The sequence below is a fragment of the Salmo trutta genome, chromosome 6 (assembly GCF_901001165.1).
Source record: "Salmo trutta chromosome 6, fSalTru1.1, whole genome shotgun sequence".
NCBI classification, from domain to species: domain Eukaryota; kingdom Metazoa; phylum Chordata; class Actinopteri; order Salmoniformes; family Salmonidae; genus Salmo; species Salmo trutta.
This window is the reverse complement of record NC_042962.1, coordinates 56,879,165-57,017,319: the sequence shown is the minus strand read 5'-3', so window position 1 is coordinate 57,017,319 and position 138,155 is coordinate 56,879,165. Positions and strand designations below refer to the sequence as shown.

Here is a 138,155-nt window from a genome sequence, read left to right as displayed (position 1 = left end):
GACACCCAAAAAGTTACGTATTGCAGCTTTAACTAAAACCACTTGATGATCCACCAACAGTTTATGTCCTTCAGCTCTAATAGTAACTAAAACCACTTGATGCTCCACCTACAGTTTATGTCCTTCAGCTCTAATAGTAACTAAAACCACTTGATGATCCACCAACAGTTTATGTCCTTCAGCTCTAATAGTAACTAAAACCACTTGATGCTCCACCTACAGTTTATCTCCTTCAGCTCCAACACTAACTTTACAGTCGTTCACCAACGGTTAAAGAAGAATCCTTCCAGATCTTGTTTTGTCTCTGTCGTACCTCCTATTCGTTCATAATTAATTACATCCCTTGAAGAAAACTTCCTATGAGCTGTACACAACTCTGGCAAAATACTCTGTGTCATGTTTTGGACTCCGCCTGTCTGCTGGGATGTGGGATGAACAGGACTGTATTTGGCTGTGGTTTTGGGGAGTGACCCCGTCCTCTTTCACCACACCAAGCGGTGGTACGGTTTATTAAAGCTCCGTGATATTCATGGTCGTTCCCCTCAACCTCATCTGTCTGGCAGAGTTCAGCCATGTGAGAGATAAAGGGGATGTCACATCAAAGCATAGAGCACTCCTCCAGAACATCTGTTGGTTCTCCCAGGGGGAGGAGGGGGAGGAAAAGGAGAGATGAGACACGGAGGAGATGAGCTGTTTGTCCACCACCCACAGGTCTCTCTGTCTTTCTCTCTATCTCTCCGACGGTGGATATTGCTGCGCGTGCATCTCGCACATGGCTAGTCCAACGCCAAACTCTTCATTGAGACAATGCTGACCCATCAATCCATGGGCGAGTAGGAACTCTTCATTGAGATAATGCTGAAACATCAATCCATGGGCGAGACAGTGGCACATTTTCATCATTAGTGTTTTAATGAAAAAGAGAACACTACAAAAATAAACAAAAGACGACAGCAAACAGTTCTGTTAGGCAAACACACTAACAAAATACAATTACCCACAAAACCCAAAGGAAAAACATGCTCCTTATGTGTGACTCCCAATCAACAACAACGAACTTCAGCTGTGCCTGATTGGGAGCCACACACGGCCCAAAACACAGAAATACAAAAACATAGAAAAAGAACATAGAACGCCCACCCAATGTAACACCCTGGCCTAACCAAAATAAAGAACAAAAAACCCCTCTCTATGGTCAAGGCGTTACATTGGTCCTCAGCTCGTGGCTCAGTCATTTCATTCAGGGTAAATAAGCCGTGAGTTAGCTTGCCCAGGAGCAGGTTAGTTCTGAAGGATTCGTTGCCATATAAATTTACCTGGCTAAAAGGTAAGCCACTTTCGTATGACCGGTTATCCCGAGTTGAACTCAGAGTTGACCAAAGTTACCTCACTAACTCCTCAAACGAGCTTCGTGGGATAGCCCTCTGATGTAATCTCCCAGAGACCTACTGAACTGCAGGTTGAGAGGCTGCTGAAACAATGACACTGGGTCAGTCTGCAGGAGGAAGTTTGGTCTGGAAACATTACAATATGAGAGGAAGTCAATGGAGGGAAAAATTAGAAGTGTGTGTGTGTGTGTGTGTTTTTGGTTTTTCCCATCCTTGTGGGGACATTTGCCGGTCCTCTATTTTAGGCTATGGGGTAGGTTTAGGGTTAAGGTTAGAATTAGGGTTAGGGTTAGGGGTTAGGTTAAGGGTTAGGGGTTAAGGAAAATACTACACTGCTCAAAAAAATAAAAGGAACACTTAAACAACACAATGTAACTCCAAGTCAATCACACTTCTGTGAAATCAAACTGTCCACTTAGGAAGCAACACTGATTGTGTCACGTCCTGACCAGCAGATGGAGCTAGTGTTTTAGTTTTGGGGTCAGGACGTGGCAGGTTTGTGTTTGTTAAATGTTGGGTGGATGATTGGGACTTCCAATTGAAGGCAGGTGTGTATAGTTGCCTTTGATTGGAAGTCCTATATAGGTGTGTGTGTTTTTCTTTGGGGTTGTGGGTGGTTGTTTTTACACTGCGTGTATAGCCTGTAAAACTGCTACTGTTGTCACCGTCATTGGGTTTTTCAAGTGGATGCTCTACTCCTTTTTTTGGTAATAAATAACCATGAGTATTCACATACCTGCTGCGCCTTGGTCCATTCATGAAGACAGCTGTGACAGAACCACCCACCTACACAGGACCAAGCAGCGGAAGAAGGCTGGCGAGGACTGTGAGACCGAGAGGCACCCCCAAGATTTTTTTAGGGGGGGGGCACAAGGGCTGTGTGACGGAGCAGGAGCTGCCCGCCAGTCAACAGTCGCCAGAGCTGCCCGCCAGTCAACAGTCGTCGGAGCTGCCCGCCAGTCAACAGTCGGAGCTGCCCGCCAGTCAACAGTCGGAGCTGCCCGCCAGTCAACAGTCGTCGGAGCTGCCCGCCAGTCAACAGTCGTCGGAGCTGCCCGCCAGTCAACAGTCGTCGGAGCTGCCCGCCAGTCAACAGTCGTCGGAGCTGCCCGCCAGTCAACAGTCGTCGGAGCTGCCCGCCAGTCAACAGTCGCCGGAGTGGCCAGACTGCGCCGAACTGCCGGAGTGGCAGTCATCCAGGATGGCACATCAATGCGAGCTGTGGCAAGAAGGTTTGCTGTGTCTGTCAGCGTAGTGTCCAGAGCATGGAGGCGCTACCAGGAGACAGGCCAGTACATCAGGAGACGTGGAGGAGGTCGTAGGAGGGCAACAACCCAGCAGCAGGACCGCTACCTCCGCCTTTGTGCAAGGAGGAGCAGGAGAAGCACTGCCAGAGCCCTGCAAAATGACCTCCAGCAGGCCACAAATGTGCATGTGTCTGCTCAAATGGTCAGAAACAGACGCCATGAGGGTGGTATGAGGGCCCAACGTCCACAGGTGGGGGTTGTGCTTACAGCCCAACACCGTGCAGGACGTTTGGCATTTGCCAGAGAACACCAAGATTGGCAAATTCGCCATTTCTTTGGGGGGCCGCACAGCCCTCCATGTGCTTGCCAGAGGTAGCCTGACTGCCGTTAGGTACCGAGATGAGATCCTCAGACCCCTTGTGAGACCATATGCTGGTGCGGTTGGCCCTGGGTTCCTCCTAATGCAAGACAATGCTAGACCTCATGTGGCTGGAGTGTGTCAGCAGTTCCTGCAAGAGGAAGGCATTGATGCTATGGACTGGCCCGCCCGTTCCCCAAACCTGAATCCAATTGAGCACATCTGGGACATCATGTCTCACTCCATCCACCAACGCCACGTTGCACCACAGACTGTCCAGGAGTTGGCGGATGCTTTAGTCCAGGTCTGGGAGGAGATCCCTCAGGAGACCATCCGCCACCTCATCAGGAGCATGCCCAGGCGTTGTAGGGATGTCATACAGGCATGTGGAGGCCACACACACTACTGAGCCTCATTTTGACATGTTTTAAGGACATTACATCAAAATTGGATCAGCCTGTAGTGTTGTTTTCCACTTTAATTTTGAGTGTGACTCCAAATCCAGACCTCCATGGGTTGATAAATTGGATTTCCATTGATTATTTTTGTGTGATTTTATTGTCAGCACATTCAACTATGTAAAGAAAAAAGTATTTAATAAGATTATTTCTTTCATTCAGATCTAGGATGTGTTGTTTAAGTGTTCCCTTTATTATTTTGAGCAGTATATTTTGAATGGGAATCAATTGGTCCCAACAAGGATAGTGTGTGTATGTGTGTATGTGAATGTGAATGTGAATGTGAGTGTGAGTGTGTGTGTGTGTGTGTGTGTGTGTGTGTGTGTGTGTGTGTGTGTGTGTGTGTGTGTGTGTGTGTGTGTGTGTGTGTGACGCAGTTGACAGTGAGTCACACAATGTTATGGCCATGATAAGAATCTGCCTTTAGACAGTCTGGTACACTCCTCTCCAGTACACTACACCTGGTACACTCCTCTGTAGTACACTACACCTGGTACACTCCTCTTCAGTACAATACACCTGGTACACTACACCTGGTACACTCCTCTCCACTACACTACACCTGGTACACTACACCTGGTAAACTCCTCTTCAGTACACTACACCTGGTAAACTCCTTTCCAGTACACTACACCTGGTACACTCCTCTTCAGTACACTACACTTGGTACACTCTTCTCCAGTACACTACACCTGGTACACTCCTCTCCAGTACACTACTGGAGGTATCATCGGATGGGGCCACAGTGTCTTCTGATCCCTCCTGTCTCAGCTTCCAGTATTTATGCTGCAGTAGTTTATGTGTCGGGGGCTAGGGTCAGTCTGTTACATCTGGAGTATTCTCTTGTCTTATCCGGTGTCCTGTGTGAATTTAAATATGCTCTCTCTAATTCTCTCTTTCTCTCTTTCTTTCTCTCGGAGGACCTGAGCCCTTGGACCATGCCTCGGGACTACCTGGCATGATGACTCCTTGCTGTCCCCAGTCCACCTGTCCATGCTGCTGCTCCAGTTCCCACTGTTCTGCCTGCGGCTACGGAACCCTGACCTGTTCACCGGACGTGCTTGTTGCACCCTCGACAACTATTATGATTATTATTATTTGACCATGCTGGTCATTTATGAACATTTTAACATCTTGACCATGTTCTGTTATAATATCCACCCGGCACAGCCAGAAGAGGACTGGCCACCCCTCATAGCCTGGTTCCTCTCTAGGTTTCTTCCTAGGTTTTTGGCCTTTCTAGGGAGTTTTTCCAAGCCACCGTGCTTCTTTCACATGCATTGCTTGCTGTTTGGGGTTTTAGGCTGGGTTTCTGTACAGCACTTTGAGATTTCAGCTGATATACGAAGGGCTATATAAATAAATTTGATTTGATTTGACTACACCTGGTGCAGTCCTCTTCAGTACACTACACCTGGTACACCTCTCCAGTACACTACACCTGGTACACTACACCTGGTACACTCCTCTGTAGTACACTACACCTGGTACACTCCTCTTCAGTACACTACACTTGGTACACTCCTCTCCAGTACACTACACCTGGTACACTCCTCTCCAGCACACTACACCTGGTAAACTACACCTTGTACACTCCTCTCCAGTACACTACACCTGGTACACTCCTCTCTAGTACACTACACCTGGTACACTCCTCTCCAGTACACTACACCTGGTACACTCCTTTTCAGTACACTACACCTGGTACACTCCTCTCTAGTACACTACACCTGGTACACTCCTCTCCAGTACACTACACCTGGTACACTCCTCTCTAGTACACTACACCTGGTACACTCCTCTTCAGTACACTACACCTGATACACTCCTCTCCAGTACACTACACCTGGTACACTCCTCTTCAGTACACTACACCTGGTACACTCCTCTTCAGTACACTACACCTGGTACACTCCTCTCTAGTCCACTACACCTGGTACACTCCTCTTCAGTACACTACACCTGGTACACTCCTCTTCAGTACCACCCTGTCAGCATCTCAATCACTCACTTACATCATGTGGGTAATGGATTTACCATTACAGCTTTAGTAGGGCTCATTCCAATGCTTTCCCAAACCGACAAAAAATAAGCTACATTTTCTTTCACAAGCGCTTCAATGCCTCCCGTGTGGATCGCAAAGGTTCGGTCGGGAACCAAAAGTCCCGTAAGACCCCCAGGGGAACATGTTTTGGCGGGTGTCCAAAATGTCAGAACACCACGTCTGTGATATTGGCCAGGCTGGAGAAAGACCATATGTAGTTTGTACTTTGTGTTCTTTGCAGTTCTTTTAGGTTTATTTGGCTGTATACCTGGAAAGCCGTTATGAAAACACTAAGGTCGTAATGTAATCGTCTTGGAGAACAGAACAGTTCCAGCTCTTAGAACATTACTCCCCTCCGACTACAGAACATCTCCAATGATAAGAGTGGACAGTTGTAAATGTTTCTCCACTACTGATAGTTTAGGATTTCCGTGTTCTGCTCCTCAATCCTAACTTGAATCACTATTAAAGTAATACCTTCAAGGTCCTGGATTATTTTATACAGGCACCTTCTGAACAAGCACTGTGACATCATATTGAATTATGACGGACAATGAGAATAAGTTGGAGGTTGTGTTTCCTCTGTCATAAGCTTTCACCTCACCTTTGGTATGAACAACGTGAGCGAAGCCCAGGAGAGGAGGAGGGCTTGTGTACTGTAATCTACGTAGCTAGTCTCTTTCATCACTGTCCAGAAATAGAGGAGAGGTGAAGGGCAGACTGTAATGTATAGCATTATATTTCAGATTCTCTTCCTCTTTCATTTGCCAGTTTATGATGACCCCAGACCGACCTCCACGTTTGTCTACTGTACAGTATTAACCACCAGCGTTACCATGGCTACCACACCAACACTGATGTCAACAACGGGTTTAAAATGGAACTATCTATATGACATCTGTGCATCTCGCAGTCTGGGCTGTGATCACAAGCTTGTCTCTACTGCACTTTCTCTCTCACAGACAAGACAGACAGACAGACAGACAGACAGACAGACAGACAGACAGACAGACAGACAGACAGACAGACAGACAGACAGACAGACAGAGAGACAGAGAGACAGAGAGACAGAGAGACAGAGAGACAGAGAGACAGAGAGACAGAGAGACAGAGAGACAGAGAGACAGAGAGACAGAGAGAGATGGTCATGTGAGCTCCTAGCTCAAGGAGTGACCAACAGACTCACATGTCCCTGTCCATTTGGCAGGGGATGAACGCGGTGTTTCTGGTCTCACTAACGTCATGTTTTTACCTCTCTGACAAACTCTACATTTGGGACTCATTATCTGGATTCTTCTTTCCTGGGTTTTTGGGAAAGATGAATTTGCCTTTAGACACTGATTTAAGTAAGGTCACTTGTATGTTGTTGCCCACCCTAATGCCTGAGGGCAACTTCACTCAAAGCGTGTTTCTTTGTTCATGTGTGCAGTGGTCTCTGTGGCTAGAACGTATTGCCCTCTGCTGGTCAGGTATGGGACATGTCGGGCGGGAGGGCATGAGTTGAATGGGAGGTTAAAGGCCTTATTTCCCCATCAATAAACTGGAACACAATGTAATGAGGGCAATATCTACCACTTACATTTCACAAGTCGATCATGCACTATAGAAATCAATAACAACTTATTGATAATGGCTCATCAAGCCCACAAGAAAAACTACCCAATCAAAATGGGTTAAAAGAGGTCAGAGGATTCAATGGAACATTCTAAACATGGTTCTCATAAACCCTGAAACAAATTCCAAATATTAGATGTATCCAATTTATCAATCAAATCCAGACTTTTTCATACCACTAGCCTGTGATGGATGAAGTCTTGTCCACTGCCTGAAACCAGGACTTGATTTCCTGTGAACGTTCAGTTGAAAACGGACCGTTACAAACACAACAAACTGTTTTGACCATGGTGTAATGGAACAGGTGAGGACAAAACATTGGCTACTGGCAATAACTCGTTATGTGACGGAGTGGGCTGGGGATTTCTGGTATAAAACCATTCAAACTGATTCATTCAGTAATTAACCGTTCCCCTGTGACTCTCTTTCCAAGGCTGAGGACATGGGAGCTCGTTGGGTTGTTGTCGGGGTTACGGGCCCTGTATCTCTGATGTCATCAGTGATTTGGGTATTATGATGAGGTAATAAACCAGGCTTTCCACTCTCTCAGCTATGTGCTATTACCTTTGATCTCTCCCTCTCTCTCTCAATTCTATTCAAAGGGCTTCATTGGCCTGGGAAACATATGTTAACATTGCCAAAGCAAGTGAAATAGACAATGAACAAAAGTGAAATAAACAATAAAACAAGAACACTAAACAATACACTCACAGAAGTTCCAACGGAATAGAGACATTGTCACGGTTGTCGTCCGTGATGGAGGACCAAAACGCAGCAGGTATGTGTATTCTCATCTTGAGAATTTATTAACTTAAAAAAATGAACGTACAAAATAACAAAACAAAAAAAAGAACGAACGAACGAACGAACGAACGAACGAACGAACGAACAACTACAAACAGTCTGGCTAGCATAGGCTCAACACAGAACAATCACCCACAAATCCCAAACACAAACACACCCTACTATATGGGACTCTCAATCAAAGGCAGATAGACAACACCTGCCTTCAACTGAGAGTCCCAACCCCAATTAACCAAACATAGACATACACTCAATAGACTCCACATAGAAATACCTGAACATAAACCAACACCCGGAATTACTAACTCAAACACCCTTTTAACAAAAACACACCACCCTGAACCACATAAAACAAATACCCTCTGCCACGCCCTGACCAAACTACAAAACAATTAACCTTATATACTGACCAGGACGTGACAGACATTTCAAATGTCATATTATGTCTATATACAGTGTTGTAACGATGTGCAAATAGTTAAAGTACAAAAAGGAAAATAAATAAAAAATAAAATAAACATAAATATGGGTTGTATTTAGAAAGGTGTTTGTTATTCACTAGTTGCCCTTTTCTTGTGGCAACAAGTCACCAATCTTGCTGCTGTGATGACACACGGTTGTATTTCATCCAATAGACATGAGAGTTTATCAAAATTGGATTTGTTTTCAAATTATTTGTGGATCTGTGTAATCTGAGGGAAATATGTGTCTCTAATATGGTCATACATTTGGCAGGGGGTTAGGAAGTGAAGCTCAGTTTCCACTTTATTTTGTGGGCAGTGTGCACATAGCCTGTCTTCTCTTGAGAGCCAGGTCTGCCAACGGCAGCCTCTCTCAATAACAAGGCTATGCTCACTGAGTCTGTACATAGTCAAAGCTTTCCTTATGTTTGGGTCAGTCACAGTGGTCAGGCATTCTGCCATGGTGTACTCTCAGCTTAGGGCCAAATAGCATTCTAGTTTGCTCTGTTTTTTTTGTAAATTCTTTCTGGTATGTCAAGTAATTATCTTTTTGTTTTCTCATGATTTGGTTGTGTCTAATTGTGTTGCTGTCCTGTGGCTCTATGTGAAATAAACAATAAAAAGTAACAATAAACATTACACCCTCCCTCCCTCCCCCCTCTCCCTCCTCTCTCTCCCCTCCCTCTATCTCTCTCTCATTCTCTCCCTCTCTCTCCCTCTCTCCCTCCCTCCCTCCATCCATCCCTCCCTCCCTCTCTCTCTCTTTCTCTCCCTCCTTATCCCCTCTCTCTCCCTCCCTCTCTCTCTCTCTCACACACACTCCCTCCCTCCCCCCTCTCTCTATTTCTCTCTCTCTCTCCCTCCATCCCTCCCCCTTCCCTCTCTCCCTCTCTCTCTCCCTCCCTCCCTCCAGCCCTCCAGCCCTCCCCTCTCTCTCCCTCCCTCCCCCTCTCGCTCTCCTGCCATCCCCCTCTCTCTCTTTCCCTCCCTCCCTCCCTCCCTCCCTCCCTCCCTCCCTCCCTCCCTCCCTCCCTCCCTCCCTCCCTCCTTCTCACCCTTTATCTCTCTCTCCCTCCCGCCCCTCTCTCTCTCCTTCCTTCTCCCCTCCCTCCCTCCCTCCCTCCCTCCCCCTCTCTCCCCTCCCTCCCTCTTTCTCCCCCCTCTCTCTCTTTTTCTCTCCCTCCCCCTCTTTATCTCTCCCTCTCTCCCTCTTTCTTTCTCTCTCTCCTTCTCCCCCTATCTCTCCCTCCCTCTCTCCCTCCCCTCCCCCCCCCTCCCTCACTCACTCACTCCCTTCCTCCCTCTCTCTCTCTTTCCCCCCTCTCTCTCTCCCCTTTCCCCCTCTCTTTCTCTCCCTCCCTCTTTCTTTCCTTCCTTCTCCCCCTCTCTCTCTCCCTCCCTCTCTCTCTCTCTCTTTCTTACACACTCCCTCCCTCCCTCCCCCCTCTCTCTCTATCTCTCTCTCTCTCCCTACCTACCTCTCTCTCTCTCTCTCTCTCCCTCTCTTTCTCTCTCTCCCACCCTCTCTCCCTCCCCCTCTCCCCCTCTTGTGATATGTCCACCCTCCTCCATTTTATTAGACTCCTGATTAAATATTAACAGAACCTATGACTAGTGGGTTCTTCTGTCCAAGGTAAAGGTGAGTCTTTATCTAGATGTGGGGCTGCACGTGTCTTCATCAAGATGGGGACTTGTATAAAGTCCTCTCCCTGCTGCCCAGGTGACTGATTTGACAGCTGGAAGACACAGTGAGTTGTGAGACCTGTTAGTAAAGGAGAGAGGGACATTGTTGATGATGATGCTGGGTCTGGGGTCTGTTGGATTGGTTCTGTTATCTCTGGCTGTCCAGAGTGGACATGGAGCCCAGGACAGGTGAGTCTGGGAGGGATACTGTAACTCTACTACAGTTAGTCTCCTATGAAGGATTACTTAACAAGTCAGACTAACAGGAATTTTATAAAAAATTCATACATCGGTAGCTGATTTACAACCAATTTATTACCACCAAACCAAGATGTATTCGTTCGATGTGCATACAGTATACAGTATGTGTGTGTCAATGTACAGTGCTGTCTGGAGTAGAGAGGAGACGACTGAGAGGAATTACTACACCAGGTACCACAATATGTCAGAGGTGAGAGAGAATACACATACACAACACACACACACACAAAGAATGAGTGAGTCCTCACTGCATAGAGACACTGGTACCTCTCCCTATAGATTACAGCATGGATGGAGCAGATGAAGAGGGAGAACCCAGATGTTGTGTCCTCCATGGTCTACGGTCAAACCTATGAGAGGAGGGACATCACCTTACTGAAGGTTCTTCACCTCTCTCTCTCTCTCTCTCTCTCTCTCTGCATTCACTGTCTTCAGCGTGCCTGGCCCTGGCTAGGTCAGTCTTACATGGAAACCACTAAATAGCTTTCATCACTAGTGTTCTTCTGCTTTGACTAGACCCAAGAGGCCAATGTCTGCAGCTCAATGGAGATCTCCTATTGGTTGTTGTGTTGCAGATTTTAGATGTACTAATCTCCTATTGGTTGTTATGTTGCAGATTTTAGATGTACTTATCTCCTGTTGGTTGTTGTGTTGCAGATTTCAGATGTACTTATCTCCTATTGGTTGTTGTGTTGCAGATTTTAGATGTACTTATCTCCTGTTGGTTGTTGTGTTGCAGATTTTAGATGTACTTATCTCCTGTTGGTTGTTGTGTTGCAGATTTCAGATGTACTTATCTCCTATTGGTTGTTGTGTTGCAGATTTTAGATGTACTTATCTCCTGTTGGTTGTTGTGTTGCAGATTTTAGATGTACTTATCTCCTGTTGGTTGTTGTGTTGCAGATTTCAGATGTACTTATCTCCTGTTGGTTGTTGTGTTGCAGATTTTAGATGTACTTATCTCCTGTTGGTTGTTGTGTTGCAGATTGGTCTGAGTTCTACTGGGAGGAAGAAGGCTATCTGGATGGACTGTGGGATCCACGCCAGAGAATGGATTGCTCCTGCTTTCTGCCAGTACTTTGTCAGAGAGGTGTGTGTGTTTGTGTGTCCATTACAGTGAACATATCCTTGTTTCTGTCAGTACTGTGTCTAGGGGTGTGAGTACCAATCATGGTACCCTCCTTGATTTCTACCAACAGATCCTGAGAACGTCCAAAACCGACACCAAGGTGAATGAGATGATGAAAAATCTGGATTTCTACATCACACCAGTCTTAAACGTTGATGGCTACATCTACTCTTGGCATAATGAAAGCGTAAGTACGGATTAATGTTACTTCAGACCAGCTTTGACACATTCTGGGAAACTACTGGAAATCTTAGACATGGCTTTAATTCAAACATATCTACCTCACAGGTAGTGTGCATACAGTGTATGTCTACAACATCCAAGACATAATCTCACCCACCAGCCAGCTCTCTCTCTGTAGCAATTGAGCCTAGGAAAGAGGTTCAAATACCTAGACATGAAAATATGCTAAGCTAGATTTACAAGTAACAAGAGCTCCATCTATTGGCTTGGATGACATATTGTAACAGAAATATTATTGTTGACAGTATTATCATCCCAGTTAGTGACTAGTGGTTCTCATCTCTGTAGACTCGACTGTGGAGGAAGTCCAGATCTCCAGGAACAGGAGGCTGTACCTGCTATGGAACAGACCTCAATCGTAACTTCTACGCTAACTGGGGCAGTGAGTATGGTTCTTACTCTAAACCACACTCACTCACACACACCAGGGTTGGGGTCAATTCCATTTCAATTCCATTGAATTCAGATATTACACTGAAATTCCAATTCTCAATGCTTTTCAATGAGGAACATTTGGAATTTGGTTTACTTCCTGAATTGTCTGGAACTGAGGTGGAATTGACCCCAACCCTGACACACACACATCCTAACTGTGTTTTCCTCTCCTGTCTGTGCAGTGGTTGGTGTCTCGACAGACTGCTGCTCTCAGACCTACTGCGGCACCAAGGCTCTCTCTGAGTCTGAGGCCCGGGCCGTCACAGACATGTTGGGGAAGATGAGGGAAGACGTCCTGGCTTTCCTCACCATCCACTCCTATAGCCAGCTAATCTTGGTGCCCTACGGACACCCCAACATCTCAGCACCTAACTACGATGAGCTGGTACGCCTGTTCCACACACAAGTAGACCAGGTTTTTCAATTCTGCTTTTGGAGACGCACAGGGGTGCAATTTCTTTGCCCCTAATAACGTATGTCTCTGTGTTGCCAGATGGAAGTGGGTCTGGGAGCAGCCAAGGCTATAAAGGCTGTCCATGGGATGGACTACACTGTAGGCACCTCACCTGATATCCTGTGTAAGTAGTGAGGCTGAGAGGATATTGTGACTTCTAAGTGGCTGTAGTTACATGAATATCCTGTGCACTGTTTACAATTCAACAAATCCTTTTTTGTGTTTCTCTATTATTGCAACCACTGGCCTATACTCTGTCTCCAGATGCCAACTCGGGCTCGTCTCGTGACTTTGCCAGGCTGATCGGCATCCCGTTGTCTTTCACCTTTGAGCTGAGGGACAAGGGCGAACACGGCTTCGAGCTCCCAGAGGACCAGATCCAGCCCACCTGTGAGGAGGCCTATGCTGGAGCACACCACATCATCACCTACGCACACGACAAGGCCTTCTACAGCTATGCTGCCACCGTCACGGCAACACTGTGGACCACACTGCTGGCAGCCTGGGTCTCTAGCGCCACCCTGCTGTAAACTGGGAGGACTGCAGGAGTCAGGCCAGGAGATGGTGGCAGTTTATCAGTATATTCAGAAATGAGACTTTGGACAAAAGTGATAAACTGTCAGATAGACTATATTAATTTGTTCAATCACTTATTTTATTAACTGTGCTTTGTTATTTGTTTCTCTACAATTCTTCTGTAAAATATGTTAAACAGTCGTTAAAAGTGACAAAACACAAACACGTTTGTACAGTAGTATATTTTGAATGAACATTTCAGTGATATAAATATACTCAACTGCTATGTATTGTTGTCGCAACGTCCTGCTTCTGTTACTGAGCCCCACGAGTTCAGTAAAGGTCCAGCTCAACATTAGATCAACCTCTCCGCTCCGGATCAAAGATTTTACTGTTTAACTTGATTAGATCCAACAGCACCATTGTGTCCAGTTGCTTTCACCTCTGTCAGGTTTCTAGTTTTTATCGTCACGTGCCCAAGTACAGTGAAATAGCTTTCTTGTTTGCTCGTTCCCAACAATGTGGTAATCAATATCAGTAGTACTATCATTTGTTTGTATAAAAAAGTAAAGTAGAACAAAAACACACTGTTCCTGGGTAGCAGAAGGTTACGTTGACCCCCTCTCCCCTGTCCATGTGTAGCTGAGGAGCATTAAAGGTGCTGCAGGGTCAATCTGTTGTCTGCATTGGCCGTGCAGTATTTACGGTGATACAGCCTCTGCAGAAGTCAGGGCATTCATACTTGTTGCACTTCGCAGAGCTGTTGTGAGGAAAGTTGTCAAGGAAGTGAGCTTGTGTTCATACAGGACCTCCCGCCCCCACCTACTGTCAACCAATCATGTTAATGCAGAGCTATACGAAGCTATACGGAGCTATATGGACCCCTCCGCATCATTACAAAATTTGGGAGGCGCACAGTGATGTGGTACAGAGCTCAATTTGGCTTCTGTTTAGTTTAGTTTATTAATTCGACCATTTTAAAAAAACAAGCACCCATAAAACTTAAAAAGCCATACATGCACTTGAGTAAAATCATGGAGGATAACACAATAAAGTCTGGGACTTATTTCCATTGTGGTCCTCTTGAGACAAGATGGCTAGGCAACATCGAACACAGTTAAGCACACATTAGCAACACCTGATCTGGTGCTGTGATTATGTGCATCCCTAACATGGGGAAAGTAATCAGATATCTGGGCGCAGAACCATAAATACTCCTGTAAACCAAACCCAGTCTAATCTGAGACACCAAAGCCTCAACAGGCAGCCAGTTTCTGAAAGCAGCTCCTGCCTATGGGAGTACGTGGACTCACCTTCAATACTACCCTGATCAGCTTATTCTGGTCTATCTGGAGCTTCCCCTTCATAAGCTTAGATAAGCCCCCAAACCAGGAAGTACTAGCGTAGTCAAAATGGCATTGAATGAGGGCAGTGGCTAGCACTTTCATGGAGTCCTTATCAACATGCCTCCAGATGCTCCGCAATTTGCATCAGACCCTCCAAACGGAACTTCCTAACATTCTTTCGGATCAAGTATAAATGGGCTTTTAGTGCATCTGAGATAATCACAGTCATCAGACTAGTGAGTTCTTCTGATCAAGGTAAAGGTGTGGCTTTACATATTTCTTTTATTACCACTAGATCAGCGCCATTCTGTCTTTCTTTTCTCTTTCTTGTAACGACATAACAGAGATAACAGAGAACAGTTTCTTACATCATGTCTTTATCTAGATGTGGGGCTGCACGTGTCTTCATCTAGATGGGGACTTGTATAAAGTCCTCTCCCTGCTGCCCAGGTGACTGATTTGACAGCTGGAAGACACAGTGAGTTGTGAGACCTGTTAGTAAAGGAGAGAGGGACATTGTTGATGATGATGCTGGGTCTGGGGTCTGTTGGATTGGTTCTGTTATCTCTGGCTGTCCAGAGTGGACATGGAGCCCAGGACAGGTGAGTCTGGGAGGGATACTGTAACTCTACTACAGTTAGTCTCCTATGAAGGATGACTTAACAAGTCAGACTAACAGGAATTTTATAAAAAATTCATACATCGGTAGCTGATTTACAACCAATTTATTACCACCAAACCAAGATGTATTCGTTCGATGTGCATACAGTATACAGTATGTGTGTGTCAATGTACAGTGCTGTCTGGAGTAGAGAGGAGACGACTGAGAGGAATTACTACACCAGGTACCACAATATGTCAGAGGTGAGAGAGAATACACATACACAACACACACACACACAAAGAATGAGTGAGTCCTCACTGCATAGAGACACTGGTACCTCTCCCTATAGATTACAGCATGGATGGAGCAGATGAAGAGGGAGAACCCAGATGTTGTGTCCTCCATGGTCTACGGTCAAACCTATGAGAGGAGGGACATCACCTTACTGAAGGTTCTTCACCTCTCTCTCTCTCTCTCTGCATTCACTGTCTTCAGCGTGCCTGGCCCTGGCTAGGTCAGTCTTACATGGAAACCACTAAATAGCTTTAGATAGAACTAGTGTTCTTCTGCTTTGACTAGACCCAAGAGGCCAATGTCTGCAGCTCAATGGAGATCTCCTATTGGTTGTTGTGTTGCAGATTTTAGATGTACTAATCTCCTGTTGGTTGTTGTGTTGCAGATTGGTCTGAGTTCTACTGGGAGGAAGAAGGCTATCTGGATGGACTGTGGGATCCACGCCAGAGAATGGATCGCTCCTGCTTTCTGCCAGTACTTTGTTAAAGAGGTGTGGATGTGTTTAACTATTATTGTGGGGACCAGAAATAAACGAACAAGAATAGTAAACAAACTAAAATTTAACCAACTGGGGACATTCTGTTGGTCCCCACGAGGTCAAATGCTATTTCTAGGGGGTTTAGGTTTAAGGTTAGAATTAGTGTTAGAATTAGGTTTAGGTGCTAGGGTTACTTTTTGGGTTAGGAGCTAGGGTTAGGTTTAAGGTTAGGTTTTTGGGTTAAGGTAAGAGTACGGGTTACGAGTTAGGCAAAATAGGATTTTGAATGGGACTGAATTGTGTGTCCCCACAAGGTTAGCTGTACAACACATTGTGTGTGTGTGTGTGTGTACTATCATAGAAATGAAAGAGCATGAAGCAGTACTGGTGAGAATCTCCTCCTTGATTTCTACCAACAGATCCTGAGAACGTACAAAACCGACACCAAGGTGAATGAGATGATGAAAAATCTGGATTTCTACATCACACCAGTCTTAAACGTTGATGGCTACATCTACTCTTGGCATAATGAAAGCGTAAGTATTGATTAATGTTACTTCGGACCAGCTTTGACACATTCTGGGAAACTACTGGAAATATGACAAATTGTGTCTTTAATTGCGTCACACCTCTGCCAGGTGTTATCAGTACAGTACATAGTCCACAATAGACCTAGACATGCTGGTACAATATATGAGTAGACTTTACAAGTAACAAGAGCTCCATCTATTGGCTTGGATGACATATTGTAACAGAAATATTGTTGTTGACAGTATTATCATCCCAGTTAGTGACTAGTGGTTCTCATCTCTGTAGACTCGACTGTGGAGGAAGTCCAGATCTCCAGGAACAGGAGGCTGTACCTGCTATGGAACAGACCTCAATCGTAACTTCTACGCTAACTGGGGCAGTGAGTATGGTTCTTACTCTAAACCACACTCACTCTCACACACCAGGGTTGGGGTGAATTCCATTTCAATTCCATTGAATTCAATTCTCAATGCTTTTCAATGAGGAACATTTGGAATTTGGTTTACTTCCTGAATTGTCTGGAACTGAGGTGGAATTGACCCCAACCCTGACACACACACATCCTAACTGTGTTTTCCTCTCCTGTCTGTGCAGTGGTTGGTGTCTCAACAGACTGCTGCAATCTGTTCTACTGCGGCACCAAGGCTCTCTCTGAGTCTGAGGCCCGGGCCGTCACAGACATGTTGGGGAAGATGAGGGAAGACGTCCTGGCTTTCCTCACCATCCACTCCTATGGCCAGCAGCTCCTGGTGCCCTACGGACACCCCAACATTTCAGCACCCAACCATGAGGAGCTGGTACGCCCGCCCCCAAAAACAAGTTGTGTTGTAATAGACGGGTGTTTTAAAATGGGGATCAACAGGGTGCACGTGTTTTCTGACCATGTTAACCTGCAGTATGTCTCTGTGTTGCCAGATGGAAGTGGGTCTGGGAGCAGCCAAGGCTATAAAGGCTGTCCATGGGATGGACTACACTGTAGGCACCTCACCTGATATCCTGTGTAAGTAAGGCTGAGGGAACACAACGAGTCACCAAACACTGGAGTGAGCAATGCCTGGTTAATCCCATTTTATCAAGATCGACATCTATACTCAAGACACATGGCAATCCAATGGGAAGAGACTATACAACTACTGGCCTATAAAACTCTCTCTCTGTCTCCAGATCCCTTCTCGGGCTCGTCTCAGGACTTTGCCAGGCTGATCGGCATCCCGTTGTCTTTCACCTTTGAGCTGAGGGACAAGGGCGAACACGGCTTCGAGCTCCCAGAGGACCAGATCCAGCCCACCTGTGAGGAGGCCTATGCCGGAGCACACCACATCATCACCTACGCACACGACAAGGTCTTCTACAGCTATGCTGCCACCGTCACGGCAACACTGTGGACCACACTGCTGGCAGCCTGGGTCTCTAGCGCCATCCTGCTGTAAACTGGGAGAACTGCAGGAGTCAGATGAGACCCACTTATTTTGTCAAGTGTGGTATGTTACTTGTGTCTTTAAAACTCTACTGTAAAACTGTTAAATTATCATCTACTTCTAATGTTACTTTTAATATTGACAAAACACATACAGGTTATTTGTAGTACAGTGTGTTTTGAATTAACATTTCAGTGATATAAATACACTCAAACTGTAATGATCTGTTGTCATAACTTCCTTCTTCTGTTAGATCCATGAGTTGTCCCCTCATAAGTCCAGCAACCGTTGCCATGTTTACCCAACCAAAGGTGCTGATCAACATTAGTTCAACCGTTACCATGTCTACCCAACTGCCTGACTTGATTAGGTCCTACAAAGCAGTTCTAATGTATGCGTCTTCTATCCCTGTGCTTCACCCCTCTCTTCTCTGTTTCTGGGTAGCAGCAGTGTTAAGTGGTGTTGAACGGCTGGAAGCCCTGTTGTCTCAGGCAGGCCAGAGGCAGGAAGAGTTGGTCCTCCTGAGGAAACTGGTCCCACCGTGTCCATGTCCAACCTGGGACAGAGACAGAGAGGCAAAAATATCTACATAAACTCTGATACATCATTAACACATTATTACATCATTAACTTGCCAGTGTAGTAAATAGTGCAGGCCAAATACAGTAATACCATTGGAATTCCTGGGAACCTAGGAGACTGGGATAGCCAGGTTTCTCACCTTCATTTTTCTCTGGTTCGAGGTTAACTGGCTCTGCTGCGTAGCTCCTGTCCACTTCTCCTTGCATGATGATGGTGATGTAGTGGTACTGCTCCTCGAGCTTGATGGAGTTCACCACGGATGCGAACCTGACTTCTTTCAGGCGCACTCCTGCCTCTTCCATCACCTCCCTGTGTGCGCATTCTTCCCAGGTCTCTCTTCAAATGAAAAAGACAACTATTGGTCAACTTTAATATCAAATGAATATCACACACTTGTTTACATTAAGAAATACTTAGCTACTCACCCAAATTCTAGATGACCGCCAGGTAGCTGATACGTTCCTTTGCCCATTGCACTTTTTCGCTTCCCTACGAGGACGCAGTTGGAGTGAGCTGAATCTGTGACAAGAACCCCTACTCCGACACCAGGGCGCTTGAGGGGTCTGCAGTTTTCTGTATCTCGTCAAATCAGACCACGGTAATTCAGTTAGTAAAACCATAAGCAAATAGCGCTACTATAAACACATGCTATGGCATATGCTCTTCTATCGTTTCAGGCAACTTCACCACGCACAGCTCCTCCTCAACAACGAACGGAACGAGCTAGGTTGTCACGTGAATATCACTTCCGGTACATTTTTGTTGTTGTTGCATATCAGGCAAAGTTATCTGGGTTATCTTAGAAATGTAGATACTGTAACGACCCTGGGTTTATAAGCGCGGAAATCGACTCTGCCGGATGAGCTTGCTTTTGCGGCACAGTCGATAGCGCGCCGGACTTCGGGCTTGAAGGTCGAGGGTTCGAGACTTGCTCCCTGCCTGTTCATTACATTGGTGTCGGAAGTGATCGGACCTTGCATCCACGACAGTGCGTGTGCTTGGCCGGTGAGCGCGTTCCTGTAAGGCGTTGAGTCGCAAGCTAGCGCGAGGACGCGCTCTTTGAAAGGCGGGAGTAGTGTAATGACCCTGTGTTTATAAGCGCGGAAATCGATTCTGCCGCTCGAGCATGCTTTTGCGGCACAGTCGATAGCGCGCCGGACTTCGGGCTTGAAGGTCGAGGGTTCGAGACCTGCTCCCTGCCTGTTCATTACAATACATTAAACAATGCAGATGGAAATATTTATAAACAAACGTGTATGCTATGATTCCCTATCTATAACCGTCCCTTTATTGCCCTGATGTGATATTACATCACAATGTTATTTTGGAAGTGTAGGGCAACCACCACAACAGATAGTCCATAGTGTAGCCAGAGATAGTTTATTATAGTTTTAGTAGTAGCCTACAACAGTGAACTGGAAAAAAATGTATCCACAGATTGTTGGCTGCTTTGCAGCAGTCACATTTGTCAGAGCAAGCTACCCCATTTTAGGCGGCCGCCGGCTAACAGAAACTGCTGAACAATGAAAACGTCTCACATTCAATTTTTTTCTAAATTGATGGCAACATAAACACATCGCCCTATTAGGCTACACACAGTATTCTAATACTGTTATGTATTTTGTGTGTGGCAGATAATATTTGCTGGCTGTTCACTCGTTTTGACTAGAAGGGAAACAGTTTGTCAGAATTGACCAGAATGGGTTTTTCGTAGTAGGTTAGGAGAACTTACGCAGCAAGTTAGGATAATTAACGTAACGTGTTATAAGAATTAGGTTAAGGTTCTGGAAATGTTTAAGGTTAGCTAAAATCAGTGGTGTAAAGTACTTAAGTAAAATGACTTTAAAGTACTACTTAAGTAGTTTTTGGGGGTATCTGTACTTTACTATTTATGACAACTTTTACTTTTACTTCACTACATTCCTAAAGAAAAGTATGTACTTTTTACTCCATACATTTTCCCTGACACCCAAAAGTACTCGTTACATTTGGAATGCTTAGCAGGACAGAAATGGTACAATTCACACACGTATCAAGAGAACATCCCTTGTTAAAAACACGAACGACTGTGCCAACTAGTTTGCTTAACATAAGGAATTTGAAATTATTTACACTTTTACTTTTGATACTTAAGTATATTTCAAACCAAATACTTTTAGACTTTTTCTCAAGTAGTATTTTACTGGGTGACTTTCACTTTAACTTGAATAATATCCTATTAAGGTATCTTTTGAAAAAAAAAATGTTTTTAATTAACAACAAATCAATACAGAAAGTACACGAGGGAACACAAGTATATATAGATTATATACAATGGACAATTGAGCTAGGGGCTACAATATCACATTACACAAGGACCTTAAGGGACATACATACACTTATAACAGCTTTTTTGTTAGTAGAGTATTTAATTGTCTTAAAATACAGTTCAATTTCTTTTTTGTAGGGTAAGAAAATGTGTTTTTTTGTTTGTAAATTTACATTTGTGAATATGAAATTTGGCCAAAAGAATAATGAAATTAATTACATAATAATGTTTCAGTTTATTCCTATCGTAGGTAAAGAATCCAAGCAGTACATCTCTCCACAATAGTGTTACCTTCATAAAAGTGTTCAATTATAAATCTACTGATGTCTTGCCACAGTTTTCTTACATGAACCTATTAAGGTATCTTTAATTTTACTCAATAATGAAAACTGCGTACTTTTTCCACCACTGGCTAAAATGCAAAAGAAACATCTATTTTTGTCGTCAATTTCACATAAACATAAACTGTATCCCATCTAGCCACAACCCTGTTTACTGCGCTCAAAGACTCCTTTCTGCTATTTTCCCACAATGTGTTAATTTCCCGCGCTTTTGTAATATTTTGTAATGACATCATCGAAATAACGAGAGAAACGCCCATTTCGTTTTAGACGCGGGTGCGCCGAGAATATTCACCAATCGCTTCGTGGTAGGATTTTCACTGTCCAATAAGAACAACACATATACCAAACACCTATCATCTACGTATATCCCTATATATATAACCAATCTACGAAGGGTAGCTTTGATAATAGACGCCAATCAGAACCTGGGGTGTTTTGTGTCCGGTGCAAGGGGTCGCAACGTCTGCCGGCTTTCCTTTCCGCGGTCTCTCTTGGCTGAGCGTTTTCTGGATCTCACTGCAATGGCGGAGCAGCAGCAGTTCTACATCTTGCTGGGCAACCTGATGAGCCCTGACAACGACATCAGGAAACAGTCCGAGGTAAACTCTCAAAATATACTGTCTAGGTCAATAGCACCGCGCTGAGGCTACTCGCTAGAGTTAGCCAATTTGCGATTTGCCCAGCCCACGTGTGAAGCCGAAGTGGACTAGTCTACGGTTTAGCAGCTAACGTTAACTAGTTGGCTAACAATGTAGCATGTGAAAATGGCACAATTAATTTATCCATGAAACGTTGTTAGTAAGCAAGTCATTAATGCTTCGTCAACGATTTTTAAAATGCCCTTCTATAGCTAGCTAACACTACAGTCGTGCTCATTTGGATTCAGCTAATTAGCTAGTTAGCAAGTTACAGAGACACTCATTGATATGCACATCACCACGTCGGTTACAGTAGCTACTACGTTACTAGTTTAACTAGCTATGTTTTATGTAGTTAAATATTTTAGTTCCACACCTGAAGACTTGAGAAATCGACCTAACTAACGCTATCTAAAGCAACGTTAATCGACAATATAAAATTGTCGAGGGCCCCGGTCGGAAATGTAGCTAACGTTAGCTAGTTAGCCAGCTATGTTGCAATACATTAATAGTCCGAAGCTACAAACTACTGTTAGTTAGCTCGCTTACTCCCTAGGTAATGCCAGCTGGTGTGACGATGCATAACTTTAGTTATGAAATGGCTAACAACCTAGTTAGTTATACAGTCGTTACGTCCGCTAACTAATCTACATATATAACAGATTAGGCAGTCAGGACCTGTGGGTTTTTTGTTTCAGGTGCGCGGTGTCGCAACTGAGTCGGTATCTAACACGATAGCTAGCTAGCTTGGTAAATATACAGGTCATATGAGCACGCCTGTATTACCATGCGTGTAATCCACACATCTACCTGGCCAGCTGTGTCAGCTAGTTGGTAATCTTTATGGATAGCCTGGTCTCAGACTTTCTGACACTAGCTACCAGGATTAGCAGCTAACGTTAATTATCTTGTTTCCCACTGACTAGACATACTTATCCGTGATCAAGCCGAGCTTGGGATCCGTAGCGCATTGTTATGGACGGTCTCTTCATCAGGGCTCTGGATTTGAGTTTCACTTGAATCTTATCGCACTCATCCCCCACCAGCGGTCAGCACTTTCCTTTATGAAAGACAATGAGTGTCTGCCGATGGTTAAGCTCATCGGAATCCTTTAGTCACACAGAGAGAACGTCATGGAGATCAGGATTATATCTACCAACCTACTGGACAGCAGGGATAGAATAAAACAAGTTTACATTCAATGAGTCCATTTGAAATACTGTCGTTGGTCAATGCTATGGGCATTGTAATCTACTGTGAAGATACTCTGAGCTAGATGTAATCGCACTTATTAACCTAACTATATATTGCACCATTAAATCCCAACCATCCTGTGGTGGGCTCATGTGCTCGTTGCTGACTCTGTCAAGGTGCCAGGTGCAGAAACTAAAAGATTAGATGCCACCTATGAACCAGAACTAATTCAGTGGTTTCCCGATCCACATTGTTGGAGAGAGAAAATGTGCAGTGGCAGTCACAATTTAGCCCCCCCCCCCCCCCCAAATGTCACCAAGCACCCAGCAACAGCCCTAGTGGCATAGTGTTAATAACGAGATGTCAGACAGCTGCCGCATTAGACAAACAACTGAGTAGCTTCTAGTTAGACTAATACGAGTTGGCATTCTAACTTCCTTTGCCCCAAGGGAGATTTTCATAACCCTGAATTTCAATCTATGACCCCCACGCACCTTATCAGGCCAATGGCTTTCAGGAGAACACGTTAATGCTTCCTCTAACTGACGCATTCTCTCTCTTTGCAGGAAGCTTATGACACCATCCCCGGTCAGACAAAGATCACATTTTTGCTGCAGGCCATCAGAGATGCAGCCTGCGCAGAAGAGGTTAGTTACATTTTAGTCATTTAGTACACTCTCTTAACCAAAGCCACTTACAGGAGCAATTAGGGTCAAGTGCCTTGCTAAAGGGCACATCGACAGATTTTTGTCCTTGTTGGCTCAGGGATTTAATCCAGCGACCTTTCGGTTACTGGCCCAACTGCTAGGTTACCTGCTGCCCATTGACTCTTAAAGATGAACAATGTCTCTGAGGGGGAGAATGAGTTCATGTAAACAAGTCTTGGAAGAAAATTTAGTCACAAGACAAAGCTGTGTCACAGTACTTCTGTAGCCAAATTCTTATTGCCTAATACTGTTGTCGTGCAGCATCCATTCTATCCTAGGAATCCTGTAGTCATTTCAGCTTCCGGAAGTAGTCATTTTGCATTGCATCAGCTCAAATACCCTGCTGTTTTGATGCGCTAACACCAACCTGCACAGTAACAGTGTAATAACTCAGACATGGCAGTTGTCACGTCACTTTGGTCATGCTGCCCTGCTCGGACGTTGGTGACAAATGCCAGATCTTACAACGCCTGGATAGGTATTTTACTTCGGATAACCCCACAAGTTATAGCAATCTGGTGCCTGACAGCATAGTCGATGTGGCACGTAACCATTGGTCGACGCGTGCAGCGTCTGAGTAGGGGAACGTGACCAGTGTGACAGTCATGTCGTCCTCTTGACATTTATTCAGATTAGGGTGTGATTGCTGAGCAGCATCTGTTAGCTGTTCCTCTGTCTGCGTCACAAATGGCACCCTATTCCCTATATAGTGCACTACCTTTGACGATGGGCCCTAGTTAAAAGTAGTGCACTGGATGGGCTGGGCGGCCTGGCCCTCCATGCCCCTCTCTCTCGTGACAGTATTTATAGAGCGGTGAAACGGGAGCAGGACAGGGAACTCGACCGGGAACAGCATAACTCTGCTGTCTACGTGACATGTTTAGGTCTTTGTTTCAGAGAGCCAGGCTTTGCTCAGGGGGATGTCATTGTCTCGATGTCAAACGTATGTTGAGACAAGTTGTTTTGCTTTTCCAATTGTCCCTTTGGGATATCTACATGGCAGGGTTAAGGACTGGTTGCCAAGGGAGACTTATTGCGGCACACCTTTGACTGACTGAAACGGTAGACTTTAATCGTGTTAAACTTTGTTTGATCAAATGGAGGCATTGACCTCTGGTGTAACCATGAAATATGTCCCCCACCCCCCCAGGTCAAGACGATGGCGGCGGTGCTGCTGCGTCGGCTGCTGTCGTCCTCCTTCGAGGAGATCTACCCCGGCCTGACGGTGGACATGCAGACGGCCATCAAGACAGAGCTGGTCACCAGCATCCAGACAGAGGCCTCGCCCAACATTCGCAAGAAGGTCGCCGACATCGCTGCAGAGCTCTGCCGCAACCTCCTAGGTTGGTTAGGGGATAGCTGAGGGGGGTCTGCAGTTGACCTCTTGGTCCATGCATAACCTCGGTTTTGACTGTTGAAAACTATGAAACACTTTGTCTGTGTCCTCTTGGGGAGTGATATGGACAGGCTCCTTCAGCTCAGTCTGGTATACTACATTCTCTTGTCTTTACATGGTTCCTCTAGATGATGATGGAAACAACCAGTGGCCAGAACTGCTCAAGTTCCTGTTTGACTCGGTCAACTCTGACAACGTTGGCCTGAGAGAGGCCGCCCTGCATATATTCTGGTAAGAAACCCAACCCAATACCCCCCTAAGACCTTCAGGATTTATTCTGAAAACAAAGTATTAATGACTATTTGTTGATCTGTTCTTCTACGATGACGTGAGTATAGCGTAAGCTTTGCGTATGAAGCCTTCGTCATAACTCCCACTATGCTCTGGTTTTCCTCTGTAGGAACTTCCCAGGTATCTTTGGCAACCAGCAGCAGCACTACATGGAGGTGATCAAGAGGATGCTGGTCCAGTGTATGCAGGACCAGGAGAACCCACAGGTGAGTGCCATGCAGGGCTAACACTCCACACCTCCATTTGAATAGAAAATGCTAACTCTGCAGACACTTTTTCAGCTTTCAAAGTCATTCCAGCTCCTGTCTTGGAAGGATAGATGAAGGATAACTCTAGTCTAAACTATTTTGACCTGAACCGATCTTCAAGTGGTAGTGTCATTCAGTCTCCCTTATTTCCCCCACGTAGATCCGTACCCTAGCTGCCCGCGCTGCAGCCTCCTTCGTCTTGTCCAACGAGGGCAACACTGCCCTGCTGAAGCACTTCTCTGACCTGCTGCCAGGCATCTTGCAGGTGAGACAAGCCCCCACGTCTGCTCTGGGGAAATTGGCTTCTTCCAGTCAAATCACTAACAGATGTACCCTTACATATTGTCTGTTAGCGATTTTAATAATGAATCCTAATCAGATTAATCTCTAAATGTGAGGTGCTCTTTCATTGTAATGTAGCTTTACCCATTCCGCTGGTGTAACGGTCTCCTTTGGTCTCCTTTGGTCTCTGTTAAGGCGGTGAATGAGTCGTGCTACCAGGGAGATGACTCTGTGCTGAAGTCTCTGGTTGAGATAGCTGACACGGCCCCCAAGTACCTGCGACCCAACCTGGAGGCCACCCTGCAGCTCAGCCTGAAGCTGTGTGCTGACACCACCCTGACCAACATGCAGAGGCAGCTGGCCCTGGAGGTTATCGTCACGCTGTCCGAGACCGCCGCCGCCATGCTGAGGAAACACACCGCCATCGTGGCATCCAGCGGTGAGTGATGGACAAACCGCCCTGTCTCATCCCCCCAGTCTGCTGTCTGAGGTGTACTGATTCACTCAGATGTCTTTTTGTAAGGCATGGCAGGAAGTATGTTTTCTCTCATGCCAGTGGAGATGCAGTCAATCTATGTTCTCTTCAGAGGTAAACTGGATGCAGCGAAAGGAGGTGTCTAAATCAACTCACTGCCGTGTGCTGTAGCACTTCAAAGTGCTATTTCAGTCCGACTCCTTTTGCCTGCAGGCTAAAAATGCAACTGAATAGCCGTTTGAACAGTTTCTTTTCTCATTTGAGGGTTGTTTCAGCAGCAGAAGCTAGCATTTAGGTTGGAGGTTTGTCACTATTGGGTAGTTTAGTCCAAATGTAGAAAAGTATTTGTAGTTTGCTGTTGACTAAGTGTTCACCATTGTTTGTGGTCACAGTAAAGTCAGTGATGTATTGGTGTGGTGTTTGTCTGTGCAGTTCCCCAGATGCTGGCTATGATGGTGGATCTGGAGGAGGACGAGGAGTGGTCTATGGCTGATGAGCTGGAGGACGATGACTTTGACAGGTACAGCCTAGCTACTACAGAAATGGAATGAATAGAACGGGCGTCCCCATTCAAGTCAATGGTGTCATAGAGGAGCTAAGCAGGAAGTGTACCATCAATCTGTCTGTGGTTTGATTCAACTGACATTACAACAAATGCATACACTTGCATGAGCCACATCAATTAGCATAATTTGAATAAACATTCTGCATTACCATGGAAATTATTGCATCACAATACCAGGCAGCCATTGTGAATGTACCCATACGTTTACCAGTCAAATTGCTAGGGTTAGAGGTTCCAAGCCTGTTCTATTCATTCCATCTCTGTCAGCTACATCACATGCACACAATCTTCAACTGGTACAGCCTACAAAACCTGTATTTCCTGCACTGCTGATGAAGCATACTGCAAGATGATTTTCCCCAGCAAAAATGGTTCAAAGGTGATTGGTGGAAGGCATAATCTGTCCATGGAAATATCGGATGGGGTTGTTAACTTGTTGTATTTTTGCGTGGGTTTCACAGCAATGCAGTTGCAGGAGAGAGTGCTCTGGACAGAATGGCCTGTGGGCTGGGAGGAAAGATGGTGCTGCCCATGATCAAACAGCACATCATGACTATGTTGCAGAACCGTACGTCTTATCTTTGATTTCAAACACTTCTACTACATCAGTCATATCCAGAACCACTAACAACTGCATATTGTAGACCCTCTTCGACATGGGCTGTACCATAGAGTGGCAGGTATGACCCAGCTGTGATGTTACCTAGCAACACGTCAGTAACTGTATGTTTGTGTGTCAGCTGACTGGAAGTACCGCCACGCCGGCCTCATGGCTCTGTCTGCCATCGGGGAGGGCTGCCACCAACAGATGGAGGCCATCCTCAACGAGATCGTCAGCTTCCTGCTACTGTTCTGTCAGGACCCTGTGAGTTTATTCAACCAATCAAATGCCTTCATATATAATATACGTGCCATCTAGCACACACTTTGATCCAAAGCGACTTAGTCATGCGTGCGTAACTTAAGTATGGGTGGTCGCGGGAATCAAACCCACTATCATGGTGTTGCAGGAAAACCCCTGCTGTACCTACTGGGCTACAGTCTGTAAAGACCTTTTACATCAGCAGTTGTCACAAAGTACTTTGGTTTAATCTGTTTAACATTGAAGTTGTGGTTTCTCCCTGATGTGATTTGTTGTTGACCTTTTGTCTCTGTTTCCAGCACCCCAGAGTCCGCTATGCTGCATGCAACGCCATCGGGCAGATGGCCACCGATTTCGCCCCCACCTTCCAAAAGAAATTCCACGATAAGGTATAATGGATTTTTCTACTCAAATACTGTTTGTGAAACTGGATTATGAGAACATTCATTGTTTTTAAATGGGCACTTTCTTTACAAGAGGTGGTAGAACTGGCAGTGTCAAACAGGGTCTTAGGCCTGCGCAGCTTATCAAACTCATCACTGATGCAAATTTATATGTCAGCTGACCTTTGACCCTGTGCCCTCCTCTCCCACCAGGTGATCTCTGCCCTACTGCAGACCATGGAGGACCAGACCAACCCCCGTGTCCAGGCCCACGCTGCGGCGGCCCTCATCAACTTCACTGAGGACTGTCCCAAGTCCCTCCTGATCCCCTATCTGGACAGCCTGGTCCAGCACCTACATGTCATCATGGTGGCCAAACTACAGGAGGTCTGTCTGTCAATGTGTGCTGTTTTTCTGTCTGTCTTACAGTGTGTGTGTATTAAAAACATTTCAACCCACAAGGTATTTCTCTGCGACAGTCCTCTATGGTTTAGCAGTAAGACCTTTTTGGGAGATTAAAGGTCTGTTCTCCACCACGGGTTTCTCTCGCTGTAGGAATCTGTTACTTAATGTCAGACTACATCTACAATCTATGTACTTGATGTCATCGACGGCGCTTCAGCTTTGAGTGTTACCTATCTGTTTGGGGGGGGAAATGCCAATCTTTGTTGATTTCAAACATGTCCGTCTAATCTGTTTTGCAGCACAAACCCTTATCAGACGTACGTCTTTGTTAATGGGCTTTCGTAGGTCATGATCAATGACCATGTTAACTTGTGAACGCTTTAAGCCACTGAATTACTCAAGGCAATAACCTAATAAAGCCCACTGTCCCAGCTGATCCAGAAGGGTACCAAGCTGGTTCTGGAGCAGGTGGTGACGTCCATAGCGTCTGTGGCGGACACGGCTGAGGAGAAGTTTGTTCCCTACTACGACCTGTTCATGCCCTCCCTCAAACACATCGTGGAGAACGCCGTGCAGAAGGAGCTGAGGCTGCTCAGAGGGAAGACCATCGAGTGCATCAGCCTCATCGGCCTGGCTGTCGGCAAGGACAAGGTACACGCTGCTTTGTCTACCAGGTGTTCAGTACATGTTTCTTATGCAAGAGGATTTGTCACACACCAAGCATTGCATACATGCTCAATGCCCATACGTTAGGTGTTATAGCTCCTCTCCATCCATTTTGTATTTGTCTGTTTGGTGAAACGTTGACTGATTGCCCTTCTGTCTCAGTTCATGCCTGATGCGTCAGCTGTGATGCAGCTGCTGCTGAAGACCCAGACCGACTTCAATGACCTGGAGGATGACGACCCACAGGTGTGTTTACAGATAGACATGTGTTGTCTAGAATGGATATGATTATACATCAGAATGGGGGAATGTTGTCTGCTGTAATTGCATTTCTATCTGCATCGTTTTGGGAACTGAACTGCTGGGTTATGTTCAGTAGAGAACACCGTAGTGAAACGTTTTGCAACTGAAATCGAAAATCTGTTATTGGACACGGTCTGGTAGTGCCTCCCCATTTTGTTCCTGTTCATTTTTTTACTCTAGTTTATTTGGTAAATATTTTCTTAAATCCCAAAAAAGTCAGTTTAGTTGGTGCGCTTGATTCAATAATCCACCTGTTTCCCTTGTTCAAAATGCATACAAAGGATTCCCAAAAGTTACCAATAAACTTCGTCCATGTCAAACAACGTTTCTAATCAATCCTCAGGTACCCTAATATGTAAATAAACTATAAAAAATTGACTGAGAATAGTATGTTCATTACTGGAGATAAATAATGAAGTGTGCACCCTCATCCACACGTGTCAAAATGAGAGCCACCTAGAAAAACTACAAATTCTAGCTCATTTAAATAAATAAAAACAAGCCTGAAACTCTTTCTAAAGACTGACATCTAGTGGAAGCCCTAGGAACTGCAATCTAGGAGCTATTCCTTTGAATTTCTCATAAACAAGCATTTGAATGGGCAGATGCTTCCCCAAAAAATCTGGATGGATTCTTGGGGTTTTGCCTGCCCTATCAGTTCTGTTATACTCAGACATTATTTTAACAGTTTTAGAAACTTCAGAGTGTTTTCTATCCAATACTACCAATTATACTCAGGCCCAGAAGCTAGGATATGCATAACAGGCAGTTTACTTTGGGCACATCAGTCATCTGAATACTGCCCCCGGCCCTCAAGAAGTTAACTGCTTTGTTGGTTAAGGACTTGTAAGTAAGGTCTACACCTGTTGTATTTGACGCATGTGACATATAAAAAGTTATTTCAAACAGTTTTCTCCATACCGAACGAACCCCTGGTTGTCTGTTCCCTCAGATCTCCTACATGATCTCAGCCTGGGCAAGGATGTGTAAGATCCTGGGGAAAGAGTTCCAGCAGTACCTACCTGTGGTCATGGGGCCCCTAATGAAGACTGCCTCTATCAAGCCAGAGGTGGCCCTCCTGGACAGTAAGTTCTACGCTGGTTGGATGTTGGGATTGATTTTGGTAGCCACAGTAGACTCATAGAACATTGCAGGGTTCCCAGAGTCACTATAGAATCTCAATTATTGAAGTCTAAACCTGATGGAAATACAGTTAAACTGGTTTGCTATGCTTGTGGGAAGGGTAGTGTCCTGTGGCTAACTAAGCCTTTTCTCCTGGCTTCCCTCCCCAGCCCAGGACATGGAGAACATGTCAGAGGATGACGGATGGGAGTTTGTGAACCTGGGAGACCAGCAGAGCTTCGGCATCAAGACAGCCGGGCTGGAAGAGAAGGCCACCGCCTGCCAGATGCTGGTGAGACTGGGGGAGGGGCAGTGCTGCTCACACAGATGGCTAACTTCATTTAAACATGGCTGCCATATTGCTTTAGATTTGGAGTCATTTCCAGTTTGGGGATTAGATGAATTTCCATTTTCATCCTGGACACTACCCAAACTCTGCTTTCAGGCTAACCCTGTCTCCCTGCCAAGACAAAGAAAAAGCTGTCTTGTATTTTAATAAACTCAGCAGGTCTTCTTTCTAAAAGCCTGTCTCTGTTCTCCAGGTGTGCTATGCCAAAGAGTTGAAGGAAGGGTTTGTAGAGTACACAGAACAGGTGGTCAAGCTGATGGTTCCTCTGCTCAAGTTCTACTTCCACGATGATATCCTTTTAATGGGAGCGCTCGCTACGTGTTGAACGTCATGTGTTCTATTGAAGACTGTTGTTGGCTGGGCTGTCTGGTAGGTCTCTGAATGGGACTGTGGTTGGTCCTTGACTGTCCTGTCTGTACGTGTGCGGGTGGCAGCAGCAGAGTCCATGCCCCTGCTGCTGGAGTGTGCGCGGGTACGAGGCCCAGACTATCTCACACAGATGTGGCACTTCATGTGCGACGCCCTCATCAAGGCCATTGGCACAGAGCCAGACTCGGATGTCCTATCAGAAATCATGCATTCGTTTGCCAAGGTAACCAACACCCCCATCCCACATATGCTCTGATTATATTGTCTGTAGAATGTAGCATCTTATGAATTTTAGTTGTATTTGATGTGGAAAGATGCTGACTGTGGTTGCCCTCCAGTGTATTGAGTTAATGGGAGAGGGCTGCCTGAACAGCGAGCACTTTGAAGAGCTGGGAGGGATCCTGAAGGGGAAGCTGGAGGAACACTTTAAGAACCAGGAGCTGAGACAGGCCAAACGACAGGACGAGGACTACGACGAGGGGATGGAGGAAACTTTACAAGACGAGGTGAGCGTTCCTCACGACGGACCTTCTGAGCATTTTAGTGAATTGTTAGATGCAGAGTAATGTGGCTTGGTGTTTAAATGTTCAAGTTTACAGCAATAGTGACTGCACTGATGTGAGCCATGTCAAGTTTGTACTGTCCAATAGCAGTGTTTGTGTTCACACCTGCTTTTTCTAAGTGTTTATTCAGCTCTAGAATCAACATATTTCTGCCTTGCATGATGCGTTTCTGCATGAACCAACTGTTCTGTTCCCATTTCCCTGGCAGTGTTTCCTACCATGTGATTGTTGTGTTCTCTGCAGGATGAAAACGATGTGTACATACTGACCAAAGTGTCAGACATTTTGCACTCTGTGTTCAGCAGCTACAAGGAACAAGTGCTGCCGTGGTTTGAGCAGCTTCTACAGCTCATCGTACAGCTCGTGGTGAGGATCGTTCCAACAGTCACTCCAACAGACAAACATTAACCTCTTACATCTAGATGTGCCGCTAGCGGAACGCCTCGCCAATATCCAATGATAGAGCGTGGCGCGAATTACAAACTCCTCAAAAATCCAAAAACTTCAATTTTTCAAACATGACTATTTTACACCATTTTAAAGACAAGACTCTCCTTTATCTAACCACATTATCCGATTTCAAAAAGGCTTTACAACGAAAGCAAAACATTAGATTATGTCAGGAGAGTACCCAGCCAGAAATAATCACACCCATTTTTCAAGCTAGCATATAATGTCACAAAAACCAAAACCACAGCTAAATGCAGCACTAACCTTTGATGATCTTCATCAGATGACACTCCTAGGACATTGTTATACAATACATGCATGTTTTGTTCAATCAAGTTCATATTTATATAAAAAAACAGCTTTTTACATTAGCATGTGACGTTCAGAACTAGCATACCCACCGAAAACTTCTGGTGAATTTACTAAATTACTCACGATAAACGTTCACAAAAAACATAATTAATTTAAGAATTATAGATCAAGAACTCCTTTATGCAATCGCGGTGTCCGATTTTAAAATAGCTTTTCGGTGAAAGCACATTGTGCAATATTCTGAGTAGATAGCCCGGCCATCATGGCTAGCTATTTTGACACCCACCAAGTTTGGCACTCACCAAACTCAGATTTACTATAAGAAAAATTGGATTCCCTTTGCTGTTCTTCGTCAGAATGCACTCCCAGGACTTCTACTTCAACACCCAATGTTTTGGTTCCAAATAATCCATAGTTATATCCAAATAGCTGCGTTTTGTTCTTGCGTTCAAGACACTATCCGAAGGGTGACGCGCCGGCGCCTATCATGACAAAAAAATTCAAAATATTCCATTACCGTACTTTGAAGCATGTCAAACGCTGTTTAAAATCTATTTTAATGCGATTTTTCTCGTAAAATAGCGATAATATTCCGACCAGGAGACCTTGTTTTCGTTCAAACACTGAAAATAAAAAATGGAGTCTTCACATGCACGCGTGCTCCCGTGTCATTGTTCTCAGAAAGACCACTTTCCAAAAGCCCTACTGTTTTTCGCCCAGGGACTGTAGAGTCATCATTCCCTGTTCTGGTGCCTTCTGAGAGCCTATGGGAGCCTTAGAAAATGTCACGTTACAGCAGAGATCCTCTATTTTTTATTAAGAGGCTATAGAAGGCCAAGAAATGGTCAGAGAGGGCACTTCCTGTATGGAATCTTCTCAGGTTTTGGCCTGCCATATGAGTTTGGTTATACTCAGACACCATTCAAACAGTTAGAAACTTTAGGGTGTTTTCTATCCAAATAATTATATGCATATTCTAGTTTCTGGGCAGGAGTAATAACCAGATTAAACCGGGTATGTTTTTTTTTATCCGGCCGTGAAAATACTGCCCCCTATCCTAAACAGGTTAACATGGTCATGTTCAGTAGGGCACACCGTAACTAAACCTAGTGGAAAACTAGCATTTCTAGTCTTCACTGTTAGGCAGTTTTCTTCTATTTGGTGTCTAATGAACACGACCATGTAGGTGGGGTCACATTGGTGTGCCACACCATGTAGGATATAATCAACAGAAGCTTGGTGCTGTTACAGAGCTGACCTTTGACCTCTTGCTGTTGTCTCCAGTGTCCTAGCAGGCCGTGGGCAGACAGGCAGTGGGGTCTGTGCATCTTTGACGACGTGGTCGAGCACTGCAGCCCCTCTTCCTTTAAATATGCTGAACTCTTCCTGCGGGCCATGGCCCTGTCCCTGTGTGACACCAGCCCCGAAGTGAGACAAGCTGCAGCCTACGGCGTAGGAGTCATGGCTCAGTACGGAGGAGAGAACTACCGACCCTTCTGCACCGGTACCTGACACAATCAGGGTCATGTTATCTAGCCATTTAGTGCCTTCAGAGAGTATTCACACCCCTTGACCTGTTACGCTTTGAGTTACAAGGTGGGATTTAAATTGATTGCTTTTTTAATTTTTTTATATACAACCAAATTTGGGAATAAGTGGAGTTATGACTACTTTCTGAAGGCAATCTGTATTTATCTAGGAATATGTCTTTCACCCAAATTGCATCATTCATCTAATTTGATTACATTGAACCTAGTCAGTGGGCAAATCATGATCTAGACTTGCTCACTTGGCTACAGCCCACTATGGATAGCCTGCTTATTGTACTGTCGACATTTGTCTGTCTCTTCCCTTTCCTGAATCTGGTCATCCTCTCTTCTCCAGAGGCCCTGCCCACGCTGTTGGGCGTGATCCAGTCTCCAGACTCCAAGGTCAAGGAGAACGTCAACGCCACAGAGAACTGCATCTCAGCCGTGGGCAAGGTCATGAGATTCAGGCCTGAGTGTGCCAATGTCAACGAGATCCTTCCCCATTGGCTCTCCTGGCTGCCACTCAACGAAGACAAGGAGGAAGCCGTGCACACCTTTGATTTCCTTTGTGACCTTATCGAAAGGTGGGGGACTGACTTTAATATTACTGATTTGGTTTGTGTTCATAGGCTCCGAACAGGGCACAACTGACAAACGGGGAGTGGCCTAATTGAACTTGGCCAATAAGACATTTTATTTAGTTTTCCGTTGCTTAGCTTGTAGACCTTTTCCATTGTCGCCTAATGAACATGACCCAAGTGTTGCAGCTGATATGTCTATGGTATAGATGTTCTTTGTTAATGTATTTTCCTCCCAACAGCAACAATCCTATTGTCCTCGGACCAGACAATGCAAATCTGCCCAAGATATTCCAGATCATCGCTGAAGGGGTCGCCAATGAGTCGGTCAAGAGTGAGGATGCATGCAGCAAGAGATTGGCAAATGTCATCCGCCAAGTGCAGGTCAGCGATTGCTCTACTTGCCAGAGTTACATTTTGTTTTATTTAGAAACTTCTGCTTTTGGTCAATGATCAAACTGAGCAAAGCATTGAGGAATACTGAATCTTGGCTTGAACCAAACAGGTTTAATTTGAAACACCTTGTCAGTTCCCACATTGAAATGTCCTAGGTCTAGTAGTCAGTCAGCAGTTTCTTCATCTAAGAGCTTCTTGTGTTCCTCTACCCCCCAGGGATCTGGAGGACTGTGGACACAGTGTGTAGCGATGCTGAATGAGACTCAACAGAAGGCCATCCAGGACCTCCTCAACACCGCTTGAGAAGCCTTATCCCCTTCCTTTGTTTGTTGGAAAGCAACGATACTATGTTTAAACATGTAGCTCCTGGATCTCCTCCTTCCTAGATCACCACCTCCCTCCCTACCTCCTTTTTCCAGCTCTGATCTGTAGCGTGTGTGTGGACTTCACTGCAGCCTCCTGCCGCCCCCCTCCCTATCCCCTCAGTCAGTCTCCCCTGCACTCGACTAACTGTAGGGACCAGGTTGGTTTGTCTGTGAGCGACTGTCAATGAGACCCTGCCCCCTCCAGAGGATGACCCCTCCCCTTTAAGTCACTAATGTGTTGACGCCCACTGGAGCGGTCTATACCCTCTTCTTCCTGAATCCTGACAGTTGGAGCGTTGTTGGTCTCACCTGCACAAAGGGAAAACAAATGAACACAAGTATTAATCCAGTTTCTTCTCCATCCTGTTAGACTGTTCAGAAGTATCTGGTCTTTTGATGAAATTGACTTAACCCTTTCCACGACAAGTTTAACTGGTGTAGTTGTGCTCTGTGGAACCATGTGAAAATGTCATGTTTACCCAGGTGTTAGAAACTCCTAGAAGTGTCAGACTTGGTAGGACCCAGATGCTGTATGAGGAGTCTTGACTGGGGACTAGAAGGGGTGGGATAGTGTACATGTCATGGTGACCTCTTCCTGCCTCTATGATTTTTTTTTTTTAAATATTTTTTTTCTCTAGGCTTTTTTTGTTTGTCTTTCTGGCGGAGCCCCACAGTGGCACCTGGAGGAAACTGCCTCTGTATGCCACCGGCTCACTGATCTGAATCTGTCTATTCTCAAGACTAACAGCATGTGTGTCAGTGGCTAACTTGAGCTCTCCTTTAATAAATGAGTGAGAGGGAATCATGATTGTCTGTCTGGGAGATTTAAAACAAACCCTTAGGTGTTTTCTTTTCCCTGAAACCCTGTAGAAAGGTTTGTTCATGGAAAAAATAAAAAAAATACACCCAGTCAATATGAATGACAAGTTGGTTTAGTATAAAGTGTCTTTGCAACAATGTGCTGGGTTAAGAAGCATGGAAGAGAATTTCTTAATATGTGCAACCATCAGCTAAAATTTGGTTTAGAACCTTAGCACCCCTGCAGGTATTTGGTGGATTCCAACAATACATTTCAGATTGGCAGAATTTGTCATTAATGCATTTTATTGTAATGCATGGGTTGTCACTTTCACTGCAATGTTGGGTTATTATACATTATTAAAATAAGGAAAGTTGGTTTATTTTACCCTGAACAAAAAATAAACCGCATGCAACAGTTAAATATTTTACTGAGTTACAGTTCTTATAAGGAAATCAGTCAATTGAAACAAATAAATTGGGCCCTAATCTGGATTTCACATGACTGGGAATACAGGTATGCGTCTAGTCACAGATACCTCCAAAAATAAAGTTAACAAGGTAGGGGTGTGAATCAGAATACCAGTCAGTATCTGGTGTGACCACTATTTGTCTCACGCAGCATGACACCGCTCCTTCGCATAGAGTTGGTTGTGGAATGTTGTCCCACTCTTCAATGGCTGTGCGAAGTTTCTGGATATTGGCGTGAACTGGAACACGCTGTCATACACGTCGATCCAGAGCGTCTGAAACATGTTGAATGGGTGACATGTCTGAGTATGCAGGCCATGGAACAACTGACATTTTCAGCTTCCAGGAATTGCTTCCAGATCCTTGCAACACGGGGCAGTGAGATATCATGCTGAAACAGGTGATGGCAATGGGCCTCATCACGGTATATTTTTGCATTCAAATTGCCATTGACAAAATGCATTTGAGTTTGTCTGTAACTTATGCCTGCCCATACCATAACCCCAAAGCCACCATGGGGTACTGTATTCACACTGAACAGAGTGGCCATCAAAGATGAACATTTGCACACTGAAGTCGGCTACGACGCCGAACTGCAGTCAGGTCAAGACGACGAGCACGCAGATAAGTTTTGTGTAGAGATTCTTCAGTTGTGCAAACCCTCAGTTTCATCTGATGGTTGGTCTTAGACGATCTGCAGGTGAAGAAGCCGGCTATGGAAGTCTTGGGCTGGCGTGGTTACACGTCGTCTGCGCGCTGGAGGTGGCTTATGGTAGAGAAATTAGCACTCAATTCTTTGGCAACGGCTCTGGTGGACATTCATACAGTCAGCATGCCAATTGCTCGCTCTAGCATTGCTGTGACAAAACTGCACATTTATGAATTAAAAATGAATGAATGGCCTTATTATTGTCCCCAGCACAAGGTGCATCTGTGTAATGATCATGCTGTTTAGTAAGCTTCTTGATATGACACACATATCAGGTGGATGGATTAGCTTGGCGAAAGATAAATGCTCACTGACAGGGATATAAACAAATGTGTGCACGAAATCAGAGCTTTTTGTGAGTATGGAACATTTCTGCTTTCATGGGACCAACACTTTACATGTTACATTTATATTTTGTTCAGTATATCTAGTGAATAAGGGAACTTGCATGGAACTAAATAGAACTATGACTGCTAGGTTTCCAGGACCATTAAACCTAAATGACAGGACAATAACATGAATCATGATCTGTGGTTGAAAAGATTTCTACATTTCAGCTTAAAGACATTCTACTGCGAGAGCCAGTAGTGCAGACGGCCATTGCGATATCTGACATAAGACAATGGAGTAAAAATGAGCTTCTACCACATTGTTTTCACTTCTCAAGGCTTTTCCTTTTCCAGTGGAGGACAAATTTAAGCAATTGAGGCAACCAAACAAATTTAAATCTTGCTTGTTCGATCTGCTATTATGTACTTTACCTTATACTAAATGGGCAATCTGTAATTGGTACGTTAATTTCTGACCTTAAGAATTAATGGGTGTATAAGTATCAAAATACTAACTTATTGCACTATGAGTTTAGTTCAACTGCCGTACCCCATCAGAACCCCAAATATAAGCTTGTTTTACTCCATTGTTTTTAAATGTGTAATTGTGAAGTAACACTGTATACTATAACCTCAAAACATGGCTAAAACGATCATGTTGATGTCATGGATGGATGGTCAGTCGTTCCATGCCTTCATAGCTCTGTCTATGAATGTGAGAGTGGTCACCTTCCTCCAGCCCCATCCCTCAGCTGTTTACCAAATATGTGGCGAGTTTCTTCTTTGTTGTTTGAACTATAGTGACTTTCTAATAAAATAGCCTCCCCTTATCGGTCATCACTAGATACCACAAACACAGTCATCAACCCCGTCTATTTCTGCAATTTATCTTTTTAAATTGTTTTGAATATAATATTTACCTAATCTTAACCACACAGCTAATCTTATGCCAAACCTTATATTAAGACCAAAAGGCACATTTTATTTTTCAATCATTTTTACGATAGAGCCAATTTTGACTTTGTGACTGTGGTAACTAGTGGAAACCCTTATTTATCTCTGCTGTTTAGTTTCACTTTCTTTTAGTTTAGCGATTGGGACAGATCACTTCAAACCACAACTGCAATACAGTCAACAGAAAATAATCCCACATTTGCAGGGTAAATCTACTTTCCTCATTTCCTTTCATTGACTATTCATGTTCAATATGAACACCATGACTATCATTTACAGTTGGGTGGGTGTCATTAAAGGTTTTGTGATCATTTAATATTCTATGTCTACAACAGGAATTAAACAGTACACATGGTTAAGTGGAAACTGGTAGTGCAGAATTTAATGGAATGTTTTTAGAGGAGTAATTCTATGAATATAGAATATAGCAGAGGCAGTAAGTACATTTACAATAACACATTGCTTTCACTTTCTAATTCCAAGAAATCATGTGGTCCAGTGGAAGGAGTGAGGTGGTGAAGTACTCTAGAGCTGGATATTGTGAAAGATTAGAGCAAAAAAGTACATGTTTAGAATGTGAAATAGCCTCACGCTGCTGTACACAGTTTGCACGGTAGAGAAAGATAGTTTATCTTCATGGTTTGTACCCTGGTTGTAGTTTGCCTATCCTGAATGTATCTATCTAGACTAATAAACCCCTTTGTCTGTTCATTTACTTTCTATAGGTCCATGTTGGAACACAGAGGTCATTTAAAACAGGGTTCTTTTCTGTAATTTCACATTTTGATTAAGAGGTACACTATAAATGCTGGTTGAACTATGAAGCAAATATCCATTGTGCCAATTAACAAAATAATTTATACTTTAATCAATGACCATTTTGACCTTCCTCTTTCATGTCTGTTTAAAATCAGTGGCACACAATATGAAGTACTACATAGTTGAGACTGGCAATACTTTGGATACTCATATTCAGTTTATGAGACAACTCAACAACACCACAAGATGTTTTACGGAAGTGGAGTCGCCAGTGGAGAGTGATGTCATCATGGCTTTCTGTCCCATCGTCTCCCGCGCCGGGACTGATATTGAAGCAGCACTGAAACAGATTCCAAGTACAGTAATTCATCCCAAATATGACTTCCCAAGCAATGTTATTTCCTTCTATACCAGATATTCTCTTTCCACACCAGATTTACTCAATGTGCCAATGTTATAAATTACATGACTAAATAGTTTATTTGAGAGGCTTATTGGTTTATTTTGACGTGTTCCCTTATTCTCTTGACAGCTGGTAAAGATGTTATTCTGGTAGTGCTGCATCACACCTTCAACCCAGACTACACTGTACCTGACAGCAGCAGACTAGTGACCAGAAGTGATGTAATACTCACAGTGGACTGTCTGTTCCATGAGAGCCAGGGACTACTGGACTGTCCTCACAATGATGCAGCAGTCAGCAGGGTTCTGAAGAGGCTGAACATACAGCCAAAGGTAGCTAACCCTAATTCAAGGTTCAGGGAGGGCCACTCTCCCCATTCTCCCTGCAACAGCCTCTGCTGTATGGTTACAATCATGTTCAATAACTGTCAATGAATAACATTCAATAGCACAAAATGCTAAACCATATAGTTGACCAGAGTATTTTATTACACAGGGTCTGATAGTATAAGAGAAAATAAATGGTTGTAGTATGAATCAAATATTAGTATTTGTAATGAGTGTTTTCTATAGATTGGACCTGAAGAACAGATCAGAATCCTTGAGCAGAGTCACTTTGTTACTGAACTCTATTGCTGTCACACAGATTGTGATTGGGGTTTTGTATCAATGAATCATCATCTTGAGTACAGCATCTCTCTGTATTTGATGTACTGGATACTCTTTCTTCTTTTTCTCTTTGTACAGATCAGACAACTTACCGTTCCAGCTGTGATTCTGATCTGTGTTGTAATGGTGTTGTGGTACAATTTTGGGTGAGTTGTTTTAACTTCAAGGGATATGTTCTGTGTTGGACTGTGATGTTATGCCTTTCATACAGTAGACTCCTGGTATGTCTGCACCCTAACACAAGGCCATTGTGTTCTGGAACTGTTGCTTGTATAGAGAACTGTTGTGTAAACAGTATGATTGTATGATCACATCCCACTATATAAGAAACATCTAACCATTCATTCTTTGAGTTCTTCCCTGTGAAATCAGAGATTGATCTCCCCTGCAGCTGCTTGACTAAATATGCTTCTATTATATGATTAAATAGTCTCTGCCTTAATATTTGGATTGAACACTGGTTGTTGTACATGTTTGCCTGTCCTGAATGTATCTATCTAGACTAATAAACCCATTTGTCTGTTCATTTACTTTCTATAGGTCCACATTGGAAGACATAGGTAATTTTCAACAGGGTTCTTTTGTATAATTTCATATTTAGATTAAGGGGTGCACTATAAAGTAAATGGTTAAACCTACAATACTCTTATAGCTGTCTGAACTATGAACAAATATCCATTGTGCCAATTAACAAAACATTACTACATTTCTCAATTACCTTTTTGATTTCTCTTTCTTGTCTAAGTGACACACGAGATGAAGTACTACATAGTTGAGACTGGCAATACTTTGGATTTTCATATTCAGTTTATGAGAAAACTCAACAACACCACAAGATGTTTTACGAAAGTGGAGTCGCCAGTGGAGAGTGATGTCATCATGGCTTTCTGTCCCATCGTCTCCCGCGCCGGGACTGATATTGAAGCAGCACTGCAACAGATTCCAAGTACAGTAACTCATCCCAAATATGACTTCCCAAGCAATGTTATTTCCTTCTATACCAGATATTCTCTTTCCACACCAGATTTACTCATTGTGCCAACGGCATAAATTACATGACTAAATAGTTTATTTGAGAGGCTTATTGGTTTATTTTTACATATACTCTTGACAGCTGGTAAAGATGTCATTCTGGTAGTGCTGCATCACACCTTCAACCCAGACTACACTGTACCTGATAGCAGCAGACTAGTGACCAGAAGTGATGTAATACTCACAGTGGACTGTCTGTTCCATGGGAGCCAGGGACTACTGCAGTCTCCTCAAAATGATGCAGCGGTCAGCAGGGTTCTGAAGAGGATGAATTTGCTGCCAAAGGTAGCTAATCCTAATTCAAGGTTAACCTTTCACCTTAATCTTAACCACACTGCTAACCTTATGCCTAACCTTAAATTAAGACCAAAAACTATTTTTAGATTTGATACATTTTTACAGTATAGCAAATGTAGACTTTGTGGCTGTGGAGACCCTTGTTTATCTCATGCTGTTTAGTTTCACTTTCTCTTAGTTTAGCCATTGGTAAATGGAAAGGGGTCAGTTGTACAAATGAATGCATTCAACTGAAATGTGTCTTGCACATTTAACCCAACCCCTCTGAAACAGAGAGGTGCAGGGGGCCCACCGCCCCTACCCTCCAGGCCACCTGCCCCCCCCTGGAACAGATCACATCAAACCACAACTGTAATAGAGTCAACAGAAAATAATCCCGTAGCTGCAGGGTAAGTCTACTTTCCTCATTTCCTTTCATTGACTATTCATGTTCAATATGAACACCATGACTATCATTTACAGTTGGGTGGGTGTCATGAAAGGTTTTGTGATCATTTAATATTCTATGTCTACAACAGGAATTAAACAGTAGACATGGTTAAGTGGAAACTGGTAGTGCAGAATTTAATGGAATGTTTTTAGAGGAGTAATTCTATGAATGTAGAACAGAACAGAGGCAGTAAGTACATTTACAATAACACATTACTTTCACTTTCTAATTCCAAGAAATCATGTGGTCCAGTGGAAGGAGTGAGGTGGTGAAGTACTCTAGAGCTGGATATTGTGAAAGATTAGAGCAAAAAAGTACATGTTTAGAATGTGAAATAGCCTCACGCTGCTGTACACAGTTTGCACGGTAGAGAAAGATAGTTTATCTTCATGGTTTGTACCCTGGTTGTAGTTTGCCTATCCTGAATGTATCTATCTAGACTAATAAACACCTTTGTCTGTTGATTTACTTTCTATAGGTCCACATTGGAAGACATAGGTAATTTTCAACAGGGTTCTTTTGTATAATTTCATATTTAGATTAAGGGGTGCACTATAAAGTAAATGGTTAAACCTACAATACTCTTATAGCTGACTGAACTATGAACCAAATATCCATTGTGCCAATTAACAAAAACATGAATACTTTTATCAATGACCTTTTTGACCTTCCTCTTTCTTGTCTGTTTGAAATCAGTGTTACGCAAGTTGAAGCAGTACACAGTTGAGACTGGCAATACTTTGGAATCACATTTTCAGTTTATGAGACAATTCAACAACACCACAAGATGTTTTACGGAAGTCGAGTCGCCAGTGGAGAGTGATGTCATCATGGCCTTCTGTTCCATCGTCTCCCGTCCCGGGACTGATATTGAAGCAGCACTGCAACATATTCCAAGTACAGTAATTTATCCCCATGGTTGTGGAGTAACAGATTGTATACAAAAAAACTGTAACTGTAATCCGTTACATTACCAGCAAAAATATTGTAATCAGATTACAGATTCTTTTGAAAAACTAGATGATTACTTCGAGGATTACTTTTAAATTCAAAGGATGTTTGCGAAAAAAATATTTGACACTTCTCTGTTTTCTCAATGACATTCAAATCAGCATGGAAAAAAGTGCACATTTAGATTTGTTCAACGTGAGCGAGTCTGACCATAAATCAGAGACCACTATGATGACACATCAAATGTGTTTGATGGATTGCGGGAAAAGAGGAGGAATAGGCTTTTGTAGGTTACAGTCCAAGCTATGTCTTCCAATGGTGCGACTGCTGTCGGCATCCGAAGATGATCCAACATGAATAAACGCTTGGAGGTAATGATGACAGCAGTGGTGTAGTGTACGGCGATATGGATATCCCTTATTATTGATATCTACATAGCGCATTGATTTGAATCACACTGCTGCTCTCTCATTTAGCTATTTGCGCCTTTTGGATTGTGGTTTTTGTGGATGGCTGTTCACAAATCTAAATGTGTATTTGAACCCCAAAAATGGTTCAGTTCAAGAAGTTTAAGCTGCCTATTAATCATTGTTTTTGAATCCAGTGGACATCCAGTGAAAAATGCGCTCTTGCAACAGCTGCGTAGAGCGGATCCCAGCCTATGGAATAAAAGTGAGGCTTTTATTGCTCAATATAATTCATGCTAATAAAAAAATTATCCATAGGCCTAATGGACACATACTCAAACTCGCACACTTTTCATAGACTTAAATCAAATGTTATTGATCACATACACATGGTTAGCAGATGTTATTGCGAGTGTAGCGACGTGCTTGTGTTTATAGTTCTGACAGTGCAGCAATATCTAACAAGTAATCGAACAATTCCACAACAGCCACCTAATACACACAAATCTAAGTAAAGGGATGGAATAAGAATATGTACATATAAATATATGGATGAGCAATGACCGACCGGCATAAGCAAGATGCAATAGATGGTATAAAATACAGTATATACAGTTGAAGTCGGAAGTTTACATACACCTTAGCCAAATACATTTAAACTCAGTTTTTCAAAACTCCTGACATTTAATCCATGTAAAAATTCCCTGTCTTAGGTCAGTTAGGATCACCACTTTATTTTAAGAATGTGAATTCTCAGAATAATAGTAGAGAGAATGATTTATTTCAGCTTTTATTTCTTTCATCACATTCCCAGTGGGTCAGAAGTTTACATACACTCAATTAGTATTTGGTAGCATTGCCTTTAAATTGTTTAACTTGGGTCAAACGTTTCGGGTAGCCTTCCACAAGCTTCCCACAATAAGTTGGGTGAATTTTGGCCCATTCTTCCTGACAAAGCTGGTGTAACTGAGTCAGGTTACTAGGCCTCCTTGCTCGCACACGCTTTTTCAGTTCTGCCCACAAATATTCTATGCGATTGAGGTTAGGGCTTTGTGATGGCCACTCCCATACCTTGACTTTGTTGTCCTTAAGCCATTTTGCCACAACTTTGGAAGTATGCTTGGGGCCATTGTCCATTTGGAAGACCCATTAGCGACCAAGCTTTAACTTCCTGACTGATGTCTTGAGATGTTGCTTCAATATATCCACATCATTTTTCTACCTCATGATGCCATCTATTTTGCGAAGTGCACCAGTCCCTCCTGCAGCAAAGCACCCCCACAACATGATGCTGCCACCCCATGCTTCACGGGTGGGATGGTGTTCTTCGGCTTGCAAGCCTCCCCCTTTTCCTCCAAACATAACGATGGTCATTATGGTCAAACAGTTCTATTTTTTTTCATCAGACCAGAGGACATTTCTCCATGTGCAGTTGCAAACCCTAGGCTGGCTTGTTTATGGCGGTTTTGGAGCAGTGGCTTCTTCCTTGCTGAGCGGCCTTTCAGGTTATGTCGATATAGGCCTCGTTTTACTGTGGATATAGATACTTTTGTACCTGTTTCCTCCAGCATCTTCACAAGGTCCTTTGCTGTTGTTCTGGGATTGATTTGCACTTTTCGCACCTAAGTACGTGCATCTCTAGGAGACAGAACGCGTCTCCTTCCTGAGCGGTATGATGGCTGCGTGGTCCCGTGGTGTTTATACTTGCGTACTATTGTTTGTACAGATGAACGTTGTACCTTCAGGCGTTTTTAAATTGCTCCCAAGGATGAACCAGACTTGTGGAGGCCCACAATTTCTTTTCTGAGGTCTTGGCTGATTTCTTTAGATTTTTCCATGATGTCAAGCAAAGAGGCACTGAGTTTGAAGGTAAGCCTTGAAATACATCCACAGGTACACCTCCAATTGACTCAAATGATGTCAATTAGCCTATCAGAAGCTTCTAAAGCAATGACATAATTTTCTGGAATTTTCCATGCTGTTTAAAGGCACAGTCAACTTAGTGTACTTCTGACCCACTGGAATTGTGATACAGTGAATTATAAGTGAAATAATCTGTCTGTAAACAATAGTTGGAAAAATTACTTGTGTCATGCACAAAGTAGATGTCCTAACCGACTTGCCAATACTATAGTTTGTTAAGAAATTTGTGGAGTGGTTGAAAAACGAGTTTTAAATGACTCCAACCTAAGTGTATGTAAACTTCCAACTTCAACTGTACATATGAGATGAGTAATGCAAGATATGTAAACATCATTATTAAAGTGGTATTAAAGTGAATAGGGATCCATTGTTAGAGTGGCCAATGGTTTCAAATCTGAACTTAAAGGGGAAATCGGTAGTTGCTACATATATATATACATTGATTCTTGAAGAATATAACTTATAAATGCCTCATGAGCTTAGTTCAACTGTCACACTCCATGAGAACCCCAAAAATAATAAGAACTCTTTAAACAGCGGCATATTATCAAGATATCAAAGTGTCACCAACAAAAAGGTAAACAATAGGCCTATAGCAAATGCAGCATATGGCATACATTTTTCCCATTTAAATAGCACTTTTCAGTAGTGCTCAAAGCATGCCATTCCATGAGCGCAGCATTTATTTTTCAACTGGAATCAATGAGCCCAATCAGTCCTCCATGACAACAAAATCATAAACAACAGAGTAGGGCTGGCTAATAAGACCTTCGTTTTGGGGTCATGCTCAGGTAAAACAATTTGGCTAATCTATACTTTCATATTTCCAAGTCCTATTCTTGAAGATCAAAGGGTATAACATTTATTGGAATGACTGGAATTCTGATAGACTTTGGTTTTTAATGTAAAGATATAATTTAATTGTATTATGATATGTATGTCACGGGTGTCGCTGGGTAGAGACGACCAAAACGCAGCAGGAATGTGGATGCTCATCTTGATTAAATTGATTAAATAAAGTGAACACCAAAAACACCAAAAACGAAAAACGACAGAAGACAGTTTAACAGGCTATAATAACAACAGCAGTGCTAAAGACAACTACCCACAAAATCCCCAGGTGAAAACAAGCATCTAATATATGACTCCCAATCAGGAAAAACGACGTACAGCTGTTCCTGATCGGGAGCCACACAAACCACACAGAAATAGACAGACTAGAAAACCAACACTAGAACATATATTCAAACCCCAGACTACATAAACCAAACACCCCTTTAATAATACACACAACCCCAACCATACAAAACAAATACCCTGCTGCCATGTCCTGACCAAATTATAATACAATTACTCCCTCTGCTGGTCAGGACGTGACAGTACCCCCCCCCCCCAAAAAAGGTGCATATCCCAAATGCACCTAAACAACCAAAAAATAACCAAAAAATAAACCCCTAACTAAAGGGAGGGAAGGGAGGGTGGCTGCCGTCAACGACGGCACCTGTGCTACACCCCACCTCCCCAACCCACCTATACTGGAGGTGGCTCAGGTTCTGGCCTACTGCCCTCCAGACTGTAGGCAGACTCAAAGTTCAAAGTTATAGTCAGACTCACTCGGTTCCGGATCGCAGGCAGACTCCCTCGGTTCCGGACCGCAGGCAGACTCACTCGGTTCCGGACCGCAGGCAGACTCACTCGGTTCCGGACCGCAGGCAGACTCACTCGGTTCCGGACCGCAGGCAGACTCCCTCGGTTCCGGACCGCAGGCAGACTCCCTCGGTTCCGGACCGCAGGCAGACTCCCTCGGTTCCGGACCGCAGGCAGACTCACTCGGTTCCGGACCGCAGGCAGACTCCCTCGGTTCCGGACCGCAGGCATACTCACTCGGTTCCGGATCGCAAGAAGACTCACTCGGTTCCGGATCGTAGACCTATTCATCCCTCTCCGAACTGTGGGCTGTCACTCGGTTCTGCACAGTGGGCCGTCTCCCTTGGTTCCGAACTGTAAGCCGCCTCACTCGGTTCTGCACAGTGGGCCGTCTCCCTTGGTTCCGAACTGTAGGCCGTCTCACTCGGTTCCGGGCTTAACACTCTTACCGGATACTCATGACGGGGTACTGTTTCCGAATACTCTGGACGGGGCATTGTCGTCGGATACTCTGGACGGGGCACTGTTGTCGGATACTCTGGACGGGGCACTGTTTCCGAATACTCTGGACGGGGCACTGTCGTCGGATACTCTGGACGGGGCACTGTCGTCGGATACTCTGGACAGGGCACTGTTTCCGAATACTCTGGACGGGGCACTGTCGTCGGATACTCTGGACGGGGTACTGTCGTCGGATACTCTGGACAGGGCACTGTTTCCGAATACTCTGGACAGGGCACTGTCGTCGGATACTCTGGACGGGGCACTGTTTCCGGACACTCTGGACGGGGCACTGTTTCCGGACACTCGAGGCTGGGCTGACGCACTGGAAGCCTGATGCGTGGGACTGGTAGTGGAGGTACCAGCCTGGGGACATGCACCTCAGGGCTAGTGCAGGAAGCAGGAACTGGCCGAGTGGAACTGGTATTACGCACTGGAAGCCTGATGCGTGGTGCTGGTACTGGAAGTGCCAGTCTGGGAACACGCACCTCATGGCTAGTGCGAGGAGCGGGAACAGGCTGAGTAGGACTAGGCTGACTCTCTGGAAACCTGATGCGTGGTGCTGGTACTGGACGTGCCAGATTAGGGGTTCACACTTCCGGGTCAGCACGAGAGGCAGGAACTCGAAATACTGGGCCATGGAGGCGCACGGTCGGTCTTGATCGCACCTCCTGCACAACCCGTCCTGGCTGGATGGAACTAGTAGCCCTGTACAAGCGGGGTGCTGGTACAGGGCGAACTGGGCTGTGCAGGGGCCTGATGGTTGCCGTGCGTAGAGCGGGCGTAGGGTAGCCTGGTCCTAGGAGGCGCACCGGTGACCAGACGCGCTGCGCAGGCAGCCTCCTACCAGGCTGGATGCCCACTCCAGCACGGCATCTGCGAGGGGCTGGAATAACTCGCACTGGACTGTGCGTGCGTATGGGCGAGATCGTGCGCACTTCTTCAAAACTCGGCACCCTCCACTCCATACGGTCCTCCATATAAACACGGGTAGCTGGCTTTTGGCTCATCCTTCGCCCAGCCAAACTACCCGTGTGCCCCCCCAATTTTTTTTATTGGGGGTGCCTCTCCGGCTTAAACACCAGTCGTGTTCCCCTGTAGCGTTCCCGGTCTTCGCTCCACTTTCTCCATGGACCCTCTCCGGCCATAATTTCCTCCCATGTCCATTTCTCCCGTTGGTCCAACTGAAATTCCCTTTTCTCCTTCCTCCGCTGCTTGGTCTTTTTGTGGTGGGTAGTTCTGTCACGGGTGTCGTTGTGTATTGATGACCAAAACGCAGCGGGAATGTGGATGCTCATCTTGATTAAACGTATTAAATAAAGTGAACACCAAAAACACCAAAAACGACAGAAGACAGTTTAACAGGCTATAATAAAAACAGCAGTGCTAAAGACAACTACCCACAAAATCCCCAGGTGAAAACAAGCATCTAATATATGACTCCCAATCAGAAACAACGACGTACAGCTGTTCCTGATCGGGAGCCACACAAACCACACAGAAATAGACAGACTAGAAAACCAACACTAGAACATATATTCAAACCCCAGACTACAAACCAAACACCCCTTTAATAATATACACAACCCCAACCATACAGCCTTCCCTGTAGCTCAGTTGGTAGAGCATGGTGTTTGCAACACCAGGGTTGTGGGTTCGATTCCCATGGGGGGCCAGCACAGGAAGAAAAATAAAAATGTATGAAATTGTATGAAATGTATGCATTCACTACTGTAAGTCGCTCTGGATAAGAGCGTCTGCTAAATGACTAAAATGTAAAACAAATACCCTTCTGCCACGTCCTGACCAAATTATAATACAATTACTCCCTCTGCTGGTCAGGATGTGACAATGTAGTAGAAAGCGATGGGTTAGAAGAAGCCTACATAACCAACCCATGAAGTAAAATGTAACATCCAAATATGGCCAGCTTTGTAAACTTCAACATTGATTTATCCTGCAATAGATGTCGTTCAATTGGTAATATGCATTTTTGTCTTCTTCTAATGCCTCTTAAGAGGAAAGTCATCTAAAAGTAACGGAATGTAATCAGATTACATTACCGAGTTTGGGTAATCCAAAAGTTACGTTACTGATTACAATTCTGGACAGGTAACTAGTAACTGTAACAGATTACATTTACAAAGTAACCTACCCAACCCTGTTTATCCCAAATGTGACTTCCCAAGCAATGTTATTTCCTTCTATACCAGATATTCTCTTTCTACATCAGTTGTATTCAAAATGTACCAACAGCCTAAATTACATTACTAAATTGTTTATTTGAGAGGCTTATTGGTTAATTTTGCCATATTCCCTTATTCTCTTGACAGTTGGTAAAGATGTCCTTCTGGTAGTGCTGCATCACACCTTCAACCCAGACTCCACTGTACCTTACAGCAGCAGACTAGTGACCAGAAGTGATGTAATACTCACAGTGGACTGTCTGTTCCATGAGAGACTGGGAGGACTACTGGAGTGTCCTCGCAATGATGCAGCGGTCAGCAGGGTTCTGAAGAGGCTGAACATACAGCCAAAGGTAGCTAACCCTATTTCAAGGTTAAACTTTTAACCTAATCTTAACCACACATTGCTAACCTTATGCCTAACCTTAAATTAAGACCAAAAAAACGAATTTTAGATTTGATGAATTTTTACGATATAGACATTTTTGACTTTGTGGCTGTGGAGACCCTTGTTTATCTCATGCTGTTTAGTTTCACTTTCTCTTAGTTTAGCCATTGGTAAATGGAAAGGGGTCAGTTGTACAACTGAATGCATTCAACTGAAATGTGTCTTGCACATTTAACCCAACCCCTCTGAAACAGAGAGGTGTAGGGGGCCCAACGCTCCTACCCTCCAGGCCACCTGCCGCCCCCCGGAACAGATCACATCAAACCACAACTGTAATAGAGTCAACAGAAAATATTCCCGTAGCTGAAGGGTAAGTCTACTTTCCTCATTTCCTTTCATTGACTATTCATGTTCAATATGAACACCATGACTAACATTTTCAGTTGGGTGGGTGTCATGAAAGGTTTCGTGATCATTTAATATTCTATGTCTACAACAGGAATTAAACAGTAGACATGGTTAAGTGGAAACTGGTAGTGCAGAATTTAATGGAATGTTTTTAGAGGAGTAATTCTATGAATGTAGAACAGAACAGAGGCAGTAAGTACATTTACAATAACACATTGCTTTCACTTTCTAATTCTAAGAAATCATGTGGTCCAGTGGAAGGAGTGAGGTGGTAAAGTACTCTAGAGCTGGATATTGTGAAAGATTAGAGCAAAAAAGTACATGTTTAGAATGTGAAATAGCCTCACACTGCCTGTTTGGAATCATTCCTGTTTTGAATCTTCTCAGGTTTTGGCTTGCCAAATGAGTTCTGTTATACTCACAGACACCATTCAAACAGTTTTAGAAACTTTAGGGTGTTTTCTATCCAAAGCCAATAATTATATGCATATTCTAGTTACTGGGCAGGAGTAGTAACCAGATTAAATCGGGTACGTTTAACCCCAACAGGTTAACTTAAAAGGCTACAATTTATTGAACTTCAGATGTTGTTTTTGTTGGTATCCCAAATGATAACGTTCTAAACCAATTTGTGAGTAGGCAAAATGGAGACTGCATCTGTTTCCCTGTTGTCTCAGGTGCCAGATTTATTATGGACAGAGCTTGACATATACTGTGGACTTAGACCGTGACCACCCAGTTAATACATATTGATCCCTCCTAAGCATTACATATGAATCTTAAAATAATAGACATTTAATTAATATTTAAGCAAAAAGTGAATATCCAGCAGAGATTGGTAATACAAATATAGAGTAACTTTTTGAAGGTATACTAAAATGTAAACAATGCCTTCCAATATGGAGAAAGTTATCATGTTTGTTTTGTTTTAAACCTTGCAATAATTGGAAAAGCAAAATGTGGTTTGAGAGTGGTCTGTGTGTTTAAGCAGTAGTGATTGAGGTATTCCTATTAGGAACGGAGTTTATGGAGTCTAGTGAAAGTAACAAAGAATGGTAATTGGCTTTCAGATAGCAATATAATAATGTAATATCTTAGTAATTTGAAGGAGTAAGACAGAGGGATTGAGCATTGGGACTGATATTCAATTAGAGGCTCCTCACTCTTCAAGGCTTGGTCCACTGCTCTTGTGTTTAAGTCAGCTGTTGTTTGGATTAGAGATAGCCTCCCTGTGGAACAATAGATAGCCGCCAGTACACACTGAACTCAAAAAAGCTGTGAGACACAGTGGAGAAATTAGGGACAGTTTGTACAGAATTGTATGTCAATGTAACAGGTCAAAAAGATTCCGATTACAAGAGAGTTGTTTACTTTAGAAGGTACCCAATTCAGCTTTACGGGACACCGTATTATCTGATGTGTCTGGTGTGTCTGAAATATAATTCTGTGTACGCATGGGTTTATTAAGACTTCCTGCCCAAGATGCAGTAAACCCGATTAATGATTTAGAATTTTTAGGACTGATTAAAATTAGGCATAGTGGCAACCAAGTACATGTTTATTTTCTTTCTTGCAGGACTGATGGAATGTCCACTACCAATTATTTGTTTCATGTTTATCAATGATTCTCTATCTCTCCCTTTGAAAGGCTTCCTGAGGCAGGTGCCTTGGGAGAGCAGTTAAAAGTGCCCGGATCCAGCTGCTAAGGGACCTCCCAAATTAAGCAAGGCCATTTTGTTTGTGTTTACCCAACAATTTTTGGCCACTCACATGCCAGCACCCACCCACACACAACCCACCTATTAATTCATATTTGTTAGTGGTTAATACTCTGTTTGATTTAGAAGTGTGGGGTCTTTTTTGTGTGAGTTTTTCACGGGTTAGAAAGGATGCTATACACAAATTAAAGTTTCCATTGTCAGAGTTTTGTTTGCACACCTAAATTCTCTTGATTAGAAGACATGTACTGAAAAACCCAATGTAAACCTGATACACAAAATGTTTCAAATGTTTGAAATTTAAATGATATCTGAGGTTCAGGAAAACAAACACTCAATTAATTGGGCTGACTGACCTCTGACCTCTGTTCTGACTTCCTGGTGAGTCCTGATCACCCTTACTAGGAAGACAGGAAACATTCTTTTATGGGCTATGTAAAAACAAATAATTAAGAAGAAGTTTATATGTCATGGCTGTCGAAAGGAGCGGACCAAGGTGCAGCGTGTTTGTAGTTCCACATTTTATTTAATCCATGAAACTTTGCAAAACATAAATAACTGAATTGACAAAAACAACAAACTGTGACGCAGAAACAAACACTACTCAAAAGATAATAACCCACAAAAACAGGAAGAAAAAAACCCTACTTAAATATGATCTCCAATCAGAGGTAACGAGGACCAGCTGCCTTCAATTGGAGATCAACCCAAACAACCCCAACATAGAAATAGAAAAACTAGAACTTAAACATAGAAATAGAAAACATAGAACACAAAACACCCCCTGTCACGCCCCGACCTACTCTACTATAGAAAATGACATCTTACTAGGGTCAGGACGTGACATTATAATTTATCAATAGTCCTATGTGTGATCCTATTTTACCATTTCCTTATGAAATTATCAAGAGATAATTCAGTTTAAATGTTTAATTTTTTATATTTAAGGCAGTGTTGTTGTTTTTTTCGGATGCATGAATCACGATGTGAGTCATGTGTCCAAAGGGGGAATTACCAGTCCCCTGTGACCCTTTGGTAAATATGCTAATTGTTTTCTTCACATGCCTGCCAGTAAAAGGAACGATATATGTTGGCAATGGATGACACTTACTCGAAATGAATTCCCCACCTCCAGTGATATATGTGAATTGCTGTTGTTGTTTTCTTTTCTTTGTTTTTGTCTTGCATCAGGATTTCTCCCTAAGGATTAGCCTTCTAAATTAGTGAAAACATAGGTTAATGCAACCCGATTGTGGTAAGAAATATCGAAACAATGGTTTACATTAACAGATTTATTCACCTCTGAATCTACAGATGTGTTGTGTCTGTGTGTGCATTTTTGATACTCACTCCCATTAATAAAGTATAACGTTTATTATGATTATAGTATTACCATACTATGTGGATTGTACAACCCAGAATGAAGGGTTTGAAATGATGAAGTGTCTGGGTTTTTTCTGTGTTGATTTTCCTTACTTTAATAGAGTATAGAATATTTTGATATAGAAGCTAAAATCTAAATGCTTACATTTAAAATGTAATGATTATTATCACACATAGTGATAAGAGGATGGAATGTAATGGGAATTTTAATGTTTGTGGTTTTCTTTTAACACATTTCTGTCTTCAATTCATGTGCTGTTCTATAAACCAATTTATGTGTTCATGCAAGTGGTTGACTGAACACATCCTCCTCTTGTCAGTAGCTGCAATTTGGCAGTACTTCCAGACCTTGTTTTGAGAACAAACAAACGATATCTCAGTTTAAAGGTCTTAGCTTAGAGAGAAAGAAGGCTTGTGAGGTGTTGGTCTGTCACATGATATGAAACAGAATGGTATTGATTAATTAGTTATGCTAAATCATGCAAATATAACTTGTCTGTGAATAGCCATATATAAGACAACTGCTGGGTCTGCCCATCCAGAGCTCCTGATTGACATGTGAACTGTGGTGCATTGAGTTGGTTGGAACTTCTCCAGCGCAATAAACAACGATTCATTTAAGATTGACTTCGAGTGTCCCTGTGTAAGAATTTCCTCTACATACTCATTTTTCCTCTCCTTTTTTTTACAGGCCAGAAATCGTGGCTTTCTATCTTGGATTCTAAACTTTGTCATGGTATATCAAATCATTGCAGTAACTTTTCATCAACTACTATACTGAACAAAAATATGAACACAACATGCAACAATTTCAAAGATTTTACTGAGTTACAATTCATATCAGGAAATCAGTCAATTGAAATAAATAAATGAATGGTGCTATTAAACAAAAGTCAGTACTGCTGTGGATCTCACACAAGTTAGTATTCTTTGATTCTATTGTGTTCATTATTGTGGTCAATTTAATACAGTAATCATCACAGGTCATATCACTAACCTCTTGTGTTTTACGTTTCCTAATCTTTTCAAGATCCACGTCCCTCTACAAGACCTCGTTCTGGCAGTCTATCTGTGATTTGGAGCAATATAATGGTTTGTCAAATCATTGCAAATGATAAAACTACAGATGTAGGATCTTAATTTCATCACTCTTTTGTTGCTGAAATGCAAACTTGTAGTGTATTTGAATTTTAAAAGGGCTTCTAAATTTTGTAATTTCCACTTTTACATTTCAGACTTGATTTGCCTAATGAAAAATATATCAACCCCTACAAAAATGTCCATGAATTATAATACACATAATAATTCACATTTCCTGTTGCTGCAGGATAATTTTCCTGTTGTAGTAAACTGGCTCAAATGAACTGGCTCCTACATCTGTATACACTGACTATACCAAACATTAGGAACATCTTCCTAATAATGAACTATATAATGGTATGTCAAATCATTGCCAAATTATACAACTATACATCATCAATCATGTGCCTCTTCAGGGAGACACTTATAAAGAAAGATCAATAGAAGTGAAACGTATGGATGGTGTCTGTCATAATGGAGCTGTTAAACAAGAGTCAGTACTGCTGTGGATCTCACACCTGTCATTATTCTCATTCCAGTGCACAGTGTCTACAGTCTACAACTACGTCTGTACATGGCTTTCATATGTGAAGCGGCTCTTCTGGGACAATAATTAGGTTCCAGTAGGTTCAAAGTAGGTTGTAGGTTGTCATTCATGTGGTCATTGTAATTAGAGTAACCATCACAGGTCAAATCAGGACCATTAACATTTTGGGTTTCATGTTTCCTAATCTTTTCAAGATCCACATCCCTCTTCAAGACCTCGTTCCAGAAGTGATTAAAGCAGATATTAAAAATGTTAATAAAAATGAATGTAAAATAATAAAGAAGCAACAGGATCTGTGGAAGGGGATGCATCTCAACATCCCTGCTAGTTTACACATGCATCATACTTCTGACACCAGTGTAGCAAATAGTGGGGGGGTAGCCCAGATTGCTTGACGCAAGAAAAACTTGCTAGCCACATACTCAATACGGATAGCTTTCTCTTTTGGAGGAGTTTGTAACAGATATACAAAGGCTTGACTTTTTGCAATAGTTCAATGACTGAGCTGAGCTCAAAAGTGAGGGAAAAGGCATTTGAACAAAACATTGCATTCTGGGACGTGTCCCCTGGTCGGGTTGTTAAAGTCAAGGTGGCTGTAAACACCAAACGGAGGCTAGAACATAAAATATGCCTTAAATTAAGTTCCTTATTCAATAAAATCCTTAAAGGGCAACTCCACCACTTTTCAACCTCATTTACATTATCTCCGACACAATACAAGCACAATACCAGTGTCAACATACACTATATATACAAAGCATGTGGACACCCCTTCAAATGAGTGGATTTGGCTATTTCAGCCACACCCGTTGCTGACAGGTGATTAAAATCAAGCACACAGCCAAGCAATCTCCATAGAAATACATTGGCAGTAGAATGGCCTTACTGAAGAGCTCAGTGACTTTCAACGTGGCACCGTCATTCTAACAAGTCAATTTGTCAAATGTATGCCCTGCTGGAGCTGCCCTGGTCAACTGTAAGTGCTGTTATTGTGAATTGGAAACGTCCAGGAGCAACAATGGCTCCGCCGCGAAGTGGTAGGCCACACAAGCTCACAGAATGGGACTGCCGAGTGCTGAAGCGCATAGCGCATAAAAATCTTCTGTCTTCGGTTGCAACATTCACTATCGAGTTCCAAACTGCCTCTGGAAGCAACATCAGCACAATAACTGTTTGTCAGGTGCTTCATGAAATGGGTTTCCATGACCGAGCAGCCGCACACAAGCCTAAGATCACCATGCGCAATGCCAAGTGTCAGCTGGAGTGGTGTAAAGCTCGCTGCCATTGGACTCTGGAGCAGTCTGACGGACGAATCTGGGTATGGCGGATGCCAGGAGAACGCTACCTTCCCCAATGCATAGTGCCAACTGTAAAGTGTCTTTAACACAATGTGTCAATGCAAGGGAGGGGTCACAATCGATTAGAATAGAGGGACAAAGTGGATGCCTTCAAGATGAAGCATAGCGTTTGGACAAATCATGTTTCCTGATGCTGATTTCAAGATTCAGAATCTGATCAACAAAGCTCACGGCGACACATTGAAAAAAAAAACTTTAAACAGCATCTTGTCAAGCTGCAGAGAAAGTTTTGCGACTTCTTCCCGGAGGAGAACAGGAGACAAGTCGACTGGATAAGGGACCCCTTTCGAGTGGAGATGGGAAGCGTCACGTTGCCAAGCAACGAAGAGGATCAGCTGGTGGAGCTGTCATTTGATTCCGGACTGAGCATGCGCTTCCCGGAAATGACACTGCCACAGTTCTGGTGCAGCGTAGTGGGAGAATATCCTGCTCTCGCCTGTCATGCAATCAGAATCATGCTACTGTTCAGCAGTTTGGGGAAGGCCCTTTCATGTTTCAGCACGACAATGCCCCCGTGCACAAAGCAGGGTCCATACAGAAATGGTTTGGAATAACATGACTGGCCTGCACATAGCCCTGACCTCAACCCCATCGAACACCTTTGGGATGAATTGGAACGCCGACTGTGAGTCAGGCCTAATTGCCCAACATCAGTGCCCGCCCTCACTAATGCTCTTGTGGCTGAATGGAAGCAAGTCCCTGCAGCAATGTTCCAACATCTAGTGGAAAGCCTTCACAGAAGAGTGGAGGCTGTTATAGCAGCAAAGGGGGGACCAACTCCATATTAATGCCCATGACTTTGGAATGAGCAAGAAAATACCCTCTCTTGGGCTAGAAACTCACTGCAGGTTTTGAAAATCACTGTTTTTTACTTTTAATCCTACCCCATGATGTCACAGAGAAGCTTTTTTTAAGGATCTTATCTGTCTAATCACAGATCATAGAAACACAGTGTTTTCACCACTGGTTTGGTGATGATGAATATGTGGAGGAATTGATCTTGAAATGAAGTTCCTTGTTCAATAAGTTTTCAGCAGTAGCATAACATTGTGCTGAAATTTTATCCAGCCTGAGTAGGAAGTGGACATTCATACAGATGTCTGATACACAGGATCACCAACAACTAAGTCTTGTATGAACTGTTATGCGCATGTAACTCTCAAAATAAAGGAAACACTTGAGTAAATGAGGGATACAAAGTATATTGAATGCAGGTGCTTCCACACAGGTGTGGTTTCTTAGTTAATTAAGCAATTAACAATCCATCATGATTAGGGTCATGCATAGAAATGCCCAGTTGCCCATTATTCTGGCTACCATGGCTAGAAGAAGAGATCTCAGTGACTTTGAATAGACAGGAAGAGGCGAAGTGAAAGGGTCCAATCCCATCAAAATCTAGCCATGTGGGAATACTACATTCTGTTTATTAAGCAGACCTCCTGCCTTCTCACCTTTGGGACATCGACTCCAATTGTTAGGGCGGAGACAACATCTCTTCATTATATACATATATATATATTCTGCTTTGAAAGAGAGGTCTCAAAGGATTATAGTGGATTTAAAGGGTATTTGTGTCGGTCTAAGTCACCAGGCTCAACCCCACTGGACACTTATGGGAGATTCTAGCGCTGCACCTGAACCAGGGTTTTCAATCAACAAAACATCAAATTATGGAATTCCTCCCCAAAGAATGGTGTCGCATTCCTCCAAGAGTTCCAGACACTTGTACAATCTATGCCAAGGTGCTTTGAAGCTCTTCTGTCGGCTTGTGGTGTCCCAACGCCCTATTAAGACACTTTATGTTGGTGTTTCCTTTATTTTGGCCTACCTGTACTTTACCTTATATTAAAGGACCCACCAGAGGGCAATGTCGCCCTCATTATGACGTAATTGCTGCCTAAATTCTTGTTTAGTTTCCACCTCCGAAAAATGACTCGGACTACTTATAGGCCTACATATTCACGAATTGTGGGTGGGAATGAAGTGGGTGACTTCCACGTGGAGCGGACAAATATCAACAAATAGGTAACTGACAGCTGTCAATGTAGCTAGCTAGCACGTTAACCTTATCTAGCAAGCTAATGTTATCTGTTGTTGCTGTTTTTTTTGTTACTACACTGTATTCTAAATATTAGGCTATTCTGGAGCTGGACTTGTCGTAAGCATTTAGGGAAAAGCATTGCCACAGATGAAAACCAGTAACTTAGACTTCACATTCTATTGTTATCTCTGAAGATTGGGCATCTCCTTTGATAGAGTTCAATGTGTCAAATCGGATGGCCTGTTGCCCGGGCCTCTGGTAGTCTCTATGGGGGTGCCACAGGGTTCAATTCTTGGGCCAACTCTTTTCTCTGTATACATCAATGATGTTGCTCTTGCTGCTGGTGAGTCTCTGATCCACCTCTACGCAGACTACACCATTCTGTATACTTCTGACCCTTCTTTGGACACTGTGTTAACAACCCTCCAGACGAGCTTCAATGCCATACAACTCTCCTTCCGTGGCCTCCAACTGCTCTTAAATACAAGTAAAACTAAATGCATGCTCTTCAACCGATCGCTGCCAGCACCTGCCCGCCCATCCAGCATCACTACTCTGGACAGTTCTGACTTAGAATATGTGGACAACTACAAATACCTAGGTGTCTGGTTAGACTGTAAACTCTCCTTCCAGACTCACATTAAGCATCTCCAATCCAAAATTAAATCTAGAATCGGCTTCCTATTTCACAAAACAGAGCATCCTTCACTCATGCTGCCAAACATACCCTCGTAAAACTGACCATTCTACCGATTCTCGACTTCGCCGATGTCATTTACAAAATAGCCCCCAACACTCTACTCAACAAATTGGATGCAGTCTATCACAGTGCCATTCGTTTTGTCACCAAAGCCCCATATACTACCCTCCACTGCAACCTGTACGCTCTCGTTGGCTGGCCCTCGCTTCATACTCGTCGCCAAACCCACTGGCTTCAGGTCATCTACAAGTCTCTGATAGGTAAAGCCCCACCTTAACTCAGCTCACTAGTCACCATTGCAGCACCCACCCGTAGCACGCGCTCCAGCAGGTATATATCTCTAGTCACCCCCAAAGCCAATTCCTAATTTGGCCACCTTTCCTTCCAGTTCTCTGCTGCCAATGACTGGAATGAATTACAAAAATCACTGAAGCTGGAGACTCATATTTCCCTCACTAGCTTTAAGCACCAGCTGTCTGTTCAGCTCACAGATCACTGCACCTGTACATAGCCCATCTGTAAATATCCCATCCAACTACGTCATCCCCATACTGTATTGATTTATTTATTTTGCTCCTTTGCACCCCTGTATCTCTACTTGCACATTCATCTTCTGCACATATGTATATTGTAATTACTTCTCCACCATGGTCTATTTATTGCCTTACCTCATTTGCACACAATGTATATAGACTTTCTTCAACTGCATTATTGACTGTATGTTTTGTTTATTCCATGTGTAACTCTGTGTTGTTGTATGTGTCGAACTGCTTTGCTTTATTCTTGGCCAGGTCGCAGTTGTAAATGAGAACTTGTTCTCAACTTGCCTACCAGGTTAAATAAAGGGGAAATAAATAAATAAATAAAATAATATTTCTAGTGGTCTGACAAATATCATTCTAGCTCTGCCACCTTTCACTGCAGACGCGAGACATCGGTGGATGTGGTGGATTGAGACGCATCAAATGCAAAAAAAAGAACATATCTCTAGTTTAAACTGACTTGATTTAGATTTTTTTTATGTTACTTACATTGGCACACCTGTGTTTTAAACCTAAATTAGAGGACAATAACATCAATCATGATCTGTGGTTGAAAATATGCCGCGTTCAAAACAACTGGGAACTCGAAAAAATTACGAGTTCAAATCATGACGTGGGTGATCTTCAGATCGGAAATTCGGAGCTCTAGAAAGAGGCCCGAGTTCCAGAATTGGAAGAGTTAAAAGACCGTTCAAACCGAGTTTTCCCAGTCGGAGCTCGTTTTTTTTGGAATACCAGTTGTCTTGAACGCACTGAAGTCTGAGATTTCCGAGTTCCGAGCTCCCAGTTGTTTTAAACGCGGCATTAATTCTACAGTTAAGCCTAACGACATTCTACCGCTAGTGCCAGGAGTGCAGAAGGCCAGTGTCCCTGTCAAATCAAATCAAATTGTATTTGTCACATGCGCCGAATACAATGAAATGCTTACTTACGAGCACTTAACCAACAACGCAGTTCAAGAAATAGAGTTAAGAAAATATTGAAATTTTAAGAAGTTAAGAAAACAAATTGAAATCGTGCTTGGTCTAACTACTGTTATGTACCTTCTATTAAAGTGGCAATCTGCTATTGGTACATACATTTTTGTAACTTTTGAATTAATTATATATACAGCTGAAGTCGGAAGTTTACATACACTTAGGTTGGAGTCATTTAAAACTCGTTTTTCAACCACTCCACAAATGTATTGTTAACAAACTATAATTTGGCAAGTCGGTTAGGACATCTACTTTGTGCATGACACAAGTCAATTTTCCAACAATTGTTTACAGACAGATTATTTCACTTATAATTCAATGTATCACAATTCCAGTGGGTCAGAAGTTTACATACACTGTTGACTGTGCCTTTAAACAGCTTGGAAAATTCCAGAAAATGATGTCATGGCTTTAGAAGCTTCTGATAGGCTAATTGACATCATTTGAGTCAATTGGAGGTGTACCTGTGGGTGTATTTCAAGGCCTACCTTCAAACTCAGTGCCTCTTTGTTTGACATCATGGGAAAATCAAAAGCAATTAGCCTTGACCTCAGAATAAATGGTAGGCCTCCACAAGTCTGGTTCATCCTTGGGAGGAATGAAAAATTCCTGAAGGTACCATGTTCATCTGTACAAAAAATAGTACGCAATTATAAACAGCATGGGACCACGCAGCCGTCATATCGCTTAGGAAGGAGACATGTTCTGTCTCCTAGAGATGAACGTACTTTGGTGCAAAAAGTGCAAATCAATCCCAGAACAACAGCAAAGGACCTTGTGAAGATGCTGGAGGAAACATGTACAAAAGTATCTATATCCACAGTAAAACGAGTCCGATATCGACATAACCTGAAAGGCAGCTCAGCAAGGAAGAAACCACTGCTCCAAAACCACCATAAACAAGCCAGACTACGGTTTGCAACTGCACATGGGGACAAAGATCGTACTTTTTGGAGAAATGTCCTCTGGTCTGATGAAACAAAAATAGAACTGTTTGGCCATAATGGCCATCGTTATGTTTGGAGGAAAAAGGGGAAAGCTTGCAAGCCGAAGAACACCATCCCAACCGTGAAGCACGGGGGTGGCAGCATCATGTTGTTGGAGTGCTTTGCTGCAGGAGGGACTGGTGACATCAAGACATCAGTCAGGAAGTTAAAGCTTGGTCGCAAGTGGGTCTTCCAAAAGGACAATAACCCCAAGCATACTTCCAAAGTTGTGGCAAAATGGCTTAAGGACAACAAAGTCAAGGTATTGGAGTGGCCATCACAAAGCCCTGACCTCAATCCTAAAGAAAATTAGTGGGCAGAACTGAAAAAGCGTGTGCGAGCAAGGAGGCCTACAAACCTGACTCAGTTACACCAGCTCTGTCAGGAGGAATGGGCCAAAATTCACCCAATTTATTGTGGGAAGCTTGTGGAAGGCTACCCGAAATGTTTGACCCAAGTTAAACAATTTAAAGGCAATGCTACCAAATACTAATTGAGTGTATGTAAACTTCTGACCCACTGGGAATGTGATGAAAGAAATAAAAGCTGAAATAAATCATTATCTCTACTATTATTCTGACATTTCACATTCTTAAAATAAAGTGGTGATCCTAACTGACCTAAGACAGGGAATACTACTAGGATGAAATGTCAGGAATTGTGAAAAACTGAGTTTAAATGTATTTGGCTAAGGTGTATGTAAACCTCCGACTTCAACTGTACATCCATTGATTCTTAAAGGCTATAAATTCTAATTTCACTATGAGATTACTTCAACTGTCAACCCCATCAGAACCCAGAATATAAACTTGTTTTATTCCATTGTTTTTAAATGTGTAATTGTAAACAAACACTGTATAGACTCAAACCACGGCTAAAACTATCATTTCTATATCATGGATGGTGGTGCATCCATAGCTCTCTCTATAAATGTGAGTGTGGTTACAGTTCTTCAGCCCCACCCCTCAGCTTTTTACCAAGTCAGTGGTCAGTTGTTCACACCGGCAGCCCAATTCTGATCTGTTTTTCACCAATTGGTCTTCTGACCAATCAGATCAGCTCTGAAAATGGTCTGATGTGATTGGTTAAAAGACAAAATAGTGGAAGAAGAATCAGAATGCAGCTGCCTGTGTAAACTCAGCATTTGTGACTTTCTGAAAAAATTGCCCCCTCCTCTTATTATCTCATGCTGTTTAGTTTCACTTTCTCTTTGCTATTAGAACAGATCATTTCAAGCCACAACTGCAATACAGTCAACAGAAAATAATCCCATAACTGCAGGGTAAGTCTACTTTCCTCATTTCCTTTCATTGAAAATTCATGTTCAATATGAACACCATGACTATCATTTACAGTTGGGTGGGTGTCATGAAAGGTTTTGTGATCATTTAATATTCTATGTCTACAACAGAAATTAAACAGTACACATGGTTAAGTGGAAACTGGTAGTGCAGAATTTAATGGAATGTTTTTAGAGGAGTAATTCTATGAATATAGAATATAACAGAGGCAGTAAGTACATTTACAATAACACATTACTTTCACTTTCTAATTCCAAGAAATCATGTTGTCTAGTGGAAGGACTGAGGTGGTAAAGTACTGTAGAGCTGGATACTGTGAAAGATTAGAGCAAACACGTTACTGTTTAGAATGTGAAATAGCCTCACGCTGCTGTACACAGTTTGCACTGTAGAGAACTATATTTTATCTTCATTTTTTATTTTATTTTATTTATTTAACCTTTATTTAACTAGAAAGGGCTCATTGAGATTTAAAATCTCTTTTTCAAGAGCGTCCTGGCTGTCACAATTCCTACCGACGGTGGCGCCCCCTCCTGCTCGGGTGGCGCTCGGCGGTCGTCGTCACCGGCCTATTAGCTGCCACCGATTCCCTTTTTGGTTTTCCCTTTTGTTGGTTTTGGGCACCTGTGTTCAGTTTAGTTAATTAGCGGGGTTATTTAATTTAGCTGGCCCGCTTCCGTGTTGTGCGGGATTGTTTCTTGTCAGACGGCTTATGTTCGTGTCGGCGTTGTTTTACACCGTATGTGTTTTCTCCCCTGTGTTTGGGAACATTTGTTTTTGTGTGAGCGTATATTAAATACACCACTACCCTGTGTTCGCTGCTTCCTGCGCCTCATTCCTCCACCACGACTACCAAGCCGTAACACTGGCCAAGATAGGCAGCGCCAAGTCATTACAAAAATTACAGACAAACAACATGAAAAACTACAAGTAATCTAGTAAAAACCATAGAATTCACAAGAATATAACAAAATCAGAATCATGGTTTGCATACTGGTTGTAGTTTTCCTATCCTGAATGTATCTGTCTAATAAACCCATTTGTCTGTTCATTCACTTTCTTTAGATTGATCGCAAAGGTAATTTTCAACAGGGCTCTTTTGTGTAATTTTATATTTTGATTAAGGGGTGCACTATAAAGTAAATGGTTAAACCTACAATACACTTATATGTGTCTGAAGCATGAACCAAATATCCATTGTTTCAATTAACAACAACATGAATACTTTTTTCAATTACCTTTTTGATTTCTCTTTCTTGTCTAAGTAGCACACGAGATGAATTACTACACAGTTAAGACTGGCAGTACTTTGGATTCAGATATTCAGTTTATGAGACAACTCAACAACACCACAAGATGTTTTACGGAAGTGAAGTCGCCAGTGGAGAGTGATTTCATCATGGCTTTCTGTCCCATCGTCTCCCGCGCCGGGACTGATATTGAAGCAGCACTGAAACAGATTCCAAGTACAGTAATTCATCCCAAATATGACTTCCCAAGCAATGTTATTTCCTTCTATACCAGATATTCTCTTTCCACACCAGATTTACTCATTGTGCCAACGGCATAAATTAAATTACTAAATTGTTTATTTGAGAGTTTTATTGGTTGTTTTTGACGTATTACCTTATTCTCTTGACAGCTGGTAAAGATGTCCTTCTGGTAGTGCTGCATCACACCTTCAACCCAGACTACACTGTACCTGACAGCAGCAGACTAGTGACCAGAAGTGATGTAATACTCACAGTGGACTGTCTGTTCCATGAGAGCCAGGGACTCCTGAACTGTCCTCGTAATGATGCAGCGGTCAGCAGGGTTCTGAAGAGGCTGAACATACAGCCAAAGGTAGCTAACCCTAATTCAAGGTTCAGGGAGGGCCACTCTCCCCATTCTCCCTGCAACAGCCTCTGCTGTATGGTTACAACCATGTTCAATAACTGTCAATGAATAACATTCAATAGCACAAAATGCTAAACCATATAGTTGACCAGAGTATTTTACTACACAGGGTCTGATAGTATAAGAGAAAATAAATGGTTGTAGTATGGATCAAATATTAGTATAGAGTATTTTCTATAGATTGGAGCTGAAGAATGGATCAGTATCCCTGAACAGGGTAACATGCTGGTAAGTACATTCACAATGAAGACTTTGTTACTGATCTCTATTGCTGTCACACAGATTGTGATTGGGGTTTTGTATCAATGAATCATCATTTTGAGCAACAGCAAACTAGTGACCAGAAGTGATGTAATACTCACAGTGGACTGTCTGTTCCATGAGAGACTGGGAGGACTCCTGAACTGTCCTCGCAATGATGCAGCAGTCAGCAGGGTTCTGAAGAGGCTGAACATACAGCCAAAGGTAGCTAACCCTAATTCAAGGTTCAGGGAGGACCACTTTCCCCATTCTCCCTGCAACAGCCTCTGCTGTATGGTTACAACCATGTTCAATAACTGTCAATGACTAACTTTAAATAGCACAAAATGCTAAACCATATAGTTGACCAGAGTATTTTATTACACAGGGTCTGATAGTATAAGAGAAAATAAATGGTTGTAGTATGAATCAAATATTAGTATTTGTAATGAGTGTTTTCTATAGATTGGACCTGAAGAACAGATCAGAATCCTTGAGCAGAGTCACTTTGTTACTGAACTCTATTGCTGTCACACAGATTGTGATTGGGGTTTTGTATCAATGAATCATCATTTACTCAAAGTGTACCAACAGCATAAATTACATGACTAAATAGTTTATTTGAGAGGCTTATTGGTTTATTTTTACATATACTCTTGACAGCTGGTAAAGATGTCATTCTGGTAGTGCTGCATCACACCTTCAACCCAGACTACACTGTACCTGATAGCAGCAGACTAGTGACCAGAAGTGATGTAATACTCACAGTGGACTGTCTGTTCCATGAGAGCCAGGGACTACTGCAGTCTCCTCGCAATGATGCAGCAGTCAAAGAGATTAGGCAGAAGCTTGACATGGTATGATGTCCATTAATCATCATTTTGAATACAGTATCTCTGTATTTGATGTACTCATTGTTCCTCTCCTTTATTTTACAGACCAGAAGTCGTGGCATTCTAGCATGGATTCTAAACATTGTCATGGTATGTCAAATCATTGCAAATTATAAAAGTAACTATACATCATCAACTACTATAATGAACAAAAATATAAACGCAACATGCAACAATTTCAAAGATTTTACTGAGTTATAGTTCATATAAGGAAATCAGACAATTGAAATAAATGAATTAATGGAGCTGTTAAACAAGAGTCAGTACTGCTGTGGATCTCACACATGTCATTATTCTCATTCCAGTGCAGAGTGTCTACAGTCTACAACTACGTCTGTACACGGTTTTCATATGTGAAGCGGCGCTTCTTGGAGAATAATTAGGTTCCAGTAGGTTCAAAGTAGGTTGTAGGTTGTCATTCATGTGGTCATTGTAATTAGAGTAACCATCACAGGTCAAATCAGGACCATTAACATTTTGAGTTTCATGTTTCCTAATCTTTTCAAGATCCACATCCCTCTTCAAGACCTCGTTCCAGAAGTGATGAAAGCAGTTCCACTTTTGTACCAACAATGAAGACATGTTCATTGTTTTTATGGATTACATCTTTAATTTCATGGCCTACTTAAGAAAATGTCTTTACTTTGGATGTTAAGAGCACTTGTAGTTGTAATGTATAGAAATTGTGGCCGATATTAAAATGTTAATAAAAATGAATGTAAAATAATAAAGAAGCAACAGGATCTGTGGAAGGGGATGCATCTCAACATCCCTGCTAGTTTACACATGCATCATACTTCTGACACCAGTGTAGCAAATAGTGGGGGGTAGCCCAGATTGCTTGACGCAAGAAAAACTTGCTAGCCACAAACTCAATACGGATAGCTTTCTCTTTTGGAGGAGTTTTTAACAGGTATACAAAGGCTTGACTTTTTGCAATAGTTCAATGACTGAGCTGAGCTCAAAAGTGAGGGAAAAGGCATTTGAACAAAACATTGCATTCTGGGACGTGTCCCCTGGTCGGGTTGTTAAAGTCAAGGAGGCTGTAAACACTAAACGGAGACGAGAGCATGGAATATGCCTTAAATGAAGTTCCTTACTCTATAAAATCCTTGAAGGGCAACTCCACCACTTTCAACCTAATTTTCATTATCTACAGCACAATACCAGTGTCAACATTCACTATATATACAAAAGTATGTGGACACCCCTTCAAATGAGTGGATTCGGCTATTTCAGCCACACCCGTTGCTGACAGGTGTATAAACTCAAGCACACAGCCATGCAATCTCCATGGGAAACATTGGCAGTAGAATGGCCTTACTGAAGAGCTTAGTGACTTTCATCATGGCACCATCATAGGATGCCACCTTTCCAACAAGTCAATTTGTCAAATTTCTGCCCTGCTAGAGCTGCCCTGGTCAACTGTAAGTGCAGTTATTGTGAAGTGGAAACGTCCAGGAGCAACAACGGCTCAGCCGCGAAGAGGTAGGCCACACAAGCTCACCGAATGGGACTGCCGAGTGCTGAACCCTGTAGTGCATAAAAATCCCTCTGTCCTCGGTTGCAACATTCACTACCGAATTTCAAACTGCCTCTGGAAGCAACATCAGCACAATAACTGTTTGTCGGGTGCTTCATGAAATGGGTTTCAATGACCGAGCAGCCGCCAGAAGCCTAAGATCACAATGCGCAATGCCAAGCGTCGGCTGGAGTGGTGTAAAGCTCACTGCCATTGGACTCTGGAGCAGTGGAAAGTCGTTCTCTGGAGTGATGAATTACGCTTCACCATCTGGCAGTCCGACGGACGAATCTGGGTATGGCGGATGCCAGGAGAAAGTTACCTGCCCCAACGCATAGTGCCAACTGTAAAGTTTGGTGGAGGAGGCATAATGGTCCGAGGCTGTTTTTATGGGTCGCGCTATGCCCCCTAGTTCCAGTGAAAATAAATCTTAACGCTACAGCATACAATGCCATTCTAGACTATTCTGTAGTTCCAACTTTGTGGCAACAGTTTGGAGAAGGCCCTTTCCTGTTTCAGCATGACAATGCCCCCGTGCACAAAGCGAGGTCCATACAGAAATGGTTTGTCGAGATCAGTGTGGAAGTACTGTTGTCCACATACTTTTGGTCATGTAGTCATGTAGTAGCATTTGTACGTTTTGTAGGAAAAAAATATAACGTTAAAAAGTTATACCTGATGACATCATAAAGCACATTTAAAAATGCAGATTTTCAAACACTGATTCGCTGTGACGTAGGGATCAAGAAAATACCCTCCCTTTGGCTAGAAACTCACTGCAGGTTTTGAAAATCACCGTTTTTTACTTTTAATCCTACCCTATGATGTCACAGACAATATTTTTTTAGGGCCTTATCTTTCTAGATCATAGAAACACGCTGTTTTCACCACTGGTTTGGTGATGATGAATATGTGGAGGAATTGCCCTTGAAATAACGTTCCTTGTTCAATAAGAGTGTTCAGCAGTAACATAACGTTTTTCTGAAATTTTATCCAGCCTGAGTAGGAAGTGGACATTCATACAGATGTCTGATACACAGGATCACCAACAACTAAGTCTTGTATGAACTGTTATGTGCATGTAACTCTCAAAATAAAGGAAACACTTGAGTAAACGATGGATACAAAGTATATTGAAAGCAGGTGCTTCCACACAGGTGTGGTTTCTTAGTTAATTAAGCAATTAACATCACATCCCGCTTACGGTCACGCAGAGAAATGCCCAGTTGCCCATTATTTTGGCTGCTGTGGATAGAAGAAGAGATCTCAGTGACTTTGAACAGAGCGGAAGAAGCGAAGAGAAAGGGTCCAATCCCATCAAAATCTAGCCATGTGGGAATACTACATTCTGTTTATTAAGCAGACCTCCTGCCTTCTCACCTTTGGGACATCGACTCCCATTGTTAGGGCGGAGAGAAGATCTCATTATATACATATATATTCTGCTTTTAAAGAGAGGTCTCAATGGATTATAGTGGATTTAAAGGGTAATTGTGTCTGTCTCAGTCACCAGGCTCAACCCATTTGGACACTTATGGGAGATTCTGGAGTGGCACCTGAGCAGGGTTTTCCATCAACAAAACACTACATCATGGAATTCCTCCTTCTGCTCTAGCTAGCTAATGTTATCTGTTGTTGCTGTTTTTTTACTACACTGTATTCTAAATATTAGGCTATTCTGGAGCTGGACTTGTCATAAGCATTTAGGGAAACGCATTGCCACAGATGGAAACCAGTATCTTTGACTTCACGTTCTATTGTTATCTCTGAAGTTTGGGCATCTTCAATAAGAGACGTGTTTTTCTCCATTGTAATGGACACAGTGGAACCTTTGGTAGGTAGTTGTTGAGCAAAGCCAAGTCATAGATATACAGTCATTTAGCAAAGCCAAATCATCTATACGGTCATTGAGGAAAGCCAAGTCATATATAAACTCAGCAAAAAAAGAATCGTCCCCTCACTGTCAACTGCTTTTATTTTCAGCAAACTTAACATGTGTAAATATTTGTATGAACATAACAAGATTAAACAACTGAGACATAAACTGAACAAGTTCCACAGACATGACTAACAGAAATTGAATAATGTGTCCCTGAACAAAGGGGGGGGGGGGGTCAAAAGTAACAGTATCTGCCACCAGTAGGGCTGGTGGCATTGTCATGCTGGAGGGTCATGTCAGGATGAGCCTGCAGGAAGGGTACCACATGAGGGAGGAGGATGTCTTCCCTGTAACGCACAGCGTTGAGATTGCCTGCAATGACAAGCTCAGTCCAATGATGCTGTGACACACCGCCCCAGACCATGAAGGACCCTCCACATCGATCCGCTCCAGAGTACAGGCCTCGATGTAACGAGGCCTGTACTCTGCACTTTTTGCCAGTCCGATCTGGTCCAGTGACAGTGGGTTTGACCCACAGGCGACATTGTTGCCGGTGATGTCTGGTGAGGACCTGCCTTACAACAGGTCTACAAGCCCTCAGTCCAGCCTCAGCCAATTGCAGACCGTCTGATCACTGATGGAGGGATTGTGCATTCCTGGTGTAACTCGGGAACTTGTTGCCATCCTGTACCTGTCCTGCAGGTGTGATGTTCAGATGTACCGATCCTGTGCAGGTGTTGTTACACGTGGTCTGCCACTGCGAGGACGATCAGCTGTCCGTCCTGTAGCGCTGTCTTAGGCATCTCACAGTACAGACATTGCAATTTATTGCCCTGGCCACATCAGCAGTCCTCATGCCTCCTTGCAGCATGCCTAAGGCACGTTCACACAGATGAGCAGGGACCCTGGGCATCTTTCTTTTGGTGTTTTTGTAGTCAGTAGAAAGGCCTCTTTATTGTCCTAAGTTTTCATAACTGTGACCTTAATTGCCTACCGTCTGTAAGCTGTTAGTGTCTTAACAACCGTTCCACAGGTGCATGTTCATTAATTGTTTATGGTTCATTGAACAAGAATGGTAAACAGTGTTTAGTTTTTCCCAACTGCTTACACGTTTTCAGAACCGTCTCCTTTTTTCTAAACTCTACACACAATTCCCAAAACTGCACACACAAAATGCCTCACATCTCCTTCAAAATATAACACTGCATTCAAAATGCCATAAACACATGTCAGAATGAAGCATTTGCAAATGGCAAACACTGCTTTCATAATAGTACATTTTTGGATATACCATGCAAACACTTGTTCTAAATCTAAAGCTCTTTGGTCTTTCATTGGCTTATATCTACATTTCAATACAATGTTCTACAGTGAAAGTAATCTGCTGAGAGGGGTAACAAGTACACTGTAAACACCAATGCAATGTAGAAACCGAAAATGTTTATTCGGCCAAACATTACTGTTGTATACAGTAGCATACAACAAAACCATAAACATATGTAAACCAAAAGTATATTCTTTAGAATACAATAAAGAACACAATTGTGTGTGGGTCCCGGGGTGGCAGTCCAGGAATTGGTGGGGGGGGGCAGTCACCAGTGCTAAGCTACGCTTCATCTCTTCTCCGGGCTGGGTCTGGCCACAATACTTCGTCCACATCACAAGATACGTTTTCTCTTGCCAAACATGGAGGGAAGTATCTCCTAGCATGGCGTATCCAACCTTGGACAGAGGCAACCTCTATGTCCCCACATGCGTCCTCCATTGCCTGGAGAAGCGGCATGTGGGCATAGGGTTGGCGATGATACACTTTCCAGCGCCAGGCTGAGAAGAATTCCTCTATGGGATTTAGAAAAGGTGAATATGGGGGTAGGTACAAAACTACAAATTGTGGATGGGTGGCAAACCAGTTTTGGACCAGAACAGCCCGGTGAAAACTAACATTGTCCCATAAAACCACAAATCTAGCAGGCTCCTGATCTGGATCAGTGACAAGCATTGTGCAAATTGCATCCAGAAAAGTGAGCATATGGCCGGTGTTGTACGGCCCCAGTGTGGCATTGTGATGGAGGACCCCGTTTTGAGTGATGGCAGCACAGTTATTACCCCCACGCTGTCCAGGGACATTGGTAATTGCCCTCTGTCCTATTACATTTCTTCCGCGGCGCCTGGTTTTGGTGAAGTTGAAGCCAACCTCATCCACATAAATAAATGAATGGCGAATTACATGGGCATCCAGCTCCAATACTCTGTAACAGACAAAAGGATATACAGATGAGTAAATATGGTATGTCTGAAGTACTGGAAGTAGTGTTGCATACATACCTCTACAAAGTCATGTCGCATATTCTTGACTGTCACAGTTTCTCTCAAATGGCACCTTGTAAAGTTGTTTCATCGTCACTCGGTGCCGTTGGAGGATGCGTTGTATGGTCGACAGGCTTACAGCATTGATGTTGTTAAATATGGTGTCATTATTCAAGATATGCTTTTATCTCTCGAATCCTAATTGCATTGTTGGCCAAAACCATATTTATAATTGCAGTCTCTTGTACATCTGTAAACAAGCGTCCTCGTCCTCCATGATGTCTTTGCCTTTCCACTCTGTACAGAATTCAAACACAGTATGTGTTCAGTATAGGAACTGTAAACAACGTACAAAAAAAGGTAGTACAGCATTCATTCATTCAATGCAGTGCAGTAAATGGATGGCTTAGAGTTACAAATGTTTATGCAATACTATGCAGTCATAGGTATTTTACAGTACATTACTGTAATGCTAAAATAGTCAATAGATAGCTGGATACCTGTTCTCATTTCTGAAGGTTCAAATTATGGACGCCACTGTAAATCGACTCAAGTTGGGCTGGACTCTCAGTCCAGCCTCTCTCATGGTCAAACTGTGGTTGATCACATGATCAACAAGTGTTGCCCTAATCTCATCAGAGATGGCTCTCCTTCCTTCTCTTCTTTGCCCTCGTCCTCCTCTTACTACTCCTCTTCCAACTCTTCGTCTTTGAATTTGTCCTCGTTGTTGTCCCCTGCCGCTCCCTCCTACTCCTCTTGCTCTCTGTCCATTGTTGGCATCCATTGTTCAAAACAGGTAATCTGACCTTTGACCTATTTATAGGCCTATACTACAGTAAAGCAGTGATTGGTTAGTGATCAGTTAAGCAATTAGTGTTTGCACATGTGAGGAGTGTGTGTGTGTGTGACCTGGTGAATAAGTGTAGCATTTTGATTGGTTGTGTTTGGAAAAGGAAAGCAAGTCACTTCTTGTTAGATTTTTGTGTTTTAGGTAGAGAATTGTGTGTAGTATTTTGAAAAAAGTGTTTTATGCAATTGACAACTGAGTCAACGGCTGAGAAATAGCTTATGGTTTTGGATATTTGGTGTGTAGTTTTGCACTTTGAGCGAGAGGTTTCAAAAATCGTGTGACATGAAAAGATTTTGTGTGTAAGCAGTTGGAAAAACTGTAAACCCTTTACAATGAAGATTTGTGAAGTTATTTGGATTTTTACGAATTATCTTTGAAAGAAAGGGTCCTGAAAAAGGGACGTTTCTTTTTTTGCTGAGTTTAGATATACAGTGTCTCATTATCAGCAACCATCACTCCTGTGTTCCAATGGCACGTTGTGTTAACTAATCCAAGATTATCATTTTAAAAGGCTAATTGAGCATTAGAAAACCCTTTTGCAATTATGTTAGCACAGCTGAAAACTGTTGTCCTCCTTAAAGAAGCAATAAAACTGGCCTTATTTAGATTAGTTGAGTATCTGGAGCATCAGCATTTGTGGGTTCGATTACAGGCCAGAAACAAAGTGCTTTCTTTTGAAACTCGTCAGTCTATTCTTGTTCTGAGAAATGAAGGCTATTATATGCGAGAAATTGCCAAGAAACTGAACATCTCGTGCAACACTGTGTACTACTCCCTTCACAGAACAGTGCAAACTGTCTCTAACCGAAATAGAAAGAGGAGTGGGAGGCCCCGGTGCACAACTGAGCAAGAGGACAAGTACATTAGAGTGTCTAGTTTGAGGAACAGACGCCTCACAAGTCCTCAACTGGCAGCTTCATTAAATGGTACCCGCAAAACACCAGTCTCATTGTCAACAGTGAAGGGGCGACTCCGGGATGCTTGGAAGGCAAAACGCAGGAACTTCCTGTGACGCGGATGCACCGGCACATGGAAGTACTTTAGGTCTATGCTTATACAAAAGTCTTTGTTGTGGACACATTCCAGCAGACGTTTTGTCATAAGCATTCGAAAGGGCCGTTGGCTTACGCTCTCGTTGAGAGTGCGTAGATCCAATATTGGCCTCATTCCCCACGTCTTTTTTGGCACTAGGAAGTAGGGTGAATATAGCCCGCTGTTCCGTTGCTCTCTGGGAACTACTGTGACCACCTCCTTTGCCCAAAGTTCTGTAATCTCTTTCACAAGAGCGGCTACTTTCTCTGGCGATTTCATCACCGTTTCCACCATGCCCAAAAATGGGGGAGGAGTCCGGTAGAATTGGATGGCATAACCCTTAGCCAGGGGGAAAGGGTGCAACTTCGCTGCCACTCCCAATAATGCTCTGAGAGTTGTGGTGCATTCAGTATGAAGGAACTGTATTCTTCTATGGCCCATGACGCCGCTGTCCCCTGACATTGAAGTGGTTGCACAGCCCAGGGTGGGCTCCCCTCGAAAGGGTAAGGAAATATTAGCACATTCTGTGAGAAACGGGGGCAACGACACGTTGGTCATACTCGTAACCTTGTGAGTCCATCCCTCTGTGAACGCAGCACGGGTCTGAACTGCACTGAGGCGCCTGCCTGAGTTAGTGCGCCATCTCCCAACAGTGATTGCGTCATCGACCCAACATGGGGTTGTGTACACAGGCTGTTCTTTAAACCCTGAGCCACATTACTCCTAGGAGTCTGCGGTGAATGGTTTTATGAGGTATAGCATGGTGGCTTATCATGAGCGTCCTTTTTGCTGCCCTCTTATCACTTCCTCTCACAGCGTCCTCATGTGTATGCTCAGCTACACACCCGTGGTGGGCTGAGAGAGACTGAGACTGAACGGTCTCTGGTTTGGAATGGAAAAGAGGTTCTCTTGTGACAAAGTCAATTGGAATCCGATCTTTATTAAACAAACAACACGTTGGCTCCCCCCAGTGGATGCCGTTGTACAGGGCGCTGTGCTCTCTCCCCCTCGTCTCTTCTGGCCGCCCTTAGGGTGTCGCAAGGGTGACATCACAACCACCTCTCTCGCCGGAGGAGCGCCTGCTCTGCCTGGTGCTGCAGGAGGGCGGGAGGTGCTGGAGGGGCAGGGCCCATCTGGCCCACCAAGGTGCTGTGGTTCGACGGGCTCTCCGTCTGGCTGTAGACCCAGGTCTACTAGAGACGGTGAAGTTGGAAGGCACTCTGGGAAGTGATCTAGACCCTCCTGCCAATGGCAGGTGTCTAGATAGCTGCTTCCTCTGTCTTCCCAAAACGCTCTGTCGTGGGGGCGTTCTAGAGGGCGGCTTTGTCGGATTCCTTCATGGCCGTCAAAGACAGCCAGAGGTGTCATTCCACGAACACCGAAGTGGCCGTGGACCTCCGCACACACAGCCGACGCCTGGGTGAGATGAAGTATGGCGCCGAAAATTCTTGACGCCTCTTCTATCTCTTCTCCTCTTCTCCTGACAGCTCAGTCTTACCCGTGGTAAGAAGGGACAGAGAGGCTGCCAGGAGGGCAATATTATTCGCTGCTGCTACAGCCTGGACATCTAGTGCAAAGGACTTCTTTACCAGCTGAGCTGTGAGCATGTCCTTTGTTGTGGGTTTTATAGGCGACGGCCAGGAGCTCGTACCCGGGACGAGGTACGCAGCCATGGTGTCCTGGAGCCTGGGGATCCCCTGGGGTTGTCTGCCGTCCACTCTGGTGAATGGGGTGTAAGCTTTTTGCCGGCTCGCTGATTGTCAAAGGTGACCCCATGAACTCTCCACATAATTATCGAGCAAGAGTATGGCTGGTGCCAGTGGCACCACCACCCTTTTTGGTCATATCCACTTCCGCGTTGGAGGGAATGGGGAGCAGCGTGATCTCCAGCCGGCTTGCAGCCCGCTCAATGAGCCCTGGAAAACCAGAGCGCAGAGAGGCTGTTGCGTAGGAGGGGGCTGCTGAATTTCAGAGCCCGTCTCTTCCTCGCACAAAGATGAGAAAAATGTTGCACTCTCCATAGGGAGGGGGTTCGAGAGAAAAATCCACACACTTCCCAGTATCCTCGTCTTCTCTAGAAGCGACATGCTAGGGCATTCCGGGGGATCTGTGAGGCCGCCCCTAGCTTGCTGTGATCCTAGGCACACGAAACATAAGTTGTGAGTCCACAGCCGCCATAGTGGAGCAGCGACACTGAGCTCTTAAAAGAGCTGTTGGGTTGGGTGGAAATGGTGTGCTCATTTAGAAGGATGACGTTGAGACTTGGAGATCAACAGCGGGTTCGTCCTGAGACTTATCTTCTCTCTTCTCTTCTCGCCTTCAATCCAGTCGCGGAAGATAATGGGAGGCTTATTGAGGGGAAGCATCCCCTTATACAGGGACACCTGTACTCCCATTGGCTGCAGGTGTGTGCATAATTTTCTCTCAGGCTATTCGCTGCCTCGGCAGTGGTGTAAATCACTAGGAGCAGAGATCCCCTATGGGGTGGAGCTCCACAATATAGAACATGAATCATGATCAGCGTCGTCCGGGTTAGGGAGGGTTTGGCCGGCAGGGATATCCTTGTCTCATCGCGCACTAGCGACTCCTGTGGCGGGCCGGGCTCAGTGCACGCTGACCAGGTCGCTAGGTGTACGGTGTTTCCTCCGACACATTGGTGCGGCTGGCTTCCGGGTTGGATGTGTGCTGTGTCAAGAAGCAGTGCGGCTTGGTTGAGTTGTGTTTCGGAGGACACATGGCTCTCGACCTTCACCTCTCCCGAGTCCGTACTGAAGTTGCAGCGATGAGACAAGACAATAACTACTACCAATTGGATACTACGAAATAGGGGAAAAAAGGGTGACAAAAAAAAGATATAATAATAATTTTTTGCTGCGTTCACAACAACTGGGAATTAGAAAAAATACGAGGTCAAACCATGATGTCAGTGATCCTCAGGTCGGAAAGTCGGAGCTCTAGAAAGAGGCCCGAGTTCCTGAATTGGAATAGTTAAATGACCATTCAAACCGATTTTTTTTCCCCCATTTCTGTTCAGATCACCAGTTGTTTTGAACGCCCTGAAGTCTGAGATTTCCGAGTTCCGAGCTCCCAGTTGTTTGAAACATGGCATTAATTCTACAGTTCAGCCTAATGACATTCTACCGCTAGTGCCAGGATTGCAGACAGCCAGTGTCACTATCAAATCAAATTTTCTATCAAATCAACAACAACAAAAATGTCACATGTGCCGAACACAACAGGTGTAGACCTTACCGTGAAATGCTTACTTACGAGCCCTTGACCAACAATGCAGTTCAAGAAATAGTAAAAATATTATTTACTAAATAAAATAAAGTAAAAAATACAATAAAAAGTAACACAATAAAATAACAATAACGAGGCTATATAAAGGGAGTACCGGTACCGAGTCAATGTGCAGGGATACATACATAAGTCAATAACCCATTGGTTCTTAAAGACTATACATTCTAATTGCACTACTTCAACTGTCAACTCCATCAGAACCCAAAATATAAACTTGTTTTATTCCATTGTTTTTAAATATGAAATTGTTAACAAACACTGTATAGCCTCAAACCACGGCTAAAACGATCATTTCTATATCATGGATGGTGGTGCATCCATAGCTCTCTCTATAAATGTGAGTGTGGTTACATTTCTTCAGCCCCACCCCTCAGCTGTTGACCAAATCTGTGGTGCCCAGTTTGTTGTTTAAACTATAGCCTAGATCGTTGTGTTCACACAGGCAGCCCAATTCTGATCTTTTTTTCACCAATTGGTCTTCTGACCAATCAGATCAGCTCTGAAAATGGTCTGATGTGATTGGTTAAAAGACAAAATAGTGGAAGAAGAATCAGAATGCAGCTGCCTGTGTAAACTCAGCATTTGTGACTTTCTGAAAAATTGCCCCCTCCTCTTATTATCTCATGCTGTTTAGTTTCACTTTCTCTTTGCTATTAGAACAGATCATTTCAAGTCACAACTGCAATACAGTCAACAGAAAATAATCCCATAGCTGCAGGGTAAGTCTACTTTCCTCATTTCCTTTCATTGACTATTCATGTTCAATATGAACACCATAACTATCATTTACAGTTGGGTGGGTGTCATGAAAGGTTTTGTGATCATTTAATATTCTATGTCTACAACAGGAATTAAACAGTAGACATGGTTAAGTGGAAACTGGTAGTGCAGAATTTAATGGAATGTTTTTAGAGGAGTAATTCTATGAATGTAGAATAGAACTGAGGCAGTAAGTACATTTACAATAACACATTACTTTCGCTTTCTAATTCCAAGAAATCATGTGGTCCAGTGGAAGGATTTAGGTGGTGAAGTACTGTAGAGACCGATATTGTGAAAGATAAGAGAGTGAAAGTGAAAGTTTAGAATGTGAAATAGCTTCACGCTGATGTATGCAGTTCTCACCATGGAGAAAGATCAAATCAAATGTTATTGGTTGTGTACATATATTTAGCAGATGCTATTGCGGGTGTAGCGAAATGCTTGTGTTCCTAACTCCAACAGTGCAGTAATATCTAACAATTCACTACAATCTAAAAGTCAAATAATGGAATTAAGAAATGTATAAGATAGATGGTTTGCACACTGCTTGTTGTACATGTTTGCCTATCCTGAATGTATCTATCTAGACTAATAAACCCTTTTGTCTGTTCATTCACTTTCTATAGATCCATGTTGGAACGGAGAGGTAATTTTCAACAGGACTCTTTTGTATAATGTAATATTTTTATGAAGGGGTGCACTATAAAGTAAATGGTTAAACCTACAATACTCTTATAGCTGGCTGAACGATGAACAATGTTCCAATTAAGACCAACATTAATACTTTAATCAATGACCTTTCTGACCTTAAAATCAATGGCACACAAGATGAAGTACTGCACAATTGAGACTGGCAATACTTTGGATTCTCATATTCAGTTTATGAGACAACTCAACAACACCATAAGATGTTTTACGAAAGTGGAGTCGCCAGTGGAGAGTGATGTCATCATGGCTTTCTGTCCCATCGTCTCCCGCGCCGGGACTGATATTGAAGCAGCACTGCAACAGATTCCAAGTACAGTAACTCATCCCAAATATGACTTCCCAAACACTGTTATTTCCTTCTATACCAGATATTCTCTTTCCACACCAGATTTACTCATTGTGCCAATGTTATAAATTACATGACTAAATAGTTTATTTGAGAGGCTTATTGGTTTATTTTTACATATACTCTTGACAGCTGGTAAAGATGTCATTCTGGTAGTGCTGCATCACACCTTCAACCCAGACTACACTGTACCTGATAGCAGCAGACTAGTGACCAGAAGTGATGTAATACTCACAGTGGACTGTCTGTTCCATGAGAGCCAGGGACTACTGCAGTCTCCTCGCAATGATGCAGCAGTCAAAGAGATTAGGCAGAAGCTTGACATGGTATGATGTCCATTAATCATCATGTTGAATACAGTATCTCTGTATTTGATGTACTCATTGTTCCTCTCCTTTTTTTACAGGTTAGAAATTGTTGCAGTGCAGCTTGGATTCTAAACGTTTTCAAGGTATGTCAAATCATTGCAAATTATAAAAGTAACTATACTTCAGCAACTACTATACTGAACAAAAATATAAACAATTTCAAAGATTTTACTGAGTTACAATTTATATAAGTAAATCAGTCAATTGAAATAAATTCATTAAGTCCTAATCTATGGATTTTACATGAATGGTCAAAGATACCTTAAAAAAGGTAGGGGCTTGGATCAGAAAACCAGTCAGTCTCTGGTGTAGCCACCATTTCCCTCATGTAGCGTGACACATCTCCTTCACATAGAGTTGATCAGGCTGGTGATTGTGGCCTGTGGAATATTGTCCCACTCCTCTGTGCGAAGTTGCTGGATATTCGCCGGAACTGGAACACACTGTTGTACACGTCGAGCCAGAGCATCCCAAACATGCTCAATTGGTGACATGTCTGGTGAGTATGCAGGCCATGGAAGAACTGGGATATTTTCAGCTTCCAGGAATTGTGTACAGATCCTTGTGACATGGGGCAGTGCATTATGCTGAAACATGAGGTGATTGCGGCGGATGAATGGCACAAAATGGGCCTCAGGATCTCGTCACGGTATATTTGTGCATTAAGATTGCCATCGATAAAATGCAATTGTGTTCGTTGTCCGTAGCTTATGCCTGCCCGTACCATAACCCCACCGCCACGATGGGGCACTCACACTGTGAACAAAGTGGCCATTGAAGGTGAGCATTTGCCCACTGAAGTCGGTTATGACGCTGAACTGCAGTAAGGCCAAGACCCTAGTGAGGACGACGAGCACGCAGATGAGCTTCCCTGAGACGGTTTCTGACAGTTTGTGCAGAAAATTCTTTGGTTGTGCAAACCCACAGTTTCATCAGCTGTCTGGGTGGCTGGTTTCAGACGATCCTGCAGGTGAAGAAGCCGGATGTGGAGGTCCTGAGCTCGCATGGTTACACGTAGTCTGCGGTTGTGAGGCCGGTTGGACGTACTGCCAAATTCTCTAAAATGACGTTTGAGGTGGCTTTTGGTAGAGAAATTAACATTAAATTATTTGGCAACAGCTCTGGTGGACATTTCTGCAGTCAGCATGCCAATTACACACCCTCAAAACTTGAGACATGGCATTGTGTTATGTGACAAATCTGTACATTTTAAAGTGGTGTTTTATTGTCCCCCGCACAAGGTGCATCTGTGTAATGATCATGCTGTTTCATAAGCTTCTTGATATGCCACACCTGTCAGGTGGATGAATTATCTTGGTAAAGATGAAATGCTCACTAACAGGGATGTAAACAAATTTTTGCACAAAATCTGAGAGAAATAAGCCTTTTGTGCGTATGGAACATTTCTGGGATCTTTTATTTCAGCTCATGAAACATTGAACCAACACTTTACATGTTGCGTTTATATTTTTGTTCAGTGTTTATTAAATATCTTCCTGTCTAGTGTTGGGGAGACATCTGCCATAATGTAACTATTTAAAGAAAATTCAGAACTGCAGCCTATCTCTGAAGCAGGCAGGTCACTTTCAAATAATTATTTTATTTCCAGTGCTTACAATGCTGCAACTGCCCTTCTGTGATGGAGCTCAACTCAGACAAAAGTAGGTTCCAGTAGGTTTAAAGCATTCATTAATATTGTCATTGTAATTACAGTAATCATCCCAGGTCAAATCAGCACTAACATCTTGTGTTTTATGTTTCCTAATCCTTTCAAGATCCACGTGACTCTGCAAGACCACATTCCAGAAATGAAGACGATCCACTTTTGGCCCAACCAATTAACACGTGATAATATTTATTATGATTTCTGTAAAAGTGATTATCAATTCCCTTACAGAAAAAATGTTATGGATTACATCTTTAATTGCATGTAATTTAGGTCTACTTGATGAAGTACAGATAATTTACAGTGTTAATGTATGGAATTAGGCCTGGCTGTATCAATGTAACAATAATCTGGAAATAATAAAGAAGAAACAGGATCTGTGGAAGGGCACGAGTCTCAACATCACTGGTTAAATGCTAGAGTCTATGCGTAAATATAAGTAACAAAAATAAGGGGTTAAATACTGTATGTGTGTAAAAAAAAATATCTATATTTCCTGAGCTTTCTTGTATCTCTTAGATATAGGAAAGACACTTCAAAACCTTATTTCTTGTAATAATGTTTTTTACTGTCTTTTTTGTTGTTGCCATTTATGAATGTGTTATTCAATGCGTTTCTAATAGCTATAGTACTAAAGGCCAAATTCAATATTTTATCAAATAATTAAACAAAAATATTATATACCTAAAGGGGTCCCCAAAGCCTAGACGTTTAAGAATTAAAACGTTAGTACATGTATCCCACTTCTGACACCGGTGTAGTGAACAGTAGCGGAACCCGGTTTGCCTGACTCAAGGAAAACTTGATAGCCACAACTTTAATAGGGATAGTAATTATTTGGGAGGCGTTTGTAACAGGCATACAAAGGATTCACAGTTTTTTGCAGTAGCTCAATGACAAACTGAGCTCAAAAGTGAGGGAAAAAGCTTTTGAACATAACATTCCAACCGCAACATTGCATTCTGGGACGTGTCCCCTGGTCGGGTTGTTGAAGTCAAGATGGCTGTAAACACCAAACAGAGACTTGAGCATGAAATAGGCCTTAAATGAAGTTCCTTATTCAATACAACCGCACATCACCGTCAAGAGCCTTTAGCAGTAACATAACGTTTTGTTGAAAATTTATCCAACCTGTGGAGAAAGTGTTCATTCATACAGTTACACAGGATTACGAGCAACTGCGGTAGAACGTCTCGTATGAATTCCGACGAGAGGGACTGTGAGCTACCACAGGCCGAGACATCCCCTGCAGGAGGATACGACAGGTCGGCATGGAGATAAATAGAGTGTCGTGGTTTGGGGAAGGATGTATGTTTTTGTATCGTAGCAATGAAATGTTTCCCAACTTGTGGTTTCACGGCTAGCTAGCTATGTAACTGAAATGTAAAATGAAGTAAAAGTGCAACATTCCAGCAGATTTCCAGGTATGTAGGTAGCTAGCTAACGTAGCCATCTAGCTAGACTAGGCCTGAAAAGTGAATTTAGCAACAGCTAGCTAGCAATGCTACTTAGCTAGTTATTAACATAACTGTTAGGTAGCTAGTTCGTTTGCTGTTCTGAGTTAACGTACAGTTACGACGATGTATTCATGAATTGTAACTATGTTACCTAAAACATTAGCTAGTTAGCTCACTATTGTATTATCAGCTGTCTATCACCTGAACGACTTTGCCTGCTAACTAGTTAGCAAGCAAGCTGCACGGTCATAACTCTGCCAACGTTAGCTACTTGTATCGGTCTTTTGCTGGATTTACATTCGCTGTTGCTATAGCCATTTCATGAACAGTAAGACATGTTTTTACATTAACCTAAGATTAACTAGCGATCACTTAATGTTAGTTGTTGTGGCTATCTTAACTAGCTAGCTAACGCTACAGTAGTAAAATTCGTTTCTCTCGCTAGACAAGTTAGTTAATTTTTCTGCTATAGCTAGCTGTAGTAGGTAGGCTAGATGGTTCTGTCAACAGATTTAGCTACATATTCCTGACCTACGCTATTGATGTGTTTGTTTGTTTAGAATACAAGAGGAGTCTGACATAGAAAACACTGAAGCAAGCCGAATGTAAGTTTATTTTAACAGGCATGTCATTCTGTGATTAACATACAGCAGCTAGCTACAGTACAGTAAGTTAATTTAGTCACGCACTTCAGTATGGAATGTCCTTTATCTATGGAATACTAATATTTTATATCTCCCTCCTTTCACTATCCAATGAATGTCCACATTCATTCTGTCATTGTCACCATCCAAGGACCTTCATATTATTAATGTTCTTCTTTGACTTCCACACACACCATCCCTCCTGCTATGTCTGCTGACTGCAGCAGGCTCACCGTGTATGCTGAGTCCACAAATTCCCAATGAAAATGAACGTCTTCATTCTTAAATGTTTAGGGGCTTATCTCATTTCCAATGTAGAACACATTGATATTTATGTATGACATTAAGTTCCCTTTGTGTTTAAAAAAAACCAAAAAATTATATGTTTACTACTTTGGATGTTGATATGACTGATTTCAGTGCTGTTTTGATTGAGACTCGCAGCCATGAGTTTCATAACTCTCCATGCTTCCAATCTGAACGGCCTCCAATTCAGGAAGCGAGCAGCCGCCAAGCATCTAATAGAGCGCTACTACCACCAGTTAACGGAGGGCTGTGGAAATGACTCCTGCTCGAACGCGTGGTGCTCCTCGTCCCGGGGCTCCCACCGCTTGGACAACAATGCAGCCGCAGTCAAGGCCCTGGAGCTGTACAAGATCAATGCCAAACTGTGCGACCCACACCCCTCCAAGAAAGGCACCACAATGAACCATTGTGTAAGGGACGACTTCAAAGGTGTGTTGGCATAAGTGACTAATTTGTGCATCAATACTTTTTGGAGTGTTTCAATTGTAGTGCAGAATTTCAGAAACAGACCGTCGATCTTGACTGAACACTTAACTGAAACGGTTAACTTTTTAGCCGTAACTGAATATTACATGTGTTGCGTTAATTAACTGTATTACATTGATGTGTTTCCAGATGTGAATTACCTAACAGAGGAGAAAGTGTATGAGATCCTACACATCTGTGGAGAGAAGGAGGACTACTCCCCTCTGATCCGGGTCATAGGACGTGTGTTCTCCAGCGCAGAGGGCCTGGTGCAGAGCTTTCGTCGGTCCAAACCACCCACCAAGGAGGAGCTTAAGTCCCTCCAGAGCAAGGACGAGGACAAAGACGAGGACGAGGAGGAAGCGGCCGCCTGCTCCGCTGCTGCTATGGAGGAGGACTCGCCCGGTTCCTCATCCCGGTTAGACGGCGCTGCATCAGGGGACAATGATGTGGGGAAGCTGGGTCCTGACGAGGTGTCTGTGGACATCGACGCGGTCAGGAGGGTCTACCAGAGACTGCTGTCCAACGATAAGATCGAAGCTGCCTTCCTCAACGCACTGGTCTACCTGTCGCCCAACGTGGAATGTGACCTGACGTACCACAACGTCTACTCCCGGGACCCCAACTACCTGAACTTGTTTGTGGTGGTGATGGAGAACAGTAACCTCCACAGCCCAGACTACCTGGAGATCGCCCTGCCCCAGTTCTGCAGGGCCATGAGCAAGCTGCCCCTACCCGCGCTGGCCAAGCTGGCCCGCCTGTGGTCTCACTACAGTGCTGAGCAGATCCACCGCATAATGGAGACCTTCCAGCAGCTCATCACCTACAAGGTAGCTAGATTCTCCTGGTATTTTGTCTTTTCTTTTTTCAGCCTACATAGAGCTATGTGATTCCTCTGTAATGAAAGGCACTATACAAATTAAATGTATTGTTATTTTAATTACTAAGGTTGTCAGCAATGAGTTCAACAGCCGCAACCTGGTGAACGACGACGATGCAGTGGTGGCAGCCACCAAGTGCTTGAAGATCGTCTACTATGCAAATGTCATGGGAGGGGAGGTGGACACGGAGCACAACGAAGAGGAGGACGAGGAGCCCATCCCTGAGTCCAGCGAGTTGACGCTGCAGGAGCTGCTGGGCGAGGAGAGGAGAAACAAGAAGGGCCCCCGGGTGGACCCCCTGGAGACTGAGCTTACCATCCGGACGTCCGACAGCCGGCGGCCCCTCATCCCCTTCCAGGAGTTTGTCAACGAGCCCCTGAATGAAGTCCTAGAGATGGACAAGGACTACACGTTCTTTAAAGTGGAGACGGAGAACAAGTTCTCCTTCATGACGTGTCCGTTCATCCTCAACGCCGTGACCAAGAACCTGGGCCTGTACTACGACAACCGCATCCGCATGTACAGCGAGCGACGCATCACAGTACTCTACAGCCTGGTGCAGGGACAGCAGCTCAACCCCTACCTGAGGCTTAAAGTACGCCGAGACCACATCATCGATGATGCCCTCGTCAGGGTAAGTCCAAGGCCCTGTTTAGTTTCTCCCACCCCGATGTGTGCACTTGTTTTGTCTACTATCCCTCAAGGATTTAAAAGCATTGGAGTGGTCTTTGTACTGACTGGAGATAGTGTCCACTATATTCCTCACACTAGTCTTAGATCATTCTGTTCTTCCTGTTAGCTTGAGATGATCGCCATGGAGAATCCTGCAGACTTGAAGAAGCAGCTGTATGTGGAGTTTGAAGGAGAGCAAGGTGTAGATGAAGGAGGGGTTTCCAAAGAGTTCTTTCAGCTCGTCGTGGAGGAGATCTTCAACCCAGATATTGGTGAGAAACAAAGTCGTCAGTCGGTCGATACATTGCTGAACCGTCACTGTGAGACTGGGATTGGATGTGGTTGATTTGTGTTGCTGTTGTGTTTTATAAAGGTCCTCGTCGTTACTGCAGTGGATGTGGTTGGTTTGTGTTTTATATTGTGAAGGTTGATCCTTGTCCTTAACACAGCTTCCTTCTCCTCAGGAATGTTTGCGTACGACGAGCGCACCAAGATGTTCTGGTTCAACCCGTCGTCGTTTGAGAACGAGGGTCAGTTCACGCTGATCGGCATCGTCCTTGGCCTGGCCATCTACAACAATTGCATCCTGGACGTTCACTTCCCCATGGTGGTCTACAGAAAGCTCATGGGCAAGAAAGGAACCTTCCGGGACCTCGCAGACTCCAATCCGGTTAGTATTTGATGTCCTGTTTATTAATAAAATTAGCTTAATGATATTCATCTCCAGAGTGGTATTTAAACCAATGTGCTGCGACATGGCTGTAGACTCCTATGGTGTTACATTTCTTTTTACTTAGCAGTTTCTTTCAGGGCAATATAGACTTTAACAGATAAATACCATTGAAATGGTGGTATGTAGGAAGGTGTTATTGATAACGTGTTTCTGTCTGCTCTCCCCTGTGTCCTGTTGTCTGTGTGCAGGTTCTGTACCAGAGTCTGAAGGAGCTGTTAGAGTACGAGGGTAGTGTGGAGGAGGACATGATGATCACCTTCCAGATATCCCAGACGGACCTGTTCGGAAACCCCCTCATGTACGACTTAAGGGAAAATGGTGATCAAATTCCAGTCACCAACAAGAACAGAAAAGTGAGTTTCAAGAATTTGTGGAGAAAATGATTTCACTCAAAATCATGCTTTTAGACATTTTAATTATTAGTGTTTTTCTATTTTAGATGTAGCTTATTTTACCAGTGGGGTTGAATAGAGTATGAGGTAGCGTTCCGTCCAGAGAATCATGCCGTTGTTTCATCTTGTGGTCGACAGGAGTTTGTAGCTCAGTATGCAGAGTACATGCTGAATAAGAGCGTTGAGAAGCAGTTCAAAGCCTTCAGAAGAGGTTTTCACATGGTCACCAACGAGTCCCCGCTGAAATATTTATTCCGGCCGGAGGAAATCGAGCTGCTCATCTGTGGAAGCAGGGTAAGCTGTTGAAAAGAAAATTTAGTCGCTTGTATTTATAATTTTTTTGTGGTTTTTAAATATGATTTTAACTCTCCATAATGTGTCTCACACACAGAACCTAGACTTTCAAGCACTTGAAGAAACGACAGAATACGATGGTGGCTACAGCAGAGATTCACGCATCATTAAGTAAGGGATTGCTTTATTTTAGTGTGTGTGTGTGTGTGTGTGTGTGTGTGTGTGTGTGTGTGTGGAGGTGATGGACCATTACTTCAAAAGGGACTTGACTGCAGAAAGGACAGTCCAAAAATGTTGAAATTCAGCGGTTTGATCTGCTGCTGACATCAGTGACCCAAAACCCTGAATATGACACTAATATAAAGCCTCGTCTGTACTTGACCCACCAGGGAGTTCTGGGAGACGTTGCACTCGTTTGCTGAGGAGCAGAAGAGGCTGTTCCTGCAGTTCACCACGGGCACAGACAGAGCCCCTGTCGGAGGCCTGGGAAAGCTCAAGATGATCATCGCCAAGAACGGCCCCGACACAGACAGGTGAGGATGTCTTCCTTCTGCAGCCCACAGAGCTCACTCACATCACCTTGGAAACATGCAGCTAGCAAATGTGTTTAATTATGTATATATAAATAAATATAAATAACCATTTGGTTTGAGGGGAAATTGATGAATTGGCTTCAGATTACAGTGGAACTTCAAGGTAATCCCATTCCAAATGAATGGCCTGTTGACCTTAACAATTGGAATGTCCGTTGACCCCTTCCTTCTCCTCTGCCCCTTTCTGCAGGTTACCCACATCTCACACCTGCTTCAACGTGCTGCTGCTCCCAGAGTACGACACCAAGGAGAAGCTGAGAGAGAGACTGCTCAAAGCCATCCTCTATGCCAAAGGGTTTGGCATGCTCTGAGGCCATGGCTGCCACACTGAAAAAGGACTCCTTTTCACAATCTCCCTCCTTCCCCCATATCAGAAAAAATAAACGAAAGATGACCAACCCACAAAATCGTTTAAGATTCGAGATGAGAAAAGCCGAAAATCAACACAATGGTTCATATAAAGGTAGAGCGCTCTAGTAGTCGAGTTTGTCCGTGCCAGCGCCCCGATCTCTTGGAGCAGCTTCATTGAACTTCATGTGATCAAACGTACGTTTCCTTTCCCACGTTGTGTGAATGTGTTCTGAACACATCCTTTATCTTATTTGATTATGTACAGAGGATTGTTTTCCCCCTTACTATTTATTTTAAGGTTGAAATCGGTTATTTTGATGCTTGACTGGATTAACACCTTTTTTAGTTGGGAAAGGGGAGGGCTGGGATTATTTAATAATCTGGATTGTGACAATGACAATGTAGAAACCTTTTACCATTTGTGAGACAGAAAAGGCTGCATTCATTCATGCATCGCAGTCCTCATTGCAGTCTGTTACTTTGCGATCGTTCGGTTGCGTCGCTGTAGTCAGATGCTGATGTGTCGAGGGAAACCGTGAGCTCTTGGAGTGTATATGATGTCCTGCCCCCCCACCCACACCTTCCATATTATTTAGCCAATCGAACCAGACTCCGTTTTTTATGGAAGTGTTTGGAACTTGGGAAGTAATTTCATTCAGACAGCATCTTCAGAAAATGTTTACCTTGAGCATCTGTCCTAAATGACATCCTATTCCCTATCTAGTGTTCTACTGTTGACTAGGGCCCATTAGGGTGCCATTTGGGACACATACCATTATTTTCACCATTGGCGCACTGAGAGTAGACTGAAACTTTGTCGGAGCTGTTGTAAGTGCACTTAGACATTTTCAGAATGTAAATTTTTTTTGGCCACAAGTACATGATTGTTCTCAAATATTTTTTTTCTAAAGTCTTCCTGTGTTGCCCTTGTCTAACCAGTATTATATTGTAATCCACAGTACATTTATATAATCAGAATAGCATTTATTCTGGTTGTCTACACTTCTAGAAGACCAACCCCAAATATGTCCCAGGTTTAGCTAGGGCATCTTCCTTTTAGAATCAAGGCATTTTGTACTAAATGAAATGTCTAGACATTTGCCAAGTGTCAGTGACAAATCTTTGCTCTCCAGTGATCCTCTTCAGCGATTTAGAAGATTTGTCTCCGGGTAGAAAATAACTTACGACAGCCCTTTTTTTAAATTGTAAATTTTTGATTTGGAAAAGCTAGCTCTGAAAATTCCCTCAGCACTGGCACAGTAAACAGTTCATTTGTTTCTTTGTCTTTAAGTTTCTGGACAATTCCATAGGGATGTAATCACTGCTTAGGAATGTCAATGAATCCTGATGCCGTCTTTGTCTGTTGGGGCATAAGCAGTCAGCCAGCTCGCAGTAATGCCACTTAACAACGGTGCTCAGGGCTGCTTTTGAAGAACCTGCCCCAACAAATACATTTCAGATATTGTGGCCTGAGCCTTCCCCTCCATCGCTTCTTTGGGTTTCTGCTGTACCTCATTTATTTGTATCTCTGTTTTGTACTGCTGAAGTTGCTGCTCGCCTGTACATTTAAAAGGACTCCAGGGCCCAGAGAATGGAAAACTTTCACCCTGGTCTTGGAATGGAAGCAGTCAGTTTATAGGTTGGTTTGAATTAACTGTTACCTTTTAAAAAAAAAAAAAACTAATTGATAAGAAGGCTTAAAATCAAGTGTTGTGAAAACATGCTAAATAAAAGTGACTGCTTTTTTCCAACTTGTACTTGAAGTTAATTTAAACATGCGAACAGACTTTTGAGGATTGTATGTGTCATTTATGATTCTGAAATACTTTCCCACTTTTTTACTGTCTCGTACCCCAGTGAAGTTAATCAAGACCATACATTCAGTCGATTGGCTTAAAAGAGCCGAGTTGTTCAACCTCTGAAAAGAGAACATATTACTGAAAGTTCAAATAAATATGTTTGCATTTGATTTTACAGTTTAAGCTTTTTAGTTTTAACAAGTACAATACAATCTGAGTTTAAGTGAAAATGACTTGGAAATGATAGTAAGCCAAAAACATCCAATTATTTTCTGATAATGTCCATTGCAACTGACCTAGACATTTCAAAAGCACACCAGCAGCAAAATTCAACTACCAGTATCATTTGGATTCAAATACAGACCAATTTTGGATAATCTGTATTTATTACAATATATAAACATTTCGGTATCACTTTAAACCTATCAAACAAGCAGGACAAATAACTAAACTCAGCAAAAAAAGAAACATCCCTTTTTCAGGACCCTGTCTTTCAAAGATAATTTGTAAAAATCCAAAACTTCACAGATCTTCATTGTAAAGGGTTTAAACACTGTTTCCCATTCTTTTTCAATGAACCATAAACAATTAATGAACATGCACCTGTGGAACGGTCATTAAGACACTAACAGCTTACAGACGGTAGGCAATTTAGGTCACAGTTATGAAAACTTAGGATACTAAAGAGGCCTTTCTACTGACTGAAAAACACCAAAAGAAAGATGCCCAGGGTCCCTGCTCATCTGCGTGAACGTGCCTTAGGCATGCTGCAAGGAGGCATGAGGACTGCAAATGTGGCCAGGGCAATAAATTGCAATGTCCTTACTGTGAGACGCCTTAGACAGCGCTACAGGGAGGCAGGACGGACAGCTGATTGTCCTCGTAGTGGCAGACCACGTGTAACAACACCTGCACAGGATCGGTACATCCGAACATCACACCTGTGGGACAGGTACAGGATGGCAACAACAACTGCCCGAGTTACACCAGGAACGCACAATCCCTGCATCAGTGCTCAGACTGTCTGCAATAGGCTGAGAGAGGCTGGACTGAGGGCTTGTAGGCCTGTTGTAAGGCAGGTCCTCACCAGACATCACCGGCAACAACGTCGCCTATGGGCACAAACCCACCGTCACTGGACCAGACAGGACTGGAAAAAAACGCTCTTCACTGACGAGTCACGGTTTTGTCTCACCAGGGGTGATGGTCGGATTTGCGTTTATCGTCGAAGGAATGAGCGTTACACCAAGGCCTGTACTCTGGAGCGGGATTGATTTGGAGGTGGAGGGTCCGTCATGGTCTGGGGCGGTGTGTCACAGCATCATCGGACTGAGCTTGTTGTCATTGCAGGCAATCTCAACACTGTGCGTTACAGGGAAGACATCCTCCTCCCTCATGTGGTACCCTTCTTGCAGGCTCATCCTGACATGACCCTCCAGCATGACAATGCCACCAGCCATACTGCTCGTTCCGTGCGTGATTTCCTGCAAGACAGGAATGTCAGTGTTCTACCATGGCCAGCGAAGAGCCTGGATCTCAATCCCATGGAGCACATCTGGGACCTGTTGGATCGGAGGGTACGGGCTAGGGCCATTCCCCCCAGAAATGTCCGGGAACTTGCAGGTGCCTTGGTGGAAGAGTGGGGTAACATCTCACAGCAAGAACTGGCAAATCTGGTGCAGTCCATGAGGAGGAGATGCACTGCGGTACATAATGCAGCTGGTGGCCACACCAGATACTGACTGTTACTTTTGATTCTGACACCCCCTTTGTTCAGGGACACATTATTCCATTTCTGTTAGCCACGTCTGTGGAACTTGTTCAGTTTATGTCTCAGTTGTTGAATCTTGTTATGTTCATACAAATATTTACACATGTTAAGTTTGCCTTAAATAAACACAGTTGACAGTGAGAGGACGTTTCTTTTTTGGCTGAGTTTTTGGCTGTTTGAATCTAGGTATACTTTTGACCAGTGGAGGCTGGTGGAAGGAGCTATAGGAGGACTGGCTCATTGTAATGGCTAGAATGCAAAAAATTGAACGGTATCAAACATATGGAAACCACATGTTTGACTGCGTTCTATTTATTCCATTGCAACCATTACAATGAGCCTGTCCTCCTATAGCTCCTCCCACCAGCCTTCACTGCTTTTGACTAGTCAACAATACAGTTTATGGTTATTATCCACTTGGATGGAAAGCTATTTAGAGCTAACCAGATCTAAATTGTGAGTATGGGCTATAGATTTACATTTAATGTCCGTGTCTGTCAAATATGTAGAGTAGATATTCTGCATGTGATCATTTGTCCTTCATCACCTCATCCATCCCCCTGCCTGAGGGGTTTGACCCTGGCCTCCATGTTGCCGATGCGCTGCTTGACCTTGGCCTGGTATGTTGCCCACTCGGCAATCATTCTGGTGAACTTGATCGTCATGACCTCCATGTTGGTCTCCATCGTAAGGACTTTGTTTTCCATTTCTTTGGGGTCGGCCCTGTTTCCCAATTCCTCATCAATGAGGTTGTCTTTCATCAGGATGGCCTTGCCTTTCTCCTCCAGAGCGTACTTGGCGTCAGGGTACTCAGTGAGGGCATCCATCAGGTCGTCTTTAGACAGGGCGAAGAGGTCAGAGTAACCCACGCTCCTGATGTTGGCTGTTCTTCTGTTGCCAGCCTTACTGCCCTTGATGCCCAGGATACTGAGATCTCCGAAGTACGCCCCATCGCTCAGCACACACCACTGTGTGACCCCGTCGTCCGCCACCACAGCCAGCTTCCCTTCTTTGATGATGTACATCTCTCGGCCAATGTCGCCCTTCTTACAGATGTAGTCTCCGGGGCTGAAGACCTGCGGCTGCAGCTTTAACACAAGCTCGATCAGCAGGCCGGCTTCGCAATCCTGGAAGATACGCACTTTCCTCAGCGTCTCCATGTGGACGTTGATGGCAATCTCAGCCTTCAGCTTGTCCGGCAGGTTCTTCAGAACCTCCTTCTCGTCGCAGGTCTTCTTCTCCGTCCACAGGTAGTCGAACCACTTGACCACCCTGGCCTCCAGGACCTTGGAGACCTTACGAAACTCCATGTACTGCTTGATGGAGTCGATCTTGGCCTGGAACTCGGCGCGTGCCGCATTCATGTTGGAGATCATGGCGCCCACGTTACCGACAATGGTGGCAAAAATCAGCACGCCTGTGAGGAAGTCGGCGACGACAAACAGGTACTCGATGTCTCTGACAGGGGGCGGGGTCTCTCCAATGGTGGTCAGGGTCAGGGTGGACCAGTAGAGGCAGTAGACGTACTTCCTGGACAGCTGGCCCATCTCGGGGTCAGTGATGTTTGGGTACACCCAGGTGTCTGAGCCGAAGCCCAGGAGTTTGGAGAGGGCGTAGAAGACGCAAGCGTTCCAGTGGATGATGATCAGGATGTAAAGCACAAGGTTTCCGATTCTGAAAATGTTGGGGTAGTTAGTCCTGGTTTCCGTTCGGTCGAAGAACTCAAAGAGGCGCGCCATCTTGCCGAGGCGGTTGAATCTGAACTCTGGATTGTTGTAACCGTATGGAATGAAGGCAAGATCGGTAGGTATCATCGATATGATGTCATATTTAAATTGCTTCTGGGCTCGGTAGTGTTCTTTTAGTTTCACTGGGTCCTTCACGAGCAATCCTTGTTCCAGGAAACCTGTTGATGACATTTCAAAGCTTTATCGCAAATACTAAATTGTTAAACAAGGCTATGTTATGTAGAAATTATTTCAACAACCCTAAACAAGAATGTTTTTACCTGTCCTAGATCTCACAAACGTGTCAATGTAATAGATGACATCAGAAGTGTAGTCGAGAACCATCCACAGCATTACATAGTTGGCCTGCAGATCATTGAAACTAGCTCTGGGAGACAAGCAGAAACACAAGAGTATTGATCATTCACAATTACTCAACAATATCTTGGGAAACCATAAAACTGGAATCCTAAAACAGCACACACCTTGGCACCAGAAGCATTAAGTTGTAGAATGCTGGGACAGCTACTATTGTCAGCCATTGGTAGTACATATCTGTGGCGGGGTCAATGATCCACACTTCTTTACTGAAATAAACATAAAATACAAAGCTTTTTCCTGTTAACTTATAATCCGTTTTTTTTTTATACATATAAGACTTCCATATAACCATAGAAACTGAATATACTTACGGGGGATCCGGTTTCTTCTCATCCGGTTTCATATCAGGTGGCTTCGGGGGATCTGTCTTCTTCTCATCTTTTTTGCTGAACACATAATTATTTTTCCACACATCATTTTATCAATCTCAATGAAGCATGTACTAACTACAGCACATAACACTATTATACAAGGGGAAAATAAGAGGATTATCTATAGCGGGTGTAATCAACCAAGCCTCGTTCGACCATCCTGATTTTGCAAGCTTACATTCTGTTTTTCTATTTGAAGCAGAGGAGGCTGGTGGGAGGAGTGGACGGGCTCATTGTAATGGCTGGAATGGAACAAATGGAATGGAGTTAAACATGTGGTTTCCATATGTTTGATGTGTTTGATACAGTTCCATTTATCCCCTTCCAGCCATTAAAATGAGCCCGTCCTCCTACAGCTCCTCCCACCAGCCTCCACTGATACGAAGTGAAAAGAAACAAAAGCGCAGCAATCGGGAGGGTGGATCAGGCTAATCAACTGAACTAACGTCACTCTTACAGATTTGTTTGGTGATATTGGATTGTAATGTTCATGGAGGGTGTTATTTGGTTTCAATTCAATTTTCCATTGCATGAAACTATGTGCAATGGTTTATCAAGACCAGAGGGGGGCAGCGTGCTACTGTCGGGTCAAGAGAGTAGTGACAGGTCTCTTGGCTTTCTACTGGTATTTCTTTGTCATTTATCATGTTTTGTCCTCCAGTATGACATTTATAAAAACAAATATGTGTCTGATCACAATTATGTAACACAAAATACTTTGGAGAGTGACAGGGAGGGGGGAACAAAAGCATATACAGCTATTTATTTACAAGCATTTTGCTACACCCGCAATAACATCTGCTAAATATGTGTGTGTCACCAATAACATTTGATTTGATTAGATTAGTTACTACCTACATAGTAAATGAAACGTTCTGAATACTTATGTAAATGTGATATTTCTATTTTTTATTTGTTATAAATCAGAAAAAATGTCTAAAAACCTGTTTTTGCCTTGTCATTATGGGGTATTGTGTGTTGATTGGTGAGGGGAAAAAAACAACATTAATTTTAGAATAAAAAGTTTTAACGTGACAAAATGTGGAAAAAGTCAAGGGGTCTGAATACTAACTGAACGCTATAGTTGGTCCACTTACTCATCCTTGTTGTTGCAGTTGTTCATATTGTATGCTGCAAGGGGCCATTGACCACTGCTTGAACAAGTATATAAATACACGTGTTAGCTTCAAATCTAAGTAGCTATTTCATTTCTAAGTCATAATAATTGCAACATGAGAGAAAGAGAAATTGAGCAAAACACAAACACACACACACACACACACACACACACACACACACACACACACACACACACACACACACACACACACACACACACACACACACAGGGACTCACTTCCTCCTGCGGACTTGGTCAGAGAGTCTGGTGTTGGACATGCTCTCTGCCCTCCAGGCCTCTCTGAACTCTGTGTGTGACTTCATGGTTGAGTCTAAAGGAAGGGCATCTGAGGGCTGACTACTGTGAGATGACCAGCCCTTCACCAACACCATGAAGCGAGACAGCCTGAGAGAAATGCGTTGTAATGTTGTTCAAACAATGTTCAAACATTGAGAAAACAACTACACATGCATTATAAAACAATGAGAAACAACTATACACACATTATAAATTATGAAGGATAAAAAACATATTGAAGTCTATTGACTTATTTCCATTGTAGTCCTTAAAATGGGCATAAATGTAAATAAGGATATGGAAAAAAGACATCTGCACTGACCTGGACATGCCTCCTGTCCCCGTGAAGGAGGGGTCCAGTTGGTCCTCATGGCTGCAGCGTAGAGAGGACACCAGGAAGAGAGTGAGGCCTCCACCATGCTAAAAATATACACTGAAATTGTACTAGCTTGGGACGTGTCAACATTTGTGTTTCCTGTGTTTGGAGTGTCACTACACTGAAATAAATCATGATCACACAGAACGCTTACTGGCATTCAAAAATGGAGTCTGTGTGTTGTTGGCTCTTCAAAGTAAAAGCTTCAAATCCTAAACTAAACCCAAGCTGGTAAAATCCTGTAAATGTCTTACCTGCTGCCACTCTCAATCTGGTCCAGGTTGTCGGGGGTGTTTACCGAACAGCGGCCGTGGCTGGGATAAGACTGCTCCGTGCTGATCTTAGGCATCTTGGTTCACTCTATGGTCCCCAATGCATCAGGCTGGTGGACTGCTGTGAACAGAACAGAATAGTGAGGATACATTAGAGTATACATGTAGGGTTTGATTATTTACATTGTTCCCAGTCTCACAAGTCAAAACAATTGTTTCTTAAGTATTAAATATACCTACAACTATAACGGAGACATTTCAATGTTGAAGCCTAGAAATTGACGCTACAATGTTCATATCAGTAGTTGTTTACCCCCACATTTTATAGTAATGTATCACAACTTTATAAAGTGTATGACTATGATTCAACTATCTATCCTAGGACAGCTCTAGGTCTAGGATGACTCTGTCACTCTCCTAGAGGGGAGAAGCGTGAATAGGGATTTTAAGGGATGGTGAACCACATGTCTCACTGTGGATTTAGAAGGGATTTTTACAGACTTAACAATGGTGTGAGAAGCTGTTCTAGAATAAGGAATGGCTGAGTCTTAAGTGTCACACAGGATCAACTCCCTACACTGTCTTCTAAGAAACAAGTGTTTAAAATAAGCTCTTGGAAGGGCAAATTGTTGTATCTTTGAATAGGTTTCAGAGATTACATCTATCTACAGATATACACCCACACTGAGCGTACAAAACGTTAGGAACATTTGCTCTTTTCATGACAAAGTCTGAACAGGTGAATCCAGGTGAAAGCTATGATCCCTTATTGACGTCACTTGTTAAATCCACTTCAATCAGTGTAGATGAAGCAGAGGAGACAGGTTAAAGAAGGATTCTTAAGCCTTGAGACAATTGAGACATTTATTGTGTATGTGTGTCATTCAGAGGGTGAATGGGCAAGACAAAAGATTTAAGTGCCTTTGAACGGGGTATGGTAGTAGGTGCCAGGCGCACAGGTTTGTGTCAACTACTGTAACGCTGCTGGTTTTTTCCGTGTGTATCAATAATGGTCCACCACCCAAAGGACATCCAGCCAACTTGACACAACTATGGGAGGCATTGGAGTCAACATGGGCCAGCATCCCTGTGGAACGTTTTCGACACCTTGTAGAGTCCATGCCTCGACGAATTGAGGCTGTTCTGAGGGCAAAAGGGGGTGCAACTCAATATTAGGAAGGTGTTCCTAATGTTTTGTACACTCCATGGCTGTATTATTTAATGACATATTCGTATATTTTTGTTTGTGTTTGTCATTCCGTTTTTATTTGGATACTGTCTTTGTGAATGGACTCAAATTATTTTCACAATTTGAATTCATACAAAATCTCACTTCATATAGACTGTTTCACGATTTTTACGTTGGACGTGTACTGACAAAGACATTTGCTTAATAACAACAACAAAAAACTCAAATGTGATCTAAAAAAATACGATTTTTTTTGTTGGTCCACAATCACAATGCACACAAGTGCATTATAGACTCCCACTGAAGTAATGCTTTGCTTTCCAAAGCGTTACATGCAAATGGTTTGGTGTATTGACATGACCTGCCCATTGTATGCCGTGTATGATATTTTGAAAGGCCCTGTCTGAACCTCAAATTGAACAATTAAATGAAACACGAGATTAGAGAAATAATACGGATACAGTAGTAAGGCATGATTGTATTATTCTGCGCAACATGTTTTATTTGAAATGAAAGAAAAACATTTTTTAAATGGAATATGAATTCGTGCTTATTTTTAAAATGTCAAATAACGGATTAACACGCATTCAATCTAACATTTCACAACCTGCATGCAAGGAATAATTAATGAATGAATTTATTAATCCACACATTTTACAACACTTTCGGGTAGGCTACATCTCTACTGTTAAGAATTACGAAGGAGACTGAATTAAAATTGACCTTTCCCCTTTCAGAATGTTTGATGTTTCCAATGTTTCCAATGTATCTATAATTTATGTTAACATGTCTTTATGGTTGATTATAAATTATTTCAGCAGCTGGTGATAATAATACAAATCTGTCAAAAAGGTTAGAATAAGGCCTACATCCTAGTTGGAATTTTTTTCATTACTTTTTCAAACTTTGAGTTAATTCATTGTGATTTAATTTAGTTATTTAGTTCATCCTATTTTTAACACAGTAGTCTGCTTAAATGTGATCTAATCAGAACGTCCTCACAAATTGCCTTACCAAGTAGTCAAAGCTGCTTGGATCTATCCTTCATTGTTGCTCCCGATTAAATTTAGGCAATACAAAAAACATTTTATCTAGCTATAACATTTGATGAATCCTATATTATTTGCAACAATACGGATAAATCAGTTGTTTCTTTAGACTACCACACAATTTGTGCAAATTTCTAGTCTAAATGTACCTGAATATAGTTTAGGGAAAGATAGTCCTCAAGCAAATGTCTTCGTCAAAGGAACTCTCGATGTGATATAGTCCCATGTTTTACTCCTAGCTTCATAGGCTACACAAACGTTTTAAAATCATTAATTTCTCGCTAGACACGGCCTTACATTACTTTCAAATGATATACTAGTGGACACAACGATTTGGAATTATATTTCAGCACCCAGACCAGCTCCCCCTGTGTCCTTTATTACCCAAGCAGCCTCCTTTAAACCGTAACGAACTTCCGTCACCTTCATGAACAGTCATAAACTGCTTGGGGGGAAGAAGAGAGAGAAGGGAGGGATCTGTGAGCGCCACCGCTTGCTGCGAAGTGAAGTTTCTACAACGTTTAACGACTACCACATAAGGGCAGTATTCATTTAGTGTTGGAATTGTTGTCATTAGCCTACAGTTAGGTAAGAAAGTACTTGTTCAGGTGGTGAAGTCATATCACTTATCATTAGATGTTATCTGAAACAAAGGGATGTAGTGCAACAGAGTCCTTGCAATGAGCCCTACATGTCAGTCACCCCTGGACCAGATGTCAGCTCTTCCACCAGGTTCGACTAAACAAGGTTCTAGACCAGTTTGCCCTAAGTGCATGGTCATGAGAGCATATTAAGAAGGAAGACGGATTTACTCTTTGGCTCCAGTGAATAATAGAGCAGGAGTCAGAAGGATGAGATGAACTGGGGCTTAAAGAGGCTAAAAAGCTCATAGTCCATTAGAAATGTAGAGCGTAGCTCATACTCACCCCCTCTCCCTGCCTTCTTGAAAATGAGTCCCTAGACTCCCACTTAGCAACACTGCTCCTCTGTTGGGACTGAAAGAGGTGCTATGTGTTGCTCCTCACCTGCATAATGACAGATAACAAGAAATGTCCCCTACCGGATTGGATAAGTGGTCGAAATATGGGGTAAATTCCACCTAGCCTATCAGAGGACAAGGTGAAAATATTATAATATTCCAGACACCTATCCACTCCATTCATATCTACACAAGTGTCTTGTGGGTAGTGGGTAGGGGTCGATTTAGGACTGGGTGATTGGTATTGTGTCGTATCAGGCAGGTAGTTTACCTACAGTTTACAAATACAGGAAGAGCCAAGTGCCATTTTCTGCCCTTAGCTTGGTAGGACACGGTTGGGGCTCTTCTTTCCTTCAGCACAGCCTGGGCCATGAGCTGCTGTGAGATGTCACCGATGTTCAGAATGTCTCACCCACTAGGCTGCTCTACTGCATGGCCACAGAGGCCCCACCCACCTGGGAAAAGAGGAGAAGACACAGGGGAAATCCTCCGTCCTCCATCTGTAGAACAGAAGTTCTAATCTTAGATTTAAGACTCCAGCATGTCCCTAGATCCACTAATGTGTTTCCCTGGTCCAAGTGTTAAGTCAGTGCTTGTCATGACGGACTTAAGGAACCGCAGAGGCACCCGAATGAACGTGAGAGGAAAGCAATGAATTAGTTGTTCAGACAGTGTTTCTCCACTACCACAGCTATAAATACTTATCAAGGGCTCAGAAATAGACATTGAATTAACAGTCATTAATAAAAGGCTAATTCTGTCCAACAACAATTCCAGAAACTGAATGACCTGTCCTGTTGGTTGTGAGATGTAGGTGTTTACTGGCCATACAACGTTAGATAAAGGGCCAGAAAAGTGATTGTGTGACTGTGGGACATGCATTTGTACCAGGCACCCTCTTCAAATAGTAGACTAAATCTACACTGATGTAATATTAGAGGCATAGATGGAGGTTCAGAGTCCATAGACTGAAATTGTCTTGAAGTCTTTTTGTTTGTGTTTTATTTGTCTTTACGTTTGAACCTTGTGTACTCCAAAAGCCTCCTTGTGGCCAGACTGCAGTCACTGTCACTGTGAGATTAGTACTTACAAAGGAGATTGCCTCTAATCTTTTGATGGTATTTGGACATTCACGAGAGAGGCAATGACAACTGCAGTCAGCAGGGAAGAAGTTATCAAGAAGAGTTTTCAGGGTGTTCTTCAGGGTCTCCCACAATATAGTTTATCAAAATATCCAAATGTATCCTAATATGGAGGAGCCACTTCCTTTTCTCTCACATGAGAAATCATTGATCTTGTGAGATTGTGTGTCTAACCATGATACCAATGATTCACTCCATTTTAGGCGTCATTGTCAATGTGCTGAGGGATCAATTAAAAATCTCTTTATGCTGGAATAAACAGGCCAATACAAATCATACACTGCTGTCCTGGAGCATTTCCTAGTATGACCTGGAGCATTTCCTAGTATTTCCATATATTCCAGTTTATTAGGTACACTCACCTAGTACCGGGTCGGACCCCTCTGCCTCCAGAACAGCCTGAATTCTTTGGGGCATGGAAACATTGCTCAATGGGACCTAACGTGTGCCAGGTAGACATTCCCCAAACCATTACACCACTGCCACCAGCCTGTAACGTTGACACCAGGTAGGATGGGCGATGAACTCATGCTGCTTTTCGCCAAATCCTGATTCTGCCATCAGCATGACGCAACAGGATCTGTGATTTGTCGGACCAGGCAATGCTTTTCCAGTCCTCAATTGTCCAGTGTTGTTGATAGTGTGCCCACTGGGGCTTCTTCTTCTTGTTTTTAGCTGATAGGAGTGGAACCAGGTGAGTGACAAGAACCGAGGAGTTGTGCGTTCTAAGATGCCTGTACTGCGCCTTTATTTGCCTGTTTGTGGCCCGCCTGTTAGCTTGCACAATTCTTGCCATTCTCCTTTGACCTTTTATCAACAAGTTATTTTCCCGCACAGGACTGCCGCTGACTGGATGTTTTTTGTTTCTCGCACCCTTCTCGGTAAATTCTAGACACTGTCGTGTGTTAAAAGCCCAGGAGGCCGGCCGTTTCTGACATACTGGAACTGGCGTGCCTGGCACTGATGATCATACCACGGTCAAAGTCGCTTAGGTCACTAGTTTTTCCCATTCTAACTTTCAATCGAACAGTAACTGAATGCCTCGATGCCTGTCTGCCTGCTTTTTATAGCAAGCCACAGCCACGTGACTCACTGTCTGTAGAAGCCAACCATTTTCGCGAATGGGGAGGTGTACCTAATAAACATCCCTACACATGGGCTACGCACATAAGACCCCAAATGTGTTAACCAAACCACACATTCAAAGACTCACAAAGGACACACATCAGGGAACTAAGACATTCATAGTAAAGTCTCTGTATAATACCCCAGATATAATAATAATAATAATCATACATTTGATTTGGCAGACACCTTTCAGGACACTCATGGACATCTTACATTAAAGTGCCTACATAAAATCTAGTGCATATCCTCAGCCAGATCTAGACAGGACTGTTAACATGAGAGTATGTAAATTGGGATTAGTGAAGAGGGCATGGCTTTTCCTTTGGGTTTCTTCATATTATCTCATAGACTCAATCCACTTTTGCAGGTTTAGTAAAATGGAAAGACCCACAGGTAGGTCAGGGGTGGCCAACCGTCCTCCTGGAGAACTACAGTACTGGGTGTCTGTAAAACAACAACCATTTGTTAGATATTATGCTTCATTGTTGGCTCACCTATTTATTTATTTTAACATTTTATACAGATGGCTGGTCATAAAGTTGAACATTTGTGGCATAATATAAATTATTATGATGAACAAAACATTTGAGCTTTTTATCACTGAGGATCAATCAAATTCATAATCTGTTATCTACATAATCTGTTATCTACTTGCCCTGTGCTGTAAAGCCTAACCCATCACCATCCTGTATGTCTCCAGCAGTGGAGGCTGCTGAGAGGACGAGGGCTCATAATAAACACTGTTTGATACCATTCCAGTCACTCAATTCCAGCCATTGTTATGAGCCGTCCTCCCTTCAGCAACCTCCACTGGTCTCCAGGCAGTTGTTTATTTGAGTGTGTTGTGGGTAAACGCAACAATAATTGCTAAACCCATGTGCATTTCTAATTGCTTAACCATCTTTCGCTTCACTCCATTCACACCACTGGGTCCCTGATCTGCCCTACTAACTGTGCAGTTGTCAAGGTAGAGGAACACCTTTGTGTCCTGGGGGGCCTGTATTATCTCCCCTAGGACCCAGCACTAGGGCATATGGACCTTGCACCGAAAACAATTGGCCATATATCAGCAAAACAAATTGAATGTCTGCATGCTGATTGTTGCTCCCTTCAAATAAACTCAGGGAAGGAGTCACAGATGATATGAAGTACATTTACTTTAGTGTATTAAAGTGTGTCATACATTGTAACTTGGATTTGATGGTGTCATTGGGTTATGGTGTCATTGGGGTCATACAAATATATTGTGAGTGTGTTTTTCCCCATTCTCGCTAACTTTATTTTGGGATATTGAAATTTGATTGGGAAATTATGTAGCATTGCTGCCCTCTGGAGTTGAAATGTATTATTCCACTTGATCTTCACCCATCATTTTAATGAAAAGCAACGCTTAAGGATGATAATCAGATATTCATAATGCATTAGTAATGCCTGACCTGTGTCTTAAAATTCCTGTCTGTCATGTGAACTGATAGAGATGGTGGCTGCTAAGAGAAAAGACACGTTATACATAGCGCCTGTCTAGTCTTAACAAAACAAACATTTAACTGCTATAATTTAAAAAAAGTGAAATCTATGAAGTCTGGAACTGCTGATAAAAAATATTATGTATGAACATGGAACATAACTTTTATGACTGTTGCAAGTGAAATAGAAAATAGAAATGAAGGATGTAAAAACACTAAAACGTGTGATAAGGTCGAGGGGCAAAGACCAAAGTACTTGCTCTTGTGCTGTTGCCAAGTGCCAACTGCACTGTTCACAGTGTCCACAAAGTTTCCTCGTGTCACTGCTTGCGCTCAATGTTTATAGCTAGGAGCACACGATCATAGTGATGCAGTCAGAGCAGAAGAATGGCGCAAGCAGAAAGAACACCGAGTTTCCTTCACTTGCCAGTGAGGGGAAAAACGTCTTGTTTCGGATATCTTCGTGTTTTATTTTTTGCACTTTTTCATATAGCTCAGGCAAATAAACAAGGTTTGTATTTTTAGTTGTCATTTTTTTCGCTACATTTAGCCAGCAAGTGTACCATTGCTAGCTAGTAAGCTAGCAAGCTTAGCTACCGTTAACGACCTAACGTTAGCCTGTGTTCAAGACTAGAGCCAAGGTGTCCAGTGATTGAGGGGGGTGTCGGCTTGTATTTGGACTGGCTTAGTAAAGGACATGGCTCAATAGCTAAATGTAATACTTGGTTGCATTATGACCAAACTAGCTAGTTAATATATTCACACATTCCTAACCAGTCCAGTCGCTTCTTTAACGTGTCGGTAACGTCGTTACCCAAGCTAGCTAAAGTGGCCCTTGAGATTTCAAGCGGAAACGTTAGCTAACTAACGTAGCTAGCTCAATTGTTTTGCTAGCTCCAGTCATGTTTCACTGACTATCCTGAACTTAGCTAGCTAACGTAATCATTTGGATATCTATCGCTAGTCCTGAATAACTCGTTATCAACCTTCACGTAGCTAACGTTAGTGCTTGTCACACTGGTTTAGCTGTTATTTTAAACCAGGAAATAAGTGCCATTTTTAGTTTGTCAAGACCGACAAGTTCAAGTTAATTGATTTGTCATTTATATATAAGCTACACATTATATACATCATGGACTGGAGTACAGTGCAACGACATGCTTACTCATCATAGGTGTGTTCATTTAGCAGGTTAGCGTTTTTTCTTAGCTTATTAGCAAAGCAAACCACTATCTAGCTAGCTATCCTAGTAACGTTATGTTTCATACAGTCAGAATTAAGCCCATTTCTCACTAGGATAAACAACACAGTAGCTAGCTAGATGGCTACAGTTGTTTAGGGAAGCATTCGTTTGCTAGTACACCTTCCATATCCAATGAACTGTAACTTTGAAAAAGAAAAATGTAGCCTATAGCTAGGGTGAAAAGGAGAACTGTTTCCACCAGCAGTTTCAATGTGTGAAGCAGTGGTGGGTTGAGTTTAAATGCCACAGTTGAAATGCTTCCTGTCTAAAGTATGGCTGTTTCCTGCATTGCTGAACATAATCATGACATGTTTAAGGAATGCACTGAAAATGGTGACCTATATGCACACTTAACACACCCTACCAATAACAGAGACATGGATATTTTCATCTGTTTTCTGCTGTGTTTACGGTTGTCAAGTCAACTCTGCAACTTCCTGCAGAATGTAATTATGGGGGGTCTTTTAATAACTGTTGACAAATTGTCTCCACAGCATTCATCCAATCAGACACAATCTTAGAGGTACTTCACTTTGGTGAGGGAGGCCTCTTGCAGGTAAGACACTTTCCTTACACTCCCCTCCTAGCGACCACAGACAGGCACATGACCCTCCCTATACAACATGCACAGCTGAACACACTATCACGCTACTATGTAGTTACTCAGTAAACACGAGGTGAATAGCAGCCTGTGAAATCAAGTATAATCCCTGTAAAAATTAAGATGAGATCAGTATCTTCTTAAAGCTGTAACTATCACTTTCTCTGCTATATGTATTTTTACCCACTTAGTCTGTGGTTAGCCTTTATCGGGTGTCCTTGGTCGTGTGCTGTTCACTGTTTTCAGATGAGACAAACCACAGCCAGGACTTGTGAGATGTCCAAAAGGACATTATTGACAGTTATACTACCCAGATATCACAGTTTACAAACATGTCACTGTTTATAGAGGCTAGCTAGCTCTGGTCGGCCTGGCGGGGTCAGCACATCTTTGTATCCACTGTCCATCCCACATGTCACTGCTCTGAAAGTCAGTCACCCCTCCTCTCTCCACTACTGTTCACCTGAGCACCACGCCTGCCTGTGCTGATTGGCCTTAACAGAGCAGTTGAGGGCTCAACTCATTTAAACCCCCCTGTGGAGTGTTGGCATAGTAGATAAACATCCCCTCTTTATCTATGGTCAAATAGGCCTAGAATTGCACAAAAGTTGAGGTAATGGTAAGAAACAACAGGTAAACTGCCACCACTTCACAGGTTAAATGGTCCTAGATGAACAAGGGCAGTAGTTATGTAAATAGAGATGATGTATAAACATGGCAAAGGCCGGTTTGATTGAAGGAGGTCCATAGACAGAGACGTTAAGTTTTTGCTGGTTTTGATGCTTGAATCACTGTAGTGCAAAATCTGATTTTTCAATTAGCAGTGAGGTGGATATAGAGTTAATACAGCACGTTCTGAATCCAATGCAAATTGGGCACCAGGTTTGGGTTCAATTGATGGGTGTCAGACAAGGCCTTTGGTGGAAACACTTCTGTTTGACTGCTGTTATAACATTTTAGAAAATTACATCATCATGTCAGTACTGCTCAAATTTGCATGCACCAGCACGTCTTACTTTCTTATTTGCCTACGACTTTCTGCATCTAGACCTGGTTTGTTTGTTCTGATGATATCATTAGGAGTGGGATAACTTTCTTTTTGTTCCTACATTTTGAGCCGTGTCATGTCAGACTAGAGCTATGAAGATCGCCTGGTGCTCATCTGATGGTTACCTGAAATTGATTTTTCTTTGTTTTACAGATAGAGCCTGACCTTCACCTGGGTTCATATCATCAAAAAAGGTATGATGTATATTTTTTTATTATCTTTGAATGCACGTATGACTGTCTCTGAGAGAACCATATTTGTTGTTGCAGGCCACAATGACTGTAAACACTTAATTCATTAAACGTCCTTATGTAACACCAGTCGTACCTAGATAGACTCTAAATGGGATGGTAAACCCTGGCATTAGAATCACATCTCTACTCAGCTTATCTATGCCTGAGTTTTTATGGCTGCTAGCCAATTCCATATGTAGCGGCTTGGCTTCGTAGGAGACTGATCCTCCGTTTGCCACACCTTATTCTCATTTCCATCAACATAGTCATGCTCTTGGAGGTGGGGCTAGTTGGCTGGCTGCTGGGTTTCACTGGAGGTAGACAACGGGAGGGTGTGGGTCGGTGTGTGTCCTAGACACTATGGAGACAGGAGGGATGTTAAGAGTTTTCAGGAGGCTCAATCAGAGCCCCCCTGCATCAAGGCAGTGTTAGGATCACATCGGGAGGGGACTGGGTTTACATAGCATGTGGACAGACATCATCGTTAAAAAAGAGAAGTGGATTCCATAAAGTCTCACCCTGTGAATACGTTCCCCCTTTTATACCTCGGATATGAAGCTTTCAGCCAAACTAGGTGGCAGTTCGCTACACTTAACCTTGGTGGCATTTAGAAGAACCGGTCTGAAACATGTTAATCCTCTTGAATAATCAGTGTGTCCTGCCTTGCATTCCTCAGGCCAGGTTAACCGTCACCCTCAGCCAATGAGGTTTCTCCAGATCAGAGGCCTGTCTCTTTCCTTAAGTAAACACACACACAGGTGAACCTAACAGGCTTCCAGGGATTGTTTGGCAATCTGTGTGTTTCTGTGCTAGGGTCACAAACTAACTCAATCTGCACAGTGCACTCCACACCGGCGGCACACGCCCATCAGGCGGCACACGCCCATCAGGCAAATCTACTTGTGGCGTGACATAATAAGTCGGTCAGATCATCATGAGAACCACATCAGAAAACATGGATGGGATGGAAGGCCACAGTGCAGCACGTCATCGTGGCGATTGTCAACATCAGCAGGGTTTCTTTCCCATGACGTTGTGTGTGTGCCCTAGGTCTGTTTAGGTGTAAAAATCTATTCGTTTAAAAATAGCCAAAGCACAGGCCTTGGTTAGGATGTTTGAGTGCTTCTCTCCAGGGCTTTAGTGGCTCCTTCACATGAATCTATTTGGTCTGAAAGTGTCTTACTCCACCTTTATCACTCTCCTTCATCTGCTCTGAAACTAACAGAGACTATTATGGTGGATGGGATCATGTGAGTTTTAGTAAGTTTCACAGCGGGATCTCTCCTCAGTATTTACTATTTTCTACATTGTAGAATAATTGTGGAGGCCAGGTCATCTGATGCAGCACCATCACTCTCCTTCTTGGTCAAATAGCCCTTATACAGCCTGGAGGTGTGTTTTAGGTCATTGTCCTGTTGAAAAACAAATGATAGTCCCACTAAGCGCAAACCAGATGGGATGTCGTATTGCTGCAGAATGCTGTGGTAGAGATGCTGGTTAAGTGTGTCTTGAATTCTAAATAAATCAGTGTCGCCAACAAAGCACCATCACACCACCACCTCCATGCTTCAAGGTGGGAACCACATATGCAGAGATCATCCGTTCACCTACTTTGCGTCTCACAGAGACATTGCGGTCTAATGTCCATTGCTTGTGTTTTTTGGCCCAAGAGAGTCGCTTCTTGTTGATGTCCTTTAGTAGTGGTTTCTTTGCAGAAATTTGACCATGAAGGCCTGCTTCACGCAGTCTCCTCTGAACAATTGATGTTGAGATGTCTGTTACTTGAATTCTGTGAAGCATTTATTTGGACTGCAATCTGAGGTGCAGTTAACGCTAATGAATTTATCCTCTGCAGCAGAGGTAACTCTGTGTCTTCCTTTCCTGTGGCGGTCCTCATGAGAGCCAGTTCCATCATAGCGCTTGATGGTTTTTGCGACTGCACTTGAAGAAACGTTCAAAGTTCTTGACATTTTACGGATTGACTGACCTTCATGTCTTAAAGTAATGATGGACTGTCATTTCTCTTTGCTTTTTTGAGCTGTTCTTGCCATAATATGGACTTGGTCTTTTACCAAATAGGGCTATCTTCTGTATACCACCCCTACCTTGTTACAACACAACTGATTGTCTCAAATGCATTAAGAAGGAAATAAATTCCACAAATGAACTTTTAACAAGGCACACCTGTTGAGTAGGTGGAATGAGTAGGTGTGTCAACTTTTGACTGGTTCTCTGTGTGTGTGTGTGTGTGTGTGTGTGTGTGTGTGTGTGTGTGTGTGTGTGTGTGTGTGTGTGTGTCTCTCTCTCACACACACGTTGCCAAAATGCAGTCTGGATAACTATTTTTAATCCTATGTTGATAGTTAATGTACCAATTATATGACAATGGAACAACACAACATTCAGATTTTACTGACTTACAGTTCATTTAAGGAAATCGGTCAATTGAAATAAATTGATTTGGCCCAAATATATGGATTTCACCAGACTGGGAATTAAGTTGTGAGGCCTGTTGGACGTACTGCCAAATTCTTTAAAACGACGTTGGAGACCGCTTATGGTAGAGAAATTAACATTAAATTCTCTGGCAACAGCTCTGGTGGACATTCCTGCAGTCAGCATGCCAATTGCATGCTCCCTCAACTTGAGACGTCTGGGGTGTTATGTGACAAAACTACACGTTTTAGAGTGGCCTTTTATTGTCCCCAGCACAAGGTGCACCTGTGTAATGATCATTCTGTTTAATGAGGTTCTTGATATACGTCAGGTGGATGGAATATTTTGGCAAAGGAGAAATGCTCACTAACAGGGATGTAAACTAATTTGTGCACACAATTTGAAAGAAATAAGCTTTTTGTGCGTATGGAACATTTCTGGGATCTTTTATTTCATTTCATGAAACATGGGGACCAACACTTTTTTTTTTTTTTTACATGTTGCATTTTATTTTTATGTATTCATTCTGATAGACCCTAATAGCAACAGCTCATATCGATGCCAATGGAGTCCCCTCACGCCTCCCTCTCTGTTCACCTTTGTCCTCTTAGTTGACTTGATTCCTCTCCATTGTTTGTGTAAACATCCCTAAGGGCAATTACGTTTATAGCTCTCTTATCTAGAAGTGTTGGCTTAAACCAGTGCTTAGATTGGAGGAAGTTGGTATAACCTAGTTGAAGGAAGTGATGTCTCAAAGGTATAGAAATTCATTTAATTACAAAATGAAATGGAATGGCACTGAAGGGTCTCTCTGCATAAAGTGAATTGCTTGAAGAGCAAGGAATTCAATTGAGAGATCAATACAAATGGAAAAGCAAGGTGGTGAATGGATTTTGTAGCGAAAATGTACGCTGTTAGTTATTGTATGCATGTGCCTTTTTAAAGTCTGACTTGATTATGAAGGTTAATGTCCTGACTCCAGGGCAGCATGTGTGTATGAGGATGCAGGCGGTGCTCAGAAGAGCCTTATGTTGTGGTTATTGTCTGGTACGGCTGCAGGTGCCTGTTCTATTACACACCGGAGTGTCTGGTCTACTGTTTCTAACAGCTGAGATGCCGTGTTTGCACTTCGTCATCAGTCTCTGAAGATTATCTCACAAATGGTTTATCAAGACACAACTTTTCCAGCACTACAGATTTAGCAATTTAGCAAAGTTCTGCTTTGGCTATTTAGATCAGTTTCGATTCAGTTGAAAGAGCCCCCATGGTTAACTTTTATTTAACCTTTATTTAACTAGACAAGTTAAATATGCAAGCCTGGAAATTTTCCTTTCACTTTGACTTGAGGTTTCTGTCCACAACACCAAGGACTGATTGACCACCAAAAGCATGAAATAACACCGCGGCTTGTGTATTTCCTCTCCAGATGACGAGTTGTGTTCAGCTTGTAAATAGTAGTTATTCATTGTCTAGTCAGCATCGTGTTGAAGCCAAGATTAGATTTAGTAACACATGGTTAATCTGTTTTCTTAATTTTATTAACCTTTCTCTGTTTAATTTTTGTCTTTCCATTGCTTAGGCGTCACACCAGTTATTATATATAATGCAATAGGTGTCTTTATCATGGTTCCACCTCTTCTGGCTAGCAGCCAGTATCATTTAGGTTTCTTTTACATTTCTCTACCATATGCAGAAGATTCATTATCAGATTCACTTTATCCCCTGGCCAGCATTCAGCAGGTTTAAAGTTCTCTAGACAAAGTCTATAATATTCAGAAGAGACTTTTGAGTTGTTCAGTTGCTTAGTTGGAACAGGAAATGGCTTGTGGCTTTTTAGTCACGATGCTGACTGACGATGCATCTTTTTTTATAGGCTAAACTTCGCACCTCTCCTCCACCCACGGCGAACTAACACCGCCAAGCGTCCCATCTATCTGCTGACATAGTTTTTTTTTAAGCATTCAGTCTACATCAGAAGTTGGCCAATGCACGCCACGCAGAAAAGCAATGTCTTAATATTTGCATTTTGAAACCTCAAGAATTTAGAGTGATTGATTGGCTGTTACACAGGGGCCTTTTTCAGTCAGTCAGTGGCCCATTATGACCATTTAAACAACGCATGATGTGGCTTTGTTTGTACTCTAAAGCTATAGGGAATCTACCTCTGTTCATATTATTTATAATGTAATCTACAATTAATATAAGTTGAACACCGTCTGCATTGTTCGCCACCTGTAAATGTATGTTCAAACGCAGTTATAAACGCTGCAAAATGCAGGAGTGGAGGAGTCATTCTGGGAGAGGTCTGGTTGGTTGTAGAGCTCTGTAAACACACAAACACACACATAGACAGAGGGGTGTGTGTGATTTACCCAGCTGAAGGTCAATCTCCCATAGCGACATTAAGAGCATGTGCAGTTCTTTTCCGCCTTGCTCTCTTAGAGCACACAAGACCACAGTAGTAGCACAACTAAGTTCTAATGTACAACTATGACTTCATAGAGTTCATTTGTATTCCAAGTGTAGGCCTTGGAAACCAAGGAATAATAAAAACATATATTCCTTGTTGCACTCCTACTTAAGAAGCAAATGAGTTCCTGACGTTGCATAACATTGGTCATGGATCCACAGTGACACCTTTTTATGGCTTGCCTGTGTGCTGTCGGCTTATACGTGTTGTTCAGTGAAGTCATACTGTCTGTGGCGTGTGCAGGGAGCGGTTTCCCTTTTGGGTGCCTTGTTTCTCATGGAAAGATCTTGTTTGTCTGAGCTGAATACACATGCAATGACACATCTGTTTAATGCATATCTCTGACTTCAATTATCTTTGCAAAAACTATTTTTTTAGGGAAATTACAATATGTAGTCATAGTCAGTCAAAATTATATAGGGGAAGCAACCTTGCAGTAGATCACTTGTTTTTGCAAAGCAGGTTTGGCAGGTTTCCTGACTTGTTTTGGCGGTTGCCCTGAACTTTTACATGTTAACATGATTTGCGTTACACACACAAACACTCCTCCTGGAACATGAGCGTTAGGCAATAGGAAGTAGGACTGCAGCATGGATGAAAAGCTGTCCTTGTTTCCCTTCTCTTCCTCACTATGGTTCCTCTTTTTTCTCCCACAGTTCACCCTTACAGAGAGGGAACAGCAGGCCCATACGCTTTGAGCCGCCAATGCTGGACTTCCATGAACAGTGAGTTAACTTCCTCTAGCTACAGATACACCTGCAAGTAACCTAGCGCTTAGAGCGTTGGGCCAGTAACTGTGAAGGTAGCTAGTTCGAATCCCCAAGCCAACAAGGTGAACCATCTGTCAGTGTGCCCTTGAGCAAGGCACTTAACTCTAATTGCTCCTGGGTCGCCGTTGATAATGGCAGACCCTGGCCGTGACCCCACTCGCCGACGGTGTCTCACCCCATTCTCCGAGGGTGTCTCAGGGAGAGTTGGGTTATGTAACAAAAACACATTTCCAATTCACACGTGTTTAACATAGGGCTGGGCGGTAGACCGTATTTTCCCATATACCGGTATTTATGCATGGACCGGTTTGGGTTTTTACTTTACCTTCTATAACTGTATTTGAATGTTTGGTTTGTTAAATGTGATATGCCGTGTGTAACGTCCATTTTTATAGTTTACTCCTCTACTTGAGTCCTCTCTCTCTCTCTCTCTCTCCATGCTGCTTTCCACACAGACCTAGTCCCACCCCCTGTCACTCAAGGAGCGCATTTGTTGTTGCTTGACCGCGACACTTTCGTTCAGTCTGCATGGTCAACGCAGCATATGCAACAATGTTGATGACAACAATGTTGCCACTTTGATCTTAATATAAATCTACAAGCGTTCTATAATTACATTATTCGTTTGTTTCTTACATCTGCAAACAGCTAGTTTGTATTTTCTTAGCAACTTAAGCTAAATCGTGTTAGCCAGCTAATAAAAGTACTGAGTCAGATCAAATGTAGCTAGCTAATACAGCCTGATACCAGTACTGGTGGAGGCTTAAATCAGCATGTTGTTTGTGCAACAGTATCTTCTAAATCAAAGAGGAATAGGCAAAGCATGAATATGTTGGCTATATGAATAAAGATTTAATGTAGCCAAAGATTATAGGGTCCCCTATGAAACACTGAACATCACTTTGGTTCCTACCCTGTCACAATAACTCGTCCATGGCATTTTCAATTTTTGTCATGTCAAACAACACTGTATTCAAAGTGCCCACTATTATTTATATTCTAACTATAGAATTATAATAAACATTCTATTTCCATGATTCCAAAAGTTCACCCAAGTGTTTTGATCTAAATCACAATTGCAACATCTGGTTAAAAATAAGGCCTAGTATTTTTGCCCATATCAAGGCAGTGTGGAAATTATCTCAAAGGAGTGCAGGAAATGCGGAAATTGATGGATTTTTTTTAGGTTGAAGTTGACTAGAACAGGATAAAACAATCAGAATGGAGAAAGACCCATTGAAATCATTTAGAATATATGTGTTGCCACCGTAGGGTCACGCACTACTCATAAAGCAAATGGAGAACTTTTATTAATCAAAAAAACATAAAATACCATCAAAAATGTAAAAATACCATGATATTTTGGCCATATCGCTCAGCCCTAGTTTAAAAAGCGTTTCGCTACACCCGCAATAACATCTGCTAGATGTGTATGCGACCAATACAATTTGATAATACAGACTTGTACATGTGTGAAATGGGACAAATTCAACTATTCTGTTTATTTTCTTCCTGTCACTTTGTTGAGATTTACATTCTGTGCATCACCCTCTCAGATCATTTGACAACTTGGCATTGATACGTTTTAAACGTGCTCTTATCTGCTGGGTATTTCCACAGTTAAGATAAGAGGCCTCCTGGAGCATGATCGTTTTATCAACATCCGTTAGGAGAGCCAAGGAAATGGAAATAAAACAGATTTTCTTTGAGACTCCATTTAACCCCATTAGGCCTATATGTTTCTGACGGCTGTGTTTCAGACAGCTATATGTTGGTGCGACAGCTATATGTTTGTGCGACTGCTTTCACAACATTGTTTCTCTTCCTGTTCCCAGGCCTGTTGGAATGCCAAAAATGGAGAAAGTTTATTTGCACAATCCTAGTGCAGAGGAAATAAGCTTGATATCTATATCAGCAACAACTGCACATTTTCATGCATCATTCTTTCAAAACAGGGTGAGTAGCTAATACGTATAACCCTATGGCTGTGTCCCATTCCACAAGATGCAGTTTTTTGAGGCAGCATTTCAAGGCAGGACGTCAAAATTGGCGTGTCACAATCCCAAGGCACCTTAAAATGCTGCCTACGAATTTCATCTTAAATGTCAGTTACCTACTGAGGAATGTTCTACCTACAAATGTAGGTCCTTTTGGAGCAGGCAGGTAGGCAGCTAGCTTCCTTTTGGTTTGGGACACAGCCGACATCGCCTGTTTTGAGTTGTCTCCTCTTCTACAGGCATACGCATGGCTTGTTCAAAGGCTGAAAGAATAAGCCCTGTGTTTGTCGGTGGACAGAGGCTCATTTATCCGGCCATTCCGATTCCCCTGCCTGTCAGTCTGACCATGTGACCTGGCTGTTATGGGTATCATGTGCTGGTTTTGTACTTTTTGAAAAACAAGAGGCATGTGCTCAACTGTAAACATTCCGCCATCTTGGGCCTTTTAACTGAATTGTAAAACTCATGATGGCTCTGAATCCAGTGCACTCCTGAGCAGAGGAGATGGTGAATGGTGTGACTGTGCTGCTCAGCATGTTTGAGTCCTGAGAGTAGTGCAGGATAATCAAGTCAAATAAGGAAGAATGTTGGCTGGAGCAAAATACGCCCTCTTTCCACCTGGTCTTTAAACATTTTTATTGTTAAACCGATTTGTTTGTGTCTGGCTGTCTTCCAGTATCTTATAAAACGATCTATGGCATCATGACAAGAATCTTCATGTTTACTGCTTTATCACACCCAAGACTGATCTTAATTAGTTGGTTACATTTACAGTTCCAAAAGTAGCTCGACCTTTTGATTCCATTCTTTTGATTGGATAATTGTCGTATTCTTTCTCTCCAGTTAATTCATCCCATCCCTTCTCTTCTTCTCTCCCTGTAGATAATTCCACCAGGGGGGAATACGTCGTTTGATGTGGTCTTCCTCGCTCGAGTAGTAGGAAATGTAGAGAATACTTTATTTATTAATACCTCGCATCATGGAGTGTTTACATATCAGGTGTGTGTGAATACATATGTTTACGGAATCATATGTCATATCTATATTAATAATTAATCATGGCGTGTTTACATGTCAGGTGTGTATGTTTTACATAATGTGTCACTATACTAATAGTTCTGTAATATGTCTGTATACTGGAGGTGTGTTCTGAACACTGTATATAAGGATCCTTTGTGGGTTGCATTTTCTGCTGGTTTTCTCCCTTGCCTGCCACTTAGTCCCTGCTGTAGATCCCTGCTGTAGATCAAGTAGGTCCCTGCTGTAGATCATGAGTCTTATGTTGCTGGTGTCTTATCCCCTGCAGGTGTTTGGTGTGGGCATCCCCAACCCCTACAGGCTGCGGCCGTTCATCGGGGCCCGAGTCCCAGTCAACAGCAGCTTCTCTCCACTCATAAACATCCACAACCCACACAGTGAGCCACTGCAGGTAGTGGAGATGTACTCTAGTGGAGGAGACCTGCACCTGGAGCTCCCCACAGGGCAGCAGGGAGGAACGCACCATCTGTGGGTGTGTATAGATCAGGACAGTCGGGGGCTTTTAGATTATTATCCTGTTACTTCTACACAATTGGAATTGAGACAAATACCTGACCAGAACGGAGTTTTAATTGGGCAACTACTTGACCCCTGAATAGAACTAAACATGTCTTTTCTGTTCTTTCTTCCTGTGTGGTTGTCAGGAGATTCCCCCGTTTGAGACGAAGGGGGTGATGAGAGCCAGTTTCTCGTCGAGAGACGCAGACAACCACACGGCCTTCATCAGAATCAAAACAAACGCCTCCAATCAGGACGAGTTCATCATCTTGCCTGTAGAGGTGGAGGTCACCTCAGGTACGTTTCCAATAGCAACGCCTCACACCATACGTTTCCAATAACGTTGTTTCCTATAGCAACGCCTCACACCATACGTTTCCAATAACGTTGTTTCCTATAGCAACGCCTCACACCATACGTTTCCAATAACTTTGTTTCCTATAGCAACGCCTCACCATACATTTCCAATAGTAATAATACCTCTACTTTTATCTGTGACTGGCTGATTGAGACATCTCCTGATCCTGTGTGTCTTTGTCCTCAGCACCGGGAATCTACTCCTCAATAGAAATGTTGGACTTTGGAACGCTACGCTCACAAGGTATGCTGTGTTCACTTCACGTTTATACCCTCATTCTCCAATGGGTCAGGCTTTCGTGAAATATTTGAGTGATTTGGACGTTTCAAAATGATTCTTGGGTGATTTGATTAGTTGTTTATTATATTTTCTGTTGAAACGTTTTACAGATCGACCAAAGCAGTTGAATTTGCATCTTCTCAATTCCGGAGCAAAAGATGTGCAAATAATGAGCGTTCGAGCGACGCCGTCAAACGATGCCATCACAATAGACTTCAAGGCCGTCACGCTAAAAGCTGGAGAACATAGATACACCAAAGTCGCCAGTATTAGTTTTGATGGTAAGTGAGCTATATTACTCAGTACTCCCCATACCTTCTGGAATTTTTCCTGCATATTGCACCTCTGCCTTTTTGTTCCAACCTGTTTTGACACGGTTTTGTTTTTTTGATTTCCAGCATCGAAAGTTCAAAAAGCTTCCCAGTCCTCTGGTAAAATAACAGTAAAAGCGAAAGAGAAAAGCTACTCCAAACTTGAAATCCCATACCTAGCTGAAGTTCTAGACGGGTAGGTTTTTCTGTTTCCTTGACCAATAACAATGACAAGTAGTTTATTTAACCAGTGAAAAGATAATTTTTTTTTTTTTTTTACTTTAACCAATCACTATTACACAATTTCGGAACATTTGAAACGTCTCCACTAACTCTCCTCTCCATCTCTGTGTCAGGTATTTGGGGTTTGACCACACGGTCACGTTGTTCCACATCAGAGACAGTGTGCTAGAGCCAGTGGTCAAGCCCATCCACCTCACCAACACCTTCCACTTTGCCATCCGCATCCATGACGTGTCCCTTCCAGATGAAGCCAAGACCATGTTCTTAGTGAGTAACTGTTTTGAACTGTATCGTGTTCCAGAGGCCTGTTGCCGTCGGCCAACTCAAAGCTTGCAGGCTTTTGTTCCAACCCAGCTTAAACACAACCAACTTCAATCAATTACTAATCACAGCCCTCAAGTCTTAAGATGAGAACTAGCTACTTTATTGATCCTTGAGGGGACTTTGGTTTGTCAAGTCTTAAACGTGTTGGACCGCTCTGTTGTCTTCTGAGTGTGTCCTAAGGTGGCAGCGTGTATATATGAACGGCCCCGTGTTCTCCTCCTCAGGTGCAGAACTTCAGTGAGCCGGTGTTGATCCCCCCTCAGGAGTCTCGCTACATCTTCTCCCTCCACTTCCAGCCCGTCCGGCCCTCCAATCACATCGACAGCAACATCCTGCTGGTCACCAACGCCTCCAAGTTCCACCTCCCCGTCCGCGCCTACACTGGATTCCTGGAGGTACTGCAACACGCACACACACACACACACACACACACACACACACACACACTGGGGAAATAGTGTACACACACAAATAAAATCCTGCACACACTCAAGTACATTGTGGGGGAAACACCTGCAAATGCATATTGTTACGAAACCCATAACTAGATCTTGACTTCTTGGTCGCCAGTCCAGGCAGATTATCATTTGTTCAGATGGTGACTAAACATAAATATGTGCAAAAAAGAAAATTCCGAACGGCATACCTAAATGAAAGATTTCAAATCAAAACGAAAGGCCTCATGGCCACCAAACCAACCAGCAGCCTCATGTCTTGCAAGCTGGGACACTGACTGACGATCACCTGATGTGCTTATCAACCTGGCTGAACAAGGTTCCTGCTGCCCCCTGGAGGAATGGTGTGTGGAAGTGTACCCTGGATAGGGTGTTGGTGCATGTCCTAACACTGACCTGGCCCCCATATCATAACAATATACTCTCATTTTTCCCCTTCCTCTCTTTCTCCCCTCCTCCTAACAGCCCTTTGTCCTGCCGCCCAGTCTGCAAGAGAACTTCCTGGACTTTGGTGTTCTCAGCGCTACAGACACCAGCAGCATTTTGTTTGTAGTTGTCAACAGCAACCCCATCGAGGTGGGCTCACCCTCAACACCCCTCTGCTCTGTAGACATCCCATAATAAAGCAGTACAGCTCTCTTTTTGAATGCATGCGTAACTATTTCAATGCTTCACTAGAGGTGGCTACCTAGTATCTCTCCTTCACCTCAACCAGTTTGAAAACAGATTGGATTAGTGTGACGGAAAAGGAGACAAGGAGTCATTTTCTCACTCACTCGTACAGCTGGTGATCCGGCCGTGGCTGCTGACAGGAGAGAGTCTGAGTGTGGAGCTGTTGAAGATAGAGAGAGGCAACAGAACCACGGTGCTGACCAAGACCAGAGAGCTACACAGCGCCTCAGCTTCTCCTCACAAAACGGTAACAGCATCACAACTACTACTGTCCCTGGACTGGCTGAATCTAGCGGTACTTGGTTGGTGATAATGGAGGTCATTTAAGTCTGCTATGAAATATGTTCTCTCCATTTTCTTTTCCTTGAAATATTAGTTAATTTTTTGAACATTTTAGTGTTATCCAGAGTGACTCAGTGCATTCATCTTAACATAGCTTTGTGGGACAACCACATTTTTTTCACTTAGTTTGGGATTCGAACCAGCAACCTTTCTGTTACTGGCCCAACCTCTTAACCAGTAGGCTACCTGCCGCCCCTACATATTTAGTATGTAAGCACTCTCATGGTCCTGTACAGATGGAGTAGAAAGGAGGTGTGTTTAGATAACTACAGAATGCTGTGTTCATCTGCTAGGAAACACCAACAAAGTGGCCTTGTGTCTGAGAGCAGCAGGTAAAGTAGATGGAAATCAGGAGGCTGACTAACGGCTCTGTTGTTCCACCTGCAGGTGATCCTAGCCTCGGGCTACTACGCTGCCTTCCGGGTCACCCTGGTGGCTAAAGACCTGGAGGGGGCCTACGACGGAGCTATCCACATCACAACAGACTACCAGGTATACCTGTCAACTGGCCCGTCGAAGTGCTACTGTCACTAAGTCCTGCTATTTGAGTTGCTACGGCAACTATATACATTTTAGTTTTGTGAAATTGTTCTATTTAGCCAGGGCTCACTTGAAATAGAGATGTCAATCTCAACGTAACTTCTCTGGTTAAATAAACGACACACACACACATGAAAAAACAAAAATCAATACATAAAATGCATTAATTTGTTCATTGCTCCTGTGTGATGTTGAAGAATTGTCAGTGATTTTCATTCCTCTTCTGTTAACAGATATTAACGATACCAGTGAAAGCAGTCGTTGCAGTGGGCACGTTGACCAGCTATCCCAAACACATTGTCCTCCCGCCATCTTTTCCGGTTAGACTAACTATATTTTACTTGTCGTAGATTGCTATATTGTTTTGAGTCTATCAAACATTTTTGTATTTTGCCTCTATAATATTTTTCTACGTGTTTTCTGTCCGTCCCAGGGTAAGGTAGTGCAGCAAAGTCTAAGCATGGTGAGCTCGTTCTCTCAGAAGGTGACCCTGCAGCAGATCCACTCTCTGACTGAGGACTCGCGTTTCTACTACAGGAGACTGAAGAACAACCGGGACGAGCTGGAACCCAAACGCAAGTCGAAGGTCGCCAAGATTTATTTTGACGCCAGCTTGCAGTGTGGTGACCACTGTTATGTGGGAGTACCGTTTGTTCTGAAATGTGAGTATTTTTGGTTGTTGGCGTGTTTCTTTAATGGTTTCTGGTTAGTTTGCTGCTGTACTTACCAAACTTGTTCTTCATTAAAACATCTTGATCTTCTTTCAGCTGAGAGCAGACCGCCTGGGCTGTCAATGCAGGAGGATATGTGGGATGTGGACGTAGATTTGTATCAAATGCTCCGTCGGCGATGGAAAGTGCTGAAGGAGAGTTCAGGACACATGGCGGAGGCGGTGTTTGAGGCCAACACTGACCTCCAGAAGAACATTGAGACCAGAGTGTCTGCTCAGCTGAAGTGGCCTTCTATCATGAACTCTTCCCAGCAGGTCCTGTTCCCTCTCACCAGCCTCACCAGCTCATCGGTGAGGCGGATTCATTAACTTCTATTCTATGTGAAGATCTCAATTGCATACTCCTCACGTCCTCACAAAACCCATTGGATGAGAAAGCCAAGCCTCCTCCAATGGGTTTTGAGGAGGAGACAGGGCGCGAGAAGTATGCAATTGAGATCTTTCCTATGTCTAGCTTAGAATGCTATGCTGAACAAAAATATAAACGCAACAATTTCAATGATTTTACTGAGTTATAGTTCATATAAGGAAATCAGTCAATTGATTTAAAAAAAATGGGCTATAATCTATGGATTTCACGTAAATGGACAACTGGGCCTGGCTCCTCAGTGGAGCCAGGCCTAGCCAATCAATACGTTCTCCCCACAGAAGGGCTTTATTACAGACAGAAATACGCATGTTTCATCAGCTGTCCGGGTGGCTGGTCTCAGACAATCCCGCAGGTGAAGAAGCCGAATGTGGATGTCCTGGGCTAGCGTGGTTACATGTGGTCTGCGGTTGCGAGGCCGTTTTGACATACTGCCAAATTCTGGTGGTTTATGGTAGAGAAATGAACATTAAATTATCTGGCAGCAGCTCTGCTAGACATTCCTGCAGTCAAGATGCTAATTGCGCGCTCCCTCAACTTGAGACATCTGTGGCGTTGTGTGACAAAACGGCACATTTTACTGTCCCCCAGCACAAGGTGCACCTGTGTAATGATCATGCTGTTTAATGAGCTTCTTGATCTGACACCTGTCAGGTGCATGGATTATCTTGGCAAAGGAGAAATGCTTACTAATAGTGATGTAAACAAATTTGTGGACAACATTTGAGAGAAATAAGCTTTTTGTGCATATGGAACATTTCTGGGATCTTGTATTTCAGCTCATGAAACATGGTACCAGCACTTTGCGTTTAGATTTTTGTTCAGGATAGATTGGCAGGCCCAGGGGGGTTCCCTGACCATGTGACCAGAGCAACTCTAAACTAAGGCTATAACTAGAGCCAAGAGTTTTCCTGGTCAGGTCACATAGTCAGGAACAACTCGGGGTCCTGTACATGCTACTGTATTGAACCTTCTGTTCTAACCAGCAGTCTTCTGTTGCCAGGAGGTAGAGGTTGTCTTGGAGAACCCAGCTGACGTTCCTGTCTATGTCCAAGTCCTGCCGTTAGCCCTCTATCCCAACCTCCCGGCCGTCACCCACAAACTGGCACAAATGTGAGTAGCCTTCAATATGCACTTTTAGTTTGCTAATAGTGTTTTTGTCTGTCACCCCTTTTGGCAAGATGTTTCATGTCACACTGATGGTGTTTCTCCACCATAGAGTTAGAATGAATGGAAAATAATTCTAGAAGTAATTCTATGGTCTTAACTTCTTATTCTTTCACGCCAGGTTTCCCCTGGAGAGGCTCCCACACTTTACCCCCGACACAATGGAGTTTCAGGTACACAGAAACCATGTGAGTTTACTTTGCTCTGTCTTTTAGTCCTGTGTTGTGCCAGTTGATCAAATACAATCATTTCGCAATGAACGTTTGAGACTTGACTCTCTCCTTCCCCTTTGCAGACGCCTGTGGCCAGAGGCAGCGCAGGCTTTGCCGAGGGCTCGACGACACAACCCTACGTTTACAACCTAATGCTGCAGCCAGAGGAAGTGAGGTCGTTACGTGTGAAGTTCTCCCCCGTCAGCAACCACACCGTTTCCTCTCTGCTTATGCTCAGGCATGTTAACCCTATAGCCTGTAACCAACTTACAGACTTACATAAGTCTCTGGTTTGTGTCCCAAATGGCATCCTGTTCCCTATATTGTGCACTACTTTTGACCAGGGTCTATGGGGTTGTGGTCAAATGTAGTGCACTATATAGTATGCCATTTTAATGTACAGTGTTTATTTAATTTATTTAACTTTTTTATTTAACTAGGCAAGTCAGTTGAAGAACAAATTCTTATTTACAATGACGGCCTAGGAACAGTGGGTTAACTGCCTTGTTCAGGGGCAGAACGACAGATTTTTACCGTGGCAGCTCAGGGATTCGATCTAGCAACCTTTCGGTTACTGGCCCAACACTCTAACCACTAGGCTACCTGCCGTTTATGCTAACTGCTTGAGGTCAAGATCACTCTGAAGTTCCGGCAAGCTCTGATGTTGCTTCTTAAAATCTGCACCTCTTTGGGAGCAGGGTACTGATTTGATACGTTGAGCTATGAATATCTCTGTTGGACTGAGGAGGACGGGCAGAAGAGGAATATAGTCTCCCAGGTGCTGTAGTAGCTACAGGGTTACAGAGAGAAGTCAGCAGTCAGACCATATATCTTTTACAGCCTTTGACTATTAAATGTTTTTTTTAACTTTCTCGATAAGTTCATTTGTTGACTTGGCCATATTGGTGGTTGTGTGGATGAATGAATTGCAATTTGAATCATATTGTTTGTGTGAATAAAATATAAACTGCTGTTTATTGTTCTTTTGATTAACTGTGTATGTCTCTCTGTCTCTACAGGAACAACCTGACAGTGATGGAGTTCCTGGTGGTGCAGGGTCAGGGCAGCTATGAAAGGCTGAAGGTAGGGGGCAAGGCCCCGGGACCAGGGGGGTTCCTCAGGTTCAAGATGACTGAGTCTCTACTGAAGGACTGCACAGACAGTGAGTGGTCTAGAATCCAGTTTGTTATAGATGTCCTGCATCCACAGACAGGAAACTATTACTTATAGGCGGGTTGAACTCCAAGAATAGTCTTGAAGAGCCCTTTTGAGAGTTTGTTTATGCTTGTGTATTTGTGTAAATTATATATTTGATCTCTAGACACACAACCCTCTGCAGCTAAAAATAGATATGAATGAAAGAGGAAGTTGTTAGAGGTATGTGACTGATTAACTTTGTGAACCTTGTTTCAGAAATGAAGTCTAAGGAGCCGAACGTCACTCTGAGAAAATCCTTTAAGTTAGAGAACACTGGACAGCTGGAAATTAACATTCAATCCACTGAAATAAACGGACGTCTCTGTGAGGGATTTGGCTTTAAAGTCCTTAATTGCCAAGAGTTTTCACTAAAACCCAATGCTTCGAAAGAAATCGTCATATTGTAAGTAAACCTATAGCTAGCTGTTTAAAGTTAATCGATAGATAAATATCCCGTGAATCACTACAATTGTTTTGTGCTTGCTTTGTTTAATCACTAGTACCTCCAATGACCAACTGAAATGACCACCGTTGATGTGTCTCATCATCTCTCTCAGGTTCACGCCAGACTTCACAGCCTCCAGGGTAATCCGGGAGTTAAAGTTCATCACCACCGGAGGCTCTTACTTTGTGTTCTCCCTCAACGCCTCTCTGCCCTACCACATGCTGGCCGCCTGTGCTGCTGTCCTCCCCAGACCCAACTGGGAGCTGGAGCTCTATGTCATCGTCTCTGTCATCATGAGGTGAGAGGAGGAGCCTCACAAATAGAACACATTCTAATTCTATGGGCGGAACCCCACCTAGACCGTGTGTTCCCTAGATTAGTTCAGCGGCTCAGTATCCAGAACTAGGCTCATAGGTTGCACCCCATATATCATGAATTATCTTGGCATATCAGCCTTTCTACATGTTCAAAATACATTTATTTAGCTACATTTCTTGGACAGATATTTCCCCTGTATCTAAGGCTGTAAGGATATCTAATGTTGCCTCTATCTGTTGTCCCCAGCTCTATGTTTCTGCTGGTGATTGTAGCGGCCTATCTGGAGGCCCTGGGGATCTGGGAGCCGTTCAAGAGACGCGTGTGTTTCGAAACATCCAGCACCTCCATGGAGACAGGGAGGCCCTTTGACCTCAGGGAAATAGTACGACTTCAAAGCGATGCACAGTGAGTTTGTTTTCTAAATGTAAGTTTTTGTGTAAACTGTGTCTGACTTATGTTGACGTTTAGTATCTGAAATGGTTTGATGAGTAGATCAGAGATGTTTAGTATGTAAATATTATTTTATTCTATAATTACTGACTTCTCAGTATTTTCTTTCCCAGTATGAATGGGTACAGTGGAGAAGCCAACCACAACTCCCTGCGAGGGATGCCAGGCTCTGCCTCCAGGGCTGCTAGCAGGAACACCAGAGGAGGCCACAACCGAGGCCCCACACAACCCCCAATCCCCCCCTCCCAGCCAGGCTCCAAAGTCTCCGACAGCACCCCCTCCTCTGGCCAACAGGCCAGCCGCAAGGCCCGGAGCCCCAAGCAGCCACAGCCAGCTCCAGAGAACCAGCAGCACCCCTCACAGGCTGGCCCTTCAGCCCCAGGAAGAAGTCCCCTAGATGGGCCACGCCGGCACAGCTCGGAGGACTCGGACTATGTGAGCTTGGTAGAGACCATGGATAAAGACCTGGACAAACCAGAGTCTGCTGAGGAGGGGGGGAATCAGGATGCAGTTCATGGCAAAGGTACCTACCTGGATATTAGTATTAACCCTGAGAAACATATGCTTTTGTGTTGAGAATTTGGTTGGCCCTTAAAATGTGATTACATGCTTATTTAACAACTGACTCATTCAGGGCTACACAGTACGAACACTCCTATTAGCCAGGATTTTATTCAGTTCACACAGTATACACAGTGTAATGAATCTGTCTCATCTTCTTCCCTCCTTCCAGCCAGTGCAGCCAAAGGGAAAGTGCAGCAGACCAAAGCCAAGGCCCCGAAGAAGAAGGAAGAGAGGGAGAAGAGGAACAAGGGAAGAGCTCAGGGAGGAGAGGAACTGAGGGAGGACAACGATGACAGCTCCTCCACCACCACAGAGAACTCCAACCCAGACATAATGGAGGACAACAAAGGGAAGAAGAAATATGATACTCCTGAAGCTCACTCAAAGTCCAAGAACAAGAAGCCAGCAGCCATTACAAAGGAGAAAAGCCAAATGGATGCAAAGTCTAGGTGGGGTTTAGTTTATTTATTTTTAACCTTTATTTAACCAGGTTAGACCCATTTTGAGGTTAAAAACCTATTTTGCGAGGGCGACCTGGTAAGAAGGCAAAACAGGCCAATAGCAACGTGTACCGTAAATTCCGGACTTTAAGCCGCAACTTTTTTCTCACACTTTGAACCTCGCGGCTTAAACAATGACACGGCTAATATATGGATTTTTCCCGCTTTCAATTAAAAAATAAAAAAAACACATTCTGTGGCGTGTTCAGTTTTTTGGCGGCATGAAGCTTTCATTAGACCAATGAAATTGCCGAACGGGTTAAGGTCAAACATATTTTTTGTTTACTGTTTAGATTAAATCGAGCGCTCTCAAACTTATTACGGTAGTCATTTTGTCACCCTCATGGCAAAGACACGGAGAAATGCATATGATGCAGCTTTCAAGTTGAAGGCGATTGATCTGGCTGTTGGAAAAGGAAATAGAGCTGCTGCACGGGAGCTTGGTCTTAATGAGTCGATGATAAGACGTTGGAAACAGCAGCGTGAGGAATTGACTCAGTGCAAAAAGACAACTAAAGCTTACTGCTAATTTAAACATTTTTGTTACAAGCCGTGTTTCGTTAAAGCCTGTGTAAAGTTAATTTGTTTCAATGTACCGGTAGGCACCTGCGGCTTATAGACATGTGCGGCTTATTTATGTTTAAAATAATATATTTTTTTTAATTCAGTGGGTGCGGCTTATATTCAGGTGCGCTTAATAGTCCGGAAATTACGGTACATAATATTACCCAAAAAATACAAAATACACACAAGACAAATTGTCAGAAGTTACAGATACAGTTGAAGATTAGAAAACAACTGCAGCTATCACAAACAGTGAGTCTTAAGTTTGGTTCCTCTTTGGTTATTCCGGCTTGTACACATTCTTCTCAATGACCTCGATACAAAATTCAAATTCTGACATGCTCAGCTCTTAGTAAGTTCTGTACATCTTTGGGTTCTGTAGCCCAGGTATAATCTGACTTGTGTGAAAGAGGGACAGCACTCACATATAAAGCATTCCTTTTGTGTTGTTCAGACGTGATTGAGCTTCCAGACGTTGACCACTTTATTCCATGTTGTTTTTCCACAGCTCACTGGAGCTTCCATACGTTACCCCACTGGAAAACAAGCGCAAGAGCTTCAATTCCAAGAACATGGTGGTGCTGCAGCAGGCCCTGGCCAGCAGCTCAACAACAACTACCATAACAAGACCCATACCTCCTAAACCAAGAGGTCAGCTACTACCTTTCTAGCTAACTGACCTTTCTGTTTTCTCACATTGACATGGCAAATGTCTTGTTTGGGTTCTACCTGCTTTTTTTCCACTGACTTGGGAGACACCTTTTCAGGACTGTGTAGGGTTATGTTTGAGTCTAGTAAGTGGCCCTCTCGTTCCCTCCTCTCAAACCCCAGTGCCTCGTGTGAAGCTGGAAGACTTCCGCCCCTCTCTCCTGGCTAAGTTCCTGTTCAACGAACCGGTGGTGCAGGAGCTGGGGAACAGCAGCAGCTCAGAGGGGGAGAAGGACATCTCTCCTCCCCCGGAGTGGGACTGTGTACCCCTCCACATAGCAAACAATGGTGAGTTACGTAGTGCACTACCACAACCCCCTCATACCTGCTCCAAACCTGTTTCCCCACCTCTTCTAGCATATTAACTCTTTTTAACTTCCTGAATCAAGCATGTATCAATCCAGTCTTTCAAATAAAAACAAACCAATTGAGTATTGTGATAAAGGCAACCATATGACATCCATCTCCCCATTTCCTCTCAGCTGTGGACAGTCTCCAGCAGATCTCCCTGCAGACCATGAACGCTGATCCCTTCCTGAAGAGACCCGTCGAAACCCCTCCCCCTCCCTCATCTGATCCCTTCCTGAAGAGACCCATCGGAACCCCTCCCCCTCCCTCGTCTGATCCCTTCCTAAAGAGAACCATTGGAACCCCTCCACCTCCCTCATCTGATCCCTTCCTAAAGAGAACCATTGGAACCCCTCCCCCTCCCTCGTCTGATCCCTTCCTGAAGAGAACCATCGGAACCCCTCCCCCTCCCTCGTCTGATCCCTTCCTAAAGAGAACCATCGGAACCCCTCCCCCTCCCTCGTCTGGCTTCTCTCTGAATGACTCCTATAGCGGCATGGTCAACACTGCTACCAGGTGAACAAACCTACAACAACAGAGACCTGCACAGCTCTTCATCTTCAACTGATCTAGAAGTCATACAACTATCTGTGTAGTTACCTGTGCCAGAGGGACATGAAACATACACAACCTAAGGGATGATGAAAAGAAGAATGCAAAAAGAATAACCCCAAAATATATGTAGATCAAGATAATAATGTAATCTACATCAGAGTGGTTATTTCTAAATACCAAAGTCATCTTTGTTTCTGTGTGTTTTCCAGCGAGGTGGGTCTGATGTCTACTGCATCAGGCATAAAGAACAAGCTGACCAAGTCGGTCTCCGTACCTGGTCAGAACGGGAACCCTACCTTCGCTGCTGTGGCGGCTGGATTCGACAAAAGCCCAGGTCAGTCAGATGTCCTGTCTCTGACCTCTTCTTCCCTCATGTCCCAAATGGACCCCTCGCCCCTACACTCCAGCCCCTACAGCCTAGCCCCTACACCCTCAGCATCTGTGTAAAATTGAGATGATCGGATGCGTCTAAGCAATATGGCCATCTAGCCAATCAAATTTTATTTGTCACATGCTTTGTCAACAACAGGTGTGGACTAACAGTGAAATGTTTACGGGCCCTTCCCAACAACGCAGAGAGAAAGAAAATAGAGAAATAATCTAAACATAAAACGCGTAATAATAAATACACAATGAGTAACATTAACGGGGCAGTATACACATGTTACCAGTACCGAGTCAATGTGCAGGGGTCCTAGGTAATTGAGGTAGGAATGTACATATAACTAAGAATAAAGTGACACATAATAAACGGTAGCAGCAGCGTATGTGATTAGTTAAAGTTAGTGCAAAAAGGTTAAATGCAGATAGTCCGGGTAACTATTTAGCAGTCTTGTGGCTTAGAGGTAGAAGCTGTTCAGGGTCCTGTTGGTTCCAGACTTGGTGCAACGGTACTGCTTGCCGTGTGGTAGCAGGGAGAACAGTCTATGACTTGGGTGAGTGGAGTAAATTTTTCTCTGACACTGCCTGGTATAGAGGTCCTGGATGACAGGGAGCTCGGCCCCAGTGATGTAATGGGCCGTATGCACTACCCTCTGTAGTGCCTTGCGGTCGGATGCAAAGCAGTTGCCATACCAAGCGGTGATACAGCCAGTAAAGATGCTCTCAATGGTGCAGTTGTATAACCTTTTGAGGATCTGAGGGCCCATGACAAATCTTTTCAGCCTTCTGAGGGGGAAGAGGCGTAGGCATGCCCTTTTCTCGACTGTTGGTGTGTGTGGACCATGGTAGATCCTTGGTGATGTGGAAACCGAGGAACTTGAAGCTGTAACCCGCTCCACTACAGCCCCGTCGATGTGAATGGAGGCATAGTCGTCTGTGATCAGACCTACCACCGTTGTGTCGTCAGCAAACTTAATGATGGTGTTGGAGTCGTGGGTGAAAAGGGAGTACAGGAGGGAACTAAGCACGCGCCCCTGAGGGGACTAAGCACGCACCCCTGAGGGGCCCCCATGTTGAGGGTCAGCGTAACAGATATGTTGTTGCCTACCCTCACCACCTGGGGGCGGCCCGTCAGGAAGTCCAGGATCCAGTTGCAGAGGGAGGTGTTCAGTCCGAGGTTTCTGATCGTAGTGATGAGCTTGGAAGGCACTATGGGGTTGAACGCTGATCTGTAGTCAATGAACGGCATTCTCACAAGTGTTCTTCTTGTCCAGGTGGGAAAGGGCAGTCTGGAGTAGAATAGAGATTGTGTCATCTGTGGATCTGTTGGGGCAGAATGCAAACTGGAGTGGGTCCAGGGTGTCTAGGATGATGGCTTTAAAATAATTTAATGGCTACAGATGTGAGTGCTATGGGGTGATAGTCATTTAGACAGGTTACCTTAGCGCTCTTGGGCACAGGGACTATGGTGGTCTGCTTGAAACATTTAGGTATTATAGACTGGTTCAGGGAGAGGTTGAAAAATTTCACTAAAGACACTTGCCAGCTGGTTAGCGCATGCTCTGAGTACGCGTCCTGGTAATCCATCTGAAACCATGAATATTAACCTGTTTTAAAGGTATTACTCACATTAGCTATGGAAAGCGTGATCACACAGTTGTCCAGAACAGCTGGTGCGCTCATGCATGGTTTAGTGTTGCTTGCCTCGAAGCGAGCATAGAAGGCATTTAGCTCGTCTGGTAGGCTTGCGTCAATGGGCAGCTTGTGGCTGGGTTCCCCTTTTGTAATTTGTGATAGTTTGCAAGCCCTGCCACATCTGACGAACGTCAGAGCCGGTGTAGTAGGGTTCGATCTTAGTCCTGTATTGATGCTTTGCCTGTTTTGATGTTTAGTCGGGAGAGTACAGTGTGATTTCTTCTAAACGTCCAGATTAGTGTTCAGCTGCTCTAGCCTTTAGCTCAGTGCAGACGTTGCCTGTAATCCATAGCTTCAGGCTGGGATATGTACGTACGGTCACTATGGGGGAAGCAGCGGTCGATGCACTTTATTAATGACGCCGTTGATTGATGTTTAATTTCTCAATGCCATCGGATGAATCCCAAAACAACATATTCCAGTCTGTGCTAGCAAAACAGTCCTGTAGTTTAGCATCCGCTTCATCGCACTACTTATGTATTGAGCATGTCACTGCACTTCCTGTTTGAGTTTTAGCTTGTAAGCAGGAAGCAAGAGGATAGAGTTATGGTCAGATTTGCCGAATGGAGGCAGAGGAGAGATTTATATGCATTTCTGTGTGTGGAGTAAAGGTGATCTAGAGTTGTTTTGCCTCAAGTTGCACAGGTGACATGCTGGTAGAAATTAGGTAAGACTGATTTCAGTTTTCCTGCATTAAAATCACTGGCCACTAGGAGCACCGCTTCTGGATGAGCATTTTCTTGTTTGTTTATGGCCCTATACAGCTCGTTGAGTGTGGTCTTAGTGCCAGCATCGGTTTGTGGCGGTAAATAGACAGCTATGAAAAACGTAAATGAAAACACTCTTGGTAAATAGTATGGTCTACAGCTCATGAGGTATTCTGAAGCGAGCAGAACCTCAAGACTTCCTTCAAGGGTTACTTTGGGATTTTGGCAATGAGGCTCTTTATCTACTTCCCCAGAGTCAGATGAACTCGTAGACACCATTTTTATGTCTCTGCTAGCATGTTAGTAGATACCCATATACTTCGTCATTGTGATAATGCTAGTTAGACGTAGTTTCGTGAGCCAATGCTAACTCCCTTCATACTGGACACAGAGACCAGGATTTCCCTCAGGAAAATGTTGCACCGGACGTTTGACGTCGACATTTCAATTTACCGGACATTTTAAGAAATTTACCGGACGCATATGCATTGGGTGCATAACCTGATTAGGGTGTCCACCCACGGTGTTCAGAATGATAGAAATTACATTTAGATTTTGATCATTCATATTAACAGAACATGCATGTCGAAGATGCAACAATTTGCGGTCCTTCTTACCAAATTCTGATATGCACTTTGAAGATTTTTGAATAAGCCAACAAGACGAGTACTTAACAGCAAAATCACTAGCCTATGTCAATGTACTATCCCCCAATAGTAGAACAGTTGACCTATTCTATTGGTCAGCTTGTTGAGAAAGAAATAGCCTATTCCATACAGACTCTGTGACAGTTGTGGGACAATAGAGCCCAAATTCATACAAAACACTGTTGCCGAAAGGGCACCGCACATGCGAGAAGAAAATGCCCGTTAGAAATGTAGAAAGAGAGGAGATCTAATGGATTACTCTGATGCAAGGTAAGACATGCCTCATATGTATTAAAACATTCAGGTTTCAAACAATGAAGTACGTTTTCAAAATGCATACTGCCTTCAGCTCATTGCAAAGTGGTGTGTGACGCGCTGATGAAGCCTGCCTTCCGTTGCCGTTTGAGATGCTGCAGCATCTGACATATGTTCCTCTCAAAGGCTCTGTATCTGTATAATGTACGCGTGACAAATAAGATGCATAACAAATATACCGTAACACACGGCAATTGAATTCCACAAAATTATGCAAATTAACCTATAGACTGATAAGCATGACCAGTCAAATGTATTTAGGCTAAAAAGCATTATTTCGCAATGGGATTTTTTTCTTCTTGGCACCAGTTTTATCTATAGGCTTTAAAAAATATATATATCGGCCAACAGTCTGCTATTACCGGCTAACGGAAACCCTGGCATAGACATAAAAATGGTATCCGCGTGTTCATTTGACTCTGGGGAAGTAGAGAAAGGGCCTCCTTTCCAAAATCCCGAAGTGTCCCTTTACTATAACAGATCGTGCACCAGCTGTTGTTAACTTACATCTAGATGTTCCGCTAGCGGAACGCCTCGCCAATATCCAATGATAGAGCGTGGCGCTAATTACAAATACCTCAGAAATCCAAAAACTTATATTTTTCAAACATATGACTATTTTACATCATTTTAAAGACAAGACTCTCCTTTATCTAACCACATTGTCCGATTTCAAAAAGGCTTTACAACGAAAGCAAAACATTCAATTTTGTCAGGAGAGTACCCAGCCAGAAATACTCACACACCCATTTTTCAAGCTAGCATATAATGTCACAAAAACCACAGCTAAATGCAGCACTAACCTTTGATGATCTTCATCAGATGACACTCCTAGGACATTATGTTATACAATACATGCATGTTTTGTTCAATCAAGTTCATATTTATATCAAAAACCAGCTTTTTACATTAGCATGTGACGTTCAGAACTAGCATACCCACCGAAAACTTCTGGTGAATTTACTAAATTACTCACGATAAACGTTTACAAAAAACATAATTAATTTAAGAATTATAGATAAAGAACTCCTTTATGCAATCGCGGTGTCCGATTTTAAAATAGCTTTTCGGTGAAAGCACATTTTGCAATATTCTGAGTAGATAGCCCGGCCATCATGGCTAGCTATTTTGACACCCACCAAGTTTGGCACTCACCAAACTCAGCTTTACTATAAGAAAAATTGGATTACCTTTGCTGTTCTTCGTCAGAATGCACTCCCAGGACTTCTAGTTTACACTCAATGTTGTTTTGGTTCCAAATAATCCATAGTTGTATCCAAATAGCTGCGTTTTGTTCTTGCGTTCAAGACACTATCCGAAGGGTGACGCGCCGGCGCGTATCGTGACAAAAAATGTCAAAATATTCCATTACCGTACTTCGAAGCATGTCAAATGCTGTTTAAAATCAATTTTTATGCGATTTTTCTCGTAAAATAGCGATAATATTCCAACCGGGAGACCTTGTTTTCGTTCAAACACTGAAAATAGAAAATGGAGTCTTCACATGCATGCGCGCACCAGTGTCATTGTTGTCAGAACGACCACTTTCCAAAACCCCTATTGTTTTTCGCCCAGGGACTGCAGAGTTATCATTCAACGTTCTGGCGCCTTCTGAGAGCCTTAGAAAATGTCACGTTACAGCAGAGATCCTCTATTTTTGATAAAGAGGCTATAGAAGGACAAGAAATGGTCAGACAGGGCACTTCCCATATAGAACCTTCTCAGGTTTTGGCCTGCCATATGAGTTCTGTTATACTCACAGACACCATTCAAACAGTTTTAGAAACTTTAGGGTGTTTTCTATCCAAATCAAATAATTATATGCATATTCTAGTTTCTGGGCAGGAGTAATAAGCAGATTAAATCGGGTACGTTTTTTTATCCGGCCGTGAAAATACTGCCCCCTATCCTAAACAGGTTAACAGAGACACACCTCCAAGGTGGAGTTCTTACCATATCACATCTACCTATCCAGTCCTATCAGGGGGAAGGGGTTTGGCTAGGGGGTGAATGAAGAGGCTCAATGTGTCCCCTCCTGTAGCCGTTGTGCTAACCTCCTGCTGTTCTCTCCTCCGACCACCAGGGTGCAGTGCAGCGAAGGCAGCTGTGGGGAGCAGAGACAGAGATGTCCTCCAACACCTCTCCTCTGTAGAGAGTGATGGATCAGACAGCTCGGGGTTGTGGAGCCCTGTAGGGAACGGCAGGAGACCCAGCCTCAACTCTGTCAACTCCTTCTCAGCCTTCGGACCCAGCAACACCTTCAACCTGTCTGGAGGTAAGCAGTTAGAAAAAGCAGCCAGAATAGCTTGTGAAATGCATGAATATGTCTAACTGGGACACAATAACACCTGCACTCTGTACACTCTCTTGAGCATCTTTTGAGATAAGATCGCATGGAATAATGTGTTGTGATCTGTTACATGGTGTAGATCCCTGAGTCTTTCATGGACATGTGACCGTCCAGGAAAAACATGGCCCTAGACGAGGCTGTTAAATGAATTACACTGAGTGTACAAAACATTAGGAACTTTCCATGACATAGCTTTCACCTGGTCAGTCTATGATCCCTTATTGATGTCACCTGTTAAATCCACTTCAGTCAGTGTAGATGAAGGGGAGGAGACCGGTTAAAGAAGGGATTTTTAAGCCTGGAGACAATTAGGACATGGATTGTGTAAGTGTGCCATTCAGAGGGTGAACGGACAAGACATAAGTTTCACAGTGCCTTCAGAAAGTATTCACTACTTGTATTTCTTTCAAATTATGTTCTTACAGCCTGAATTTAAAATGTATTTTTTGGTCACTGGCCTACACACAATTCCCCTTAGTGAGTGGAATTATGTTTTTCAATATAAATATTTTATTAAGTCACAATAAATTGCATGGACTCACTCTGTGTGCATAATGAATACCTCATCTCTGTACCCCACACAATTTTCTGTAAGGTCCGTCAGTCGAGCAGTGAATTGAATATCCCTTTGAGCATGGTGAAGTTATTACTTACACTTTGGATGGTGTATCAATACATCCAGTCACTACAAAGATACAGGCCTCCTTCCTAACTCAGTTGCCGAAGAAGGAGGAAACCGCTCAGGGATTTCACCATGATGCCAATGGTGACTTTAAAACAGTTACAGAGTTTAATGGCTGTGATAGGCGAGAACTTGAGGATGGATCAACATTGTAGTTACTCCACAATATTAACCTAATTGGCAGAGTGAAAAGAAGGAAGCCTGTACAGAATCAAAAATATTCCAAAACATTTGGCAAAGCAATTAACTTTTTGTCCTGAATACAAAGTGTTATTTTTAGGGGCAAATCCAATAAAACACATTACTGAGTACCACCATTTTCAAGCATTGTGGCGGCTGCATCGTGTTATGGGTATGCTTGTAACTGGGGAGTTTTTCAATATAATTTTTTTTACATAATGGAGGTAAGCACAGGCGATATCCTAAAGGAAAACCAGACACTGGGAGATTAACTCACCTTTCAGCAGGACAATAACCATAACCACAAGGACACATCTACACTGGAATGTTCCTGAGTGGCCGAGTTACAATTTTGACTTAAATCTGCCAGAAAATCTATCACAAGTATTGAAAATGGTTGTCTAGCAATGATCAACAACCAATTTGACAGAGCTTGAATATTTTTTTTTCAAGAATAATGGGCAAATATTGTACAATTCAGGTGTGCAATGCTCTTAGAAACGTACCCAGAAAGACTCACAGCTGTAATTGCTGCCTAAGGTGATTCTAACTTGTATTGACTCGGGTGTGAATACGTATGTATTCATACCCCGGAATGTAAATTCATTTTCAGTATATTTGCAAACATTTCTACAACCATTGTGTGTAGATGGGTAAGAAAGAAAATACATTTTATCCATTTTTGAATTCAGGCTGTAACACAACAAAATGTGGAATAAGAAAGGGTATGAATACTTTCTGAAGGCACTGTAAGTGCCTTTTCAAAAGGGTATGGTAGTACTTACCCGGACACCGGTTTGAGTGTGTCAAAAACTGCAACGCTGCTGGGTTTTTTTTTCACGCTCAACAGTTTCCCTGTGTATCAAGAATGGTCCACCACCCAAAGGACATCCAGCTAACTTGACACAACTGTGGGAAGCATTGGATTCAACATGGGCCAGCACCCCTGTGGAATGCTTTCAGCAGCATGTAGTCCATTCCCCGACGAATTGCGGCTGTTCCGAAGGCAAAAGGGGTTGCAACTCAATATTAGGAAGGTGTTCCTAATGTTTTGTACACTCAGTGTATATGGAAACCAGTTGATGTTTGACTGTGCTGTGTAGTGTTCAGTGGGATGACCTCGGGGAGGAGTGCTATGGAGCCCCAGCAGAGTTGGCCTGAGTTCAGACATACCACCCCGTCTGTCTGGCCAAACGAGTCCCTGCAGCCTCTACAGCCCTGGCCCATCCAGCCCAGCTCCAGCTCCCCTGCTACCCCCACCACGGTAAGACCTCTTTCACTGCTCCATACTTATGTCAAATGACCTGCGTCTCTCCTGACACCCTACAGTATTCCATGTAGTGCACTACTTTTGACCAGAGCCACATTGGAATGCGAAAGTATCTATAGTGTAAAATGGCTGTCAGGAGAGACGCAGGCAATTTCCCAGGTGAAACGGGGTGTGATTTGGGACGTTTACATGGCACCAGAAATATCTTCAGTGTTGGAGTCACACTCTTCATTTAGTTAAAGGCCTAGTGAAAACAGAAAATCACATTTTTAATTGTTTCACAATACTGTGTAATTGTGAAGATTATGTTAATGTACTTTTTTTGTGTAAAGCTGTTAGAAAAGAAGGCCTGAAATTTCAGGCTGTTTTGGTAGGAGGGAGTTTTTGCCTTCCATGGTGACATCGCCATGTGGTAAATTAGTTAATAGACCAATAAGAAAGAGTTCTAAACCTCTCTGCCAATAACAGCTCATTTTCAATTTTCCCCTCCCTACTCGGACCACTCCCAGACAGTCCCAGCTAAATTCTTCCTTGAGAAATTGCTCTTTACTCAGAAGATATTTTGTCTTTTTGACCATTTTAATTTAAAACAATCACTGTGTGTTTAATTGTTACCCAGAAATGATTTGATATTGAGATAAAACTGGCTGCATTGGACCTTTTTAACGTCTGTTCCACAAAGACATCAGACTGTACTAGTAGTCCAGGTCCCTAACGGTCAGCCTCTCTCTCTCCTCTCTCATCCAGTCCATCCTGGGCAGCAGTAGCATGTGGGGCTCCAGCCCTCCATTCAGCCCCTCCATCTGGTCCACCAGCCCCCCCTCTGACTCCCCCCTACACTCCTTCTCTCCTTCCTCTGCCTCCCCCCTGACCGATCTGATGGGTAGCACTGACAGTGGAACCCCGCTCCCGGCCCCAACAAAGCCCTCCACCACGCAGCTGAGCCCCTCCTACAACCCCTGGAGCATGTGGAGGCCCACCTTCAGTAGACGAAGCTCGGAGCCCTGGCCCAACCAATCGGACAGCAGCACCGGCTGAAGGGGATGTCACCGCGGTCTCCTCCCACTGATAGACTGAGAAGATGAATGCATTTTCCCCGGTTTTGAATTTCACCAAATTCCTATTATAATGTACACGTTGGATTTCTAAGCACAAATATGTCCTCAGAGTTAGTCTGTTTCTATGACGACTTGGCAAACTTATCAACAGAACAATATTAGTAGAAGAATCATAAAAGAAGAATCCTTATCAGACTGACATAATGTGGTTAAATGCGGCTGCTTTTTTCAAATACATCCTCAGTAATGTTTTTGATAGCAGTGATGGCCCTAAGCGCAATCAGGAACAACCTGAGAAATAATATTCTGTTCATTATTTAGTACTGCTGTTTTGGCATTACAGTAGAGTTACTTATTGGAATCAAGCACATTGTTTAAGCCTTATCATCGCTCCATTAGAGATGATTATTTAAGGGTTACAATCAGTTAAGACTGGCAGTAAAGGGATTTTTGGTGAAAATAGTCATTTTCATGACTGCTGTGTCAAGTCGATACCATTGGCATCAGAAGTCCATGACTTTACGTTTCTATGCCATTGGCATCAGAAGACCATGACATTACGTTTCTATGCCATTGGCATCAGAAGTCCATGACATTACGTTTCTATGCCATTGGCATCAGAAGACCATGACTTTACGTTTCTATGCCATTGGCATCAGAAGACCATGACTTTACGTTTCTATGCCATTGGCATCAGACGACCATGACTTTACGTTTCTATGCCATTGGCATCAGAAGACCATGACTTTACGTTTCTATGCCATTGGCATCAGAAGTCCATAACTTTACGTTTCTATGCCATTGGCATCAGACAACCATGACTTTACGTTTCTATGCCATTGGCATCAGACGACCATGACTTTACGTTTCTATGCCATTGGCATCAGACGACCATAACTTTACGTTTCTATGCCATTGGCATCAGAAGTCCATAACTTTACGTTTCTATGCCATTGGCATCAGACGACCATGACTTTACGTTTCTATGCCAGTGGCATCAGAAGACCATGACTTTACGTTTCTATGCCATTGGCATCAGACGACCATAACTTTACGTTTCTATGCCATTGGCATCAGACGACCATGACTTTACGTTTCTATGCCATTGCAAGCCTGAACACATTTTATTTGTCAAACAACTCAACATTCATGGCCAATATTGGCGAGAGATGCTTTTTAAGTTATTTTAATGACCACGCTAAGTTTTAAAGTCTGTTAAAAGAGAGGGTTTTCATTTCCTTTTTAAAAAGTTTGAAAAATGTTGGTGGATACAAGCTTCCCCTCTTTCTGACATGTTGGAAAGTGGGACATTTGTCACAGCTTCCATATAAAACATATGAGACAGTTATCATGGTGTAAAATGTGCTTTATTTGGTATTATGTAGCCTTTTAATTGTTTTTAACTCATGTTATCTAATCAATGCTACTTCTTGAGTCAATAGCTAAGGGCGTAAGGTAGCCTAGCAGCTAAGAACATTCAGCCAGTCATCCTCAAGCCGACTACGGGAAAAATCTGTCTGCGCCCTTGAGCAAGGCACTTAACCCTAATTTGCTCCTGTAAATCAATTTAAGAGCGTCTGCTAAATGACTCAAATGTAAATGTCTAACCTCCATTCCTCTGCTCCTCCCTCTCTTCCAAGCTCACCTTTTTGAGTTGTTTCAGGTCTGCTCCACTAGGTGGCAGCACAGCTCTAGAATAGAATAATATTAATATACGACAGAATAGACAGGTTGTATTGAAGGCAGCTTGTATCTGGTAGCGGTTGGTGCCTGATCAAGGTTGTAATCATTAGTTCAAACAGTTGCATACGAGAGTTTCTATTGGTCAGGTTTATCCCCGTTTTTGTTCCGTTTGTTGAAAAATGTTTCTTAAACGGAAGCAATCAGTGGAAAGAATACACCCCTGATCACCTGC

The 138,155-nt window shown here is 43.2% G+C and overlaps 8 protein-coding genes across 26 annotated transcripts; 6 read left to right on the top strand and 2 right to left on the bottom strand.

Annotated features, from left to right (window-relative positions):
• The first annotated feature begins 10,038 nt into the window (after window positions 1–10,038).
• Window positions 10,039–13,385, top strand: LOC115196395 (carboxypeptidase O). Its single transcript, XM_029757195.1, has 9 exons — window positions 10,039–10,246; window positions 10,442–10,508; window positions 10,598–10,699; window positions 11,304–11,408; window positions 11,518–11,634; window positions 11,979–12,072; window positions 12,308–12,510; window positions 12,619–12,703; window positions 12,844–13,385. The coding sequence occupies exons 1-9, from the start codon at window positions 10,167–10,169 to the stop codon at window positions 13,107–13,109; spliced, it is 1,119 nt and encodes a 372-aa protein (XP_029613055.1). The 5' UTR covers window positions 10,039–10,166; the 3' UTR covers window positions 13,110–13,385.
• Window positions 13,386–14,837: 1,452 nt separating this feature from the next.
• LOC115196396 (carboxypeptidase O-like) lies at window positions 14,838–17,816 on the top strand. The gene is made up of 9 exons (XM_029757196.1): window positions 14,838–15,043; window positions 15,239–15,305; window positions 15,395–15,496; window positions 15,725–15,829; window positions 16,237–16,353; window positions 16,634–16,727; window positions 16,943–17,145; window positions 17,264–17,348; window positions 17,513–17,816. Exons 1-9 carry the CDS (start codon window positions 14,964–14,966, stop codon window positions 17,776–17,778), a joined length of 1,119 nt encoding a protein of 372 aa, XP_029613056.1. The 5' UTR covers window positions 14,838–14,963; the 3' UTR covers window positions 17,779–17,816.
• Window positions 17,817–17,883: 67 nt separating this feature from the next.
• On the bottom strand, window positions 17,884–19,215 carry LOC115196397 (nucleotide triphosphate diphosphatase NUDT15). The gene is made up of 3 exons (XM_029757197.1): window positions 18,774–19,215; window positions 18,488–18,684; window positions 17,884–18,322 (listed from the first exon to the last, which is right to left on the bottom strand). The coding sequence occupies exons 1-3, from the start codon at window positions 18,818–18,820 to the stop codon at window positions 18,219–18,221; spliced, it is 348 nt and encodes a 115-aa protein (XP_029613057.1). The 5' UTR covers window positions 18,821–19,215; the 3' UTR covers window positions 17,884–18,218.
• Window positions 19,216–21,428: 2,213 nt separating this feature from the next.
• On the top strand, window positions 21,429–36,670 carry LOC115196394 (importin-5). The gene is made up of 24 exons (XM_029757194.1): window positions 21,429–21,599; window positions 23,399–23,479; window positions 24,690–24,882; window positions 25,064–25,166; window positions 25,336–25,432; window positions 25,635–25,739; window positions 25,952–26,195; window positions 26,664–26,751; window positions 27,258–27,364; window positions 27,537–27,661; window positions 27,958–28,047; window positions 28,255–28,428; window positions 28,879–29,097; window positions 29,275–29,358; window positions 30,368–30,500; window positions 30,708–30,829; window positions 31,080–31,176; window positions 31,306–31,478; window positions 31,594–31,761; window positions 32,062–32,184; window positions 33,865–34,084; window positions 34,465–34,693; window positions 34,930–35,071; window positions 35,300–36,670. The coding sequence occupies exons 1-24, from the start codon at window positions 21,522–21,524 to the stop codon at window positions 35,384–35,386; spliced, it is 3,282 nt and encodes a 1,093-aa protein (XP_029613054.1). The 5' UTR covers window positions 21,429–21,521; the 3' UTR covers window positions 35,387–36,670.
• Window positions 36,671–38,802: 2,132 nt separating this feature from the next.
• LOC115196392 (uncharacterized) lies at window positions 38,803–67,117 on the top strand. Of its 13 annotated transcripts, none has more exons than XR_003878850.1 (16): window positions 38,805–38,915; window positions 39,435–39,503; window positions 39,624–39,824; window positions 40,001–40,203; window positions 40,618–40,685; window positions 41,080–41,099; window positions 41,285–41,485; window positions 41,654–41,856; window positions 42,142–42,257; window positions 42,777–42,796; window positions 42,995–43,195; window positions 50,061–50,266; window positions 50,556–50,671; window positions 54,502–54,546; window positions 54,841–54,902; window positions 55,430–55,769. XR_003878850.1 is itself a non-coding variant. In XM_029757184.1 (16 exons), the coding sequence occupies exons 3-15, from the start codon at window positions 39,635–39,637 to the stop codon at window positions 66,755–66,757; spliced, it is 1,593 nt and encodes a 530-aa protein (XP_029613044.1). In that variant the 5' UTR covers window positions 38,812–38,915; window positions 39,435–39,503; window positions 39,624–39,634; the 3' UTR covers window positions 66,758–66,774; window positions 66,882–67,117. The 13 variants fall into 13 exon arrangements, 9 of the variants coding, with proteins under 9 accessions (XP_029613051.1, XP_029613050.1, XP_029613042.1 ...); XR_003878849.1 differs by having other exon boundaries at window positions 54,502–54,729; XR_003878848.1 differs by having other exon boundaries at window positions 54,502–54,902; window positions 55,430–55,524; window positions 55,632–55,769.
• A 14,854-nt stretch (window positions 67,118–81,971) lies between these two features.
• LOC115196391 (ubiquitin-protein ligase E3A) lies at window positions 81,972–89,656 on the top strand. 3 transcript variants are annotated; one of them, XM_029757179.1, is made up of 12 exons: window positions 81,972–82,382; window positions 83,135–83,179; window positions 83,715–83,953; window positions 84,140–84,819; window positions 84,938–85,504; window positions 85,670–85,814; window positions 86,007–86,212; window positions 86,464–86,628; window positions 86,806–86,961; window positions 87,059–87,132; window positions 87,351–87,494; window positions 87,745–89,656. In XM_029757179.1, exons 1-12 carry the CDS (start codon window positions 82,315–82,317, stop codon window positions 87,863–87,865), a joined length of 2,610 nt encoding a protein of 869 aa, XP_029613039.1. In that variant the 5' UTR covers window positions 81,972–82,314; the 3' UTR covers window positions 87,866–89,656. The 3 variants fall into 3 exon arrangements, with proteins under 3 accessions (XP_029613039.1, XP_029613040.1, XP_029613041.1); XM_029757180.1 differs by having other exon boundaries at window positions 82,376–82,425; XM_029757181.1 differs by lacking the exon at window positions 81,972–82,382 and adding an exon at window positions 82,458–82,541.
• Window positions 89,657–91,795: 2,139 nt separating this feature from the next.
• On the bottom strand, window positions 91,796–98,676 carry LOC115196390 (cyclic nucleotide-gated channel cone photoreceptor subunit alpha). 4 transcript variants are annotated; one of them, XM_029757176.1, is made up of 9 exons: window positions 98,642–98,676; window positions 96,002–96,140; window positions 95,694–95,744; window positions 95,312–95,479; window positions 95,052–95,108; window positions 93,895–93,969; window positions 93,688–93,789; window positions 93,484–93,590; window positions 91,796–93,381 (listed from the first exon to the last, which is right to left on the bottom strand). In XM_029757176.1, exons 2-9 carry the CDS (start codon window positions 96,094–96,096, stop codon window positions 92,024–92,026), a joined length of 2,013 nt encoding a protein of 670 aa, XP_029613036.1. In that variant the 5' UTR covers window positions 96,097–96,140; window positions 98,642–98,676; the 3' UTR covers window positions 91,796–92,023. The 4 variants fall into 4 exon arrangements, with proteins under 4 accessions (XP_029613036.1, XP_029613034.1, XP_029613035.1 ...); XM_029757174.1 differs by lacking the exon at window positions 98,642–98,676 and adding an exon at window positions 98,407–98,622; XM_029757175.1 differs by lacking the exon at window positions 98,642–98,676 and adding an exon at window positions 98,407–98,622 and having other exon boundaries at window positions 96,002–96,137.
• Window positions 98,677–103,298: 4,622 nt separating this feature from the next.
• On the top strand, window positions 103,299–137,588 carry LOC115196388 (transmembrane protein 131-like). 2 transcript variants are annotated; one of them, XM_029757173.1, is made up of 35 exons: window positions 103,299–103,483; window positions 104,710–104,771; window positions 106,018–106,058; window positions 111,660–111,728; window positions 113,609–113,729; window positions 114,653–114,769; window positions 115,077–115,280; window positions 115,453–115,603; window positions 115,851–115,907; window positions 116,054–116,224; window positions 116,342–116,450; window positions 116,611–116,764; window positions 117,046–117,216; window positions 117,742–117,852; window positions 118,061–118,195; window positions 118,678–118,782; window positions 119,064–119,150; window positions 119,264–119,492; window positions 119,598–119,851; window positions 120,931–121,040; window positions 121,216–121,267; window positions 121,390–121,544; window positions 122,326–122,468; window positions 122,720–122,906; window positions 123,061–123,246; window positions 123,513–123,671; window positions 123,830–124,239; window positions 124,450–124,729; window positions 125,853–125,995; window positions 126,176–126,340; window positions 126,535–126,916; window positions 127,165–127,289; window positions 132,784–132,975; window positions 135,016–135,176; window positions 135,930–137,588. In XM_029757173.1, exons 1-35 carry the CDS (start codon window positions 103,360–103,362, stop codon window positions 136,218–136,220), a joined length of 5,613 nt encoding a protein of 1,870 aa, XP_029613033.1. In that variant the 5' UTR covers window positions 103,299–103,359; the 3' UTR covers window positions 136,221–137,588. The 2 variants fall into 2 exon arrangements, with proteins under 2 accessions (XP_029613033.1, XP_029613032.1); XM_029757172.1 differs by having other exon boundaries at window positions 121,216–121,282.
• The last annotated feature ends 567 nt before the right edge of the window (window positions 137,589–138,155 follow it).

Bases quoted from the DNA above. Each gene is read 5' to 3' on its own strand.
- LOC115196394 (XM_029757194.1), top strand. From the start codon at position 21,522: ATGGCGGAGCAGCAGCAGTTCTACATCTTGCTGGGCAACCTGATGAGC. The intron at 29,359-30,367 runs GTGTGTTTACAG...CTGTTCCCTCAG, and splicing joins TGGAGGATGACGACCCACAG to ATCTCCTACATGATCTCAGC. The intron at 31,479-31,593 runs GTAACCAACACC...GTTGCCCTCCAG, and splicing joins TCATGCATTCGTTTGCCAAG to TGTATTGAGTTAATGGGAGA.
- LOC115196392 (XM_029757182.1), top strand. From the start codon at position 39,635: ATGAAGTACTACATAGTTGAGACTGGCAATACTTTGGATACTCATATT. The intron at 42,258-42,776 runs GTAAGTCTACTT...TACTTTCTATAG, and splicing joins AATAATCCCGTAGCTGCAGG to GTCCACATTGGAAGACATAG. The intron at 50,267-50,555 runs GTAGCTAACCCT...CCTCTGAAACAG, and splicing joins GGCTGAACATACAGCCAAAG to AGAGGTGTAGGGGGCCCAAC.
- LOC115196391 (XM_029757179.1), top strand. From the start codon at position 82,315: ATGAATTCCGACGAGAGGGACTGTGAGCTACCACAGGCCGAGACATCC. The intron at 82,383-83,134 runs GTCGGCATGGAG...TTGTTTGTTTAG, and splicing joins CCTGCAGGAGGATACGACAG to AATACAAGAGGAGTCTGACA. The intron at 84,820-84,937 runs GTAGCTAGATTC...TTAATTACTAAG, and splicing joins AGCAGCTCATCACCTACAAG to GTTGTCAGCAATGAGTTCAA.
- LOC115196390 (XM_029757176.1), bottom strand. From the start codon at position 96,096: ATGCCTAAGATCAGCACGGAGCAGTCTTATCCCAGCCACGGCCGCTGT. The intron at 95,109-95,311 runs GTGAGTCCCTGT...TACTTGTTCAAG, and splicing joins GACCAAGTCCGCAGGAGGAA to CAGTGGTCAATGGCCCCTTG. The intron at 93,591-93,687 runs GTGTGTGCTGTT...CTTGTCTCCCAG, and splicing joins TTAATGCTTCTGGTGCCAAG to AGCTAGTTTCAATGATCTGC.
- LOC115196396 (XM_029757196.1), top strand. From the start codon at position 14,964: ATGATGATGCTGGGTCTGGGGTCTGTTGGATTGGTTCTGTTATCTCTG. The intron at 15,830-16,236 runs GTGTGGATGTGT...TTCTACCAACAG, and splicing joins GCCAGTACTTTGTTAAAGAG to ATCCTGAGAACGTACAAAAC. The intron at 17,146-17,263 runs GTACGCCCGCCC...CTGTGTTGCCAG, and splicing joins CACCCAACCATGAGGAGCTG to ATGGAAGTGGGTCTGGGAGC.
- LOC115196397 (XM_029757197.1), bottom strand. From the start codon at position 18,820: ATGGGCAAAGGAACGTATCAGCTACCTGGCGGTCATCTAGAATTTGG. The intron at 18,685-18,773 runs GTGAGTAGCTAA...TTTCATTTGAAG, and splicing joins GGCGGTCATCTAGAATTTGG to AGAGACCTGGGAAGAATGCG. The intron at 18,323-18,487 runs GTGAGAAACCTG...TCTCTGTCCCAG, and splicing joins CGAACCAGAGAAAAATGAAG to GTTGGACATGGACACGGTGG.
- LOC115196388 (XM_029757172.1), top strand. From the start codon at position 103,360: ATGGCGCAAGCAGAAAGAACACCGAGTTTCCTTCACTTGCCAGTGAGG. The intron at 113,730-114,652 runs GTGAGTAGCTAA...CTCTCCCTGTAG, and splicing joins CATCATTCTTTCAAAACAGG to ATAATTCCACCAGGGGGGAA. The intron at 116,765-117,045 runs GTGAGTAACTGT...TCTCCTCCTCAG, and splicing joins AAGCCAAGACCATGTTCTTA to GTGCAGAACTTCAGTGAGCC.
- LOC115196395 (XM_029757195.1), top strand. From the start codon at position 10,167: ATGATGATGCTGGGTCTGGGGTCTGTTGGATTGGTTCTGTTATCTCTG. The intron at 12,511-12,618 runs GTACGCCTGTTC...CTGTGTTGCCAG, and splicing joins CACCTAACTACGATGAGCTG to ATGGAAGTGGGTCTGGGAGC. The intron at 12,704-12,843 runs GTAAGTAGTGAG...CTCTGTCTCCAG, and splicing joins CACCTCACCTGATATCCTGT to ATGCCAACTCGGGCTCGTCT.